Here is a 144,179-nt window from a genome sequence, read left to right as displayed (position 1 = left end):
GGGCGGGGAGGTAGTGCCGGAAATACCGGACCGTGCAGGCGTACTGGCTCCCTTGAGCACCGAGCCTGCCCAACCTTACCTGGTTGAATGCTCCCCGTCGCCCGACCAGTGCGGGGAGGTGGAATAACCCGCACCGGGCTATGTAGGCGAACCGGGGACACCATGCGTAAGGCTGGTGCCATGTAAGCCGGCCCAAGGAGACGTACTGGTGGCCAGATATGTAGGGCCGGCTTCATGACATTTGGCTCAATGCCCAATCTAGCCCTACCAGTGCGGGGAGGTGGAATAACCCGCACTGGGCTATGCACACGTACAGGGGACACCGTGCGCTCTACTGCGTAACACGGTGTCTGCCCGTACTCCCGCTCTCCACGGTTAGCCTGGTAAGTGGGCGCAGGTCTCCTACCTGCCCTTGGCCCACTACCTCTTAGCCCCCCCCAAGAAATTTTTGGGTGGTACTCACGGGCTTTTCGGGCTTCCGTGCTAGACACGTCCCCTCATAACTCCGGTTCCCTTCTCCGGTTGCCTCTGCTCTCCTCAGTGCCTCCAGCTGTTCCCATGGGAGGCGATCCCTTCCAGCCAGGATCTCCTCCCATGTGTAGCAACCTTTACCGTCCAATACATCGTCCCAAGTCCATTCCTCCTTCTTGCGCTGTCCCATACTCCGTTTACACCGCTGCTTGATTCTGGATTGGTGGGTGGTTCTGTAATGGTGGTCCTCCTCCTCTTCAACCGAAAAGGAGGAGTAGTGATGGAACCAAGATGCAGCGGATTGTGAAGACATGATTTTAATAAACAAGACGGAAAAAACACGAAACGAAATACACTTGACTAATTAACAAAATAACAAAAACGGAGTAGACAAACCTAGACATAGTAACTTACAATAAAACACGAGAACGCACGAACAGGGAAAATAGCCTACACATAAATGACGATGAACAAACAAACCGAACAGTCCCGTATGGTGCGACAAACACTGACACAGGAGACAACCACCCACCACGAACACTGTGAAACAACCTACCTAAATATGACTCTTAATTAGAGGAACGCCAAACACCTGCCTCTAATTAAGAGCCATACCAGGCAAACCCATAAACCAACATAGAAACAGACAACATAGAATGCCCACCCAAACTCACGTCCTGACCAACTAACACATACAACAAACTAACAGAAATAGGTCAGGAACGTGACACTACAACTAATAACAAGAGATAAGACTACAACAGATGGACTAGCAATCAATTCAAATGGACTACAGCTAATAACAACAGATAAGACTACAACTAATAACAACAGATAGGACTACAACTAATAACAAGAGATAAGACTACAACTAATAACAACAGATGGACTAGCAATCAATTCAAATGGACTTCAACCAATAACAACAACAGATGGACTACAACTAATAACAACAGATGGACTACAACTAATAACAACAGATGGACTACAACTAATAACAACAGATGGACTACAAATAATAACAACAGGGGATAACTTTATGACACCAGATCACATCTGTGCTCCTACCGGAGGCTTACCAAGGATTCCCTTTTCATAAGATCATTCTCTCTGTACAGTAGAAACACATGTCAAACACACACACAAACACTAAAATAGAAGACAGTCATTTCTATCTATGTATCCTACCTTTTAGTTCACACTCCAACAACACATTTTACACAATAGTTATGACAGAATATACATTTTTGATGAGGTTGCTTGTATAAATACAGTATAAATACAGTCAGCTGATGTTCTTAATGAGCTGCAAAATCTGGACCCTTACAAATCAGCCGGGCTAGATAATCTGGACCCTTTCTTTCTAAAACTATCTGCTGAAATTGTTGCCACCCCTATTACTAGCCTCTTCAACCTCTCTTTCGTGTCGTCTGAGATACCCAAAGATTGGAAAGCAGCTGCGGTTATCCCCCTCTTCAAAGGGGGGGACACCCTTGACCCTAACTGCTACAGACCTATATCTATCCTACCCTGCCTTTCTAAGGTCTTCGAAAGCCAAGTCAACAAACAGATTACCGACCATTTCGAATCACACCACACCTTCTCCGCTATGCAATCTGGTTTCAGAGCTGGTCATGGGTGCACCTCAGCCACGCTCAAGGTCATAAACGATATCGTAACCGCCATCGATAGGAAACAATACTGTGCAGCCGTATTCATTGACCTGGCCAAGGCTTTTGACTCTGTCAATCACCACATCCTCATTGGCAGACTCGACAGCCTTGGTTTCTGTTAAGGCAGTCAATGTTGTTCTCCTCCTCAGACGAGGAGGAGCATGGATCGGACCAAGATGCGGATTGGTAATTGTACATGTTTAATGTAAAAACACAAGAAAACACTACAAAATACAAAACAACAAACGTGACTAACCTCAAACAGTCCTGTGTGGCCCAAACACTAACACAGGAAACAAACACCCACAAAACACCAGTGAACCCTGGCTGCCTTTGTATGACTCTCAATTAGAGACAAACAATACACACCTGTCTCTAATTGAGAATCATACCAGGCCGAACACAAAACCCCACATAGAAATACAAACATAGACAAACCCACCCAACTCACGCCCTGACCAACTAAAATGAATACAAAACAAAGGAAAACAGGTCAGGAACGTGACAGAACCCCCCCCTTAAGGTGCGAACTCCGGGCGCACCAGCACAAAGTCTAGGGGAGGGTCTGGGTGGGCGTCTGTCCACGGTGGCGGCTCTGGCGGTGGACGAGGTCCCCACCCCACCATAATCAATCCCCGCTTCTTTATCCCCCTCCCAATGACCACCCTCCCACTAACCCCACCTAAATGAAGGGGCAGCACCGGGATAAGGGGCAGCACCGGGATAAGGGGCAGCACCGGGATAAGGGGCAGCACCGGGACAAGGGGCAGCACCGGGACAAGGGGCAGCACCGGGACAAGGGGCAGCACCGGGACAAGGGGCAGCACCGGGACAAGGGGCAGCACCGGGACAAGGGGCAGCACCGGGACAAGGGGCAGCACCGGGATAAGGACCAGCACCGGGATAAGGGGCGGCAGGTCCTGGCTGAGGGACTCCGGCAGGTCCTGGCTGAGGGACTCCGGCAGGTCCGGGCTGAGTGGCAGCTCCGGACTGTAGGGCAGCTCCGGACTGTAGGGCAGCTCCGGACTGTAGGGCAGCTCCGGACTGTATGGCAGCTCCGGACTGTCGGACGTCTCTGGCAGCTCCTGACTGGCGGGCGTCTCTGGCAGCTCCTGACTGGCGGGCGTCTCTGGCAGCTCCTGACTGGCGGGCGTCTCTGGCAGCTCCTGACTGGCGGGCGTCTCTGGCAGCTCCTGACTGGCGGGTGTCTCTGGCAGCTCCTGACTGACGGACGGCTCTAGCGGCTCCTGACTGACGGACGGCTCTACTGGCTCGGGACAGACGGGCGGCTCTAATGGCTCGTGGCAGACGGATGACTCAGATGGCGCTGGGCAGACAGATGGCTCAGACGGCGCTGGGCAGACAGATGGCTCAGACGGAGCTGGGCAGACAGATGGCTCAGACGGAGCTGGGCAGACGGGCCGTTCAGGCACCGCTGGGCAGACGGCAGACTCTGGCCGGCTGAGACGCACTATAGGCCTGGTGCGTGGTACCGGAACTGGAGGTACCGGGCTGAGGGCACGCACCTCAGGGCGAGTGCGGGGAGAAGGAACAGTGCGTCCAGGGCTCTGGAGACGCACAGGAGGCTTGGTGCGTGGTGCCGGAACTGGAGGCACCGGGCTGGAGACACGCACCATAGGGAGAGTACGTGGAAGAGGAACAGGGCTCTGGAGATGCACTGGAAGCCTGGTGCGTGGTGTAGGCACTGGTGGTACTGAGCTGGGGTGGGAAGGTGGCGCCGGATATACCGGACCGTGAAGGAGGACACGTGCTCTTGAGCACCGAGCCTCCCCAACCTTACCAGGTTGAATGGACCCCGTAGCCCTGCCAGTGCGGCGAGGTGGAATAGCCCGCACTGGGCTATGCAGGCGAACCGGGGACACCACCTGTAAGGCTGGTGCCATGTACGCCGGCCCGAGAAGACGTACTGGAGGCCAGATACATTGGGCCGGCTTCATGGCATCCGGCTCGATGCCCAACCTAGCCCTCCCAGTGCGGCAAGGTGGAATAGCCCGCACTGGGTTAAGCACGCGTACTGGGGACACCGTGCGCTTTACCGCATAACACGGTGTCTGACCAGTACGACGCCCTCTCACTCCACGGCAAGCCCGGGGAGTTGGCTCAGGTATCCAACCCGGCTTCGCCACACTCCCCTTTAGCCCCCCCCCAAGAAATTTTTGGGTGAGCCTCTCGGGCTTCCGTGCTAGCCGCGTACCCTCATACCTTCGGCTCCTCTCTCCGGTTGCCTCTGCTCTCCTCGCTGCCTCCAGCTGTTCCCATGGGAGGCGATCCTTTCCAGCCAGGATCTCCTCCCATGTGTAGCAACCCTTGCCGTTCAAGATGTCTTCCCATGTCCATTCCTCTGTCTGTCTCTGCTGCTGTCGCTGCCCTTCTCCACTCCGCTTGGTCCTCTTTAGGTGGGTGTTTCTGTTAAGGCAGTCAATGTTGTTCTCCTCCTCAGACGAGGAGGAGCATGGATCGGACCAAGATGCGGATTGGTAATTGTACATGTTTAATGTAAAAACACAAGAAAACACTACAAAATACAAAACAACAAACGTGACTAACCTCAAACAGTCCTGTGTGGCCCAAACACTAACACAGGAAACAAACACCCACAAAACACCAGTGAACCCTGGCTGCCTTTGTATGACTCTCAATTAGAGACAAACAATACACACCTGTCTCTAATTGAGAATCATACCAGGCCGAACACAAAACCCCACATAGAAATACAAACATAGACAAACCCACCCAACTCACGCCCTGACCAACTAAAATGAATACAAAACAAAGGAAAACAGGTCAGGAACGTGACAGTTTCTCTAATGATTGCCTCGCCTGGTTCACCAACTACTTCTCTGATAGAGTTCAGTGTGTCAAATCGGAGGGTCTGTTGTCCGGGCCTCTGGCAGTCTCTATGGGGGTGCCACAGGGTTCAATTCTTGGACCGACTCTCTTCTCTGTTTACATCAATGATGTCGCTCTTGCTGCTGGTGATTCTCTGATCCACCTCTACGCAGACGACACTATTCTGTATACTTCTGGCCCTTCTTTTGACACTGTGTTAACAACCCTCCAGGCGAGCTTCAATGCCATACAACTCTCCTTCCGTGGCCTCCAACTGCTCTTAAATACAAGTAAAACCAAATGCATGCTCTTCAACCGATCGCTGCCTGCTCCGGCCCGCCTGTCCAACATCACTACTTTGGACGGCTCTGACTTAGAATATGTGGACAACTACAAATACCTAGGTGTCTGGTTAGACTGTAAACTCTCCTTCCAGACCCACATCAAACATCTCCAATCCAAAGTCAAATCTAGAATTGGCTTCCTATTCCGCAACAAAGCATCCTTTACTCATGCTGCCAAACATACCCTTGTAAAACTGACCATCCTACCAATCCTCGACTTCGGTGATGTCATTTACAAAATAGCCTCCAAAACCCTACTCAATAAATTGGATGCAGTCTATCACAGTGCCATCCGTTTTGTCACCAAAGCCCCATATACTACCCACCACTGCGACCTGTACACTCTCGTTGGCTGGCCCTCGCTTCATACTCGTCGCCAAACCCATTGATTCCAGGTCATCTACAAGACCCTGCTAGGTAAAGTCCCCCCTTATCTCAGCTCGCTGGTCACCATAGCAGCACCTACCCGTAGCACGCGCTCCAGCAGGTATATCTCTCTAGTCACCCCCAAAACCAATTCTTCCTTTGGACGCCTCTCCTTCCAGTTCTCTGCTGCCAATGACTGGAACGAACTACAAAAATCTCTGAAACTGGAAACACCTATCTCCCTCACTAGCTTTAAGCACCAGCTGTCAGAGCAGCTCATAGATTACTGCACCTGTACATAACCCATCTACAATTTAGCCCAAACAACTACCTCTTTACCTACTGTATTTATTTATTAATTTATTTTGCTCCTTTGCACCCCATTATTTCTGTCTCTACTTTGCACTTTCTTCCAATGCAAACCAACCATTCCAGTGTTTTTTTTAGTTTTTATTTTACTTGCTGTGTTGTACTCACTTCGCCTCCATGGCCTTTTATATTTTTATTTATTTATACATATATCTGTTTGCCTTCACCCCCCTTATCTCACCTCACTTGCTCACATTGTATATACTGTAGACTTATTTTTTTATTTTTTTCACTGTATTATTGACTATATGTTTGTTTTTACTCCATGTGTAACTATGTGTTGTTGTATGTGTCGAACTGCTTTGCTTTATCTTGGCCAGGTCGCAATTGTAAATGAGAACGTGTTCTCAATTTGCCTACCTGGTTAAATAAAGGTTAAATAAATAAAAAAATAAAATAAATAACCTTTTGTACACAACTACTGTTGTGTTAAATGTGCTGTACAGTCGTGGCCAAAAGTTTTGAGAATGACACATATATTAATTTCCACGAGGTTTACTGCTTCAGTGTCTTTAGATATTTGTCAGATGTTACTATGGAATACTGAAGTGTAATTACAAGCATTTCATAAGTGTCAAAGGCTTTTATTGACAATTACATGAAGTTGATGCAAAGAGTCAATATTTGCATTGTTGCCCCTTCTTTTTCAAGACTTCTGCAATCCGCCCTGGCATGCTGTCAATTACCTTCTGAGCCACATCCTGACTAATGGCAGCCCATTCTTCCATAATCAATGCTTGGAGTTTGTCAAAATGTGTGGGTTTTTGCTGGTCCATTGAACCGCTCTCCTTGAAGTTCTTGATGATCCGATAAATGGTTGATTTAGGTGCAATCTTACTGGCAGAAAAATCCTTGCCTGTGAAGCCCTTTTTGTGCAAAGCAATGATGACAGCACGGGTTTCCTTGCAGGTAACCAAGGAAGAGCAATGATTCCACCACCACCCTCCTTTTGAAGCTTCCAGTCTGTTATTCGAACTCAATCAGCATGACAGAGTGATCTCCAGCTTTGTCCTCGTCAACACTCACACCTGTGTTAACGAGAGAATCACTGACATGATGTCAGCTGGTCCTTTTGTGGCAGGGCTGAAATACAGTGGAAATATTTTTGGGGGATTCAGTTCATTTGCATGGCAAAGAGGGACTTTGCAATTTATTGTAATTCATCTGATCACTCTTCATAACATTCTGGAGTATATGCAAATTGCCATCATACAAACTGAGGCAGCAGACTTTGTGAAAATTAACATTTGTGTCATTCTCAAAACTTTTGGCCACGACTGTACATCAGTTGTACGACTTAAGGTGTAACGAGTTGAGTTGACCTTGAGGGTATCTTCAACCACAGCGGAGTCAATTGATGAAAAGTTTCACCCAGTTCTCCTCGCATTCCTGAAAATATTCCTGCCAAGACAACTTAATTGAAAAGTTGAGGATTTGGATTTGGTCGTCTCCGGGAAGAAGACTCCCAAACGATTCCATTAATCTCACAGCAGAACATCAGGTTGACCGTGTGAGCCACTGCTGTAGAGTACTGCCCATACAGAGTTACAAAGGAAATATCTTCATCTACACTACATAGTATTCCTCTCCCTCACACTATCCATCTCCCTCCCTGTCCCCATATCCCCCCCTCTCCCTCTGTTACGGATACAGGTATCCTGTGTGTATTTCTCTCCTTCTCCCCTACTCACAGGTGGCAATCATCATTCCCTAATCAGTCGCCAATCAGTCGCTAATCAGAAGAGACACCTGCTCCGTTTCCCTTACCCAATCACATCCTCTTTCCCTTGGTTTAAAAGTATCCCAATCAGTTGCCTCTGGAGATCTCGCTTTTGTTTTTGCAACTACATGTCACTTTGTCTGTTATCCTGTGAGTATTGTATTGTTATGGCGTATGACTGTTTGTTGGTGGGAAAAGGGGATAACCAGCCAAGTCGCCCATGGTACATTACCCGTAGGAAAACAGTGTCTAAATACCCTAGTTAGAACTGGGCGGACCACCCACTGTATTTCTGGTTAGTTAGTTAGCTGTTCTTAAAGCAGGCTAGACTAACTTAGGGGTTTGTTAGAATATTTATTATTTCTTTCCTTGGGTCCAGCTCAGCATCTTTTTCTCACACACCATTGCCGTGTGTTTAAAATAAACCAGAATTGTTTGACGGTAGGTTTGAGTTGTCTGTGGTTTTTCGTTCTCACTGTTACTTTTTCACTGGTGTGATTTGCATGATATGTTACGGGTCTCGTTTCCATTCCCCCCTAGACTGCAGGGCAAAAGGGGTTCGTAACACCCTCCATCTCTCTCCCTCTCCCTCCAGTTCTCCATGTCCCCCCCCATCTCCTTTTCTCTCTCTCCCCATCTCCTTTTCTCTCCTTCTCTCTCCCCATTTCCCCCTCCCTCGTCCCATCAGACCACATTATTTTATTTCTCATGGTCTGAGAGTCCTTTACGTGTCTTTTGGAAAATTCCAAGAGGGCTTTCATGTGCCCTTCACTGAGGAGTGGCTTCCATCTGGCCACTCTCATAAAGGCCTGATTGGTGGAGTGCTGCAGAGGTGGTTGTCCTTCTGGAAGGTTCTCCCATCTCCACAGAGGAACTCTGGAGCTCTGTCAGCGTGACCATCGAGTTCTTGGTCACCTCCCTGACCAAGGCCCTTCTCTATTGCTCAGTTTGGCCGGGCGGCCAGCTCTAGGAAGAGTCTGGATGGTTCCAAACGTCTTCCACTTAAGAATGATGGAGGCCACTGTGTTCTTGGGGACCTTCAATGCTGCAGACATTTGTTGGTACCCTTCCCCAGATCTGTGCCTCAACACAATCCTGTCCTGGAGCTCTACAGATAATTCCTTCAACCTCATGGCTTGATTTTTGCTCTGACATGCACTGTCAACTGTGGGACCTTATATAGACAGATTTGTGCCTTTCCAAATCATGTCCAATCAATGGAATGTACCACAGGTGGAATCCAATCAAGTTGTAGAAACATCTCAAGGATGATCAATGGAAACAGGATGCACCTGAACTCAACTTCGAGTCTTATAGCAAAGGGTCTGAATATTAAGGTATTTCTGTTTTAAATATTGAAAGAAATTTGCAAAAAAGCTTGTTTTCACTTTGTCATTTTGGGGAATTGTGTGTAAATTGATGAGGATTTTTGAAATTTTAATCCATTTTAGAATAAGGCAGTAACGTAACAAAATGTGGAATAAGGGAAGGGGTCTTAATACTTCCTGAATGCACTGTATCTTACCAAGGATCCAAAAGACTTCCCCACACTTCAGTCTAATGTGTTGTGTTGATTCTGACTGATGGTTGGTGGGGCGGCAGGGTAGCCTAGTGGTTAGAGCGTTGGACTAGTAACCGAAAGGTTGCAAGTTCAAATCCCCGAGCTGACAAGGTACAAATCTGTCGTTCTGCCCCTGAACAGGCAGTTAACCCACTGTTCCTAGGCCGTCATTGAAAATAAGAATTTGTTCTTAACTGACTTGCCTAGTTAAATAAAGGTAAAATAAAATAAAATGGTTGTGATGAGTGCTGTGTGTGCGACCTCCAGTGAGCCAAGCTGTGGTGTGAACGAGTTCACGGTGTATCCCCCTGGCCCTGTCTGGAGCCTGGGAACCAGAGGGGCCATGGGAACATCCTATCTGCATTCCTACCTAGGGTGCCATTTGAGACGCAGCCCATCTACGAAGAACGCAGAAGGGGAGATAAAGCTTTTCACCACTCTCAAAGCCTTATTGTACAAAATTCTTCTTTCCACAGCTATTTCGAAATGTAAGATACCCCACAACAATTACTCTTGGAGGATTAGATTTCTGTTAGATTTCTGTCTATCGCATGTGATACAAATGAGATGTTATGGTAACTCCCGTATAGGTCATTCTCAGCCTCTGTATGAGTACATTAGAATGCTGCATCAGCAGCCATACTATACACATATTACCATTCTCCCTCCCATCACCCACCTCTACAGAGTCCCATCACCCACCTCTACAGAGTCCCATCACCCACCTCTACAGAGTCCCATCACCCACCTCTACAGAGTCCCCTTCCCTCTCCCATCACCCACCTCTACAGAGTCCCCTTCCCTCTCCCATCACCCACCTCTACAGAGTCCCATTCCCTCTCCCATCACCCACCTCTACAGAGTCCCCTTCCCTCTCCCATCACCCACCTCTACAGAGTCTCATTCCCTCTCTCATCACCCACCTCTACAGAGTCTCATTCCCTCTCCCATCACCCACCTCTACAGAGTCTCATTCTCTCTCCCATCACCCACCTGCCTCTACGATCGTTCATGGCTCAAAGGTCAAAGCTGTCTAATCAATTGTGGAGGGAGAACGGTCCTGAAACCGTCCGTCTGGTTATGTGTTTGATATTCATCATAGGTTTGATGTACCCTACAGACACAAGCGAGACACCCTACAGACACAAGCGAGACACCCTACAGACACAAGCGAGACACCCTACAGACACAAGCGAGGAGGATTGTTCACACTAGAAGCCCACACGATCCCACTATTGAAACAAGGTGACAGTTTGAGAAGAATAGGTGAGCCATTTTTTCCCCCCCGTAATGAAATGAATATGCAGACTATGCAGTCGAGCGAGGAAACGGAAGGATGTCCTGAGTCGTCCTTGTAAATAGATTGAGGGGGAATTTTTAATACCAGCAACTGTACGATTGTGTGTAACCATAACTACCAACCATGTCGAATAGATGGAGCAGAAATATACTGGAGATAACTGATGATGTGACTATAGTCAGTGTGCTGTGCATAGCAAATGGGTGACTGTTGCCATTGATAGGCTTTCCCCCCTACAGTATACCTTAATGATTCTCCCGCATTCTCAAACTTACATCAGATGTCAAATGACACGCTCAAACTTGATAAAAACCACAGGAGATTAATTGTAATACTTTCAAAATGTTAATCTGGTGAAAAAACCCAGCAAACAAGTGACATTTCCCATGTGTCACACATCAGGCTTAGCAGTAGGGTCTCTACCCATGAGAATAGCTGCCAATAACATGCCTACTTGAATCTGAATTCAACACGATAAGACACAGCATCAACATACAGAGTAGCATTACAGACACAATCCTTAGTTTGTTTCATGACAGAAACGACAGACACACCACTTGGTTCGGTATAAAGCTGAGGAATTGGGCTGGGGAATTGAAACTACTCTCAAATGTATAGATGGAGCTAATCAAATGGAGTACATTATATTTTGGGGTATGATAGGGGAAGAAACATTTCTAAGCCCATGAGGCATTAACCTATATTCTTCAAGAAGCAATGGGTATAAATCATTAATATCCCAGATTGTGCCTTTAAAACTGTCACTCCAGCCTAAATAGAAAAGGGCAATTCTCCAAGGGCCAATTACAATGTGCTGCAGTAACCTTTCTGGGCCACAGCTCATAGATATCCTGTTCCTTTTCTTTCAAGGGACACTGGGCTTTAGCTTTTATGTTTGCCCCACTCCCAGCAGCTTCATTCATTTGAGTGGTAAATCAGACTTGGAGCCCATTAAATGTCCGGGAACTAGGGGGAGAGCATACATATTTTAAACCTTAGATAAACACACCAGGGACCTCTTTACAGGAAGCAGGCACCAGCTGGCTTCTTCTCTTGTTTTTCTGTTTTACGTTGTTGGGTTATAACTAGAAATATACTTATTCCTGTTACTATATAAAGAACTTGTTGATTTACTTTTTTTAAATATATATTTTTAAATTTAACCATTATTTAACTAGGCAAGTCAGTTACGTTACACACATAACTGTTTATGTTCTGTGTCATTGAAGGTTCAATAAGGAATGTGTATGGAAAGTTACTGAGGGAGGCGAAGGGCAACAGTTTGTCTCTGATAAGGCAGGCCAGCAGCGGAACTACGGAGGAGCGAGGAATTTGGCTTGAGGTCAAGTCAACAGATGTAGTGAGAAGAAACCTCTGGGAGGGGGGGCAGAGGGGCCCACCCCAAAGACCCTCCTACTACAGTCCTATCTCACACACACACACACACTTCCACGCCAACGAAAATTCTAGAATCAGGAAGGGCCATGACTACACCAGTGAGAGGAGCCAATTAAGTTCCTGCCTAGCAATAGAGATGTATTGGCTGTCTAGATGTGTAAGGATTTGACCCTGCCCAGTAGGAGGTTATAAATAAACACTACCGTTCAAAAGTTTGGGGTCACTTTGTCACGGCTCCTCCTCTGCAGTGCAGGGGGCGGTTCCTCCTGCAGGCAGAGGAGGGTCGTTAAGTGATTGGAGCCACCTGGGCTCAGGGTATAAAACTGCTTACTAATCACCTCTCCCTGGCTTGCTCCCTCTCTGCTCCTCCAGGTATGCTCATGATTTGTTTGTTCCTTTTTAGTTTTGCATAGGTTTCACTCAGTCATGTTCACACACACATATTCATGCACCCATGCACTTTACATACACCTTACATTATGATACATCCACACCTCATTCCTATTTCTTAGTTTAAGTTCATAGTTTGTTTAATAATAAAGAACACTTTTGAATTGGCCTATACCTGTTGTTCGTGTCCTCTCATTTGTCACAGGCTATGAGCCGGCTTGTGACAAGTGGGGACTCATCCGGGATAGTAGTTAACTTGGGTTAGTTTAGTTTGACAATTTTTTTTGTTTGAGTGGATGTTTTGGTTGGGCCAATTTTGTTGAAGAGAGCGTGGAGAGCCATGTGTTCTTTTGGTTCAGTTAGCTTGGTAGCTAAGAAATTCACTCTGTGTTTCTGGGTTTTGTTCAGGTGGGAGTCCTCTCCTGTTCAGGCATATCAGCAAGTGTCCATAGGAGGCTTGTGGTGTTTTTGTTTTAGGTGGCAGTGAACGTGGGTAGAGCATCCCTTTCCCTTTTCCCCTACATCGGCTCGGGAGCACCTCCGTGGTTATGGGAGGGCTGCCAGTTTCTGGTTGTCTTTTCCACTTCACTGGTTTTGTGTGCATAAAACCCCACCACATGTGACTGCACGAAGACCAGGGCCAGTTAGTTAGTAGTTTTTGGAGGATAGTGGGGTGTGGCTCCTGTCCTTGAACCCAGATTGACAGCAGGTGAGTTGTGTTTTTTTGAGCATTTGTAATAGTTGTATTGGTTGAGGAAAATGTCTTCCATTTTTGAGTAGTTTTGTTCAAGCTCCTTCAGAGGTAGCCTTAGAGTTGTGTACTAAGGAGCAGTTAATTGAAATTGCTGAACATTATCAGATTGAGATTGTTGATAAAAAAATTAAAGAGACTGTTAAAACTAGCTTAAAGCAGGGTCTTAGGGAAATGGGTGTTTTTGGCGGTCAGTCTGCTAGTAGTGAGGGTGCAAGTTTTCAGGCTAGCCCTTCATTAACTTTTGAGCAGCAGAGGGAACTGTTGCAAATGCAATTAGAGCAAATGCAAATGCAATTAGAGAGAGCGATTGAGAAATGCTAATAGACCGGAAAGACTACCACAGTTTGATGTTTCACAGAATCTTCATTTGTTGCCTAAATTTGATGAGTCAGATCCAGACACATACTTTACTTTATTTGAGCGTATTGCGGAAGCTAGAGCTTGGTCAGATTTGGACATGACTATGTTGTTGCAATGTGTACTTACAGGTAAAGCACGTGAGGCTTTTGCAGCACTGAGTGTAGCTGACAGTAAAGTTTATGCTAAAGTTAAATCAGCAGTTCTGAAGGTCTACGAGCTTGTGCCAGAGGCATATCGTCAACGTTTTCGTTACAGGAAAAAGTTAGATTCACAAACCTATTCTGAGTTTGTTTGTGATTTAACTTCTGCATTTAATCGTTGGTGTACAGCTTCTGAAGTTAGTACTTTTGAGGGTCTGTCTAATTTGATTGTGTTAGAACAGTTCAAAAATTCTGTGTCTGACCAGGTTGCTACATACATGAATGAACGTAAAGTTAAGTCTCCAAGTGATGCAGCCATCCTTGCAGATGAGTACAGGCTAACACATAAGCCATTTTGAGTCAAACAGTGACATGTACCATAAAAATAACTTTACTCCTAGGAATAGGTCACCTGTTTTGGGGGCTTCTTTCCAAAGGCCTGGGCAGAAGTTTAAGTCTGGAGGACTTAAAGGAACCTGTTAAAATGTTATCACTCCCGTGATCTAAGCAAAGTTGAAGGCACTCCAGCAGTGAGGTCAGTGTTGACTGCTGCCCCAGTCCCTGCATCTTGTGGCTTTAATTTGGTGGAGGGGGGAGAAGAGGAAGTTAAAGTTTCAGATGAGGTCTTACAAGGACGGTTGAAAAACTCCCAGACTTTGCAAAACCTTGGGGTTTTGGTAGATCATTTAGACTCTGAGAAACGTGATGAATTGGTAGCTCTTATTAGAAACTACCCTGTTTTGTTTTCTGACACTCCATCACAAACCCACTTAATTGAACATGATATAGACATCGGAGATGCTAAGCCTATCAAACAGAGATTTTATCGTGTGTCTGAGGAGAAGAGATTGAAACTGGAAACAGAGGTGCAGTATATGTTGGACAATGGTATTGCGGAGCCATGTTCAAATTGGGCTTCACCCTGTCTATTGGTCAAAAAGTCTGATTCTACTTTCAGACCTTGCACTGATTATAGAAAAGTTAACAATGTTACTAAAGCAGACCTTTACCCTCTTCCTAGGATGGAGGACTGTATTGATCAAGTTGGGTCAGCAAAGTATGTTAGCAAATTTGATCTTTTAAAGGGATATTGGCAAGTACCCCTTACCAAAAGAGCTTGTGAGATTGCTGCCTTTATAACTCCATCTGGTTTGTTCTCTTATAAAGTGATGCCTTTCGGCTTGCGGAATGCTCCAGCCACCTTCCAGAGGCTAATGAATCGGGTGGTCTCAGGTCTGGAAGGGTGTGCCGTGTATTTGGACGACGTGGTCGTCTACTCAGACTCCTGGGAGGAGCATGTTCGGAGAGTGCAAGGCCTGTTTGAAAGACTGGTGTGGGCCAGGTTGACTATTAATTTGGCAAAATGTGAGTTTGCCAAAGCTACAGTCACATACCTAGGCAAGGTTGTTGGTCAGGGATTTGTCTGTCCCGTAGAAGCCAAGGTTCAGGCTGTGAAGCAGTTCCCACAGCCTTCTACAAAGAAAGAACTGATGCGCTTCCTGGGAATGGCGGGGTACTACCGTGCTTTTTGTAAAAACTTTTCGGTAGTAGTGTCCCCACTGACCAATCTGTTGAAGGCCAAGGCTGAATTTATCTGGTCCACCCAGTGTCAAGAGGCATTTGATTCAGTTAAGACTCTTTTGTGTTTGGCACCTGTGTTGGCAGCACCAAATTTTGGGAAACCTTTCAAATTGCAGGTAGACGCCAGTCAAATCGGTGCTGGGGCTGTGCTTCTCCAGGAGAATGACGACAAGGTTGAGTGTCCAGTCAGTTTCTTCTCCCGAAAATTTAATAAGTATCAGAAAAACTATTCTGTAATTGAAAAGGAGGCTTTAGGTCTCATTTGGGCTTTACAGCACTTCGAGGTCTATGTTGGTTCTGGTTTGACCCCTTTAACTGTGTTCACTGACCACAACCCACTTGTTTTTCTGAGGTCCCTGCAAAACCCCAACCAGCGCCTGATGCGTTGGGCTTTGTTCTTGCAACCATTCAACCTTGATATTAGGCACATTAGTGGTAAGGATAATATCATTGCTGATGCTCTGTCCCGTGCTCCTTTAACCTAGCTTGTATCTTTTCTCTGCTGACCCTACGGGCTGTCTGCGCCTCTTTTCTCTTAAATTGCTCCCCAGGTACCAGGGCTGCTGAGTTTGAGGGGCGGACAGTCAGCTGGGGGACACGGGGCTACTGCTAGGAGCCGGGATTGGTATTTTTTTTGTTTATTTGTTTTTGGGGAAATTTGAATTATTTTGATTATGTTGGAGGAAGTTGGGTTGAGGGTGGGACCCTCATTTTAAGGAGGGGGGTGTCACGGCTCCTCCTCTGCAGTGCAGGGGGCGGTTCCTCCTGCAGGCAGAGGAGGGTCGTTAAGTGATTGGAGCCACCTGGGCTCAGGGTATAAAACTGCTTACTAATCACCTCTCCCTGGCTTGCTCCCTCTCTGCTCCTCCAGGTATGCTCATGATTTGTTTGTTCCTTTTTAGTTTTGCATAGGTTTCACTCAGTCATGTTCACACACACATATTCATGCACCCATGCACTTTACATACACCTTACATTATGATACATCCACACCTCATTCCTATTTCTTAGTTTAAGTTCATAGTTTGTTTAATAATAAAGAACACTTTTGAATTGGCCTATACCTGTTGTTCGTGTCCTCTCATTTGTCACAGGCTATGAGCCGGCTTGTGACAACTTAGAAATGTCCTTGTTTTTTAAAGAAAAGCATATTTTTTGTCCATTAAAATAACATCAAATTGATTAGAAATACAGTGTAGACATTGTTAATGCTGTAATTGACTATTGTAGCTGGAAATGGCAGATTTTTTATGGAATATCTACATAGATGTACAGAGGCCCATTATCAGCAACCATCACTTCTGTGATCCAATGGCACGTTGTGTTAGCTAATCCAAGTTTGTCATTTTAAAAGGCTAATTGGTCATTAGTAAATCTTTTTGCAATTATGTTAGCACAGCTGAAAACTGTTGTTATGATTAAACAAGCAATAAAACTGGCCTTCTTTAGACTAGTTGAGTATCTGGAGCATCAGCATTTGTGGGTTCAATTACAGGCTCAAAATGGCCAGAAACAAAAGACCTTTCTTCTGAAACTCGTCAGTCTATTCTTGTTCTTAGAAATGAAGGCTATTCCATGTGAGAAATTGGCAAGAAACTGAAGATCTCATACAACGTTGTGTGCTACTCCCTTCACAGAACAGCGCAAACTGGTCTAACCAAATCAAATCAAATTTTATTGGTCACATACATGGTTAGTGTAACAGGGTTTTATTGGTGATTCCCCTTGCCACTTTATTGTTAAGCCAATGGGTTTTTGATGTTAGTTTTGTCTTGCCGTCACCTACTCAACATGGCATCTTATTGGCTGGTTTGCGTAGCTTGCTTACGAGGGAAGATGTTTCAGTTAGAATCGTCCCAGTGAACAAGCACCAAACCAGCGGTAAGTTGTTGGTTGCAAAGCACTGTACATCAAAAGTGATTTTTATACTCCCAAGTGATGATTTAAGTGTACAATTTATATACATTTGTTTGTAAATGTTATTCGAACATCACACAAGATGCAGTGTTTTTTGGAGAATATTGGTTGTGCATTTTGGTTGTAAAGAATTCCCGCCAGTACTAGCTAGCAACTTACTGTGTCTGGTGGGGGGGGTTCATATATTTTGTACAGTGCGTGAGTGCAGAGTTGGATGGTGAGCCGTGCATTGCATGACGTGCAATTTTGTGCTGTTCCTACCAGAATAAATCTCCATGACTGGTGCAACACGTTGGAATTCGTGTCGAGGATTGATTGTACACAACGCAAGAAGAGTACTGTTACATTAGCAGATGTTAATGCGAGTGTAGTGAAATTCTTGTGCTTCTAATTCTGACCGTGCAGCAATATCTAACAAGTAATCTAACCTAACAATTTCACAACAACTACCTTATACACACACAAGTGTAAGGAATGAATAAGAATATGTACATATAAATATATGGATGAGCGATGGTCGAACGGCATAGACAAGATGTAGTAGATGGTATAGAGTACAGTATTTACAGATGAGTAGTGTAGGGTATGTAAACATTATATAAAGTGGCATTGTTTAAAGTGACTAGCGATACATTCATTACATCCACTTTTTTATTATTAAAGTGGCTAGAGATTTGAATCAGTATTTTGGCAGCAGCCACTCAATGTTAGTGATGGCTGTTTAACAGTCTGATGGCCTTGAGATAGAAGCTGTTTTTCAGTCTCTCGGTCCCAGCTTTGATGCACCTGTACTGACCTCGCCTTCTGGATGATAACGGGGTGAACAGGCAGTGGCTCGGGTGGTTGTTGTCCTTGATGATCTTTTTGGCCTTCCTGTGACATCGGGTGGAGTTCCGATGTCCCCTAGTCGGTATTTCGAGTCCCCCACCCCAACAAAAAAATATATTTATTTTGTATTATATTTTTTTTTAAATCAGGCCTAGAAGTTCCGGCTTCAGTTGGGACAGAGAGGAGTCAGAAATGAGACACCACTCAACAGTGACATCACTGCTGTATCCGCCTCTTCCCCAGCTAAATATGAGCATAATTCCAGACCATATTTTATGCCCCGCCTACCCAAACACGTGATTTGTTGGGGAGTTTTCTGTCTGTTTTTCCCTTTGGAAATGTCCAAGAGAATCTGACATGCATTCATCCATTCCTCTGTCCAAGAGAATCTGACATCCATTCCTCTGTCCAAGAGAATCTGACATCCACTCCTCTGTCCAAGAGAATCTGACATCCATTGCCGTAGCTCCAACATTGCTCCAAGGTCTGTGATTTCCGAGTATGACATTTTACATGTAACATCTTGAACAATGTAATGTGGGCATTTTGCATGCCAAGTAGGATCATCATCATGTTGGAGGAACATATGGTGCCCAGTTAACATAAATCTCACACGCACACAAAGACACACACTAAATCTAATCTAATTTTATTGGTCACACACATATTTAGCAGATGTTATTGCGGGTGTAGCGAAATACTTGTGTTCCTAGCTCCAACAGTGCAGTAGTATCTAACAATTCACAACAATACACACAAATCTAAAAGAATGGAATTAAGAAATATATAAATATTAGGATGAGCAATGTCGGAGTGGCATTGACTAAAATACAATAGAAAACAGTGTATATATATATATATATATATATATGGGATGAGTAAAGCAGTATGTAAACGTTATTAAAGTGACCAGTGATTCCATGTGTATATACAGTATATAGGGCAGCAGCCTCTAAGCTAGTGATGGTTATTTAACAAATCAAATCAAATTTATATAGCCCTTCTTACATCAGCTGATATATCAAAGTGCTGTACGGAAACCCAACCTAAAACCCCAAATAGCAAGCAATGCAGGTGTAGAAGCACTCTAGAAACTCCCTAGAAAGGCCAAAACCTAGGAAGAAACCTAGAGAGGAACCAGGCTATGAGGGGTGGCCAGTCCTCTTCTGGCTGTGCCGGGTGGAGATTATAACAGAACATGGCCAAGATGTTCAAATGTTCATAAATGACCAGCATGGTCAACTAATAATAATCACAGTAGTTGTCGAGGGTGCAACAAGTCAGCACCTCAGGAGTAAATGCCAGTTGGCTTTTCATAGCCGATCATTGAGAGTATCTCTACCGCTCCTGCTGTCTCTAGAGAGTTGAAAACAGCAGGTCTGGGACAGGTAGCACATCCGGTGAACAGGTCAGGGTTCCATAGCCGCAGGCAGAACAGTTGAAACTGGAGCAGCAGCATGACCAGGTGGACTGAGGACAGCAAGGAGTCATCATGCCAGGTAGTCCTGAGGCATGGTCCTAGGGCTCAGGTCCTCCGAGAGAGAGAAAGAAAGAGAGAATTAGAGAGAGGATATTTAAATTCACACAGGACACCGGATAAGACAGGAGAAATACTCCAGATATAACAGACTGACCCTAGCCCCCCGACACAAACTACTGCAGCATAAATACTGTAGGCTGAGACAGGAGGGGTCAGGAGACACTGTGGCCCCATCCGATGATACCCCCGGACAGGGCCAAAAAGGCAGGATATAACCCCACCCACTTTGACAAAGCACAGCCCCCACACCACTAGAGGGATATCTCCAAACACCAACTTACCATCCTGAGACAAGGCCGAGTATAGCCTACAAAGATCTCCGCCACGGCACAACCCAAGGGGGGGCGCCAACCCAGATAGGAAGACCACGTCAGCGACTCAACCCACTCAAGTGACTTACCCCTCCTAGGGACGGCATGGAAGAGCACCAGTAAGCCAGTGACTCAGCCCCTGTAATAGGGTTAGAGGCAGATAATCCTAGCAGAGAGGGTCTGATGGCCTTGAGATAGAAGCTGTTTTTCAGTCTCTTGGTCCCAGCTTTGATGCACCTGTACTGACCTCGCCTTCTGGATGATAGCGGGGTGAACAGTCCGTGGCTCGGGTGGTTGATGTCCTTAATTATCTTTTTGGCCTTCCTTTGACATCGGGTGCTGTAGGTGTCCTGAAGGGCAGTGTGCCCAGGTGATGCGTTGGGCAGACCGCACCACCCTCTGGAGAGCCCTGTGATTGTGGGCGGTGATAGGGATGCCGTCTGGGCCAAGGAGGAGATATAAAAACAAGAAGGGAGAGAGAAGAGGATTTACATATGACTATGGCCACACTCAGACGCATGAACACGGATTAAATCGTGTATGACATAAGTAAAAAGACGGACGACCCTTTGTGCGTGCTCTGCCTAACAATCATCACCCATCGCCATCCATTGTCATTAATCTGGCAACGGATGACTCCCATTGAAAGGGAAGACATCCAGGGGAGTATTCACTAGGAGTCAAATCGAAGGAAATTGTGGAAACGGAGCGGGACTAACCTCAACTTGTCCAATAAGAAAGCTTGTTTATGTGGCAAAACTTTTTCCTGCTAAACAGTTTGCTACGGTATGCATTAATGAATACACCCCTGCTTTAGTGGGTTGCACAGTCCTTTATAAAGCCAACACCTTCACCTGCTCAACTCCTACAATCCAAGCACGAAGCCACAACGACCAATCCAAGCACGAAGCCACAACGACCAATCCAAGCTTGACAGATGGATAGAAAAGAGCTATCCATCCAGGACCAAGACACCTACTACTACACACCTGGTACTACTGTTAGTTCTATCTAAGCCTATATCAAATGGGTATGGACGGGTATACCCTAGCTCAAGACCAAAAATGTGAAGTAGGCCACAACAAGAGAAGTAGAATCATTCCAATCCCTTTTAGGCACCGTGTGCCGATTGCTTTGAAATTGATGACTGCATTTGAACTTGGTCTTGTAAACCTTGTAATCTGATAGCCAGGAGTTAACTGGGAATTGGGAGGTAGCAGGCCTCCTTTGTGGTGACCATTCAAAGCTGAAAGTTGTTTTATTGCTATTACAAATATATGTTGTAATAGCTTTAAGCTTAATTGTTATTTTAATTTATCCGCCCAGTAGGCTAGTGTAATTTTGGTTTCATGTAGGCCTTTTGGTATGAAAATAAACAACTTGCTATTTAGAGCATTTCCCACAAGTACATGTCCTGTTTTTGGCTTCAAAAGACAATAACAATTGTAGACTATAACAAATGTGCATTGTCATGCAGTGGCAGAAGGATAATTGAGATAATGCAAATCATTAAATGATTACTTAGTTGGGCTAACTTTTGTTTTGTTAAATTTTTATTTATTAAACCTTTATTTAACTAGGCAAGTCAGTTAAGGATCTGACCCTTTTTTCAATTTTTGCCTAAAATTACCCAAATCTAACAGCTTGTAGCTCAGGACCTGAAGCAAGGATATGCATATTCTTGGTACCATTTGAAAGGAAACACTTTGAAGTTTGTGGAAATGTGAAGGGAATGTAGGAGAATATAACACATTAGATCTGGTAGGTAGCCTAGTGGTTAGAGCGTTGGACTAGTAACTGAAAGGTTACAAGATCGAATCCCCGAGCCGACAAGGTAAAAATCTGTCGTTCTGCCCCTGAACAAGGCAGTTAACCCACTGTTCCTAGGCCGTCATTGAAAATAAGAATTTGTTCTTAACTGACTTGCCCTGTTAAATAAAAGATACAAAGTAAAAAACCAACTGTTTTTTGTGTATTTTTTTTGTACTATCATCTTTGAAATGCAAGAGAAAGGCCATAATGTATTATTCCAGCTGCAATTTCAATTTTGGCCTAGATAGCAGCAGTGTATGTGCAAAGTTTTAGACTGATCCAATGAACCATTGTATTTCTGTTCAACATGTTGGCTCAAGACTGCCCAAATGTGTCTTATTGGTTTTCATGTTCCAAATGGTGCACTCTCCTCAAACAATAGCATGATATGATTTCACTGTAATACCTACTGTAAATTGGACAGTACAGATAGATTAACAAGAATTTAAGCTTTCTGACAATATCAGATATGTCTATGTCCTGGGAAAGGTTATTGTTACTAACAACCTCATGCTAATCACATTAGCCTACGTTAGCTCAACCGTGCCGTGGGAGACCCACCGATCCTGAAGTTTTAAGAACAAATTCTTACTTACAATGACGGCCTACTAGGGAACAGCTGCCTTGTTCAGGGGCAGAAGACAGATGTTTTACCTTTATCAGCTCAGGGATTCGATTCAGCAACCTTTCGGTTACTATCACTTAAATATACAATGAGCGCCCAGATAGCGCAGATGATGCTTAGAGATCAACTGGCCCCGGGAAAAAGGTTGTGCGGGCCGCCTCCTCCTTGGCTACTATGTTGCAACATTAATATTCTCGGAGCCGCCTTGTTGATACAAAATGTAAAAATCTTCTCAGAGCCGCCTTGTTCGTTGATACAGTGTTTCAATATTCTCAGAATGTTTTCCTTCCCTGCGGCGAATAATGCACACGCAAATGCAAAAATGAGCAGGATGCACACATAAGGAACATCTCTGAATCAGTGTTGCCAACTTAGTGGCTTTGTTGCTATATTTAGCGAGTATTCAGACCTCTCTAGCGACACATTTTCAAAAAAGCGACTAATCTCGTGACTTTTTCTGGTGTTATTGGAGACTTTTGGAGACTCTGACGTGAAAGCACGTATCGTTCTTACTCTTCTCAACGAGCAGCGGGTGCTGCCGTGGGCCCCACCCTCGTCCAAAAGCACCTACAGGCGGCCCAGTCCTCTCGCAGCAGTCCCTCCCAGCTGCAGTCAGAGCAGGAGATGTTCACCCCTCCGCGTCCAGACTGCAAATTATTTGCACATGCGGGAAGCCGCCGCTGATCCCGCCTTACCTTACATTCAGGGAGGAGTGTAAATGTAAAAAACTAAAATAAAAAATGAACTAAGTAACTCCACCAGAGTGTCTTTTTTGGGTCACTTTTGCCGGTCCCAAGCCCGGATAAAGGAAGAGGGTTGGAATTGTGACATTAAAAAAAACAAGAATCGACAGAAGAAAGTTCATTTGTAGTTCTAAACATATTTAGGGTGTTTTTTACTCACTTTTTGTCTCTCCCACGACGTTATTCCTCTCTCCTACAGCGTCCATCACAATTACATGCACATGGCCAATTATGCGAATTTGGTGATGACATCATTTAGCAACTTCTAGCAACTCTTATGGGGAGCCAATAGCGAATTTCCTCACTGAGGAGTTGGCAAAACTGCTCTGAATGCAGAGCAACAATTTTGGTGGGAATCACACGAGACGACACTGTCATAGTACACTGTATGCGCCGTTCCACGAGGGTGGCTTCATATAGCAGGCGGTGGGCAACCTTTTCCATGTGAGTGCCAATTTACAATTGATCCTAACGTCTCTAAAGATCTGCGAGCAGGTTATGACTTACATATAAGCATTGTAGGCTACTTACACAACCGTGCCCCAAAAATGTCTAACTGGCCACAAACGGAATAATTCTAGCTACTAGACATAGACGCTGTCCATTCAGCCACATGCCACGGAGCTCCTCTATGTCTACCTGTACGGAGGCAGTGTCCATTCAGCCACACGCCACGGGAGCTCCTCTGTCTACCTGTACGGAGGCAGTGTCCATTCAGCCACACGCCACGGAGCTCCTCTATGTCTACCTGTACGGAAGCAGTGTCCATTCAGCCACACGCCACGGAGCTCCTCTATGTCTACCTGTACGGAGGCAGTGTCCATTCAGCCACACGCCACGGGAGCTCCTCTGTCTACCTGTACGGAGGCAGTGTCCATTCAACCACACGCCACGGAGCTCCTCTATGTCTACCTGTATGGAGGCAGTGTCCATTCAGCCACACGCCACGGAGCTCCTCTATGTCTACCTGTACGGGGGCAGTGTCCATTCAGCCACACGCCACGGAGCTCCTCTATGTCTACCTGTACGGAGGCAGTGTCCATTCAGCCACACGCCACGGAGCTCCTCTATGTCTACCTGTACGGAGGCAGTGTCCATTCAGCCACACGCCACGGAGCTCCTCTATGTCTACCTGTACGGAGGCAGTGTCCATTCAGCCACACGCCACGGAGCTCCTCTATGTCTACCTGTACGGAGGCAGTGTCCATTCAGCCACACGCCACGGAGCTCCTCTATGTCTACCTGTACAGAGGCAGTGTCCATTCAGCCACACGCCACGGAGCTCCTCTGTGTCTACCTGTACGGGGGCAGTGTCCATTCAGCCACACGCCACGGAGCTCCTCTATGTCTACCTGTACAGAGGCAGTGTCCATGTCTACCTGTACGGAGGCAGTGTCCATTCAGCCACACGCCACGGAGCTCCTCTATGTCTACCTGTACGGAGGCAGTGTCCATTCAGCCACACGCCACGGGAGCTCCTCTATGTCTACCTGTACGGGGGCAGTGTCCATTCAGCCACACGCCACGGAGCTCCTCTATGTCTACCTGTACGGAGGCAGTGTCCATGTCTACCTGTACGGGGGCAGTGTCCATTCAGTGGTGCTGAATGGCACGCGAGGCCTTAATGTGTAGATTTTCCTTTTGTATTTTACGATTTTCTTAATTCTTTGGTCGAGTTTGTCTTCATGCGTCCTTTTGTCAATTGTAGGCCTAAGTAAATAATTTTATGTATGCCTTTTATTTCAATGCATGTGTTGGAATTATCTAGCATAGTTTATATTCGCAGTCCACGGTTTAATGCTCCGGTTACTTTCACATTGATGTCGGTTTTTGAATTCGGCCTTGAGACCTGATAGCATATGTATGTGTCCATTTCATGTTGCACTGTTCGCTCTGTTTCACAAGTAAAGTAGTATGTATAAGGTTCAGTAGTACATTCTACACGCCATTCCACAGAGATTTAAACCTAATATTGCGGTGATAATTAATGTGTGGGGTCATTTGTTTGTTCTTGCTGTTCTCCAAATAGCATTTTAGTTTGTAAATGATGTAGGCTAGAACTACATTAAAGTGTGTGTATTTCTAGAAACCCCACATTACCAGACCCAGAGTTTAGCTGACTGCCGTCACTGATCTGATGCATCTACACCACCCTTTAGGTGAGCAAGACATCTGTTTCTCCACTCCTGGACTTTATTATAACGTGTTAATGTTGTAACTTACCTCTGTGCTGCTAGGGGTTGTTTCAATATTGGTTTCTAAATTATGACTCAACATTCCTACCTATTTATAAAAATGTATCATCTGACCAAAGATGGTCACAGACTGTGGCACTGCCAGTGATGAGATCAGATATCCAATTTCGACAACTCCACCCCCCCCCGTCAATCAATCTTGGTTTGGTCAGGTCACCTTCACGTCCCATAATAACCACAGAGGGTGGCTGGTCATTTATTACACCAGTGTCATCTACATTATTGCACGTCTTAGAATGGCGCTGCAATGTATAGCAGCCATTTTACGGGATCCTGACCAATTCGACAATTGTTTAGTTTTTTTGCTCCATGTTCTCTGTATTGTTGGGAAGGTCTCCCATAAGTAAGCATTTCACTGTTCGTCTACCTACGCCTGTTGTTTTACGAAGCATGTGACTAACACAATTCAAGTTAACTTCATAGCGAAAACATTTTGCTGACGGAAGACGAGCGTTTCATTTTGGACAAGTGCATTAAGTCCCTTTTGGTGAACGCACCAATTTGTAAGTCGCTCTGGATAAGAGCGTCTGCTAAATGACTTAAATGTAATGTAAATGTTAAGTTTTGTCCGCTTTCTTCTGTTTGGCATCTAAGGAATAGGACCCAGAGACAAGGCTCGGAATTTACAGGAAGCCTGATCTGTTCTCCATCTTCGACACTACCTGGTTGTGTTCCAGTATAAGTGGGCAAGGTTTCATTTCAGGGTGCTGTACATTTCGGGGCAGCAGTGGTTAGATCATTGGGCCAGTAAGCGAAATGTTGCTAGATCGAATCCCTGAACCGACAAGGTACAAATCTGTCCTTCTGCCTCTGATCAAGGCAGTTAACCCACTGTTCCTAGGCCGTAATTCTAAATAAGAATTTGTTCTTAACTGACTTGCCTAGTTAAAAAAAGTAGTCTGACTCACCATGTCTTTTTCCCACCACATTTTAGACACTGGCATAGTTTTGCTGTTCTAAAGTAGCTGATATACTGAGGTATTTTATTTTACAAATCTGACTGATTACACACCCATTTTTAAACTTAAAGACTATTCTTCAAAGCCACTGTTCCATTTACCAACAGTAAATGTCAGTAAGACAGGTAATATGATGTTACTGTATTGTGTTATAAGTGCAGTTTTCATAACTATATGTAACCAGGACCAAAAAAATGGGCCCTAGTGGGGTTCAGGTCATGTGGGCAGGAAACCCCCATCTCTGCGTGGTAAAGGTAGAAGTAAACAGCAACACAATCAAGACACGTTCCTCTACCAGCTTTATGATCCATTTGCACTGTGAACACATAACATTCGCCATCATTCCTTTCATTTGCACCACACAAAAAAACACTTGGGAGCAAAGGCTGGAATTGACTGTCTGAAAAATGTGAACATATCAATCCCACATATGCATCAATAAGAGAATAGCTTTTTTGATTTTCTTCAAAGTCTGTTCAGAAAGTTTGGCTCTTATATCATATATACATTTGGATCGCATGGAACATCATTCAGATGCTACAGGGCTGCATCATAGTGCCCAAAAGCAGCGCCATTGAGGACCGCCACCATTTTTAAGTAGTCAACTTGGGACTTCCTGTGTCTTAAGGAAGGATTGCAAAATCCATCCAGGTCACCAGAAGGGATCAGCAAATTAATTTAGCTGGTGAGCAAACATTCCATAACTGCAGGTGGCAGTAAATCAACCTTGGCCTTGTTCAAACACACTCCAGGTGGCACTGTGTACCTTTTGTTTACCAACTCAGAAGTAGTAGATTAAGAAAATGGACTACTTCAAAATGGAGATGGAATCAATGGCACTGCCTGTGCAATTTGACACCATAATAACAGAAACAAAGAGCCCTCTATAATTCTCTATGGGCTGCCTACCTACACTCTGTCAAACTGGGTTTCAGTCACAAATGGCACCATATTCCATTCATAGTGCACTACCTTTGACCAGGGCCCTGTGTTTAGACAATGCGTAGACAAAGTAGTGCGCTATATTTGGAGTAGGGTGCCATTTGAGAGGCAGCCTGGGGGGTGGTACCTTTATTAAGAAAGTAAAAACACAGGAAAATGAATCTGACCGAGGTCTCATATCCAGTGATTTTAATTTGCACCACCAGATTTCCAGAGGGCTTCTTAGCCAGCTCATGTTTCACATGGAATGTACAGGATTAATTTCACAAAGGAAATAGTACGAGGAGAGGTTTCTTCTCTCACCTCCATCTATCCATCCCCCCTCGTCCGCTCTCTCTCTCCATCTCGCTCTCTCTTCAACCTCGGTCTCCACAGTAAGATGCTCTGATGTTAGAAAATAGTTGATATAGTTCTTTTTTTTTTTTAACATTAGAACTTGAAAAAACATTGGAAGCTCCAACTTCCCCTCCCCATGTCCAGAGTGACATACTGAATCTGCTGCTTGTAACTATAGAGACCAGGTAGAAGGTATTTTCCTGAAGGACAATCTGAACACGGGGGCTTTTTCTGGGAGCCCAAAGTGCTAGCCCAGTCTCTTCTAGAGGTAGTCCTGGTAGGGAGGAGGAAGGGGGGGGGGGGGGGGGGGGCAGGTTTGTGGCAGGGGGTTTATAAATGCCTTGACGGGACCTGTGGAGGAAGGAGGCCGCGGTCCAGGCTCAGAACCTCAGGTGGGACTTGTGTTTCACCATGTATCTGTAGGTGGAACAGGACGAGAACAACTGGTCAGTAGGAGCTCATGCATTCTACAATGTCATCTTATTCAAATATACTGTACATCCCAACTGTGTCTAACCCCAGAGAACATTTACAGATAGATTATTTAGCTACATGTATACGAGTGCTGACATTTACAATAACCCATCTACACAGAAATCTTCATTCCACTTTCTTCCCCTTCAGTAATTTCCCCCAGACATTTTATTGAAAATATATCCCAGATTAGAAGGAGGGGAGAGTACATGACAGAGGATGTGGGTTTAATTTCAACCCCATTGCGTCATGAGCATACATGTGCACCAATGTGCTTTGAAGAACACACCTGTCGAGGGTCTCCCAGAACTTCAGAAATATGGGCCGGTCGAGATGGCGCTTGTGGTGGCTCAGCTCCAACACGGTGACATCCCACTTCTGAACGTTGGGATCCATCTTCTGCTCATCATACTTCAGATGAAAGGCTCTTACTGCAGGGCGACCACAACCACACACGGTTAATTAGGTAGGACCAATACTAGTTGAGACTTGGGTTGTACAGGTTAGCTTGCAAATATACATTAACCTAAATCCAGTTCATTGAACAGGTATAACAGGTTAGGAGCCAAAGACCCGTATGGGTGGCACTAACTGGGTAACCATACTAATTACCAGTAGTTACCTGCAACAAGAAATTCAATTACCTTGTCAAAAATGCTACCCGTGTGTATAACAGCAAGAGAAATGGGAGGAATCTCACTTTTAGCAAAAATGTCCACAGGAGATCCGTCAGGCAACAGCCAAGGCCAACCTTTGAACTGCCAGGCAGGGCCCTGCACGAACACAGCCACCACACGATCCCTGCACAACAAAAAGTCAATATCAACTTTCTAACCCTGGCAGACATTCTGATTGCAGATTGCGGGTGAATTTTTCGTGGGCGGGGGAACCGAGCGTTGGGCCAGTGACCGGAAGGTTGCAGGTTCGCATCCCCGAGCTGACTAGGTGAAAAGAATCTGTCGATGGGCTCGAGCAAGGCACTTAACCCTAATGGCTCCAGGGTCGTAGTTGATAACGGCAGACCCTGGCCATGACCCAACTCACCAAAAAGGCGGCTAAGGGGGAGTTGAAATATGCAAAACAAACTAAAAACATATCCAATTCACACATGCGTAGTAACACACACTTGCACATGTGTGAATTAGAACAAATATAAGGACCCACCAAATTAAACTGTGGTTTGAGCCATGAATGCTGATCGGCTGACAGCCATGGTATATCAGACCATGGAAAAAACTTTTATTTTTACTTCTCTAAATACATTGGTAACCAGTTTATTATAGCAATAAGGCACCTCAGGGTTATATTTAAATATAAACACAAACCCAATAGACAAATAATACAACATGTCACTGTACTGAATGTGTGTAGTCCAGTAAAAATGGCAGTACACATTGTAAGCCAGATTTAGAGGAAAGTCATTTGTAAACTTTTGAGGGGCTGGTTGCTAAAGTGGTGTAGCAGTATGTGGATGTAGGGTACTTTCAAGTACAGCCAAGCATTACAACAATGTTGTCAGGTACTGTCGATCATATAAACTCAGGAAAAAAAGAAAAGTCCCTTTTCAGGACCCTGTCTTTCAAAGATAATTCATAAAAATCCAATTAACTTCACAGATCTTCATTGTAAAGGGTTTAAACACTGTTTCCCATGCTTGTTCAATGAACCATAAACAATTAATGAACATGCACCTGTGGAACGGTCGTTAAGACACTAAAAGCTTACAGACGGTAGGCAATTAAGGTCACAGTTATGACACTAAAGAGGCCTTTCTACAGACTCCAAAAGAAAGATGCCCAGGGTCCCTGCTCATCTGCGCAAATGTGCCTTAGGCATGCTGCAAGGAGGCATGAGGACTGCAGATGTGGCCAGGGCAATAAATTGCATTGTCCGTACTATGAGACGCCTAAGACAGCGCTACAGGGAGACAGGACGGACAGCTGATAGTCCTCGCAGTGGCGGACCACGCGTAACACCTGCACAGGATCGGTACATCCGAACATCACACCTGCGGGACAGGTACAGGATGGCAACCACTGCCCGAGTGACACCAGGAACACACCAGGAACGCACAATCCCTCCATCAGTGCTCAGACTCTCCGCAATAGGCTGAGAGATGTTGGACTGAGGGCTTGTAGGCTTGTTGTAAGGCAGGTCCTCACCAGACGTCGCCTATGGGCAGAAATCCACTGTCGCTGGAGCAGACAGGACTAGCAAAAAGTGCTCTTCACTGACGAGTCACGGTTTTGTCTCACCAGGGGTGATGGTCGGATTCGCATTTATCGTCGAAGGAATGAGCGTTACACCGAGGCCTGTACTCTGGAGCGGGATCGATTTGGAAGTGGAGGGTCCGTCATGGTCTGGGGAAGTGTCACAGCATCATCGGACTGAGCTTGTTGTCATTGCAGGCAATCTCAACGCTGTGCATTAAAGGGAAGATATCCTCCTCCCTCATGTGGTACCCGTGTCCTGCAGGCTCATCCTGACATGACCCTCCAGCATGACAATGCCACCAGCCATACTGCTCGTTCTGTGCGTGATTTCCTGCAAGACAGGAATGTCAGTGTTCTGCCATGGCCAGCGAAGAGCCCAGATCTCAATGCCATTGAGCATGTCTGGGACCTGTTGGATCGGAGGGTGAGGGCTAGGGCCATTCCCATCAGAAAAGTCTGGGAACTTGCAGGCGCCTTGGTGGGAGAGTGGGGTAACATTTCACAGCAAAAACAGGCACATCTGGTGCAGTCCACGAGGAGGAGATGCACTGCAGTACTTAATGCAACTGGTGGCCACACCAGATACTGACTGTTACTTTTGACCCCCCCCCCCCATGTCCACATGTCTGTGGAACTTGTTCAGTTAATGTCTCAGTTGTTAAATCTCATGTTAACACAAATTTGCTGAAAAGAAACGCAGTTGACAGTGAGAGGACGTTTCTTTTTTTTCTCCTGAGTTTAGTACCATGTACATACTGTAAGATACCATCACTTATCGGCAAGTATTACCATGTGGCAATTTTTTGGGGACTATGACAACCATGGGTCGCATTAAAATTGGCACAGGCCACATCTGGCCCAGGGGCCTTAAGTTTGAGACTCCCGGTGCACGGCTACTCAAACAAGACAAGCTGCCTACTGCGGCTGCTTGCTTCCAGTTCTCAGGCCACAAGACACCAAGCCCCTCAAGCAGGCAAGCACACAGCTCGTCCATGCTCTTTATTCTCTCAGCATGCTGTCGAATTCATGCACTCAACATATTCTTCCAAAACAAAAACGATGGTGCTTTCCACGTTGCTTCTAAATATGAGTCCACATGTTCTCTATTATAGTATTAGTTTGTGCATCTTGCTCTATGCAAAACATAGGTTAGTTAAAGGAAGCTGGTATGTGCCTAAAATAATGTTAAATCGCTAACTAAATGCCATTTAGCTAAATGTCCTAGCTAGGGCAAAGCAAACGTTAGCTCTAATACAGGTTGGTACCAGTGGTGTAGATGAGCATGTTTGTGCAACAGCAGTTCTGAATCTTTTATTCAAATGTGATTAGGGTCCCCTGGGAAACACTGACCAACATTTTGGTTCCTACCCTGACATAACTCCTACCTGGCTTTTTCCATTTGTTGTCATGCCAAATACCAACCATAGAATAATCATTATATTTCTATTACTCAAACAGTTCACAAGTCAAATAGCAATATTTGGTAGAAAAATTGCAATTCGATTTGCTCAAATCGTGCAACCCTACTAACAACCTGGTATCATTACCAGTATATGCAAACATTTTGTGGGTATGGCACAGAAAGTAAAATGGATACCTTCAAAATATGTGCTTCAAAAGTAAGTATAATTCATATAGGCCCAAAGTAGGCAATATCTCAATCAACTAGAAACATCTATTTTTCTGGTGCTCCTACATTTGTGTGGTGCTCCTAACTTTTCTAAGTTAGGAGCACCAGTGCTACTAATGATTTTTTAAAATTTAGAGCCCTGTGTAGTCCTGTACAGTCCTGGTGACTCAGTCCTACTGAGTACAATGCATGTGTGGACGACAATGAACCGTCATGTACGGTCCTGGTGACGATACAGAGTGGAACATATGTATGGAAGATGACAAATGATCATGTCTGGTGACTCACCAGTCCTGCGGTGCTAGTTTGAGGGGCTGGTCAATAACCCTATAGGGCACAGTGACGCTGAGCGTTGCCCCACCGGGCTGTATCTGGTCCTTACGTCTCTGGAGCAGCACCTCGTTGTCCCGCTGGATGCCCTGCTTCTTCTTCTCCTCTGGCGTCACAAACCTGACAGACGGAGGGAGGGGCAATGAAAAAATAAACATGTTGGTTAATATCAATTCAGTATGAGAGGACGTCAGAAAGCAGGAATTACGGATTCCTGAGAAATCTTATCACTGACGCATGTATAACCAAGTTCAAGGATGCATTACTGTTATCAACTGTTCTTCAGAAAGGGGGGCAAAGCTAAAAATAAGTATTTTTTGGGACAATGAAGGTGACAGAGCTTTATGGATATACGCAAATCTCAAAGGCATAAATCTAATAATGAAGTTGTGTTTTTGGAATTTATTTTATACATATGAATAATTGGTAGTAGTGGTCCCAAGAGGACAGATGTTGACAACTTGGGTGTGATAAGATCAAGTTACTAAGTAATGAAATAATGAAGTCTTATTATTCATTTCCAGCACAGATTTTATTTTTAGCCCAGTCTGAATGGTTTCCACTTGGCCGTCATTCGTTCCAGCCTCTGCCTTCAAAGCCCTCCATTGTCTCCCTAGTACGCTAACTACAAAAAAACAAGTCCCATCTTCTCCCAGTCACACTAAAGACATCCCCCGTAGGGTTGTTTTGAAACTTAGCAGCTGCTAGCCTCTCCATACACAAAACACGGTGTACCGTGAGGTCCCTGGCAATTCGCAGCCCTAGTAGTTAACGTATCAAAAATGTCAATAAGTCATTTTTGACCAAATTTGCAGCTCCCGCTCTTTCGTTTTGTAGGGCAGTATTGGAGAACCAGTTTCTTGACCTAATTATGTTTATTCTCTTTGACGATAAAGGCCAATAATAAGCGCTCATTTTCTTTTACCAAAAGTAATTCCCACCCCCTATTAAAACACCCTGTTTTTAAATGTAACCGGACACTATGACCTCAGGCAACAGGCTGGCTTAGTAGCCAACAGCTATGTGCAGCAATGTTTAGAAGGAGCTGTCATGTCTTCGCAGAGCTGGGGGCGTTTATAAAGAGCTGTCATGTATTCGCAGAGCAGGGGGTGGGTAGCTAGACCCTGTGTTCTGCCGTCAGAACCCTGGTTATAGCTCTCCCTCCACCTCCATGCTGCTCATCCACACAGCCAGAGCCACCGCCATCTTATGACGTCCAGTGATTTATGACGCCAATTAAACTGCAAAATAGCAATTACTCCACTCATGTGCGTCTGTGTGTGTGTACGCACCTTCAATGAACCCGCCGGTGTATTTCACCTTCGTGAGGTGTGGAGGTGGCGAACAATGGCATTGCAGAGGGTTTCATTGTTTAAGCCTCAGTCGTGAAGTACTGTTATTAATCAAATAAGAATGTGTATTTTTCTTGGCTAAAACTCAACTTAATGCCATGTACCTTAAACTTTTACCACTTAGACAAATGCTTGTGCACATTTCAACAGATAGGGGTTTGACTGAGTCAAACACCTGCTTCCTATTTAGCACTTTATGCTCGATGTATTTGTACAAAGCAGAAGACAATTAAAATTATTAATAATGACCAACACCCAGCACCACAAATAGTTGCATAAATACTGTGCGTGTATTGATGATGACTTACCAGGGTTGAACACCAAAAGGATTTATCAACGTTTTTCCCTGTAGACAGACACACACACAATACTTACTTGAGGTCCTGCAGGAGGTCCTTGGCATTGAGCATGGTGATGAGGGATGTGGTGGCTGCTGGGATGATGACGATGGGAGTCCTAGAGCCTGCAATGAAACAGGAGCACAATATGCATTAGTTCATATATTTCCATTTAACAACATTCATCAATAACACACACACACACACACACATAGCAGTACTTACCCTTCTTTTGATTTGGTGGGGGTCTGGCTTGGGAAACTGCAGGGAGAAGGAGACAACATATGAAATGTGTTAGAGGACACAGCTCTGGCTTCTATTCAGCTTTCAACAGAAAGCCATAGACCAGGTAAAGCCAATGCACTGCTTTAGTGAGCCAATTTCTAAAAAAAACTTCATGGCGTTGGCTTACTGAAGACACATTATCAAACCAATGTACTGCTGTCCTGTTTACCGATTTCAGTTTCACTTGTTCGTTCCGAAACACGACCTATAGCTATTTTTTTTGTCTCTGTGTGTTTAGAGGCTTGGATACAATGACTAGCGAGCAGCTGCTTTAGTATGTTTCCTGTATTTCACTATAGCAAAGCAGCTCTTACTATAGTTTATTGTATAGTTAAAGGGCCCATATTCACAAAGAGTCTCAGATTATGAGCGCTGATCTAGGATCAGGTCACCAACTGTTCATATAATTACATTCATTCTTCTCTGAAAGGCAAAACTGATCCTATATAAGCACTCCAACTCTGAGACTCTGAATATAGGCCCAGATCTCATCCAACAGAGCCATGTGTGTCATCGGAGGCTTCCAAACATAGAATTTCCTCTTCGGTTTTAACAGCTTGCATCTCTTTAACACCAAGAACAGACAAAACAGCATTGATTCTGCCCAAGATACATTTATGCTGGTTGTTGCCTTGATTATTAATATATTTTGTGACAGAGTTGAGACACGGTTGCATTAATGCAAAGCATAAAAAATAAAAAAACGAATTAGCAAAAAAGGACATTGAAATGTGTGGTTCACAAAACAAATTAAAAAGTCAAGTTGTCATTAAAGGGACATAACACTCAATGTTTCATAACTCAAAAGCGATCCTCTTGAGTTAAGTCCACAACCCAGGCCATGTTTGAACATGATGCAGTTATATGCCACTATCCAAAATGAATGGAAAGGATAAGCACCATGTAATTTCCAGACTCATTTTTTCGGGATTAGAGACAGCTGGGTCTACACATTCAATGGCGTGAGATGTGGACACATCTTGAAGTTAGACTGTATAGTGACATTGAATTCCTTCCTGTTTTGAGACTAGAAAAAGTAACAACCCTTTTAAACTAATGTGTTGTGTACGGTGGTGAGTTCCTTAAAGCTGAATTTCAGCATTCCTTCCTCCAGGCCAGTGTTTGTGACATCTGCTACTTTATCAAACTGAGCTCATCTATTAATCTACATCAGCGGTGCGGTGGAAAATGTGTCACATTCTGGCTGTCAGGCTATCGCTCACAACATGGACGGATGTCACACACACACACCGAACGTGACTTTTCCTCCACACAGCCACGCCGAATGTCAGAACTGGATAGCAGAACAAACTTGCAATCAAGGGCCTGAGCGGTGACCTCGAGCTTCGGACCTCATGTCTGCTCTGCACTTCCCCCATAAATGATTTGGGTGGAAACAATGACGGACGCTTGATGACAGCTGCCAAACACTGGTCTGACGGCGCTCCTTGGGGGACTTTGGCTTTTGGTGAAGGTGTGCAACCTTGAAGCAATTGACAGTTGTCCCATGAAAGGTTTTGAAAAGAGTATCCAAAGACAGGGGTTAAAGCAACAACAAAAATCCCAAGACTGAAACTTATGTCGATCTCAGATCGATTGTCTGGGGCCAAGTTACTCTCCACGTTCATGTAAGAAAGTCATGACAAGCATGCTTTTAGGGAAAGATGATAATTCTGTACATGTATTAAACTGCAAGTTGACCAATTTCAGTCCCCTTGTTGGGGGGGGGGGGGGGGGGGTAATTTTTATGTAGGAGGACTGGTGACTTTTTATAAAGGACATTCTACTCAAATTAATAAATATTATGCTGACACCATCTAAATTATAATTTCCACCTCCAGAAATGGTCCAAATAACATTAGTAAAAAAAACGAAACATTATTTTAAAATAATGGAAATAGCCTACACATGGTCTAAATTATCAGATGTGCTATTAGCAATAAGCAACAACACCTGTATCCCAACTGATTAAGCAGTGGCTATAAAATGTACAAGGACAAACCCCATGCTAAAGCCAATCGGCATTAACCCCATTGGACACAATTGTTATGATTCCAAATTATTAGTATTTTATTATGATATAAATAATTATCCACTCAAACATTTATTACAAAGTAAATATATTTCATAGAACAGACATGCTTCTGTCTGTATTAGGCTATCCCCCCCAATCGATTTGCTCTCTGGGCCCACCGGGAAGGCGGGGTTTGTACCTTCAGACATGAAGTGGTTCAAAATGGTAACAGCTGGCCTTCCCGGCACGCAAGGCAGCTGAATCAGGTGCACCTACCACCAACAGCCAGAGACCCCAATTTGTTTTGCGGCTTTATTGTTTTAATTTAAAAAAAAAAAAAAATAATTTAATGTTTGGCAATCGAATAGGAAAGCAATTGACCGGTTTGTGACCACTACTCTAGAAAGTTGAGTGAAGTTCAAACTCGTGTTTCTCTCCGTGGGCTGATATATTTCTTCTGCGAGGCAGTCCCAGGGGAGGCTACTGCTTAGAGGGAACATTGAGTACAGGGCATGCAGGCCAGCCCATTAACAATGTTCTCCATTCAACCAATAATGAGAGGGCTTTGAATCACACACCATGTTATGAGTCCAGCATGGCAACATGGTGTGCAGGGTTTCATTCCAGCCCAGCACCAAAACTTACTTTCTGGACCACGGTTGGTGGTGACCACTGAAATAGGAGTTTTGAATGACTTGTAAAGCCGTCTCTACGAAGGCCTACTTTAAAAACGTTGTTTTCATTTGATCTACTTTAGTGCTGCTAGATACAGACCTGGTCTGGGGACGGGCTGCAGGGCTGGTGTCTGGGCCTTCCTGGCAGACGCTCCCTCCTGAAACACAAACACACTGGTCAAGCTGCAGCTAGGACTGGCACAGTATAACCAACGGTTACAGATGAAGACCGTCATGAAAATAAAAATGAAATCTGTCCCGGTACCCCCTGTATATAGCCTTGTTATGGCTATTTAATTGTGTAACAAATAAAAACTACAGTAAGATTTTTTTTTTTTTTTTTTTTTTGCAACATATCCAAATCTACCTGTAGCTCAGGACCTAAAGCAAGGATATGCATATTATTGATACTATTTGAAAAGGAAACACTGAAGTTTGTGGAAATGTGACATTAATGTAGGAGAATATAACACAGATGTGGTAAAAGAAAAAACATGCATTATTTATTTTTTATTCCATCATCTTTGAAATGCAAGAGAAAGGCCATACTTTCAGATAGGAGTCTAGGTGTAATATAGATTTTGGCCAGCAGATGGAGGCAGTGTGCAAAGTTTCAGACTGATCCAGTGAAGCATTACATTACTGCAAAATATTTTGTATCAAGTCTGCCAGGAGTTTTTCCAAATGTGCCGAATTGGTCAATTGATACATTTAAGTACATAACTAAAGAGAACATACCAAAATGATATGGTAATAAAAAATGTAAGTAGACACTCCCAGGAATGTCATACATGATGGATCATTAGTTTATACACTAACTTCCACACATCTAGAAAACTATGGTACATTTTTATCTCTGGGACCCTCAGGATGACAAATCAGAGCAAGATTACTGAATGTAAGTACATTATTTACCTTCAGAGGTGAATGTATCAAATAAAATGTTAGTCACATGCGCCAAATACAACTGGTGTAGACCTTAGTGAAATCCTTACTTATGAGCCCCTAACCAACAAAACAGTAAAAAAAATTCAGACAAGAATAAAAAATAAAAGTAACAAGTAATTAAAGAGCAGCAGTAAAATGACAAAAGCGAGACTATATGGGGGGGGTACCGGTACAGAGTCAGTGTGGGGCACCGGTTAGTTGAGGTAATATGTGCATGCAGGTAGAGTTATTAAAGTGACTATGCATAAATAACAGAGCAGCAACAGTGTAAAAGAGGGGGGCAAGGCAAATAGTCTGGATAGCCATTTGATTAGGTGTTCAGGATTCTTATGGCTTGGGGGTAGAAGCTGTTTAGAAACCTCTTGGACAGACTTGGTGCTCAGGTACCACTTGCCGTGCGGTAGCAGAGAGAACAGTCTATGACTAGGGTGGCTGGAGTCTGACAATTCTTAGGGCCTTGCTGACACCGCCTGGTATAGAGATCCTGGATGGCAGGAAGCTTGCCCCAGTGATGTGCTGGGCCGTTCGCACTACCCTCTAATGCCTTGCGGTCGTAGGCCGAGCAGTTGCCATGCCAGGCAGTGATGCAACCAAATCAGGATGCTCTCGATGGTGTAGCTGTAGAAACTTTAGAGGATCTGAGGACCCATGCCAAATCTTCTGTCTTCTGGGGAATAGGCATTGTCGGGCCCTCTTCACGACTGTCTTGGTGTGTTTGGCCCATGTTTGTTTGTTGGTGATGTGGACACCAAGGAATTTGAAGCTCTCAACCTGCTCCACTACAGCCTCGTCAATAAGAAGGGGGGCGTGCTTGGTCCTCTTTCTCCTGTAGTCCACAATCATCTCCTTTGTCTTGATCACGTTGAGGGAGAGGTTGTTGTCCTGGCACCACACGGTAAGGTCTCTGACTTCCCTATAGGCTAGTTCGTTGTTGTCGGTGATCAGGCCTACCACCATTGTGTCATGGGCAAACTTAATGGTGTTGGAGTTGTGCAGTCATGAGTGAACAGGGAGTACAGGAGGGGACTGAACACGCACCCCTGAGGGGACCCTGTGTTGAGGATCAGCGTGCTGGATGTGTTGTTACCTACCCTCACCACCTGAGGGCGGCCCATCAGGAAGTCCAGGATCCAGTTGCAGAGGGAGGTGTTTAGTCCCAGGGTCCTCAGCTTATTGATGAGCTTGGAGGGCACAATGGTGTTGAAGGCTGAACTGTACTCAATGAATAGCATTCTCACATAGGTGTTCCTTTTGTCCAGGTGGAAAAGGGCAGTGTGGAGTGCAATATAGATTGCATCATCTGTGGATCTGTTGGGGCGGTATGCAAATTGGAGTGGGTCTAGGATTTCTGGGATAATGGTGTTGATGTGAGCCATGACCAGCCTTTCACAGCACTTCATGGCTACAGACGTGAGTACTATGGGTCGGTAGTCATTTAGGCAGGTTACCTTAGTGCCTGTGCCCAAGGACACTATGGTGGTCTGCTTAAAACATGTTGGTATTACAGACTGACAGGTTGAAAATGTCAGACACTTGCCAGTTGGTCAGCGCATGTTCGCAGTGCACGTCCTGGTAATCCATCTGGCCCTGCAGCCTAGTGAATGTTGATCTGTTTAAAGGTCTTAAATCACATCGGCTGCAGAGAGCGTGATCCCGGTCGTACGAAACAGCTGGTGCTCTCATGCATGTTTCAGTGTTCTCTCTAGGCTTCTTCCTAGGTTTTGGCCTTTCTAGGGAGTTTTTCCTAGCCACCGTGCTTCTACACCTGCATTGCTTGCTGTTTGGGGTTTTAGGCTGGGTTTCTGTACAGCACTTCGAGATATTAGCTGATGTACGAAGGGCTATATAAAATAAATTTGATTTGCCTCAAAGCGAGCATAGAAGTAGTTTAGCTCGTCTGGTAGGCTCGTGTCACTGGGCAGCTCTCGGCTGTGCTTCCCTTTGTAGTCTGTAATGGTTTCCAAACCCTGCCACATCTGACGAGCATCAGAGCTGGTGTATTACGAAAAGCTAAAATACGTAGATCATTTGTAGATTTGGATAGAAAACACTATGAAGTTTCTAAAACTGTTTGAATGATGTCTGTGAGTATAACAGAACTCATATGGCAGGCAAAAACCTGAGAAAAAACCCAACCAGGAAGTGGGAAATCTGAGGTTTGTAGTTTTTCAAGTCATTGACAAACGAATAGTGTCTATGGGGTCATATTGTACTTCCTAAGGCTTCCACTAGATGTCAACAGTCTTTCGAACCTTGTTTGATGCTTCTACTGTGACGGAGGGGGGAATGGGAGCTGAATGAGTCAGAAGTCTGCCAGAGTGGCATGCGCTGATCACGCGCTCTCACGTGAGAGTTAGCTTGCGTTCCATTGCATTTCTACAGACAAAAGGAATTCTCCGGTTGGAACATTATTGAAGATTTATGATAAAAACAGCCTAAAGATTGATTCTATACTTCGTTTGACATGTTTCTACGAACTGTAATATGACTTTGTCTGAACTTTCGCCTGGAATTGCCCGCGCCTCCCGAGTTTGGATTGTGTACTAAAACGCACAAACAAAAAGGAGGTATTTGGACATAAATGGACTTTATCGAACAAATAAAACATTTGTGGAACTGGGATTCCTGGGAGTGCATTCTGATGAAGATCAAAAGGTAAGCGAATACTTATAATGCTATTTCTGGCTTCTGTTGACTCCACAACATGGCGGATATCTGTATGGCTTGGTGTCTGAGCGCTGTACTCAGATTATTGCATGGTGTGCTTTTTCTGAAATCTGACACAGCGGTTGCATTGAGAAGTGGATCTAAAATTACATGCATAAGTTGTATCTTTTAGCAATGTTTATGAGTATTTCAGTAAATTGATGAGGCTCTCTGCAAAATCACCAGATGTTTTAGAACTACTGAACATAGCGTGTCAATGTAAACAGATTTTTTTTTATATAAATATGTACTTTACCGAACAAAACATTAATGTATTGTGTAACATGAAGTCCTATGAGTGTCATCTGATGATCAAAGGTTAGTAATTCATTTTCTCTTTTTCTGCTTTTTGTGACTCCTCTCTTTGGCTGGAAAAATGGCTGTATTTCTGTGACTTGGCTCTGACCTAACAATCGTTTGGTGTGCTTTCGTCGTAAAGCCTTTTTGAAATCAGACACTGTGGCTGGATTTACAACAAGTGTATCTTTAAAATGGTATAAAATACTTGTATGTTTGAGTAATTTTAATTATGGGATTTCTGTTTTGAATTTTGCACCCTGCAGTTTCACTGGCTGTTGAGGTGGGAAGCTGGCGTCCCACATACCCTAGTGAGGTTAACCCCCCCCCCCCCCACAATGCAGCAGCACACATAGAAGTAGAATGAATAGAACCCTGTCCTTTTAACTAGTAAACTCATGGATACACCAAATCAAGTATGGGTAGGTGCAGCCCAATATGGAGCACAGAGTATGGGCGAGTCGAAAGGAGTGGGTGTATGGAAAGCGAATCAGCTAATTGTGCAGATTTGCTGCAACTCAAGACCTTTGTGTGGCTGATTGGGCTGCACGATGAGTCGATAAGTCGGCGACAAGTGCACTGTTGTATCTACATGCCTGCTGTGGGGGCGTTTATTAAACCTTACTAATGCTTTTGTACTAAAATATCCACCTTTAAGCATAGGCATTGGGCTTGAGTTTGTTAAATAAACTAAAAGATAGAAAAGTGTGTGTGCGCATTAACAGAGGCCTGTTCTAACTGTTCTGTGTGTGTGTGTGTGTGTAGAAAGACCCCATGATGTCTGAGAGCTTAGCCAAGACTTGACAGAAACTGACCGGTCCCTCTTAAGATAACTGGAGACAGAGTAAAGGTTATATCCTGCACAACAGTGATAAAGCTGTTGTTCTGCTCGGAGCCCGTTTCTGGGAAAAAGGTTCATCCTGTGTGACTAGTAGACCAATACATCTGGGCCGACAATCAAAATCACTAGTTTGACCAACTTGGGGGAACCGTTGAGCTACTGATAGAGGAAGTATGAAGTTTGCGACAGAGGCAACCTTTTTTCCCCTTACACAAACATACATAGGGCCACGTGTCTTGCAGATTCTTGCATGGGGTAGCTTGACTATATAAATGATCCTGTACTCTTTGTACAGCAGGCTCTCACTCCATTTCACCTGCGTGAAATATGACCAGCCTCATAATAATACATTTTTGAATTAAAAGTAATACCTTGATTAATACCTTCATTATTAGTTAAAAAGGTAGAATTTCCACCACACTTCCGTCCTGCTTCCTATTGGGTATCAAGGTCGTGTTGCTGGCGGTAGCTAACGTGGCAATTTTCCACCCCTCCCTCATATGATTTTATTTAAAGTAGGACAGCAGCCTAAACAAATAAATAATATTGATAACCATCTAGATGTTACCTTGATACATACACAGTCTACTAGTCAATGGGGAGGACACAGTGCCCTTCGCTCCTGCTTGACAAGCACTTACTGTCCAGCAACTGCGTGGGAAGTAGCTACCTAGTAGCCAATAGTCAGTCTCAGTAAGTGGACGCATATCATGCATGAAGCAACAGTACACCCAATTATTTGTGTAAAACTAAGGCCGGACAAAGTCGAATTACGGTTTAAACGGATGCCCCGCCTAAACTCCACACCCCGCAAAAAAAAATATATATATATATATATATATATATATATATATATATGCGGTGGCAATATATGCAGAGCTTTGTTTATAATCCACTGTCCGCTCACCCTTGAGGCTTTTGCCAAGTTGATGCGCAAGAGACCAAACAAATGTTCCGGCCTCGGATTGGACAGTGAAACACACACGTTCACACCTGCAGGCGACGTGCAGATGTTTCATTTCTCGCCCATGTCGTCATGGCTGAAGCCAGTGCAAATTCCTACTGTGTGTGTACGAGTTAAACGTGGGGCGTCACTCATAAAACAGTCGGTTAAATTCATGTTTAATGCATAATTTTCAGATCTATTAGAGGCGATTAATAGACGCAACACCATTGAACCAATTGCCTGGCCAGAGAGCAGGGCATTCATGAGCAAAGACACAGTGCAAGCGGATAGTATTTTGGACAACCAAACTGAAGTCAAAATTATTGATGAAATTGAAGTGTCAGCTGTATGGTGATTTGCGATTCATAACTTACATTTTTCCATTACTACCAGTAATAGTAGACCAACCGATAACACCAGGACGGAACGCATGAGGTGAAGATAAGCCGCCAAGAACAGCTAGCATGTCGAGGAAAATACATCGCCAGTGGCATACACACACCTCGTGTAGATCAGCAGCTCCACAATGACGTGATCATATGTCTCCAAGGTGGGAGGGGGGGTTTATGTGGCAGCCAGACGAGACAAATTAGAGGCCGCGATGAGCAAAATTACTGGGCTCGAATTTAGTCAAGCTTGCTCCATATAGAGTGATGCTTCTAATTGTGCATGTTATACACATTTTATTTTGATGATTGGCTATACTCTGGCTGAATTTATGTATTTTTCCCAATGCTCCAATAATTTGGCAGACCTAACTTGATTGACCCTCTTTCTACAAGGCCTAGTCTATGAGAGGCCTAATCATATATGTAAGAATATTTTGTTAACGGCTATAGAGATGTATTCAGGTAATGAACTCAATATGCATCAACATTTTAATTGATTACAATTATTTGTCAATCATTCTTGAATTAGATTTGTATTATTTTATTATAGTGTTCTCTATTACCCTACACATCAAAATCACGAGATCGGATTGCACAAAAAAAAAGTAAAAATCAGGAATAACGAAATTGTCACAAGTTACACTTTCCATTGTGTTTCCTTTCTCATGGTTATAACACTGACATCAGCATTCTTTTAGAAAAAAAGTGTAGCTTTTCTCATGGAATAATATAACTCTAGAAGCTCACATTAGGCCCTAGAGCCTGCACAAGCACATAAGACAATGTAGTAAAGTACTGTTATTCCTTATCCACTTTATGTTCATATATAGACACACACATACATATATATATACAGTTGAAGTTTATATACATCTCAGGTTTGTAGGCCTCCTTGCTCGCACTCTTTTTCAGTTCTGCCCACAAATTTTCTATAGGATGAGGTCAGAGCTACTCCAATACCTTCACTGTGTGGTCCTTAAGCCATTTTGCCACAACTTTGGAAGTATGTTTGGGGTCATTGTCCATTTGGAAGACCCATTTGCGACCAAGCTTTAACTTCGACTGATTGAGATGTTGCTTCAATATATCCACAATTTTCTCTCCTCGTGATGCCATCCATTTTGTGAAGTGCACCAGTCCCTCCTGCAGCAAAGCACCCCGACAACATGATGCTGCCACTCCCGTGCTTCATGATTGGGGTGGTGTTCTTCAGCTTGCTAGCCTAACCCCTTTTCCTCCAAACAGATGGTCATTATGGCCAAACAGTTCCATTTCGTTTCATCAGACCAGAGGATATTTCTCCAAAAAGTATGATCTTTCTACCCATTTTTCAGTTGCAAAACGTAGTCTGGCTTTTTTTAATGGTGGTTTTGGAGCAGTGGCTTCTTCCTTGCCGAGTAGCCTTTCAGGTTGTGTCGATATAGGACTCGTTTTACTGTGGATATAGATACTTTTGTACCCGTTTTCTCCAGCATCTTTACAAGGTCCTTTGCTGTTCTGGGATTGAGATGCACTTTTCGCACCACAGTGCGTTCATCTCTAGGAGACAGAACGCGTCTCCTTCCTGAGCGGTAAGACGGCTGCGTGGTCCCAACGTGTTTATACTTGCATACTATTGTTTGTACAGATGAACGTGGTACCTTCAGGCGTTTGGAAATTGCTCCCAAGGATGAACCTGACTTGGAGGTCTACAATTAGTTGAGGTCTTGCCTGATTTCTTTTGATTTTCCCATGATGTCAAGCAAAGAGGCACCGAGTTTGAAGGTAGGCCTTGAAATACATCCACAGGTACACCTATTGACTCAACTGATGTCAATTAGCCTATCAGCAGCTTCTAAAGCCATGACATCCTTTTCTGGATATTTCCAAGCTGTTTAAAAGGCACAGTCAACTTAGTGTATGTATGTAAACTTCTGACCCACTGGAATTGTGATAGTGAATTATAAGTGAAATAATCTGTCTCAACAATTATTGGGAAAATGACTTGTCATGCACATAGTAGATGTCCTAACCGACTTGCCAAAACTAGTTTAACTTGCTACGGCTAGACGTTCCGCTAGCGGAACATCGACAACATCCGGTGAAATTGCAGAGCGCGAAATACAAATTAAATGATAAATATTTAACTTTCATAAAATCACATGTGCAATACATCAAAATAAAGCTTAACTTCTTGTTATTTCAGCCGACGTGTCAGATTTCATAAAGGCTTTACGGCAAAAGCAAACCATGCGATTATCTGAGGACAGCGGCCCAGCATACAAATGCATGACAAACATATTTCAACCAGGGAGGTGTGACACGAAAGTCAGAAATAACAATATAATTCATGCCTTACCTTTGAAGATCTTCTGTTGGCACTCCAAAATGTCCCAGAAACATCACAAATGGTAATTTTGTTCGATACATTCCTTCTTTATATCCCCAAAATGTGCATTTATTTGGCGTGTTTGATTCAGAAAAACACCGGTTCCAACTCACCCGACATGACTTCAAATGATCTAATAAGTTACCTGTTACTTGGTCCAAAGATTTCAAACAACTTTCCTAACCCAACCTTGGGTATCCTAAAATGTAAATAATCGACTAAATTTAAAGACGGAATATACTCTGTTCAATAGCGGATAAAATCAACGAGCTCCAGGTCGTGCGCAACCAACAATAGAGTCCACTTGGCTTGACACTCACAATGAACAGCCCTACTTAATTTCTCAAAATAAAATCAACCTATTTCTAAAGACTGTTGACATCTAGTGGAAGCCATAGGAACTGCAACCAGGTGCCTCAAATATTGTTTCCCATAGAAAGCGAATTGAAAACAGTGACCTCCCTTTTTCCCCCCCGGATGGTTTGTCCTCGGGGTTTCGCCTGCCAAATAAGTTCTGTTATACTCAGACATTATTTTAACAGTTTTAGAAACTTGAGTGTTTTCTATCCAAATCTACCAATTATATCCACATCCTAGCTTCTGGGCCTGAGTAACAGGCAGTTTACTTCGGGCACACTTTTCATCCGGACGTGAAAATAGTGCCCCCTAGCCCGAAGAGGTTTTAACAATAAACTTGAGTGGTTGAAATACAAGTTCTAATGACTACAACCTAAGTGTGTGTAAACTTACGACTTTAACTGTACATACACAATTTTGCTCGCTCGCTTCACTTTTCGGGGGGGGGGGGGATCATTCAAACAGTGAATCAATTGTCTGACCTAACACAGTAGCGCAATGTACGGTAGTTGAGTCAGTCTGACTGAGGTAATAGACGAAAGGGAAACAGCACTGCACACACATCCTGTTTGCCATATTGGGCTGCAGCTATACACTTCTCCAAACAATGGCTGTCTGGTATTGTGACGCAATAATTACCATGTAATATAGAATGTTCATTCAAATGATAACGAATAAGGCTCATGCAATGAAATAAAAACATTTGTAATGTTAGTTTAAATCAACTAAAAACATTGGACAGACTTCCTGCTTTGCTCCTATGGGTACAAGATCCAACTCGACATACTGGCAGAAAGAAGGTAAGTTCCATCCAACGCATGGTCTCTAACATTCAATAGGGATGTGCTGCTTTCCCTTTTAAGATGATTGAATTACCAATCTAGATACATGGGCTCCAATACCTTTAAATTTGAAACGATTCAGTTTGAATAGAGGAAAGAATCGATGCACTAACATTTGTTGCATAAAACCATACATTTTCCATTCTAAAATCAAATCTGCTGCTGGGGCTTCTACGAGCTAGATCTGTTTGAGCTGACTTGTGTGTGTGTGTGTGTGTGTGTGTGTGTGTGTGTGTGTGTGTGTGTGTGTGTGTGTGTGTGTGTGTGTGTGTGTGTGTGTGTGTGTGGGGTGCTATTTTAGCCTGAAAACACCACAACCGGTCCCGCCATATTCCACCCCACTAGAAGCTTCTCACATCCCTCTCGCACACAGAAACCTGAAGGGAAAAGAATTGAGAGATAAAGCCAGGGTGGCAGTGTGAAATAGCATTTTGTTGTGATCCAGCGAGAACACGCTACAGTTACAATTGTCAATTCCGGTAAAGGGAGGAAAAAAGGCATTTAGCTTAAGGTTCGGAGTCCCTACAAATGCTCTGGAGAAGATCAGCTATTGAGAGATTGGCTACATTTTATTTAACTAGGCAAGTCAGTTAAGAACACATTTACGACGAGACACACCACAACACTACATAGAGACATAAGACAACATGCCTTGGAGAGGAGCACTGAAACCCTCCCCTCAAATTCTTTCACCCTCCATCGGGGGAGTAGGAATTAATAGTTCAGAAACCCTCCCCCTCTTTTAGAGCCATGGGTAGTGTGTGAGACGTGGAACATACTAATCACCAAGCCTGCAGCTGTCTATCAGACCGTACAGAGAAAATAGCCCTGCCCCTTCAGTATCACCCCCCAGAGAGAGAGAGAGGGAAAGAGGAAGCGCGAGGGCAGAAAAGATAAGAGCAGTGAGACAGTGGCAGAGTGTCTGAGAGAACCAGAGACGTACAGAGAAAAGAACAGGCAGGTATACATTCATCCCGCATTCTGCCTAGCAACGTCGCGACTGGAGTGGAGTGCAGAGTACGGGACAACTTTGCCAAGCTCAGCAGCGGTACCGGTGATCTGCTGGATCTCATCTCTACGGCTCTGTTAGCCTCTTAGCAACATTGAACCCGAGAGTGCATTGCTGGTGCTCCAAACACACAGTGTTCCCATGTGAGTAATATTGAACTGAAACCAACGGAGGGACGGCTCTGCGTCTGGGCATGTTTGCAGTAAGAGGAATAACTGAGAAAACATTGCAGAGGAACGACGGCGTCCAGACCTGAGGACCGGATCCATAGAAGCAGTGGCCGCGTGATTGGGCCAACCACCCAGTGGGAGAAGAGCAGCGATAAAAGTGTAACTGTGCGACGGTGATGAGAGCCAAGGTGTGTTGTGGGAAGGGAGAAGAGGATATAGATAAACCCTTCAATCTAGGGGCAGCACTGGGCAGAGGCATGGGGAGGTTGTTTTACCCTGAGAGATGTGCAAAACAATCCCTCCGTCCTTCTCCGAAACGACTTGCACTGGGAACAGGTATGACTTCTAGTCCGACATGCTCAATTCCAGCACAAACACAGCTGACAAATACTCACACACACGTCACTCTTCAACAACATAGTTGTAGTAAAAACTGCCAAATACACAGTTTCTGGCTTGTTTTTGTTTAGAACATATTGGTGTGTAAGTGTTTCTTTGTGTTCCTGAGGATGTTTCCATGAGGGCTTAACATTGGGCTTTTCAGTGCACGCACAAAACAACCCTTTGTCTGGGGGGGGCGTCTTAAGAGGGCAGCATTTAATCCAGTCGAATGCAAGAGAACCCACACCACTCCTGGGGTCTACTGGCACAAAAAGGGCAAATGGAGCATTGCTTTTACAGCAATCTAAACCAAACCTACTTAATGCCGGAGCAAAGTTTTCCTAAAAATGTCAGTCAGCTTGAGTTGTTGTGCCAAATGTGACCACTTCCCATTTCAGTATGAATTCCTCCAATTGTCAGAGAAGCTCACCATCTAGTCCACCCACCTATAGGTGTTCACCTTAAAAAAAATAAAAAAAAGAAGCTTCACAAGGAGATACGCAAATAACACTAACTGACACGTAAATGTATGCAAAGCAATATCAAAGTCCTTTTCTCCTCATCTCCAAACAAGTACTTTTCCCAAGCAGCTTTATCAATGCCTCCAGTGTACGTGGTATACAGCAGATCAGAATAGTCTCTCTCTAAAGGAATAGTCGTTGACTGGTCTGCCTCAATTGACAGGTGAGTTCCTACACGAACCTCGTTAGTCATCTCTGACCTGACCAGAGATCTGCTCAGAATGATAAACACGTAGCCGTCTCCCAACTGCTCTTTTCTTCATCACGAAAAACAATTGATGCTAACTCGTCAGTAAGTGAACAAAATCAGTCACAGTGTAGAGTTTCATACGATACACAATTCAACCGCAGCATAGGTGTAAAAATAACTGTACTGGATCTCCAACTGTCAAAGACCAGACAGACAGTGTTAGGGGCGCACCCAGCCCGTTTGCCACTTTGCCAGTTTTACATAGTATGAATGACAGTTCCCTGCTTTCTGAGAGAGCTGTTGGTGAGACTCATTAGCCAGTCTAATCTCTAAAATGACATGCTAAACAGGGCTCATAAGCTTTGAAGAGCTGATTACTAATTAATTATTAATTGTGAGAAGTGTAGATTAAGTGTTATGGTCGAGACACCAATACAAATCGCTCAGGTCACCCCACATCAAGTGTTTGATGGTTTCAGCTTGGGTGTTAACAATCAGTTACAATTATACAGCAAATAGAAATCAAACTGGATGGACATCAGAAATAGAGGGTGGCCAGGTCTAAAAACGAAATAACTGTAGTAAAATGTTGTATGTAAAATGTATAAAGTATGTATAAGCTGGAAGTAGAAGCATAAGTGTTATTGTTTGTCGTGTTTGCAGGAAATTATAAAAGGAAAATATATATATTTTAAAATGTATGTAGGTACACTTCCGTTCAAAAGTTTGGGGTCACATAGAAATGTCCTTGTTTACTATGACAAACACATGAAATGAGTTGCAAAATGAGTAGGAAATAGTCAAGACGTTGACAAGGTTATAAATAATGATTTTTAATTGAAATAATGGGTCCTTCAAACTTTGCTTTCGTCGAAGAACCCTCCATTTGCAGCAATTACAGCCCTGTAGACCTTTAGCATTCTAGTTGTCAATTTGTTGAGGTAATCTGAAGAGATTTCACCCCATGCTTCCTGAAGCACCTCCCATAAATTGTATTGGCTTGATGGGCACTTCTTACGTAACATACGGTCAAGCTCCTCCCAAAACAGCTCAATAGGGTTGAGATCCAGTGACTGTGCTGGCCACTCCATTATAGACAGAATACCAGCTGACTGCTTCTTCCCTAAATAGTTATTGCATAGTTTGGAGCTGTGCTTTGGGTCATTGTACTGTTGTAGGAGGCAATTGGCTCCAATTAAGCACCATCCAAAGGGTATTGGATGGCGTTGCAAAATTAAGTGATAGCCTTCCTTCAAGATCCCTTTGACCCTGTACAAATCCCCCACTTTACCACCACCAAAGCATCACATTGACGCCATCTGTCAAGCATGGTGGAGGCAAACACTCCTACAGCATATTTTCAGTTTTTCTGCATGTCACGAATGTTCTTCTTTGTGATCCGAAGACCTCAAACTTAGTTTTGTCTATCCGTAACACTTTTTACAATCTTCCTCTGTCCAGTGTCTGTTCTTTTGCACATCTTAATATTTTCTTTATATTGGCCGGTCAGATATGGCTTTTTTTTGCAACTCTGCCTAGAAGGCCAGCATCCTGGAGTCGCCTCTTCATTGTTGCCGTTGAGACTGGTGTTTTGCGGGTACTATATAAAGAAGCTGCCAGTTGAGGACTTGTGAGGTGTCTGTTCCTCAAACAAGACACTAATGCACGTGTCCTCTTGCTCAGTTGTGCTAGTTAGAGCCAGTTAGCGCTGTTCTGTGAAGGGAATAGTACACAGCGTTGTACGAGATGTTCAGTTTCTCGCATGGAATAGACTTCATTTCTCAGAAGAAACTTTTGAAACTCGTCAGTCTAAAGTACTTTATTTTTGGCCATTTGAGCCTGTAATCGAACCCCCAAATGATGATGCTCCAGATAATCAACTAGTCTAAGGAATGATTTATTTCATATTTTATTTATTTCATCACATTCCCAGTGGGTAAGAAGTATACATACACTCAATTAGTATTTACATTTACATTTAAGTCATTTAGCAGACGCTCTTATCCAGAGCGACTTACAAATTGGAAAGTTCATACATATTCATCCTGGTCCCCCCGTGGGAATTGAACCCACAACCCTGGCGTTGCAAGCGCCATGCTCTACCAACTGAGCCACACGGGTAGCATTTCCTTTAAATTGTTTAACTTGGGTCAAACGTTTCGGGCAGCCTTCCACAATAAGTTAGTTGAACGTTGCCCATTCCTCCTGACAGAGTTGGTGTGACTGAGTCAGGTTTGTAGGCCTCCTTGCTCACACACACTTTTTCAGAGGTCAGGGCTTTGTGATGGCCACTCCAATACCTTGACTTTGTTGTCCTTAAGCCATTTTGCCACAACTTTGGAAGTATGCATGGGGTCATTGTCCATTTGGAAGACCCATTTGCGACCAAGCTTTAACTTCCTGACTGATGTCTTGAGATGTTGCTTCAATATAGCCACATTTTTCTTTCTCATCATGCCATCTATTTTGTGAAGTGCACCAGTCCCTCCTGCAGCAAAGCACCCCCACAACATGCTGCCACCCCCATGCTTCACGGTTGGGATTGTATTCTTCAGCTTGCAAGCCTCCCCCTTTTTCCTCCAAACATAACGATGGTCATTATGGCCAAACAGTTCTATTTTTGTTTCATGAGACCAAATGACAATTCTCAGAAAAGTATGATCTTTGTCCCCATGTGCAGTTGCAAACCGCAGTCTGGATTTTTTAATGGTGGTTTTGGAGCAGCGGCTTCTTCCTTGCTGAGCGGCCTTTCAGGTTATGTTGATATGGGATTCGTTTTACTGTGGATATAGATACTTTTGTACCTGTTTCCTCCAGCATCTGCACATGGTCCTTTGCTGTTCTGGGATTGATTTGCACTTTTCGCACCAAAGTACATTCATCTCTAGGAGACAGAACGCATCTCCTTCCTGAGGGGTATGACGGCTGCGTGGTCCCATGGTGTTTATACTTGCGTACAATTGTTTGTACAGATGAATGTGGTACCTTCAGGCGTTTGGAAATTGCTCCCAAGGATGAACCAGACTTGGAGGTCTACAATTAGTTTGAGGTTTTGGCAGATTTTTTTTAATTTTCCCATGTCGTCAAGCAAAGAGGCACCGAGTTTGAAGGTAGGCCTTGAAATACATCCACAGGTACACCCACAATTGAGTCAAATGATGTCAATTAGCCTATCAGGAGCTTCTCAAGCCATGACATCCTTTTCTGGAATTTTCCATGCTGTTTAAAGGCACAATCAACTTAGTGTATGTAAACTTCTGACACACTGGAATTGTGATACAGTGAATTATAAGTGAAATAATCTGTCTGTAAACAATTGTTGGAAAAATTACTTGTGTTATGCACAAAGTAGATGTCCTAACCAACTTGCCAAAACTATAGTTTGTTAACAAGAAATTTGTGGAGTGGTTGAAAAACAAGTTAATGACTCCAATCCATGTGTATGTAAACTTCCGACTTCAACTGTAGATATTCCATTAAAAATCAGCTGTTTCCAGCTACAATAGTCATTTACAGCATTAACGTCTATACTGTATTTCTGATCAATTTGATGTTCTTTCAAAAACAAGGACATTTCCAACTGACTCCAAACTTTTGAACAGTAATGTATAAAAATATATATATATTTACCAGAAAAATATATGGGGGATTGGAAATGCAGACAATTACATTGAAGGAAGCTACAATCTGCGATATTAAAGCTGATCTACCTCATATATATATATATATATAAATAATTTGTTTTTCTCCTAGATAAAGCCTCTGTTGAAGACTGCACTTCGTCTCAGAGCATGAAGCTGGTTGAAACATACCGGCAGGACTGACATCTGACCAGCAATTTAAAGTGACTTGAATGGAAGTACAGCATGCACCACCCCAGTTGTAGTTATCTTAGGAACTCCCGACACGTCACCCTGTCATCGGCAATAAAGGTTTGTTCGCACACGACAAGCACCTGACCGGGTGTCGCCGCTGCCCAAGTGAGGTGGTACACACAGCCACCATGCAGTGGAGGCGGCGCTACTGCTGCACTCACGTCGCCAGGCTCCTGTCTCTCCTCTCCTTGCTGGTGGTCCTGGTCATCTTGCGTCATCAGGACTGGCTGCCGGGCATCAAGGGCCCAACATTGCGGAGGGAGAACCCAGTGGCTTACACTGAGGGAGGACTACACACCATAGACAAAGGAAATCACAGCTCCTCACAGATTCAATGGAGGAATGCACCGGTTCCCCCTGCACCTCTGAAAATGAATGCCAACCTCAGTTCCCCTCAGGGGGAGTCCTCTCCGCAGCGGGTTACGGGACTGGAGAGCTCGCTGGCGACTAATGCTAGCTTGAGCGGAGAGGTCGGGCTAGGGGGCCTGCTGACATCGGAACCCTACCCTTACATCATCAACGAGCCCAACAAGTGCCGGGAGGGCGACCCAGAACCCTTACTGGTGCTGCTGATAGCCACGGAGGCCCAGCAGGTGGAGGCCAGGGAGGCCATCCGGCAAACATGGGGAAACGAGAGTGTGGTCCCAGGCCTTGCCCGGCTCTTCTTGCTGGGTGTGAAGAAGGCTGAGGTGGGCCGCCAGCAGCAGAGCAGCCTGGAGGCAGAGAGCAGGAGGCACCATGACATCATCCAGCAGGACTTCATGGACACGTACAACAACCTAACCATCAAAACCCTGATGGGCATGCACTGGGTGGCCGTGCACTGCCCGGGCGCCAATTACGTCATGAAGACAGACAGTGACATGTTTGTCAACACCAAGTATCTCGTCCACAAGCTGCTCCGGCCCAAAAATCAGCCCAAACGTGACTATTTCACAGGCTACCTGATGAAGGGCTATGCGCCCAACAGGAATAAGAACAGCAAGTGGTACATGTCCCCTGAGCTGTATCCAAGCGAGAGGTACCCCACCTTCTGCTCAGGAACTGGCTACGTGTTCTCGGGGGACCTGGCGGGGAAGATCTACAGGGCTTCTCTAGGCATTCGCAGGCTGCATCTGGAGGACGTCTTCATGGGCATCTGCCTGGCCAAGCTACGGATCGAACCCACACCGCCACCCAATGAGTTCCTGTTCAACCACTGGCGGGTGTCCTACTCCAGCTGCAAGTACAGCCACCTTATCACCTCCCACCAGTTTCACCCCAACGAACTGCTCAAGTACTGGCACCACCTGCAGCGCAACGCCTGCATCAACGCATCCAACAACTAGATGGGCAGGTTTCACCAGAGACTGCATGGGTACAGCCTATTTGGTGACAGAGGATCAAGGGTGATGTTAGATCATGGCCTGTGCACGAGTCACTGGCAAGATGTAACCGATTAAAGCACATTTTTGGACAAACTATTGGTTGAGGACAGTCTTTTTTTTTACTGGCACTCCAGTTCATATTTTTTTGTTTAATATATTAATTGAAAAAAAATGTATGCGTCGGTATAGAGAGGAAGACCTGAATTAAAGCCGCTACACAAACAGTGCGATGGAGCGTCATATACAGGCCGTTCCAACATTTAAGCCACACAAAGTACATAGAACTACGTGTGAAAATGATGCTCCATCGCTGTGTTTGCGTGAAGGGCCCATTATATTTGAACAGGGGATACTGATAAATCTTAGACTGTATTGATAGACTGTCACGGTCTGGTATACATTTTGTTCAACTTGGGTTTAAATAAATGTCCCCCCCCCTTTTTTTTATGTTCGGGTTTCAAAGAGCCTTCAAGGGTACTTAAATGATTCCCCCAAAAGATCTTTGGGCATACTTGAGCAGTGGTAAAACCACTTCTAGTGGTATCAAAAAACAAAAGGAACATTGAATCATTTCACAAGTAGCAGTTGACATGCAGGAAGAATGAAATATAGGATATCTGCAAGAGTAGAGCATGTGGTTGAGAGAGGAAACGGATCTGGGTGGTACACAGAGCATAAAATTAACACCTGTCAAATGCGAGTAGATTGAGGTATTGGAAGGGTAAGAATGTATTTCACCAGCCACATTAGCAGGTGGTCAATTTGCAGGGCTCTACAGTGCGAGCATTACATATGCGAATAACAAGTCAAAAGCCAAGTATAAGCACATGTGCAAGTTAGAAAAATACTCTGCAGTATCTGTTTTCAAAGTATTTCTGCTCTTTTGTTTCATAGCTACTAATAGATAATACTACACCTCACACAGCAACACTGCCTGGCAGGGGAGCTGAGCTCACTGAGTGAAGTACTGAGAAACATTTTTGGAGGTGCTGCGAACAGGCATTTACTCAAAAGTCTACAAAGTGAGACTTTGTCCTTGTGTTTCTTCGCTATTTACATTGTTTTGTTTACAAGCTTGGTTGTTTTTCAACATTAGTTCTAGTCTGCTGCTTCAACAAAGCGAAGATCCATTGCTCAGATCCCAAATCTCACAGAAACACGTGACAGGCGTCGAGTGTCCCCATTACCACAGTAACCTCCGGTCTCTGATCATTTGCATTAAATGGAGCAATATACCACATTACTTCTTAACAATTCATGTATTGTTTTAGAAACATTACAAAGCATGGTCATCCTTATTTATTAAATTGTATTTTTATGTAATTATGTCCCCAAAAATGTTTTGGGCTGGCATTTTTTTTTTTTCTATAAAAATATGTTATGTAGAGGTGCGGACTAAATAAACTATAAAAATAGAGTCACAGACTATATAAACTCCCAGTAATTTATTGGGTAAATCACCAATGTTTTGGCATCACTGTGCCTCCTTCAGGGTCACCCTTCAACGATGGGGTTGTTCGATTCCTGCATGGACTAAACATCCTGAATATATGTTAAACTACAAGATGCCTAGGGTAGCAGAAGACGAAAGGATGAGCTTACCGTCACAGACTTCAGGGTCATGCCGTGGTATGTTCCCATGGTGTCAATCTTGAAACCCTCCGTTTCTAAGGACACAATTAGTTAATCAATAATGCATCTTACTTTTCATAAAAAAAAATAGGTAACATTTTTTGGTGTATCTTCATTTGTTCATTACTGTGTAAGGAAATGAAATGGATAACACTAAAATATATATTTAAGTTACAAAGTAAAGCACCATCTATGAACATATACATCGCATGCGTACGTGACTAGAGACACAAACTTTCATTCAGGTCAGCTAAAACTAATGCACACACCAAATGTTACTATTCATGGCCATATTTACAAAGCAGCACACGTCACATGACAATATGTGCCCTGGTCCCACTCACTAGAGCTGGGAGGATATGGGCAAAAATACATATCACGATAAATGGCATGCATTGATGCAATAACAATAAATAGATAATCAATTTTATAACATTCATGTGCACCCCACTTCTCTCGAAACTACTAACTAGTTTGATTGTAGCCATCAATTGTCCCATTAACAATCAAATATAGCAGCAAACTTAATTTAAAAACATCACATTTCTCTAGTATAGGCTACTTATCATAATGAACGATAATCAGTCAAATGCCTGCGATAAGTGATAATTTTCGGTTTATCATCCCAGCTCTACCACTCACCCTCTTTTCCTTTGAATCTCTCCTGATCGTATCGGTTATAAGCAGCTGGGACAGGCTGTTTGTTCCTAATGGACTGGTCCTTGAGGGGAGATAAGAGGTTACACATAAAACACAGGTCATTTCCAATGAGCGATCCAAAGAGAGACGACTATAACGGAGAGTTCAGTGGTAATACTACGCTCAACCCTGCTTCGACGGGTTAAATACTCATTGACCCTTTTCTGGAGAAACTCCCAGTTAATTTCAAGCTCCATTTCTTGGGAGAAATTAGAACAGGGAGGTATTTATTTTTATGGAACTCCTCAGCAAGAGCCTTTACTGGTTATGGAAGTCAGTCTCAATTATGCATTAATTACATCACAACGGAAAAATTGAAATCACATGGCTGGATTCCTAGGATGCAAAAGTGTGTATCCAAAATCAAACTATAAGGTACATCTACATCAGTTTATATCCAAAATCAAACATGGGCTGTTCCTTACCACCTGAGTGGTGTTCTGTGCGGGTCTCTGCTCAGGAGCGCGTCCCTCCTCCCTGGCCTTCACCGATTGCAGGATGGCAAAGATGTTTTTGGAGAAGTTCTGCAAGAGCATAAGATTTATCAGCACATTGTACAAAAAAAAAAGTAGACGAGACGTCAGTGTAAAAAAGGTAGGCGCGATATCTACTGTTCTGTTTAATAAGAGAACAGCAGATATCACCACCAAACCAAGGTGAGGTGATGCTGCCACCTGCAGGCATTAAAAGAACACTGAAGTGTGAAAACAGATAAGCCAAAGACTGTTGATCAGCTACGGATATGGACCATTGCCGCCACCCTTCCAAGGCTAGGACCGGGGAAGCTGATCCGAACACGGTAATGTCGACATGGAGTGAATACATGCGTGTTCTTCCCATGTGGCCGGGTACCTCCTAATAATGTCCATCTCATTACCTTAACCCATCAGAGTCTAAGCCGGGGGGGGGTTCTACTAAGTTATATGGAATTGTATTAAGGTCATACCAAGGATAATTTACGTATTTGATTGAATTTTAAGACGCCTTGAAGTATAAAGATATATATATAATAAAAAATTATATAAAAAAGTATTTTTGGCCTTACTGCCATTAGCCCATACAAATGCATTGAATAACAGAGTCACTACATGGAACAGATAGTCCCCCAAAAATGTCAAAATAAATTTGTTCTGAAGTCTCTTCTATATAGCATATATTTTTTTGAATAAAATGTTTGAACATGCATTTAACCCCATACTTTTTTGCATTAAAAACAGTCTATAAATACTTCCATACATTTTTTCAACTAGTACCGGGGGACCTTCAGACAAGTCTTGTGAGGCCTGTGGGTGTCCCAGAGCAAAACAGACATGTACAGTACCAGTCAAAAGTTGACACCAACTCATTCAACGGTTTTTCTATATTATTTTATCTTGTAGAATAATAGTGAACAGGGATGCAAAGTGGTGAGGGACCAAAAAGGTGACACTAGTGGGAAATGCAGGTTAACTAATTAAACAAAATATGATCTACATGATCAGTCTCTGTGTGTAAAATAAAGTGTTTAATGTGAACCTAACTCACAGCTAAAAAAGAAATGTAAAGAAAGCAATCCAAAGTTATTTGTTGCCTAGACTTCACTGCAAATGACACTTAAGTCTTGAGAAAAAACAATACACTAATATTGCAGTTACCATGACAGCCTTTATAATAAGAATGTTTATAATAGAATGCTTGTTACCATGACAGCCTTTATAATAGAATGTTTATAATAGAATGCTTGTTACCATGACAGCCTTTATAATAGAATGTTTATAATAGAATGCTTGTGACTACACACATCTAACTATTGCACTTTGGGAAAACATCGTAAGGTAGAAATATAATGAAAAACAGGCATTCTATTTTTGCTCTATTATAGTGGCCACCATGTTAGACATTGATCAAGTGCACAAGGCTACATGTGTGCAAAAATAACATTCACTGAGTAAAACATGAAATAAACCCCCACCCCCACCCACTCACACGCAAGTGTTACTGTCAAATTCAAACACAAAATAAGCAATCTCTTTGGGCTACACTGCACATTATTACATTGTACACTTTCTGCCTGTTCTACAATATGCCAACAGAGCATGATATCAATTATGCCAACCAAGGGTCTCTTTCAGGCAGAGAGTACACCTGGAATACCCATTTTAATCCACTGTATTGAAGAAGTGAGGAAAAGGGAAAGTGTGTGGTGTTCCTTTCATCTCAGGGCCAGCTCCAGCTACACTTCATCCCTGAATCCACTTGTTTAACAAGCAATGCGTCATTTTCACCTAATTCTCTCATTCTGGATATTAACCACATACTGTAGAGGGAAAACATTAGTTCACAGATAGTGGTTAGTTAACATTTCACACAGATTCCCAGTGTCTGGTAAGCAACTAACGCATTATAACTTGAGGAACAGCAAGGAGTCGTAGACCAGTTAATACTATAACGAATTAGTCAGGTTACTAAATGTTAGCTCATCTGATGTAAAGTTAGCTAGCTAACATTAGCTGTCTGACTTTATTAGCAAGCTCATTTTCACACCATAAACTCAAACTCAAATATTTCATCAGTTAAGTTGGCTGATGTTGCTCAACATCTCTCTGGCTGGCTAACAAGATACTAAACAATGCTAACAATACTTGTTCCACTAGTTTCTCCCTCACCTCAAACTTTCCAAATCCTACTTGTTTTTCGGTTACAGCTCATGAAGTACACTTCATCACCTTCTAGCCCCCGTCTCCGTGGTCAGGCTTCTCACTTACGCTACCTCTTCGTTATCGTTCAGGGGACGCGCTGCTGTAACTGGCAAACTGCCATTCCACTCTCCCGCTGTCTTTCCAGATCGCACGCTGATGATGTAACTAGCAAGTTGGTTGTCTCTTCTCTCTTCAGTTGCATGCTGCATTCTGTTATGTGAACGACTGGCTGAGCCTTGGATACAGCCAGTATTGCTCCAAATGCCATCACTCGTTCACATACAGCCAGTAGTCATCCAAAGCCACCACCCAAACTTTTCTCATTGGATCTACACTTATCAATAGGTCACCTATTTTGGATTAAAAACGTTGAATTTCGCCAAAAGGAGACTAGTTTGCATCGGAGTGAAAACATCAAAACTATGAAATAACACATATGGGATCATGTAGTAAGCAAAAAAGTGTTAAACAAATCAAAATATATTAGAGATTCTTCAAAGTAGCCACCATTTGCCTTGACAGCTTTGCAATTTTGGCATTCGCTCAACCAACTTCATGGGGTAGTCACCTGGAAAGCATTTCAATTAACAGGTGTGCTTTTTGTGGAATTTATTTCCTTCTTAATGCATTTGAGCCAATCAGTTGTGACAAGGTAGGGGTGGTATACAGAAGATAGCCCTATTTGGTAAAAGACCAAGTCCATATTACGGCAACAACAGCTCAAATAAGCAAAGAGAAACGACAGTCCATTACTTTAAGACATTTTGAAAAAGTTTCTTCAAGTGCAGTCGCAAAATCCATCAAGCGCTATGATGGAACTGGCTCTCATGAGGACCGCCACAGGAAAGGAAGACCTAGAGTTACCAGCCTCAGAAATTGGCAATTAACTGCATCTCAGATTGCTGCCCAAATAAATGCTTTAGAGTTCAAATAACAGACATCTCAACATCAACTATTCAGAGGAGACTGCATGAATCAGGCCTTCTTGGTCGAATTGTTGCAAAGAAACCACTACTAAAGGACACCAATAAGAAGAGACATGCTTGATCCAAGAAACACAAGTAATGGACATTAGACCGGTGAAAATCTGTCCTTTGGTCTGATAAGTCCACAAAACCCCCGTGTCTTTGTGAGACACAGAGTAGGCGAACGGATGATCGCCGCATGTGTGGTTCCCATCGTGACTACCTCGAAGCTGGTTGAGAGAATGCCAAGAGTGTGCAAAGCTGTCATCAAGGCAAAGGGTGGCTAGTTTGAAGAATCTCAAATATATTTTGATTTGTTTAACATTCTTTTGGTTACTACATGATTGAATGTGTTATTTCAAAGTTTTGATGTCTTCACTATTATTCTACAATGTAGAAAAATAGTCAAAATAAAGAAAAACCCTTGAATGAGTAGGTGTGTCCAAACATTGACTGGTATTGTACATGTTCGTGAGACAGTCACCATTGCACAGAGGGGTTATATTAGAGTGTAGCTCTAACGAGTCCGACACTATAGACAGATGTTGGCAGATCGGTTGTACCAACTTCAGGCGAGTCTCCTGACACTTGAGATCACAGAGCAAAACACCATCGTGTTCATGAGACTCATAGAGGGCTCAATAGTTTGTAGGCCAAACCGTTTGAACGCTACATACGATTTTGTGAAAACACCCATTTTTGGGATGTCTCATTGTCTGACAAACACTGCTCTAGCGGTGTCACCTTTCAAGTTCAACATAGGCGGATGAGGTTGATTGTGACGCATCCACAGGGTGTTAATGACAGCATGACCCTTGCACCCCATAGTCATAGACACTCTAGTCTAGGGGTTGACCTCTGACCTTTCCAGTGCTCTGTAGGATGGTGGTCCTGGTCCTCCACACCCGCTCCCTGCTGACTATGTCCCTGGTCACGTCCACCTCGGCATCCACAAAGCTCCTCTGCTTCAGTGTGATATCCTCATCCAGGTCTGTCTTGATGGTGGAGCGCTTCTTGGCCATAATCTTGGCTTTGATGGCAGCAATCTTCTCTACGGACATGGCCTCGGACAGTGACCTGGGGCAGAGGTGATCTCTATTAGCCCTTATTTCACCAGCTAAGATGACAGAACACATGAATAATTAGATGGGTGCTTACATTTGTCCTATTTTACACACGTACAAGTGTATATTATATGCATGTGTGATTTGGAAATATTTTTGTTATTTTTGCACTTTCCCACTCCCCTGAGATGATAATGTAGTGGGGAGAAGAAAAAAATAGAAAAAAAGCTAATAAAAAGCAAGGCTGCCTCGAGTAGAAATTAATGTTTGGGGTTGATTGAGCAGCGAATTTAAATAATGCAGTGTTTAGTGAATAAGGCAATGTTCCTGGTTTGTATTTATGTCAGCCTGCTCTCATTGGGATACCGTAGCTTCTTAAAACCTGTGTAGCAACGGTGGATGGCTTCATGATAAAGGCCCACATTTTGTAACTATGGACGTTCAATGACAGTACCTTCATACCCATCCTAACGCTAGTCATAAGACTGCTCTACTCAAGGCAACAGCAGATTATAAACATTACTAGGTACTTTCATCCATTGCTTAGGACCTATATTTTTGGTTTATTGTGTTTTGATATTTTTAACAAATCTATACTCGCAATTCAGCTTGATGCTGCCATTTGCATTATGTTGTTGAACTGTAAAAAATAAATAAAAGCGACTGGATGATGGAAGGGTGTAGGCGCCTCATACCTGATCTGGTCAGTTTGCACTATGCCCTCTTTGTGGCCCTCCAGTCTAGCAGCCAGACGCTCCTTGTCCAGTCGCACTCGTTCCTCATCCTAGATAACAACAGAATGTGTTAGAATGGTAAAATGCTCCGTATGATAAAAGACAACCATGTATTCAATTTCTGAAGGGATCATATTCTCAAAATGTATGAATTCAGTGTACTGTAAATTGCATAAAATTGTCTTAACAGGCAAGTTATCTGGCATCTTGTTAAACAGGATACCTATAGAGAATTCCTTTAGAGCTGAGGAGAACGTTCTATAAAGAACTGAGCTGAGGAGTCTGAATGGCACCGGTCAAAGATATTACATACCTCAATCCTTGGTTTTTTGGCTTCAGATGACACCTCATCTGCTGCTCGTTTGACTGATGCAATAAAGGATAAATTAGCCAACTTGTGCAAAATTATACAATACCTTTCCAAGTCTAATCTGCACAATATCTAAAATGACTCTCACCAAGCTGATTGCATGTGCAACACAGGCCAATGGTGAACAAAATAGTATATTAGGCCTTACAGCATGGACTGTTGATATATCCGTTTCAAGGGAACCCATTTTCTAATACACATGATTAAATCATTCAATCAATGGAAGAGTTGTCATATTCAAAATGCTAAAACTACCTTGCGTTGGCCTTTGCAAACCAATCTCTATGGGGGCACTTCTGTCGATACTTGTCGAAGTAGCTGTGAAGAGAAATCAAAATGGAAATTGCTTTAGTACAATAATTTCAATGGAATCAACGTGTGTGCATTAATTTCACTGTGTTAAATCTGATTTGGTTTCAATTTATACTTACAACTTTCCCCATTGAGATAGGATAGCAAGCCCTTTCTATCAGGTCTTCTGACAACCGGAATGTTTTCTGTCTTAGGGGGTGATCAGAAAACCCATGTAAATCACAGTGAAATACAACACAATTTACCAAGGTCACAACAACGCCTCTGGCAATGACAATCAATAGACCACTGGCAACACTTAAGACAGAACATCCATGACACATGGCAGCAGTATTCAACTAACTCTATACAACTCTCACTTGCAGTGAGGACATGAAGTCTACTTACTGCAGCCCTTCGCACGTAGGATGGATGAGGGAGATGCACATTGTTGAGCAGGAACAAAATGGAGTCCAGAGTATAGTACTCCTTGGGCTGACCCTCCTTTCCAGTTCTGAAAATCATTACATTCAGCTTTAGCGTTGCAAAATTAAAAATAACTTTCCCAAAATTCCTAGGTTTTCCAGAAATGTTTGTTAGAGGATTCACGGAATAAACATGAAATCGGGAATCCTTCGACCAGGATTTTTTGAAAACCAGGGAATGTTAAAAGAATTTTGCAACACTAGTCAGCATTGACCAGTAGTTTTGCCCATTGTCTACAGTTCTTTCAGTAAAATCCAGGTGCCCTCTTGTGGAACTAATCTGGAATTTAGTCACAATGCATGCATTAATAGTGAAGGCTTAGATAAATAGTTTAAATCCTGTATTTTATTAATGACTTTACACACAAATAGTGACCAGCTGTGACGACTATGTCACAGCTTTTCAATGACACTTCCAAATGGTCCAACTTGTTGGGTTAAAATGAAGTTGTCCAACTATTTCATGTCATACGGCCTGAACGACTGCTTGTTCTGCAAAAACCAGGAAGTACTTAGCTGACACAAAACATCAAAGTAATGTCTAGTTGGCAAGCTAGAAATGTAAAAACATGGTGACAGGTACGGTCACCCGAGGAAATCAATAATAGCTAACGTTAGTTGCAATACTGTAACTTATCTACGGCGGGTTTGCAAGCATGACAGCTGGCTTATGACAACGTTGCCTGGGTAGTTGCTTTTGCACAAAGCAATTAAACGTTAGATAGTTAGCTAACGTGCTAGTTAAATCCCCCAAACTAACAATAAATGATAACTGCATGTGCTATCTTTCGGTGCAAATAGTAGCTAGCACCTTTTAAACACGGCAAGAAAAGTTCTGGCATCAACAACCTTATCTCGCTAACATTAGCTATTAACGTTACTAGCTAGCCTAGCTACAACAGGCCGACTGAAGCGAGTAATTTACCAATTTATAAGCTAATTTAACATACCCCCAAATGACATAGTTAGTCTTGACATTTTTGGGCCAAGAGAACTCTCCAAAGATAACTTCGTCTCCTTTGGCGACGATTTCTTTTTTCTGGATGTTGTATTGGCGAAGAACACTCAACACGTCCGCCATCTTCACTTGTCTTCATGTAACTAGCGAGCGTGATTGCAAGGCCCCCAGTCACCTATCAACATAATCCAATGTGGTCTCACAGAATGCCTGATCCCAATTTCCAGTTGTATTTGTGTTCCGTGTCAATGGATAGGTCTATTCTGAACACAAATTGCATTACATTTCACTTTTTATTATCTCTGTTCTCCATATATAAAATGTATAAATGTATCATAATTCATTCATGGCCATTATGACTCAAAACAATTTGAATTCCCTTTTATAGCCACAAAATACTTGCTTGCCTTCTCTGTAAAAGGTACATTTGGTAAAGTAAATACACACATAGTAAAGAAATGTCCATGAAACACTTTATTAAGGTTGTCTTGTCTAAATTAGAGTTGATCTGAAATGACAGAAGACAGAAAATAACAATTCAATAAACCACAGTTAATACTTTCCACTTCCGCTATTTTAGCTTCAGCCATCATTCTCCCATTGAATTGACTGCTAAAAGGTAAAGCATTTTAGTATTATCCCATTTTATTTATTCAATATTGGAAGAATTATAAAGCATTGCATTTTAAAAATCTACAGTGTTACACAAGTATGACAAAGATACATTCAGTGGGATCTATTACAATGGAAAAGTAGCTAGTGAGTTTCTATGGAACATTAGTAACTGACATTCTAACATTAGTGCTTGTTTATCATAAACCTCCTACACTGGAATACTTTTAATGTGCGTCTAGCAGCTTCAGTCTTCAGACTATTAAATGGCCTTGTTTAGACCTTCAAAAACATGATACAGCAATAGAAAAAGCCATTGGTAATGCATAAAATCAATAGATTCCAGGGTCGTGATCATTAGGCACCAAATAGAAAACCAATTGAAACAGGGAAGGACTTCCTGCAAATGTCCAATAAGAAACGTTCATTTTCAATTTTCCATTGTACAAGATTTTAAAACTTTTCGAACGTCTGCCCTAATGAACACGACCCAGGGAATAAACCAATTTTGCAGGTTTGCCAAAAACTGCCAGTGACAATGATGACAGTCACTCTCTCATCTCTTGGCATCAAATACTTCCTTGTTTTGACTTGTGACTAAGCAAAATAAACAAAATGGATTCGCATGTTACATGTTTAAGTGCACCAAGTCTATTCTATTATGAGTTTGACCTAATAAAAAAATAAAAAATATATATACTGCAATCAAACAAAATAAGTTGGTTAGTCTTCTAAATAGTGATTAGACCAATTGAAGAAGACATAAGGGACAAGGGGAGGCAGGTTGCCTAGCGGTTAAGCACATTGGGCTAGTAACCAAAAGGTCACTGGTTCGAATCCCTGAACAGACTAAGTGAAATATCTGTTGATTTGCTCCTGTAAGTCACACAGGATAAGTGAGTTTGCTAAATGATGAAAATTGACAAGATTAAAAAGGGCTCCATGTTCACATCAAACTTGCTATAACATATCAAAGGAGATTGGTGGCACCTTAAATGGGGTGGACAGGCTTGTAGTAATGACTGAAGTGAAATAGTGTTCCAGCCATTATTTTGAGCCATCCTCCAGTGGTAGATGTATACAGGGATTCCTTCATACATAAACCCCCCTACGTATTTATTTGGACGGTGAAGCTAAAACTTTGAATTTGGCTCAATACTCCAGCATTTTGGATTTGAGCTCAAATGTTAGATATGAGTGGTCTAGGGCACTGCATTGCAGCGCTAGCTGTGCCACCAGAGACTCTGGGTTCGCGCCCAGGCTCTGTCGCAGCCGGCCGCGACGGGGAGATCCGTGGGGCGACGCACAATTGGCCTAGCGTCGTCCGGGTTAGGGAGGGTTTGGCCGGTAGGGATATCCTTGTCTCATCGCGCACCAGCGACTCCTGTGGCGGGCCGGGCGCAGTGCGCGCTAACCAAGGGGGCCAGGTGCACGGTGTTTCCTCCGACACATTGGTGCGGCTGGCTTCCAGGTTGGAGGCGCGCTGTGTTAAGAAGCAGTGCGGCTTGGTTGTGTTGTGTTTCGGAGGACGCATGGCTTTCGACCTTTGTCTCTCCCGAGCCCGTACGGGAGTTGTAGCGATGAGACAAGATAGTAATTACTAACAATTGGATACCACGAAATTGGGGAGAAAAGGGGGTAAAATTATTTTAAAATAAAATAAAAATGTTAGATATGAGGTGTGAGTATTTATTTGATTTTTTTTAAACTAGGTAAGTCAGTTTTAAGAACAAATTCTTATTTGCAACGATGGCCTACCCCGGCCAAACTCTAACCCAGACGACGCTGGGACAGTTGTGCACCGCCCTATGGGACTCCCAATCACGGCCGGTTGTGATACAGCCTGGAATCTAACCAGGATCTGTAGTGACACCTCTAGCATGGAGAGGCAGTGGCTTAGACCGCTGTGTCATTCGGGAGCTCAATAAGTACAGATGTCCCTTTTTATTTGAGAGTATTTTCATCTGTTTTACCATTTAGAAATGAAAGCACATTATGCATCATACCCCCAAGATATGCTAACCTCTCAACATGACCAATAGGGAGACCTTATTATTTTTTTGAGGTTATGATATTTATGATAAATTGAAGAAATCGTTATTGTAAATATCAACTTTTTTTTTTTTAAATCCGCTCTCTGAGTCGTTTCAAGCCACATCCATTTCAAGGTATTTCCAACAATTCTCTCCATATTTTTCTTTCTCGTCTTTGCACTGTCCAGAATCTGTTCTCAGATCAGGTCCAGGGCTAGGTTACGGATGACCTCTATGGCTCCCAGGTCAAAGCCGCAGAGGTCCAGCATGCCCCTGTCCTCGGCGGGGTCAGCGATGGATAGGCCGTTGGAGGTCAACCCACACACCATAAGTTTGGAGAAGATACCCATTTTCTAGCAAAACCAAAACACAATCGAGACTCTTTTATATTCATATACTGTGCATACTGTCTATTCACACCATTATATATACACACACACACACAGTGCCTTTGGAAAGTATTCAGATCCCTTGACTTTTTCCACATTTTGATACATTACAGACTTATACTAAAATTGATTAAATTAAATGTTTTCCTCAATCTACACGACACCCCATAATGACAAAGCAAAAACAGATTTAGAAATGTATTACAAAAAACAACAACAAAAAACACCTTGTTTACATAAGTATTCAGACACTTTGCTATGAGACTCAAAATTGAGCTCAGGTGCATCGAGTTTCCATTGATCATCCTTGAGATGGACTCCAATCAAGTTGAAGAAACACATGTGGTAAATTCACACCTGCATATACAGTGCCTTGCGAATGTATTCACCCCCTTGCGTTTTTCCTATTTTGTCATTTAAATTAATTTTTATTTGGATTTCATGTAATGGACATACACAAAGTAGTCCAAATTTGTGAAATCAATTAATTATTTATTTTATTATAAAAAATGGAAAAGTGGTGCGTGCATATGTATCGGCCCCTTTGCTATGAAGATCCTAAATAAGATCTGGTGCAACCAATTACCTTCAGAAGTCACATAATTAGTTAAAGTCCACCTGTGTGCAATCTAAGTGTCACACAGACACACACACACACACACACACACACACACACACACACACACACACACACACACACACACACACACACACACACACACAGCAAAAAAATAAACGTCCCTTTTTCAGGACCCTGTCTTTCAAAGATAATTCGTAAAAATCCAAATAACTTCACAGATCTTCATTGTAAAGGGTTTAAACACTGTTTCCCATGCTTGTTCAATGAACCATAAACAATTAATGAACATGCACCTGTGGAACTGTCATTAAGACACTAACAGCTTACAGACGGTAGGCAATTAAGGTCACAGTTATGAAAACTTAGGACACTAAAGAGGCCTTTCTACTGACTCTGAAAAACATCAAAAGAAAGATGCCCAGGGTTCCTGCTCATCTGCGTGAACGTGCTTTAGGCATGCTGCAGGAGGCATGAGGACTGCAGATAAGGCCAGGGCAATAAATTGCAATGACCGTACTGTGAGACGCCTAAGACGGCGCTACAGGACGGACAGCTGATCGTCCTCGCAGTGGCAGACCACGTGTAACACCTGCACAGGATCGGTACATCCGAACATCACACCTGCTGGACAGAATGGCAACAACAACGGCCCGAGTGACACCAGGAACACACAATCTCTCCATCAGTGCTCAGACTGTCCACAATAGGCTGAGAGGTTGGACTGAGGGCTTGTAGGTATGTTGTAAGGCAGTTCCTCACCAGACATCACCGGCAACAACATCGCCTATGGGCACAAACCCACTGTCGCTGGAGCAGACAGGACTGGCAAAAAGTGCTCTTCACTGACGAGTCGCGGTTTTGTCTCACCTAGGGTGATGGTCGGATTCGCATTTATCGTTGAAGGAATGAGCGTTACATCGAGGCCTGATCGATTTGGAGGTGGAGGGTCCGTCATGGTCTGGGGCGGTGTGTATCAGCATCATCGGACTGAGCTTGTTGTCATTGCAGGCAATCTCAACACTGTGCGTTACAGGGAAGACATCCTCCTCCCTCATGTGGTACCCTTCCTGCAGGCTCATCCTGACATGCCCCTCCAGCATGACAATGCCACCAGCCATACTGCTCGTTCTGTGCGTGATTCCCTGCAAGACAGGAATGTCAGTGTTCTGCCACAACCAGCGAAGAGCCCGGATCTCAATCCCATTGAGCACGTCTGGGACCTGTTGGATCGGAAGGGGGAGGGCTAGGGCCATTCCCCCCAGAAATGTCCGGGAACTTGCAGGTGCCTTGGTGGAAGAGTGGGGTAACATCTCAGAGCAAGAACTAGCAAATCTGGTGCAGTCCATGAGGAGGAGATGCACTGCAGTACTTAATGCAGCTGGTGGCCACACCAGATACTGACTGTTACTTTTGATCCCCCCTTTGCTCAGGGACACATTATTCAATTTCTGTTAGTCACATGTCTGTTGAACTTGTTTAGTTTATGTCTCAGTTATTTAATATTGTTATGTTCATACAAATATTTACACATGTTAAGTTAATGAAAATAAACGCAGCGAGAGGATGTTTCTTTTTGCCGAGATATAGATACATACATATACATACACAAAACCTGTGTAAAATACAGTTGAAGTCGGAAGTTTACATACACTTACGTTGGAGTCATTAAAAATCGTTTCTCAACCACTCCACAAATTTCTTGTTAACAAACTATAGTTTTGGCAAGTCGGTTAGGACACCTACTTTGTGCATGACACAAGCAATTTTTCCAACAATTGTTTAAAGACAGCTTATTTCACTGTATCACAATTCCAGTGGGTCAGAAGTTTAAATACACTAAGTTGACTGTGCCTTTAAACAGCTTGGAAAATTCCAGAAAATGATGTCATGGCTTTAGAAGTTTCTGATAGGCTAATCGACATCAGTTGAGTCAATTGGAGGTGTAGCTGTGGATGTATTTCAAAGCCTACCTTCAAACTCAGTGCCTCTTTGCTTGACATCATTGGAAAATCCAAAGAAATCAGCCAAGACCTCAGAAAAAAACATTGTAGACCTCCACAAGTCTGGTTCATCCTTGGGAGCAATTTCCAAACGCCTGAAGGTGCCACATTCATCTGTACAAATAATAGTATGCAAGTATAAACACCTTGGGACCACACAGCCGTCATACCGCTCAGGAAGGAGACACATTATGTTTCCTAGAGATGAACGTACGAATTGTCCGTAGAGCTCCGGGACAGGATTGTGTCGAGGCACAGATCTGGGGAAGGGAACCAAAACATTTCTGCAGCATTGAAGGTCCCCAATAACACAGTGGCCTCCATCATTTTTAAATGGAAGAAGTTTGGAACCATTAAGACTCTTCCTAGAGCTGGCCGCCCGGACAAACTGATCATTCGGGGGAGAAGGGCCTAGGTGACTAAGAACCCGATGGTCACTGACAGGGCTCCAGAGTTCCTCTGTGGAGATGGGAGAACCTTCCAGAAGGACAACCATCTCTGCAGCACTCCACCATTCAGGCTTTTATGGTAAAGTGGCCAGACAGAAGCCACTCCTCAGTAAAAGGTACATGACAACCAACTTGGAGCTTGCCAAAAGGCACCTAAAAGGACTCTCAGACTATGAGAAACAAGATTCTCTGGTCTGACAAAACCAAGATTGAACTATTTGGCCTGAATGCCAAGTGTCACATCTGGAGGAAACCTGAGACCATTCCTACGGTGAAGCACGGTGGCGGCAGAATCATGCTGTGCGGATGTTTTTCAGCAGAAGGGACTGGGAGACTAGTCAGGATCAAGACAAAGATGATCGGAGCAAAGTAGAGAGAGATCCTTGATGAAAACCTGCTCCAGAGTGCTCAGGACCTCAGACTGGGGCGAAGGTTTCCCTTCCAACAGAACAATGACCCTAAGCAAACAGCCAAGACAACGCAGGAGTGGCTTCGGGACAAGTCTCAGAAAGTCCTTGAGTGACCCAACCAGAGCCTGGACTTGAACCCGATCGAACATATCTGGAGACCTGAAAATAGCTGTGAAGCAACGCTCCCCATCAAACCTTAGAGGATCTGTACAAAAGAATGGGAGAAACTCCCCAAATACAGGGTGTGCCAAGCTTGTATCGTCATACCCAAGAAGACTTGAGGCTGTAATCAGTGCCAAAGGTGCGTCAACAAAGTACTGAGTAAAGGGTCTGAATACTTACGTAAATGGGATATTTAGAATAAATTAACAAACATTCCTACAAACATGTTTTTTCTTTGTCATTATGGGGTATTGTGTGAAGATTGATGCAAAAAACAATTTAATCAATTTTAGAATAAGGCTGTGACTTAACAAAATATGGAAAAAGTCAAGGTGTCTGAATACTTTCCAAATGCACTGTATATGTACACACAGTACAAATCAAAAGTTTGGACACACCTACTCATTCAAGGGTTTTTCTTTATTTTTACTATTTTCGACACTGTCTAATAATACTGAACATCAAAACTATGAAATAACAAACATGGAATCATGTAGTAACCAAAAAAAAGTGTTAAACAAATCAAAATATATTTTAGATTCTTCAAAGTAGCCACCCTTTGGCTTGATGACAGCTTTGCACACTAACTAGCTTCATGACGTCATCACCTGGAATGCATTTAACAGGTGTGTCTTGTTAAAAGTTAATTTGTGGAATTTCTTTCCTTCTTAATGCATTTGAGCCAATCAGCTGTGTTGTGACAAGGTAGGGTTGGTATACAGAAGATAGAACCTACTTGGCAAAAGACCAAGTCCTTATTATGGCAAGAACAGCTCAAATAAGCAAAGAGAAATGACAGTCCATCATTACTTTAAGACATGAAGGTCAGTCAATATGGAACATTTCAAGAACTTTGAAAGTTTCTTCAAGTGCAGTCGCAAAAACCATCAAGAGCTATGATGAAACTGGCTCTCATGAGGACCGCCACAGAAAAGGAAGACCTAGAGTTACCTCTGCTGCAGATGATAAGTTCATTAGTGTTACCAGCCTCAGAGTTCAAGTAACATCAACTGTTCAGAGGAGACTGCGTGAATCAGGCCTTCATGGTCAAATTGCTGCAAAGAAACCACTACTAAAGGACACCAATAAGAAGAAGAGACTTGCCTGGGCCAAGAAACACGAGCAATAGACATTAGACCAGAGGAAATCTGTCCTTTGGTCTGACGAGTCCAAATTTTAGATTTTTGGTTCCAACTGCCGTGTCTTTCTGATACGCAGAGCGGATGAACTAACGTATGATCTCCATTCTGCAGTGATACGCCATCCCATCTGGTTTGCACTTAGTGGGACTATAATTTGTTTTTCAACAGGACAATGACGCAAAACACACCTCCAGGCCGTGTAAGAGCTATCTGACCAGAAGGAGAGTGATGGAGTGCGGCATCAGATGTCCTGGCCTCCACAATCACCCGACCTCAACCCAATTGAGATGATTTGGGATGAGTTGGACTAAAGAGTGAAGGAAAAGCAGCCAACAAGTGCTCAGCATACGTGGGAACTCCTACAAAACTGTTGGATAAGCATTCCAGGTGAAGCTGGTTGAGAGAATGCCAAGAGTGTGAAAAAGCTGTTAACAAGGCAAAGGGTGGCTACTTTGAAGAATCTAAAATATACTTTGATTTGTTTAACACTTTTTTGTTTAGTACATGATTCCATGTGTGTTATTTCATAGTTTGTCTTCATAATTTTTCTACCATGTAGAAAATAGTCAAAATAAAAACCCTTGAATGAGTAGGTGTCCAAACTTTTGACTGGTACATATATTTATATTCCAGACTCTGACTAGGCTTGGGTAATATACCATTCATTTTATTTTTATTATGTATTTCACCTTTTTTATCCAGGTAGGCTAGTTGAGAACAAGTTCTCATTTACAACTGCGACCTGGCCAAGATAAAGCAAAGCAGTTCGACACATACAACAACACAGAGTTACACATGGAATAAACAAACAGTCAATAATACAATAGAAAAAGTCAATATACAGTGTGTGCAAATGAGGTAGGATAAGGGAGGTAAAGCAATAAATAGGCCATGGTGGCGAAGTAATTACAATATAGCAATTAAACACTGGAATGGTAGATGTGCAGAAGATGAATGTGCAAGTAGAGATACTGGGGTGCAAAGGAGCAAGATAAAGAAATAAATATAGTATGGGGATGGGGTAGTTGGATGGGCTTATTACAGATGGGCTATGTACAGGTGCAGTGATCTGTGAGTTGCTCTGACAGCTGGTGCTTAAAGCTAGTGAGGGAGATATGAGTTTCCAGCTTCAGTGATCTTTGCAGTTCGTTAAAGTCATTGGCAGCAGAGAACTGGAAGGAAAGGCAGCCAAAGGAAGGATTGGCTTTGGGGGTGTCCAGAGAGATATACCTGCTGGAGCGCATGCTACGGGTTGGTGCTGCTATGGTGACCAGTGAGCTGAGATAAGGCGGGGCTTTACCTAGCAGAGACTTGTAGATGACCTGGAGCCAGTGGGTTTGGCGGCGAGTGTGAAGCGAGGGCCAGCCAACGAGGGCGTAGAGGTTGCAGTGGTGGGTAGTATATGGTGCTTTGGTAACAAAACGGATAGCACTGTGATGGACTGCATCCAATTTGCTGAGTAGAGTGTTGGAGGCTATTTTGTAAATGACATCGCCGAAGTCGAGGATCGGTAGGATGGTCCGTTTTACGAGGGTATGTTTGGCAGCATGAGTGAAGGAGGCTTTGTTGCAATATAGGAAGGCGATTCTAGATTTAATTTTGGATTGGAGATGCTTAATGTGAGTGGAAGGAGAGTTTACAGTCTAACCAGACACCTAGGTATTTGTAGTTGTCCACACATTCTAAGTCAAAACCGTCCAGAGTAGTGATGCTGGACTGGCGGACAGGTGCGTGCAGCGATCGGTTGAAGAGCATGCATTTAATTTTACTTGCATTTAAGAGCAGTTGGAGGCCACGGAAGGAGAGATGTATGGCATTGAAGCTTGTCTGGAGGTTAGTTAACACAGTGTCCAAAGAAGGGCCAGAGGTATACAGAATGGTGTTGTCTGCGTAGAGGTGGATCAGAGAATCACCAGCAGCAAGAGCGACATCATTGATGGATACAGAGAAGAGAGTCGGCCCGAGAATTTAACCCTGTGGCACCCCCATAAAGACTGCCAGAGGTCCGGACAACAGGCCCTCCAATTTGACACACTGAACTCTATCAGAGAAGCAGTTGGTGAACCAGGCGAGCCAATCATTTGAGAAACCAAGGCTGTTGAGTCTGCCGATAAGAATGTGGTGATTGACAGAGTCGAAAGCCTTGGCCAGGTCGATCAATACGGCTGCACACGTCTCATATCGATGGCGGTTATGATATCGTTTAGGACCTTGAGCGTGGCTGAGGTACACCCATGACCAGCTCTGAAACCAGATTGCACAGCGGAGAAGGTACGGTGGGATTCGAAATGGTCTCTCCCCCTTTGAAGAAGGGGATGACCGCGGCAGCTTTCCAATTTTTGGGAATCTCAGACGATACGAAAGAGAGGTTGAACAGGCTACTTAATTTGACATGATTAAGAACGATCAGAGCATACAATATTTGCGGCTGTGTCATGCCATGTTTGCCACTACAGTGTTGTAGTTCCACATATGTGTGTAGTTCCACGTAATGACATACAATATAATGATGTAATAATGAGGCTGTATATCTATGCAAACAAAAAAATAAGGAGTTAAGAGGGGAAGGACAGTGGTAGACCACAGCAAAGTGTCTTACATGTCGGTACATCCTCAGACACTCCGCTGGATTGGCCTCGCCGTGCCAGCAGGCACTGTTGGTGAATATGATGAACATGTCCACGGTGATCGTCTTCTCCGAGGCCCACAGGACGGGGAGAGCACAGTCTGTATAGCCACTGGGGATCTGTGAACAGGTGGTTGACACAGAAGGTCAGCTATGAACACAACACACAGTCATTACATTTTACAACCTCATATTTTATCTGAGAAATTGATCATGTTCAGTAGGGCCCAGCGTAGCAAAACAGAAATGAGCTTTTCTTATTGCCTTTCAGTGAACTTTTAGAAACTTTGGCAAGTGAAATTCGTTTTTTCCAAGCAAGTTTTCCATTAAAAAAAAGTTTGTCATTCAGAGGTGCATAGTTTGCAGCGAGACACTTCTTGTTTCCATACCTTGACCAGCTCGGTTGCTACTTGTCGAAGAGACATGCCTTCAGTGATGGTGCAAGGAACTATAGCTCCTTCAGAGTAGGCCATAACCTGTGTCTCTGCCTCCGTCCGCGCAAAAACCTGTAACATAGATACAACCAACTTAGAACACAATGCTGAAATAGTCCCTCTCTAAGATGCCAGGAATTATCATTCAAATGTAAAAATGACAAGTCCTCATTACAAAGCACACATGCAATGCCTGTGCTCTCTTGAGATGGGGGCATGTGGGAAAACGTGGCAGAAATCCATAGAATGTGTCAACAGACCCGTCTTCCAAATGTTAGAGACACCACTTTGAAACACAGCTGCAAAGTACTACATTAGTCATTTAGCCTTGTTTAGGAGTACCTGCTCATAGTGTGTTGACTTACCATGGCCATGGCTGCAGCCGCTACAGCTGTGCTGACGGAGGTCCCCTTAACAATGCTGCTCAGCGATGTGCTAATGTCCACCGCCACCATAAAGCGCTTCCCCGCCGGCTCCACGTTCTCAGGAAAGGAACACAAGTGAAGTAAGGAGGCAGGTTGCTGGTGCTGTTCCAGTAACCCGAAAAAGGTTGCTGGTTCAATACAGAGCCGGCTAGGTGAAAAATATGTCAATGTGCCCTTGAGTAAGGCACTTAACCCTAATTACTTCTGTAAGTCGCTCTGGATAAGAGCATCTGCTAAATGACTAAAATCGAATGAAAAAAAAAACAAAAAGAACATGCAACAGTAAACATGTCGTCCCCCAAGAATGATGCATCCCAATTAAGATATTGTGTGTGACTAACAAGTCAGTGTCATTTTGAAAAACCCAGATCTCTATGGCACGACGCATCATTCACCCAAGTTTCGTAAAAATTGAGCCAGTGCCGTCAGATATCGTGTGAGACAAACTTATCCATTTCATTGTGGTGGACAATTAACGTTTCGCATTAGTGAACACTACTCAGAACAGTGGGATGCTCTGTGAGTAGTGCTGTTACGGTGACCGCTTTACCGCCACACCGGCGGTGACGAGTAACGACCGCAGTCAAATTCCATGTGACCATTTAGCCACGGTAACTAGGGTTCTCCAAGCTCTGATGCTGCTAATGGTCAATAGTAGCCTGCTCAGCACTCTATTGTCCCTCTAATCACTGTGACATCAATGCAAAAGTGATCGAAAATCAAACACTTCATGAAAACCCACAGCCCATAGGCATTTGCTTGAGAAAACAGTTGATGGCCTCTATTAAAAAGAGGATCCCATCAGCTTTCTATAGGCTAGGCCTACTATATTTATTTCTCAACTTTCTTAAGACTAAACACATCGCTTCGCTTTACAACAAGAGTATAACCTACCTGGCTGGCATGAAAATGAACCACGGGAAAAGCGTCCACCGTTTGCAAATTAAGTGCATAGATTATACATTTTTTCCCCCCCAGCATCTGTTCCCGAGACAGGTGCATGATAACGGTCACTTCTAAAACAAAACGATTTTCACACAGAGTGCATTCGAAATTATTCAGACCCCTTGACTTTTCCATATTTTGTTACGTTACGGCCTTATTCTAAAATTGATTAAATTGTTTACCCCCCTTAAAACTACACATAATACCCCATAATGACAAAGCAAAAAGTATTTTTTGTTATTTCTGCAAATGTATAAATATACACTGCTCAAAAAAATAAAGGGAACACTTAAACAACACAATGTAACTCCAAGTCAATCACACTTCTGTGAAATCAAACTGTCCACTTAGGAAGCAACACTGATTGACAATAAATTTCACATGCTGTTGTGCAAATGGAATAGACAAAAGGTGGAAATTATAGGCAATTAGCAAGACACCCCCAATAAAGGAGTGATTCTGCAGGTGTTGACCACAGACCACTTCTCTTCCTATGCTTCCTGGCTGATGTTTTGGTCACTTTTGAATGCTGGCGGTGCTCTCACTCTAGTGGTAGCATGAGACGGAGTCTACAACCCACACAAGTGGCTCAGGTAGTGCAGCTCATGCAGGATGGCACATCAATGCGAGCTGTGGCAAGAAGGTTTGCTGTGTCTGTCAGCGTAGTGTCCAGAGCATGGAGGCGCTACCAGGAGACAGGCCAGTACATCAGGAGACGTGGAGGAGGCCGTAGGAGGGCAACAACCCAGCAGCAGGACCGCTACCTCCGCCTTTGTGCAAGGAGGGGCACTGCCAGAGCCCTGCAAAATGACCTCCAGCAGGCCACAAATGTGCATGAACGCCTTTTCAGTTCTGCCCACAAATTTTTTATGTGATTGAGGTCAGGGCTTTGTGATGGCCACTCCAATACCTTGACTTTGTTGTCCTTAAGCCATTTTGCCACAACTTTGGAAGTATGCTTGGGGTCATTGTCCATTTGGAAGACCCATTTGGAACCAAGCTCTAACTTCCTGACTGATGTCTTGAGATGTTGCTTCAATATATCCACATAATTTTCCTACCTCATGATGCCATCTATTTTGTGAAGTGCACCAGTCCCTCCTGCAGCAAAGCACCCCCACAACATGATGCTGCCACCCCCGTGCTTCACGGTTGGGATGGTGTTCTTCGGCTTGCAAGCCTCCCCCTTTTCCTCCAAACATAACGATGGTCATTATGTCCAAACAGTTCTATTTTTGTTTCATCAGACCATAGGACGTTTCTCCAAAAAGTACGATCTTTGTCCCCATGTGAAGTTGCATGCCATAGTTTGGCATTTTTAATGGCGGTTTTGGAGCAGTGGCTTCTGCCTTGCTGAGCGGCCTTTCAGGTTATGTCGAAATAGGACTTGTTTTACTGTGGATTTTAGATACTTTTGTACCCGTTTCCTCCAGCATCTTCACAAGGTCCTTTTGCTGTTGTTCTGAACTAAATTTCGAGTCTCATAGCAAAGGGTTTGAATGCTTATGCAAATAAGGTATCTGTTTTTTATTTGTAATACATTTGCAAAAATTTCTAAAAACCTGTTCTCACTTTGTCATTATGGGGTATTGTGTGTAGATTGAGGAATTGTTTTGTAATAAATATTTGAATAAGGCTGTAACGTAACAAAATGTGGAAAAAGTCAAGGGGTCAGAATACTTTCCGAATGCTCTTCTCCTGGATGCTTTGGGGCAAGCAGCTGGGAATTATTATTATATGCCCACACAAGGGGGATGCCGCTGGGAAATTCCAGGCACTATCAAGTGCTTGTCAAATTGTGAATGAGAGACTGATGAAGTGTGTTCAGCGTAAGCAAAAAACAAAGCAGAGCTCAAGCCTTTCATGCAACTTTTTCTAATCATTAGCCGCATCATGCAGCCTTAGAATATATTACAAATCAAAACCTATAGACCAACGTTTGGATCACAACTGAAGTTGAATAAATAGCTCTAAATTAAGCATATAGGAGGACCTGTTTCTTTGTTAACAGCTCAACACAGAACAGCCACGTGCGCACTCCCTCAATATTTTCTCCAAACGATTTCTATTTCTATTTTATTAAACTATGTTCAAATGTATTCTTCATACCATAAACCAATGCCACTAATACTAAGCAAATCTTGTCTGCTAAATGAACTAGTGTAGCCCACAACCATATGGCATAGCTAGATCAGGACAACTCAGAGTATGCTATTCTGTTCTTCTGAAATAGACTACATTTTCTTCATATCAAGTTTCTTAAGACCGGTCTAAAATAAATAATGGATTTATTGTGATGGTGCAAGCTATATGAAATTAATGTATTAGACTTTTAAAATGATGTTCCAAAGTTCTGCATCAGTGGCTTGCAGGTTATGCTAAATATGTTTATGTTAATTAACAATTGCTTGACAATCACTGGCTGACAAAATTTCATGACCGCCACAGCCCTATCTGTGAGTATCGGTATATGTGACGCTCAACTTACTGTGAAACATTTGTAGAAAGCAGAGTCCAGTGCTTTTATGATGTCAACGTCTGGTTCCCATTTCACTTTCCCCCGGTTGCCTTGGCCCCTTTTGTAGTTTTCCGAGGCTGTCAAGACGCTGAAAGGGTGGAGTTTTGCCTAAGACAACAATAAAACAGTTAGATAAATCCCTGGGAAAGCAGTATGTGAATGAATCCCAGTTGTCAGAAGGTGAGAGACATAGGTACGCCTCACCTTCTTTAAAGCCGCCTCACTCTGGATCCTTTCGCACACCTCTGCCACGTCTGAGCTTCCTGGTTCCAGGACTTGGTCTGCGGTCATCTTACCCAGAGTCCTTAGCATTGACTCCATGGGCATCTCCTTTAACAATGCTTTCCATACCTGCAGTGAAGAAAAGGCATCATACATGAACAAAAAACAACCCCCATCCCACAAAAGTAATAAGGATGTCTTGAGACCCTACACATGAAAAAGTGATAATTCCACTATGATAATTATATGGTGCTAATATTTCCCATTAATATGGCATTGAGACATAGAGCTGGATGTAAAAAACAGCTAGGAGTGTGGCTTAGAGTAGGCTACTGGGCTTAGAGTAGGCTACTGGGCTTAGAGTAGGCTAGTGGTCTAAGCCGCAGGCCCCAGCCTACATATACTCCCGCGCAATGGATTTGAATCTGTCACACTGCTATATTTCAGCACACTCTCTCCTCTATCTTTCCTATCTATCACAGTTAATAAACCAAAAATGTGAGGAGTGGGACTACACTCTTTAACAAAAAAAGCTAGCAGTGACGAGGACATCTCAATATTGGACCAACTTTAATTTGAGCGGGGAAAAAAGAGTTGGTTAAAAACTCAAGTTGGTGGGTGCACACTGCTCACCACTTTGGACTTCAGGTGGTCTGTCAGAAGTTGTTCCCGCTCCAGACTATGCTCCTCTATTAGATGGCTGACCTCCATCTCGTCTGCACTGTGTTTGACCTTCTCAACCGCTTCCAGGTATGAGAGGACTTTGATCACCTCCTCCGAGTTCTCCTTGTCGGCGTATGCCCCCTGGACCTCCTTCCATCCTTTCATAACGTATTTACTGATCAACACGATCGCTGCAAGCACAGCAGAGTTGTCAGAGCATAAATCAGACAAAAGAAAAAGAGCATTGAACCACATTTCCTGATACCACCAATCACTTGTTACTTTAAAGGCTTTACTGAGATACTATTTTATTACTGATTTCATCCATGAGGATAACCCTTTTACAAAAAAACATTCTCCGTAGTCTAAATCTTGCACCATGACCCTTGTATATTCATAATAGCGTTTGACAGTGTGTACATTGTAAATCTCTTGCAGCTTACCTTCGTTAGCAGGCTTGGCGTGGGAGAGTCTGAGCAGATCCTGATGCGACCAGCCCTCTCTCGTTTTATACTTGGTCACCGCCAGAGCCAGACCCATGGCGTCCTGTTTATTGTACCAATCCGAAACCGCTTTCCTCAGGGCCCGTCCCCATATCCCGCACCGCATCCTCTCTTTCGCCTCCTTCTTGTATTGGATGAAGGTGAAGAGGTGCTCTGGGGCCCGGCACACCTCACTCAGGGCTCGGAACGCCCCCTGTCTGGTATTCAGGTCCAAATGTTGGGAGCATACAGCTAAGGCGAACCGGGAAGGGTTGGCCCTGACTGGCCTGCCCTCCAGAGCCAGCCTCTTGACCTCCTCCACCACCTCGCAACCCCTGCCCTCCTGTAGCAGGGAGAGCAGAGCCAGGGCACTCTCCATGCCCAGCCGGTGCTCTTTGGTGTCATAGATGGCCATTTCCGAGCCGTAGCAGATGAAGCGGCGGAGCCTGGTCATGTCTGTTACCTCCCATGGGTGCTCACTGTCGCCAACTGAGTTTTGGCCGTGGTCGTTGGCATCCTGTCCCGATGGCTCCATGTGATAGCTCCTCTAAACTGTCAGATGGATGGACAGGTAGAGACACAGATGTTTCAGCTGAAAGTAACAAACTTTTTTTGAATGGACAATTGCACTGGTTTGCTGGGGTGAGCAGCAAACCAAGGTGAAGTTGATTTTATATTCACACATTCAACAGACATTTAAATCAGACATTCAACAGACATTTAAATCAGACATTCAACAGACATTTAAATCAGACATTCAACAGACATTCGCCAAAAGCCATTTAAAAATCTATAACTAATTCACCATTTGTCACAGAATCATCAACCTAGATATGATTTATTCTATAAAATGTCTAGCATACTTTTACAACCTTATGTTTTGTGGACAAATTCCAGTTTTGATTTGATAGAAATACATAAAATCTCAAATATTGCATTTACAGATGATTAAATCAGTGATTGTCACAGAAGAAAGTGAAAATATGCATTTATTTGCAAGAAATGTTCATTTCAAGTGCAATTTGTTCCATATGAAGTTACACAATGTTTACATAAAGTTGTAAGTTTACAATCTTCAATTGTATGCCAAATCAATGTTGCATTTTTAGTGCAACAGTTCCACATTTTAAAGTAGTTAAAAGGCACAACAGTCATTTATTTACACGTCTCCAATTTAACAGCAAAGAGGCCCCTTCCAATAATTTCCTATTAAAGTCCTTCTTTGTCATCCCCAGACAAGCTGAATGGTACCATCTCCTGAGGTAATAGATTCAACTGTTCAACACTTACAGCCAAATGTTTAATACCCTGGGTAATCCCAGAACACATTCTGGAAAGTCTAGAGATTCAGTGGTCTTTGGTCACTTTATTAGGTTCAACCCCCTATGCATCTGGTACAGAGCGAATTCAAAACTGTTGATGAAACTGGGAAAGGAGATAAGACTGCTCAAGTTTTTAAGTCCAGTTGGAGTTTATTACAGTCAGTACAAGTTTTGAAACTTTTCTGAGTTACAAAAGACCATCACAGACTGTCTAAAGTTCAACCAAACAGTAACAGAATACTTCTCTGCATGCTTTAGTGTCTAACGAGCAAAGACCATGGGACTTGGTGTATGTAGGAGCAATTTATTTTCGTGAATCGGGTGGTGAACCTAATAAAGTGGCAACTGAGTGTAGATATCACAAACAACTCCTTTTGAGCAGTGTCTGTCTGTTATACGTTTGATCAAAGGGTATAATGGTACATCTGATCCCCAAGGTCCTCATAGGCTCACTTGGATATATAGAGTTGGAGGTAAAGGAAAAAATATGAAACTAGGACTTTAAAACACTGGCAGAATTCTTTCATCCACATCCAATATGTATTTTAAAGTATAAATGCCCTTCTAAGACCACTGTCTTTCTGGATGTTTTAAAAGGTTTGCAAACAGTTCTTTCTGCAAGGAATGTGAGTTGAAAGGGATATGGTAATACCTATGTAGGTGACGTAGTTTCTCCACTGGTATAATGGGTATAATGTGTGGTAGTTGCATACCTCCCTGCTGAATTATGTAGAGCTGATTAGAGCCAGTTGATATTTTTTGGTGAAAAACCACATATTCACGTAGGCTTTGTGCTAGCAGTTTGATAGAGAAAGAGACCAAATAGCCTGTTGAAGTACTAGGTTTTAATGGTTAGTGCCAGTAGATTGCAGAGGGGTTCACATACAGTTCTGAGGCAAATCATAATGTATACATTTAGCCTAAAAACAAAACATGTACCGTCCACTTCTAAATACTAGCCTTTTATATTGTTATCCACCCTCTGGTATATACATACACACACTACAGTTCAAAAGATTGGGTTCACTTAGAAACGTCCATGTTTTTTAAAGAAAAACACGTCATTGTCCATTAAAATAACATCAATGATCATTCATCACTGACTATTGTAGCTGGAAACGACTGATTTTTAATGGAATATCTACATAGGCCCATTATCAACAACCATCACTCCTGTGTTCCAATGGCACGTTGTGTTAGCTAATCCAAGTTTGTAATTTTAAAAGGCTAATTGATCATCAGAAAACCCTTTTTCAATTATGTTAGCACAGCTGAAAACTGTTGTCCTGATTAAAGAAGCAATAAAACTGGCCTTCTTTAGACTAGTTGAGTATCTGGAGCATCAGCATTTGTGGGTTCGATTACAGGTGCAAAATGTCCAGAAACAAAGACCTTTCTTCTGAAGGCTATTCTATGCGAGAAATTGCCAAGAAACTGAAGATCTCGTACAACACTGTGTACTACTCCCTTCACAGAACAGAGCAAACTGTCTCTAACCAGAATAGAAAGAGGAATGGGAGGCCCCGGTGCACAACTGAGCAAGAGGACAAGTACATTAGAGTGTCTAGTTTGAGAAACAGATGCCTCACAAGTCCTCAACTGGCAGCTTCAATAAATAGTGCCCACAAAACACCAGTCTCAATGTCAACAGTGAAGAGACGACTCCGGGATGCTGGCCTTCTAGGCAGAGTTGCAAAGAAAAAGCCATATCTCTGTCCAGTGTCTGTTCTTTGCCCATCTTTATATTTTATTTTTATTGGCCAGTCTGAGAAATTGCTTCTTTTTTTTTTTTCAACTCTGCGTAGAAGGCCAGCATCCCGGAATCACCTCTTCACTGTTGAAAACAAGGACATTTCTAAGTGACCCCAAACTTTTGAACAGTAATGTTTGTTATGGTTCACTCTTAGTTTTCCTTATCTCCACTGTGGAATGCCCATGTTGATCCTCTTGGTTGTCTTGGTCCTCTTGATCCATCCACCTGTCTTCTTTGTTAGTCAGGCCTGACCCCTTCATCCTGTACTTTTTTCCTGTAATCTAATATGACTGAAGATGCAGAATGTTATGCCAGGCCCCTTCTAATAGGGTATAACAGACTCGTTAGAACTTTGACCACAAGTCAAAAACTGGATTTTTTTACTCAAAACAAAAGGTTGTAAAAGTATGCTAGACATTTATAGAATAAATCATATCTAGGTTGATGATTCGGTGACAAATGGTAAATTAGTTATTGATTTAAAAAAAAAAAAAAAATGGCTTTTGGCCAATGTCTGTTGAATTTGTGAATATAAAACCACCTTTACCTCGGTGTTCAGCAAACAAGACAGACAACTGTCTTGGTTCCTATGTTTCTATTTATGCACGCCATTGTTTTTTGTTACTATGCAAAAGCCTATTAGCTGACTTAGCGTAGACCTTGTATGGCTAGCCAGCTAATAACAGTCATACCGCTGGCTAACATAGATGACTGTGAAACTAGCTACTGTAGACAACAACCAAATGCTATGCACAGCAGCTGCTTAATTTGGTTATGTCAGTTTATGTTAGCTAGCTACTGTACTGTAGCTAGCCAGCTAACAATTATCACACAAACTAGCTGGCTGGCCACATTCCTAATAGATAACTACAAGCATCCATGGGCATGACAACGATTTAAATTATCATTACAGAAAACATAAAAGCACTGCAGACCAACTCGAGTCACAGTCAGAGCAGTTCTGGCTAGCAGCTAGCCAGCAGATCCGACACTTTCATGTTAATATTATTAAGTCACTGCAAACACCGCGCAAGTTATTATGGCTTCGGAAAACGTACCAGGGGCGTGAAATGAGTTTTACTCCCAGTTGTACCATTATCGCAACTGTTAAACCAATACGTTTAAATAAATTCATTTCAATCTTCTCGTTTTAACAGTTGGGATAACGGGACAAATCGGAGTACAACACATTTCTCATCCCTGGATTGAGGTACACTTTCCGAGCCGAAACACCGGCTCCACGGGTCTTAACGAGCATGTGCGTGGACCAATGGCTGTATGGACCAGAGACAGTCTGGAGGAAAACAAAGTGCTCAATAACGTTTACCGGTATTTCTGTAAAACGACTAAGTGTGTCAGCACTCCAGTAACATAGCTAGTGACTTTGTTTAGTGACTGGCATCAATTTACTTTCGTTACTTTCGTGGCTGCGATGATGGCTAGCTAGCTGTAGTTAGCCACACTGTTTGCACAGTAGTTGGCCTAGCGATACGCAATTTTAGAATTTTTCCGGTTTCTATTTTGAAGACAAAAACATCACATAGATTAGTTATTGCACTTACCACACTCTGTGACTAGTTAATAACGTAGCTAATGGTTGATTTTCAGGTCTTATGGGCGTCACTGGGGAATCATACACGATGACTATTACCGTTCTCCTAGCATCGGGATGTTATGCTGGCCGCAAGATCGCGGATCCTTTTTGGGTGCGTTCGTAAATTCACTCTGGATATCTAATCCGAATTGAGAGCGCTCTCGTCTGAGTGTGACAGGGTGCCGAATAACTGCTGAATTTATGAACGCGCAACACCCGTTGAATATGACCGGTGTCAGTAAACGTCGGCAAAATATTAAAAAATATTAAATTGTTGCCAGCAGCACAATTACAGTCACCAACACTCTATATAACAAGAACACAGCCTAAACAGCTCTGCTATTGCAAGAACAATGGTCAGAGTGAGTTGTTCTCTCATTTATGTCTGGAAGTAGCTAGCAAGCTAACTTTAACCAGTTAACTTGGGTGCTTGACTACCGTTCTGAGGTCAGAACGCTCGGATAAACCCTACTCCTCGGCCAGAGCGTCCAGTGTGTGCTCTGAATTTATGAACGGACATACTGGCACGCCAGTGTGCACTTACGAACACACGTTTTATTTTCTCCTTCAAAATAAGAGTCCCTCTGCAAAGACATGCTAAAGTTTGGGGAAATCGCAACAACAAAAAATTGCACTCAGGTGCAGCACATCTGTTTTTCACAGCATTGTAATACATGGATAATTTGACATATATTTATAGAAATACTTTTAATAAAATACAAATATATGTTATTGGAATTACTCAATAGATACACTTAAATGCCAGCAGCATACCACTCTGCATCCCACAGCTGGCTTGTTCTGAAGCTAAGCAGTGTTGGTCCTGGTTGGTCCCTGGATGGAAGACCAGACGCTGCTGGAAGTGGTGTTGGAGGGCCAGTAGGAGGCACCCTTTGCTCTAGTCTAAAAAAAAATATCACAATGCCCCAGGGCAGTGATTGGGAACATTGCCCTGTATAGGGTGCCGTCTTTTGGATGGGACATTAATTGGGTGTCCTGACTCTCTATGGTACCTGAAGATCCCATGGCACTTATCGTAAGAGTAGGGGTGTTAACCCCGGTGTCCTGGCTAAATTCCCAATCTGGCCCTCAAACCATCACGGTCACCTAATAATCCCCAGTTTACAATTGGCTCTTTCATCCCCCTCCTCTCCCCTGTAACTATTCCCCAGGTCGTTGCTGTAAATGAGAACGTGTTCTCAGTCAACTTACCTGGTAAAATAAGGGTTAAATAAAATAAATGGGTCTCTTGCTGAGCAACGGGTTGAGTACAGAGTACTGATGACTCATTACTCCACACACACTATTCACTGCAATGCAAGACACTGCATATTCATTACATATTGGCTTATAGAGAAACTAACTATATTTGGTTAGTAGAGACCCTACTGAGTATTTCCCAACCCACTTTAGCTGCGACGGGTAGAAAGGTTTTTGCTCTACAAGCCAATATGTATCCTACTTACAATCTATTCTATAGCATTAGGGGCTATGGAGGGGGTGAAGAACAAAGTGCTGCTGGGTATGTACGACACAGTCCCCCTCCAAAACTACACATATAAGGTTAGTAGAGTATTTCCCACCACACTTTAGCTGAGACAGGTAGAAACGTTCTCTACAGGCCAATATTCTTAACACATCAGTGTCAACATTGTATTTTTTTAATTATTGATCTAAAAAAAAAAATGTTTTTAGAACCATAGATTTGTTTTCATAAATTACTGTTTTGTATTTTGTTGTCGCCACAATAAAAGTGGCAATTGATTAAAATGAAATATTATTTGAATGAGTTATGCAATGTTTTGAAAATGCAGTCTTTTATTTTTGAAGGTTTTAACATTAACATACTAATTGACGTCGTTGTTTGTGCTGCTGGCAGAATACTATTTATTCAAGACTAGTCTCGGACTACTAGCCGCACTAACGATGACGTCACTTTTTTGATGTCATGAGAAACCTTCAGAATAAAAGTCCGGAATTAAAGACATTGCAAAGTTAAGAACTTATTCAAAGAAATTAGATTTTAATCAATGTCGATTTTAATAGACTCATAAGCAAATGTAATTATTTATTTATTTAAAAAATTATAACATGAACATTATTTTGCTTGCTCCGAGGCAAGCAACACTGAGGCATGCACGAGAGCATCAGCTGTTCCGGACGACTATGTGATCACGCTCTCCATAGCCGACATGAGTAAGACCTTTAAACAGGTCAGCATACACAAGGCTGCGGGGCCAGACGGATTACCAGAACGTGTGCTGACCAACTGGCAGGTGTCTTCACTGACATTTTCAACATGTCCCTGATTGAGTCTGTGATACCAACATGTTTCAAGCAGACCACCATAGTCCCTGTGCCCACGAACACAAAGTCAACCTGCCTAAATGACTACAGACCCGTAGCACTCACATCAATAGCCATGAAGTGCTTTGAAAGGCTGGTAATGGCTCACATCAACACCATTATCCCAGAAACCCTAGACCCACTCCAATTTGCATACCGCCCAAACAGATCCACAGATGATGCAATCTCTATTGCACTCCACACTGCCCTTTCCCACCTGGACAAAAGGAACACTTATGTGAGAATGCTATTCATTGACTACAGCTCAGCGTTCAACACCATAGTACCCTCAAAGCTCATCACTAAGCTAAGGATCCTGGGACTAAACACCTCCCTCTGCAAATGGATCCTGGACTTCCTGATGGGCCGCCCCCAGGTGGCGAGGGTAGGTAGCAACACATCTGCCACGCTGATCCTCAACACAGGAGCTCCCTAGGGGTGCGTGCTCAGTCCCCTCCTGTACTCCCTGCTCACCCAATACTGCGTGGCCAGGCACGACTCCAACACCATCATTAAGTTTGCCGATGACACAACAGTGGTAGGCCTGATCACCGACAACGAGGAGACAGCTTATAGGGAGGTCAGAGACCTGACCGTGTGATGCAAGGACAACAACCTCTCCCTCAAGTTGATCAAGACAAAGGAGATGATTGTGGACTACAGGAAAAGGAGGACCGAGCACTACAGGAAAAGACAGGGAGAGGTTGAAAATGTCAGTATGTTGACAATATTGCAGAGCACAAACTCAAATATTGTGAAAATTCTGTACAACTTCCATGTACCCTTAACAGTGGCCATGTAGCCTACTGTGGCTATTTAATTATAATGCAGGGCTTGACATTAACCTGTTTATCCACTTGTCCTTCAGACAATGAGGTGACTGAACATGTTGTTGTGTTTGATGCAAGAAAACATTTTGCAAAATAAAAAGCATTATTATTCCCATACCATTATTGCAGAGAATCAGACAAATTATGCTACCCTCTGTCTATTGGCTACTTCGCTTATTCAAGCCTGTCTCAAAATACAACACTGCCCCTTTAAGACTAAAAACTATTTATCTGACTCACATTTCAAAGATGTCTAGAAATCAGTGGAGGCTGGTGGGAGGAGCTATAGGAGGACAGGCTCATTGTAATGGCTGGAATGGAATCATTTTTGTTACGTTACAGCATTATTCATACATTTATTGAAAAAAAAAATCTTCATGAATCTACACACAATACCCCTTAATGACAAAGCGAAAACTTTTAGCAAATGTATTAAAAATAAAAACAGACCCTTTGCTATGTAACTCAAAATTGAGCTTCCATTTCCATTGATCATCCTTGAGATGTTTCTACAACTTGATTGGAGTCCACTTGTGGTAAATTAAATGTATTGTTCATGATTTGGAAAGGCTCACACCTGTCCATGTGTAGCCAATGTGAAATGGCTAGCTAGTTAGTGGGGTGCGCGCTAATAGCGTTTCAATCGGTGATGTCACTCGCTCTGAGACCTTGATGTAGTTTTTCCCCTTGCTCTGCAAGTGCTGCGGCTTTTGTGGAGCGATGGGTAATGATGCTTCGTGGGAGGCAGTTGTTGATGTGTGCAGAGGAGCCCAGGTAGGGGCGAGGAGAGGGACGAACGTGAAACGGTAACATTGATGCTGTTGACCCCGGATCACTGGTTGCTGCGGAAAAGGAGGAGGTCAAAAGGGGGATGAGTGTAACCGATGTGAAGTGGCTAGCTAGTTAGCAGGATGCGCGCTAATAGCGTTTCAATCGGTGACATCACTCGCGCTGAGACATTGAAGTAGTTGTTCCCCTTGCTCTGCAAGGGCTGCGGCTTTTGTGGAGCAATGGTTAACGATGCTTCGAGGGTGGCTGTTGTCTATGTGTGCGAGCCCAGGTAGGGGCGAGGAGAGGGACGGAATCTAAACTGTTACATATATAAGATCCCACAGTTGACAGTGCATGTCGCAGCAAAAACTAAGCCATGAGGTCGAAGGAATTGTCCGTAGAGCTCTGAGACAGGATTGTGTCGAGGCACAGATCTGGGGAAGGGTACTCAAAAATGTCTGCAGCATTAACGATCGACAAGAACACAGTGGCCTCCATCATTCTTAAATGGAAGAAGTTTGGAACCACCAAGACTCGTGTGTTCAGCAGGATGCAACTTTTAGAATTAACATACCTCTCACATGTAGAACAAGGAATTACGTTGGCTATTTTTCATGGTATTTCTATCTGCAACTTTGGACAACGTTTGGCTACTGAATGTGACCCATGATCAGAATGATCCTAAATAGTCCTTTTCTGGAAAAACTGGCTTAAATTCAACCCGTTTGATCGGATCCTGGATTGCGTAATAGGGGAATTACAGAATCACAGAATCAGGATCAATCATATCCAGATGCAGAAACGAAAAGGAAAACTGGGCCTTAACTAAACTCAGATTCTGTCCTTGTAAACCCCACAGGCCTCACAAGACTCGTCTGGAGGTCCCCCTGTACCAGTTGAAGAAATGAATGGAAGTACAGTATACTGTCTATGGCACATATGTCAGAGTCAAGGCCCGCGGGCCACATCCGGCCCGCGAGAAGGTTTTTTACGGCCCCTGGGATGATCTTGATTTATTATTAGAACCGGCCCGCAGACCGCAGCAAGCCGGCAGCCCGCAGATCTTTTACACGCACCAATACTACATTTCCCACAATGCAACGGTGACGCACCGAGCAGTAGGCTGCTTCATTTCAATATTTATTGGCACAGCAGTCGTCAGCATCACAGTAAAATTAACTTTCAGATACCCATCAAAAATGGCAAAACGGAAGGTGGACACTGAGAACCGGGGGTTTCAAACAAGGTGGGAGTCGGAGTATATGTTCACGGAGGTAGCTGGAAAACCTGTGTGTCTTCTGTGTGGAGAAAGTGTGGCGGTACTGAAAGAGTATAATCTGAGACGACATTATGAAACGAAACACGCGGACAAAAACAAGAATATGGACATGGAACAAAGGCTACAAAAGGCAGAGGAATTAAAACGAGGCCTCAAATCTCGACAGGCTCTGTTCAAAAAAGCCAAATCACAAGGCCAGGCTGCTGTCAAGGCCAGTTTTATTTTGGCAGAAGAGATCGCTAAATCAGCCCGGCCATTTACGGAGGGGGATTTCATCAAAAACTGCATGATTAAAGTTTGTGACGAAGTTTGCCCAGAAAAAAGGCAACTCTTTTTAAATGTGAGTCTGAGCAGAAACACCATTGCCGAGAGAGTAGACCAGTTGTCCATCAATCTAAAAGAGCAGCTTGTGAAAAAGGGAAAAGATTTCATTGCATATTCCTTGGCTGTGGATGAGAGCACCGACATTTCTGACATTGCCCAGTTGTCAATTTTCATCCGCGGAGTGGACTCCAGCCTAAGCGTGACAGAGGAGTTTTTGGCTTTACGTCCTATGCATGGCACAACTACGGGGCATGATTTGTATGAAGAGGTGTCAAGATGTGTAAATGAGATGGAGCTGCCTTGGGAAAAACTCGTGGGTTTGACAACCGACGGAGCACCTGCGATGTGTGGACACAGGAGCGGACTGGTGGCGAAGATACGGGAAAAGATGCAAGAGGAAAACGCGACAGGTGAGCTGACAGCTTATCATTGTATCATACACCAGGAAGCGTTGTGCGGTAAAGCCTTGAAAATGGAGCATGTAATGAGCATCATCACGCGCACAGTTAACTTTATCAGAGCCAAAGGTTTGAATCACCGCCAGTTCAAGGCATTTCTGACGGAGTTAGAAACGGAGCATGGTGATTTGCCTTATCACACAGAGGTGCGATGGCTAAGCCAGGGAAAGGTGCTTCAAAGATGTTTCGAGCTTCGTGAGGAGATTTGTCTGTTCTTGGACAGCAAAGGGAAAGACACAACACAACTCCGAGACGAAATGTTTCTGTGTGAAATGGCTTTTCTGTGTGACATTACGAGTCATCTGAATGCAATGAACTTGCAGCTGCAGGGTCGGGATCATGTCATCTCTGATATGTACAGTACAGTGAAGGCATTTAAAACCAAACTGACTCTGTGGGAGACGCAGATGCGGAAAGAAAATTTGAGCCACTTTCCCAGCTGCCAGACCATGAAAGAGAAGCTCTCTACCAGTGCGTTCCCGAGCGCACAGTTGGCTGATAAAATAGGTATGCTTGCCGCTGACTTTCGACGCCGATTTGCTGACTTTGAAGCACAAAAAAGCAGGTTGGAACTGCTCGGTAACCCATTTGCTGTTGACGTGGAAAGCTCACCACCAAACCTCCAAATGGAGTTGATTGACCTCCAATGCAATGATGCACTGAGGGCAAAATATGCGGCAGTGGGTGCTGCGGAGTTCGCCCGTTTCCTCCCCGACACAATGCCCCAGCTGCGCATCCAGGCTGCTCAAACGTTGTCTATGTTTGGCAGCACATACCTGTGTGAACAACTGTTTTCTTTGATGAACCTGAACAAAACATCACACAGAAGTCGACTTACTGCTGAACACCTCCACTCAATTCTGAGGATTTCCTCAGCTCAGAGCCTTACCCCGAACATTGATGAACTTGTGGAAAAGATGGGACACCACCAAGTATCACCCTCAACCTCAAACAAGTGAACATTACTGTGCAATCACATATTTAGAGTTTTTACTCAGTTCAAGTTTAAAAGTTAAAGTTTAATATTTGTTTTCACTGCATGTTACTTCTCCTTAAACAAAGTGTTGTTTTTGATTAATAGATTTTTGCACTTTATTTTATTGTATTTCAATCCAATTATATTTAAAAAATATTTCAGTTGAGTGGATGATAGAAAATTGCTATTATTGTTTTTTTCTTTGAAGTAAATTTAGCCCACTTTTGCTAAAATAGAAAATATAGGCTACTGATGGTGCCTTGAATACCGGTTTCTTTCATTTAATGTTCATGTTATGGGGATTTTTATATAAAGGAAATTTGTCTTTTGTGTCTGTTGAAAATTAAAGATTACTGACAGAGCCATAAGAAAATATTGCTTTATTTATCTGATCATATTGGAATATATTTGTTAGGTTTTCAGTAGGTTCAATTAGGTTCACTAGACTATATGCGTCATTTAAAAATTTTTCAATGAACATTCGAACAGTCCGGCCCTCGGCTTGTAGCTAAATTTTTTATTTGGCCCTCCGTCCATTTGACTTTGACACCCCTGGTCTATGGAGACTGTTTAGTGCCAAAAATAAGGGGTTTGTTACATCTGCGCCTACCACGCCCTCTACTGCTCATCCTGTGTCTCCCTAACCTGCCGCCACTCCCCCAGTACTCTCTCCCTCTCTCTCTCTTTGTGTGTGTGATTGTGTGGGCGGAGATAGGGGTGCTGGAGTCAGAGCAGATCCTCACCAGTTGCAACCTGTCAAGACCTCTACAAATACTCAGCCCTGCCACTTCCACGCTGCCAGATCATAACCTCTGCTCAGTCTGTCTTTGTTTTTAGCCGTTTGTTCCTGCTTAGATCCTGTTTTCGTGTTGTGCCTGTTTTCCCTTGCCTGACGCTGTTTTCCTCTCCGCTACAGTTCTGTCGGCTCTGACTCTGGTCCCTGTCTCCAGTCCCACGTCTCATCAGTCCTGCTACCCTGTCCTGGTCCCCCCCACTCTACTGCTTCCTTGGATTCCTCTCTGGACCTGCTTACCCAGCCCCAACTCCCCTCGCTCCAGCCTCAGCCTCAGCACTTAGCTCCCTGCAACCCGCCCAAGCTTTTCGTGCCCTGCACCCCATCTTCCCCGTTTTTTCAAAAAATACTTTGTTTACTTTATCCCAGTCTCCTCGTCTGAGTCTGCTCTTGGGTTCACCCGCTCCGCGTAACAGGGTTAAATGCATGTAAAATAAAAATTATAAAAAATCCTGATATTTCTTACTGTATATCTCTGATATAGGACAGACACTTCAGAAAAATGTCCTTACATTTTTTTGGGGGGGGACTATCTTTTCCATGTAGTGAATCTGTTATTCAATGTGATTGTATCGGCTAATAGCAGTAAGCCCCCCCACAATTTTTAATTTTTTATATACTTCAAGGGGTCTTAAAATTATAAATCAAATAGCAAAAGGATCCTTGGTATGACTTTAAAACAATTCCACATAACTTGGTAAAACCCTTCTTATGGGTAAATTTCTCATTCCACCAGAGGACAATGTTGGCTAAAATATGGAAGGCAAACTGATTACCTTAACAATGTGTTATTATCTTCAAGCTGCATCAGGTTTATTATTCTTATAAATTGTATGTTTTAAGGAGAGTGGATTTGACTCTCTCCTTACACACTGTGTTGTAAAGACAGAAACAGGAAGAGGACACACAGAGAGGACAGTTTTAGGACCGAAGGGGGCCTATTTTAGCACAGTGATCCGATTATTATCTGCTGCTTGATTTAAAATGTGTGCAATTAAAATGAATTGATATTGTAATGACTACTCTGACAATATGATGACCATTTAGGCTCTGATTATGAGAAGCACATCACAGTTTGCTCAATACTGTAAAGTTCGTCGTTGGAATGAGAAGGATCGGACCATGGCGCAGAGTGGTAAGTGTTCATGATTATTTATTTAAACTGAACACTGACACAAAATAACAAAATGGACCAACACGAAACAGTTCTGTCTGGTGCAGACACAAAACAACTACCCACAAAACACAGGTGGGAAAAAGCTGCTTAAGTATGATTCTCAATCAGAGACAATGATAGACAGCTGCCTCTGATTGAGAACCACACCCGGCCAAACACAAAGAAATACAAAACCTAGAAAATGAACATAGAATGCCCACCCAAATCACACCCTGACCAAACCAAAATAGAGACATAAAAAGCTCTCTACGGTCAGGGCGTGACAAATACCTGCTAGCTTTAAATGTTTCTTTCAACCTCTGTGCAAAATGTATACATTCTGTAACCTTATGGTCAAGTCCAATAGTTAGTCAGCAAGCATGAATTGGTATTCGGTACTGCTAATACATACAAGTATAAAACCATGGCATTTGCTTCATAATCATTGTTTAAGGACCAAGAGATTTTGTACAGTACATTTGTATGTAGTAGCCTATGTATGAAATATACAACAATTTGCAGTCCGGTTGCAGTCTGAAATCAAATATAATTTTATTTGTCACATGCAGTGAATACAATAGATGTAGACTTTACCGTGAAATGCTTACTTACGAGCCCTTTCCCAACAATGCAGAGTTCAAAAGTAAGAACATTTGCACACAAAAAAAAAATAGTAACACAATAAAATAAATGTGGTATGTCCTCTTGTGATATTCCTCTATAAATGATCTTTAATCCAAAAGCAGTTTCATATGCCGACTGGGAAGCTTGTGTGCGTCTTCAATTCAGATTCCAAATCTCCACTTTTGTTTAACCAGACACCTCCTTTTCCCAACACCCTGACATCCAATGACAATGTCTCTATCGCAGGTCTCGCACTTTGTTTCAGTCACGGTCTGGTGTCACTTTTGGGTGTGACAAATCTCTGAATAAGCCATGCTTTTGTCACTTCAAGATTAGACTACTGCAATGCTCTACTCTCCAGCTACCCGGATAAAGCACTAAATTAACTTCAGCTAGTGCTAAATATGGCTGCTAGAATCTTGACTAGAACCCAAACATCTGATCCTACGACTCCAGTGTTAGCCTTTCTATCTGGCTTCCTGTTAAGGCAAGGGCTGATTTCAAGCTTTTACTGTTAACCTACAAAGCATTACATGGACTTGCTCCTACCTATCTTTCCGATTTGGTCCTGCCTTACACACCTACACGTACGCTACAGTCACAAGACGCAGGCCTCCTCATTGTCCTAAGCAAACAGCTGAAGGCAGAGCTTTCTCCTATAGAGCTCAATTTTTATGAAATGGTCTGCCGATCTATATGAGAGACGCAGACTCGGTCTCAACCTTTAAGTCTTTACTAAATACTCATCTCTTCAGTAGGTCCTATGGTTGAGTGTAGTCTGGAACCAGGGATGTGAAGGTGAACGGAAAGGCATTGGAGTGAAGAGTGATCCCCCCCCCCCTGGGATTCTCTGCCTCTGACCCTATTACGGGGGCTGAGTCACTGGCTTGTTAGTGCTATCTCATGTTGTCCCTAGGTGTGCATCACATCTTACAAGGCTTTTTCTCTCGTTATACTCGACTTGAGTGAGTTGAGTCACTGACGTGATCTTCCTGTCTGGTTTTGCGCCCCCTCGGGCTCGTGCAGTGGGGAAGATCTTTGTGGGCTAGACTCCGCCTTGTCTCTAGCTAGTAAGTTGGTGGTCTGTTCAAATCAAATCAAATTGTATTAGTCACATACACATATTTAGCAGATGTTATTGCGGGTGTAGCGAAATGCTTGTGTTCCTAGCTCCAACAGTGCCGTAATATCTAACAATTTACAACAATACACACATCTAAAAGTAAAATAATGGAATTAAGGAATATATAAATATTAGAATGAGCATTGTTGGAAAGGCATTGACTAAAATACAGTAGAATACAGTATATACAGTATTTAAACATTACAGTGACTAGTGTTCCATTATTAAGTTGGCCAGTGATTCCGTGTCTATGTACATGAGGCAACAGCCTCTAAGGTGCAGGGTTGAGTAACTGGGTGGTAGCTGGCTAGTGATGGCTAATTAACAGTCTGATGGTCTATGTATATAGGGCAGCAGCCTCTAAGGTGCAGGGTTGAGTAACCGGGTGGTAGCCGGCTAGTGATGGCTAATTAACAGTCTGACGGCCTTGAGATAGAAGCTGTTTTTCAGTCTCTCGGTCCCAGCTTTGATGCACCTGTACTGACCTCACCTTCTGGATGATAGCGGGGTGAACAGGCAGTGGTTCAGGTGGTTGATGTCCTTGATGATCTTTTTGGCCTTCTTGTGACATTGGGTATTGCAAGTGTCCTGGAGGGCAGATAGTGTGCCCCTGGTGATGTGTTGGGCAGACCGCACCACCCTCTGGAGAGCCCTGGGGTTGCGGGCAGTGCAGTTGCCGTACCAGGCCCGATAGGATGCTTTCAATTGGGCATCTGTAAAAGTTTGGGGGCCAAGCCTAATTTCTTCAGCCTCCTGAGGTTGAGGCTCTGTTGCGCCTTCTTCAGCACACTGTGTGGGTGGACCATTTCAGATTGTCAGTGATGTGTACTCCAGGGAACTTGAAGCTTTTCACCTTCTCCACTGCAGTCCCGTTGATGTGGATAGGGGCATGCTCCCTCTGCTGTCTCCTAAAGTCCACGATCAGCTCCTTCATTTTGTTGACGTTGAGGGAGAGGTTATTTTCCTGGCACCACTCCACCAGGGCCCTCACCTGCTTCCTGTAGACTGTCTCCCTCTGGTGGTGTGGGGGCTGTGCTTTGGCAAAGTGGATGGGGTTATATCCTGCCTGGTTGGCCCTATCCCAATTGGCCCTATCCCAATTTTCCCATTTCTCTCTCTCTCTCGCTCTCTTTCTAGGACCAAGCCTCAGGACTACCTGGCCTGTCGACTCCTCGCTTTCCTCATCTCCAGTCCACCTGGTTGTGCTGTTGATCCAGTTTCTACTGTTCTGCCTGCGGCTACGGAACCCTGACCTGTTCACCTGACGTGCTACCTTGTCCCGGATCTGCTGTGTCGACCTTCTCTATCCCTCTCCCTCTCTCTCGCTCTCTGGACTGCACCTGCTGTCTCAACCTCTGAATGCTTGGCTATGAAAATCCAACTGATATTTACTCCTGAGGTGCTGACCTGTTTCACCCTCTATAACCACTTTGATTATTATTTGACCGTGCTGGTCATCTATGAAGGTTTGAACATCTTGAAAAACAATCTGGCCTTAATGGCCATGTACTCTTATAATCTCCACCTGGCACCGCCAGAAGAGGACCGGCCACCCCTCAGAGCCTGGTTCCTCTCTAGGTTTCTTCCTAGGTTGCTGCCTTTCTTGGGAGTTTTTCCGAGACACGTTGCTTCTGCATCGCTTCCTCTTTGGTGTTTTAGGCTGGGTTTCTGTATAAGCACTTGGTGACATCTGCTGATGTTAAAAGGGTTTTATAAATACATTTGATGGATTGATTGATTGATTGATTGAATCTCGGCTGCAATATCTGGCTACGATTGTGTTATCAGATGAGACCTTGCTGCAATGTTCAGTGTAGGTGGAGAGCCATGGTCGATGCTCTAACGCGCCACAGGGGGATGAAGAGGACTAAGGCCGCACCCCGATTCTCTACTCTCCTCCAGTACTTACACATGGGATTGATGTAATCATTGGCTGGAGGAATTTTTACATTGCTAAATCCATGATTAAGTTTTTTTTTAAATGTACAATAAATTTTAATAGCAACAAGCTGAATTACAAGTACAACTTACAATGGAGTTATTAAATATTAAATATTACAAGTTTACAAATATACATCACCATCAATATATACAAATAACACAAACACTTGAAGTCAGTAGCATTCGTTGGTTGTTTATCAGATGAACCATTCCATGTGAGGGAGTGTTCAAGTCCATTCCATGTGAGGGAGTGTTCAAGTCAAGTGCACACTTCAAGAGAAGAGCAGAGAATTGGATTGCCAGAGTACATTTTTTTGAGTCTGAGTCAGTCAGTCTCAAGTTCTTCTATGTTTTCCTAAGCCCCTGCCACCAGCACACAGGTCCTTGTAGTAGTCAGACTGAATGAACCGGGGATACGCATCATTCTCCATAAGGCTACAGACCTTCCTCTGGGCACAGTCAAAACAAGATGGCGTTGGCTTGTGGAGACTCTGAGCAATGGTGTCTCTTGTGTGGTAATCGACGTTGACCTGATTTGAGAAAGAAATGCAATAATCACACTCGACACAACCTTAAATAACCCTATTTATGCACTATTATCATACATGTCAGTCGTTCTTCATCTAATTTGGTTTTAGGTTACTTTTAAATCTATTATAGTTTTCCTTCATGTCATCCTGGAAAGTTTACAGATGATATTCTCCCACTGCAGCAGTTACAGAGTTACTCATGGGGAATTTCTAAATATTATTATTTTTAATCTGTATAACTTGCAAAGAAAGTCACTCATTTATCATCACTATAAGGAACATGAAGTGATATACATGATGGTACTGTGATAATGATAATATAATGTGTTTCTACCTCCATAGGGGAGTCACTTTGGATGAATTCTTCATAAATGCTAGTAGCTTTCCAGGCAAGCTTCTCTGGACTGGTGATGGACTTGAACTCTTCACAGGCAAGCCAAAACTCCAGATTCTCCTCACAGAACTCAGACTTCAGGAAGACCCGAAATGCCACTTGGCCACCTAGAAGCAAAATGGAGAGAAAATGTTTGGGTTGATTTAGGCGTAATCTGCAGTCCGGTAGTGTGTTTAATATATTTACAAAAATATGTTGTATATATTTACTTTATATATATATAAAACAAAAATTACATTTATGATTGAGTAGTTTCTCTAAGGATTGTCCCCACTGTTTCGCTTCATTAACAGATTGTCTGCAAATGAAAAAAATAACAAAAAGAGGTTGAAATATGGGAATAGTGTAACTGAATTAGTGTTGCAAGGTATACTGGTAGACCAGTAATATAATCAAAACGTCATGATACCAACATTTTAGAATAACATACAGTTTCATATAATACTACAAACATTTTCGGCCCTACCGATCTAAAGAACTCGCTGTCGCCTGTTATAAAATGTTTATCATGTGTGGCAGCTGTGATCAGCAAGCCGTAACCCCTGCCAGCCCTCACTCACCTGCTTCTCTCTGTCCACTCTTCATGCATATCTATTCCTCCATCAGTTTTTAAAATATAATTGAGCCTTGATGGCAAGCGGGGATGGAGACCCTGATCGGACTTCTGTTATTACATTTGTATGTTTGATACACCGGAGCAGTGCGCAGAACTAGCAAAGTTGATACATTGTATATAATTTCATCCTGATATAACCAAGAGCACAGGCCAATCTGAGTATAGTGGCAAATTCGCTGTCACACAGCAGTGCCAGAGAGGAAAACCCGATTCGCGACAGACATGCTTGCAGCTTTAGAGCAAAGAAAACGGCTTGTTTCTAGCTCAAACGGTTTAAAAAAATATTACTCCTATAAACGGAGCAACCCTTTTTGTTTCTGCGCGATTTCTGTGATATTTCACAAACCATGTCGCCGGCGGTTTTAAACTAATCCTGGCCCGTTAAGTATTGGTTTGATAACAAACAACGTTATTCAGTCATGTTACCTTTCTAGCTAACAACCTGCTAACTTGACAGTAGGTCTAAGCCAATGTGATTGGGACAGGAAGAAATAAAAAGGGTCTGCAACTCATGAGATGTGCTTCAAAGGTAGGATTGATTCATATATAGCGTTTTCTCCTTACTGCTACAATGACATGCGGATCATTATGCATGTATATTCCTTCCTCCCATTCCTCCAGCCAAATTATAGGTAGGCCTTTGCAAATTTTGGGGCGGCAGGTAGCCTAGTGGTTAGAGCGTTGGATCGAATCCCTGAGCTGACAAGGTGAAAATCTGTCGTTCTGCCCCTGAACAAGGCAGTTAACCCACTGCTCCTAGGCCGTCATTGAAAATAAGAATTTGTTCTTAACTGACCTGCCTAGTTAAATAAAGGTAAAATAAAATAGCCATTCTGTGCAGTATTTTATTATACAGTGAACAGTGTGAAGTTAATATGTGTTGTATTGAGTAGAAGTGTGAATGTCTGTGACGAGTTTGTTTTGTAGCACATGCACATAACGTTTAGAAAACGGGAACAAGCGTCAGGAGGACGGGGGGAACAGGACGCTAATGCACATAACGTTTAGAAAACGGGAACAAGCGTCAGGAGGACGGGGGGAACAGGACGCTAATGCACATAACGTTTAGAAAACGGGAACAAGCGTCAGGAGGACGGGGGGAACAGGACGCTAGGCCACAGAACCCCCCCGCCCCCCCACTACTCGGTATCGTGATACTTGGCCTGGTATCATATATTTAGTAAAATGATGGTATAGTGACAACATATTTAAAATACATACCAGCAAAATGATATATATTTTTTTTCAGTTTCACATACCTGCGTATTTTCTTCTTTGAGTGAGGTGAGGGACTATTGAGGAAGTTGTGGAGTCTCGATTTCCAGGGTATATGCCTGCAGAATAAATGATAAGAACACAGAAAGAATGTTCAGTGGTCTTTTTAGAAATGTATTATAGTACACTTATTTATAGCCCAGTCACATTACGATGTTTCATATGTGATGAAATTATGCAAATGTTATAGAATACAAATATGTGCTCATAACGCCTATAACAACTTTTATTAAAACTAATAATAATAATTACAAAACCAAATTACATCAACAACTTACAAAAGCCTTTTGGTCTTGTCAAGGTCTTCCGGGGCCGTCTCACAGCACATATCCATTTTTTTATTTTATTATTTGTGTTCAATGGCTAAATACTGTGTACATATCACCCTCTCAAACCTGTTCGTTAAGTTTCCCAATTCTTAAGGAAGCTCGATGGATTATTTATGCTCTCTGACACAGCCAAGAATACCCAAGCTCCACTTGCATCTCAATCCTGATTGGCTCTTCTCCATAATCACGGGGAAATCTACACTCAACAACCAGGATGTCGAGTCACTGAGCATTGTCCCAAGCTAACAATAGGTCAATGGAGTCCCAGCCAGCACATTTGGTTCCTTTGAAATTGTGCAAATGTACAGTACCAGTCAAACGTTTGGACACACCTACTCATTCGAGGGTTTTTCTTAATTTTTTTACTATTTTCTACATTGTAGAATAAAATTGAAGACATCAAAACTATGAAATAACACATATGAAATAACACATATGGTATCATGTAGTAACCAACTCTGGTTCCTTAACTGTTCTCCTAGGAGGTTTAATTAACGCTCTGAGAATGGACATTATAGGTTTATTTGGAGGTTTTCGAATAACTTCCTTAAAACTTTCACAGAATAATTTTTCAATAAGACTTTTAATAACACTGCTAGCTTATTTTTGGTAATAATTTTTGAACTCCAAGCACCTATTGGACACATGGAAATCAATTTCCTTACGCATTAATCATACAAACACATTTATTTGTTATTGTTACACAGCATCAGTGAGATTAAAACCTATAATCATATGCTCTCTAACCATGGATTTAGTCCACTGCGCCACCAGGATGGAGCTAGCATACCATGTTTCTTCAGGCATACAAAGCTGTTCATTTTCGTCTATTCTAACAGACCCTATTTCAAAGGAAACAATCACTCGTTAAGATCAGGTGTGGCCAATTAGTGGGCACGGCCAACACATCTGAACACAATTATGCTGAAGTACTGAAATTCCCACAGAAGAACGTTGCTAATTAATGTTCTTTGAACAATTTGAGAACATTTTATGAACAAACTTTTACAGATGCACAATCGAGAGCATCCTGTCGGGCTGGCCACAGCCTGCCGTCCTGCCGTACTGGCCACAGCCTGGTACGGCAACTGCACCACCCTCAACCGTATGGCTCTCCAGAGGGTGGTGCAGTCTGCACAACGCATCACCGGGGGCAAACTTCCTGCCCTCCATGACACCCACAGCACCCGATGTCACAGGAAAGGCCAAAAAGATCATCAAGGACATCAACCGCCCGAGCTACTGCATTTTCACCCCGCTACCACCCAGAAGGCGAGGTCAGTACAGGTGCATCAAAGCTGGGACCGAGAGACTGAAAAACAGCTTCTATTTCAAGGCCATCAAACTGCTAAACAGCAATCACTAACTCAGAGAGGCTGCTGCCTACATTGAGACCTGATCACTGGCCACTTTAATAAATGGATCTCTAGTCACTTTATACAATGCACTCTAAATAATGCCACTTTAATAATGTTTACATATCTTACATTACTCATATCACATGTATATACTGTATTTTATACCATCTACTGCACCTTGCCTATGCCGCTCGGCCATCGCTCATCCATATACTTATATGTACATATTATCATTCACCCCTTTAGATTTGTGTTTATTAGGTAGTTGTTGGGGAACTGTTAGGTGACTTGTTAGATATTACTGCACTGTCGGATCTAGAAGCACAAGCATTTCGCTACACTCGCATTAACATCTGCTAATCATGTGTATGTGACAAATAAAAATGTGTTGGATTTTGATTTGATTTGAATTAGAACCATGAGGAAGACTGTAGGAAACGTTATGCTGAAGTACTGAAATTCCCACAGAATAATGTTTTTTTTTTTTTACATTCTTCTTTTAGAACATTACCAATGTCAAACTTTACCAGTTCGAGAACGTTCCTAGAACATTACTAACATTGAAATTAAATGAAACTATGTTTGAACTTTTAGTAAATGTGTTAAATTAATGAAATACCAAGAAACTATCCTGCACCATTCCCAGAAAGTTGTGGGAAGGTTGTATGCAAAATAACCATAGGACAACCATGGTCTCACCATGCTCTATGAGACATATGGGTCTCAGAATGTTATGGGTTAGCTGGGCGTGCTTTTATCTGACGAGCTTCACTCCAATTCCTCACATTTACTTGCCAGGCCTTTTGTGGAATAATAGACGAGGGCACATGAGAGCAACGAGATTCAGGCCTCATGCTCCCCTTTATTATTGGCTTATTACAGATGTAGGATCTTAATTTGCAGAGAATTTTCCTGCACTACAGGACATGCAAACTTGTAGTGTATTTGAGTTTTAAAAATGCTTCTAAAGTTTGTAATTTTCATTTAGAAATTTCAGACTTGATTTGTCCTAGTACAAAATGTATCAACCCCTACATAAATGTCCATTCATTATAATCCACAAAATAATTCACATTTCCTGTTGCTGCAGGATTATTTTCCTGCTGTAACAAACTGGCTCAAATTAAGATCCTACATCTGTACATAACAATGCATTACGAGGCATGTCTAGTTTTTGAATGGAATCACATTGTTGTCTTTAGAAGGTGTAATCATTGGATATCAGCTGACGTGTTCATCATTGATCAAACTGATCTCGAAGCGACAACACAACGCTTCATTAAAATAAAAACTGAGGTAACAGGAGGGTATGACAGGAGTTGCTGTGTTTATGGCACCATTTTATTTGTGACTTAGATCAATCCAAATGTTTTTTTTGTGTGTGACTTCATAAGAAAGATAAATGTGAGAAAGATAGAATATAAGTGGATGGACATGCTTTAACGTTGCAGATGGGGAATTCAAACCTCCATAGCAGAGGGCAATACATGGTCCAGTGTTGGTTTTAGACCACCATGCCAAACTCCAGCACATCCAAGGATCGTTGAGCACTTTAAAATACATTCTCTGTAAGAAATGTGCAATATAAAATTTGATTAATTGATTGTTTAGAGAATAAGTGTGTATCTGCATGTCCCCTTTAGGATTGCAAGTGCTTTGAGTTGTCTAACTTTGTAAGCGAGACAAAATGTAGAGGTGGGGTCCTAATTTACAAAGCATTTGCACCTGTTTTTTTGTTGTTGTGAGACATAAAAAGTGGGGATAAGGGCAGAAACATTGCTAGAAGTTAGGAAAGATTAAAACTGTAAAGTTAAGTAACAAGTAGACTAGACTACTGCTGGTAGACTACTGCTATGTTATCAGCTGTTCAATAGGAAGAATGAAACCTATGAGTTACTTGTGTTTGTGGCCTTTATCCAAGATGTTATCTCAGGCTATTCTATTCATCAGGTTGAGGATGCAGTTCAATCAGGTCAAGAATGTTCTTTAAATAGACTGTTTGAGGAGTTAAAAATACACCTCAGTGGATGAAGGTGTGGTGAGGAATGACTGGAATGTTCTCTGACAGGTGGTAGTCTATTTATAGGATCTGTGTTGTAGCCAACCAACAGGAAGTGTATTCAGCCCAGGAACAGTCTAACACCAGGACAAAGGATTCACAAAGGGTCTCAGAGTAGGAGAGCTGATTTATTTTATTTTAAAGTTGAACCTTTATTTAACTAGGCAAGTCAGTTAAGAATAAATTCTTATTTACAATGACGGCCTAGGAACAGTGGGTTAACTGCCTTGATCAGAGGCAGAACGACAGATTTTTACCTTGCCGGTTCATGGATTCAATCCAGCAACCTTTTCGATTACTGGCCCAACGCTCTAACCACTAGGTTACCTGCCACCCCGTGATCTAGGATCAGGTCTTCTCTTTTATTCATTATGATTTAAAAGGCAAAACCGATCCTACTTCAACACTACTCTGAGACGCTTTGTGAATACAGGCCCAAACATAGACATACTTAATTTGTGCTCATGTTCTGAAGGGCCTAACTTTTCTTTGTTTCCGCTGTTACCACAAACATGGAACATGAAGTAGGTTACTATGCACATAGGTAGATAGGTATGTAGACAATGTTATTTTAAGAAGAAGTATTTTTCATGTGACGACCCAATTGACTCCGACGCAGAGGAAGTGAGAACCTGCTGATCGAAACAATCAGTGGAAATTCTTGCAGACACAGCAGGGGTTCAAACTGTAGAACCCAGTTCCTACATTTGAATATAACAATGTATTGTATCAAACAAAACTTCAGCTTCAGTTTATCTCTGGGACCCTCAGGATGACAAATCAGAGCAAGATTACTGAATGCACGTACATTATTTACCTTCAGAGGTAAATGTATCAAACCAGTTGCCATGATAAATGTTTTGCTGTTGTTGTGCATTCTCCTCAAACAAAAGCATGGTGTTCATTCACTGTAATAGCTACTGTAAATTGGACAGTGCAGTTAGATTAACAAGATTTTAAGCTTTCTGCCAATATAACACATGTCTATGTCCTGGAAAGTTTGCTGTTACTTACAAACGTCATGCTAATCACATTAACACACGTTAGCTCAACCTTCCCGGTATAGGGACACCGATTCTATAGAGGTTAAATTATTCCGCTCTTCACCTCAATATGAACAGGAACGTTTCACGGTACTAAAAGAAACAATTGGAAAACAAGGCTGTCTTACGTTGCGCCAACTAAACTGTCCCTTATTGGTAGAGCGTGCTCACCCCCTGGACATTATGTGTTGAAGTTTTGTATGGTTCTCATGTTTACTAATAAAACAATGAGTTATTATTTTGATTGCTTGGCCTGGCTATAGCAATAAGTACGATGGCTAACGTGACTGAAATGACGAAGGCTAACAAGCCAAGTTTCGGCTTCCCGGTCATACCCCAAAGATACTCTCGTTTGTTATTTTGTATGTCTCGGCTCGGTGCATGCTCAGGCTGCCCTCGCTCGAATCAGTTCATGTGTGGGACTAGGGGACGGCTGCCACTGTTGCTCTAGTAGTCCGCGGCGTAGGTTCTTTAAACAATCTTGTAATATTCCATAAAGGGCTTGGTGTTTCCGATAGTGACAGAAGGCTACTTCTCCACCCGGCACAGCCAGAAGAGGACTGGCCACCCCTCATAGCCTGGTTCCTCTCTAGGTTTCTTCCTAGGTTTTGGCCTTTCTAGGGAGTTTTTCCTAGCCACCGTGCTTCTACACCTACATTGCTTGCTATTTGGGGTTTTAGGCTGGGTTTCTGTACAGAACTTTGAGATATTAGCTGATGTACGAAGGGCTATATAAATAAATTTGATTTGATTTGATTTGAAGGCTACTTGTAGAGAGATGGTGACCAGGTCCTGTTGTTAAGGACTGCTTGCCTCTCTTCCCAGACTTATCAATGAAGGGTCCGGTTCCACCGGACAGTGCCCCCACATTTTGTTACGGCAAACAGAGTCCTACGTTATCCATTGCCAGAGCCCTCTGTGCCCATAAGGGGACCGGGCTTCATGCAGGCTCAAAGTGTGTTGGAAGCTTGTTCATGTTTAATGCCCCTCAGTTGCCCCACATTCCATGGTTTTCACAGGGTTTAAGGGGTATATCAATCTCCCCAGGGTTAGAGTAATAAATTGGGCAATTCGCTCTCTGTCCACAACTTCTCCCTCATAGGTGGCTCATTACAGGGATTCATTGCTGTGTCCTGCCTGTAGCTCACTAGTCCCTATGAGGTGCTTAGTGATACAGGTTATGGGTTCTATAGGCGATTGGTTTAATTCCTGGAAATTAGATTAGATTAAATTAAGAATTGCCTCTGTCTGTTACCACAGAAGGAGTGAGTGTTTCAGAGCTTCTTCCAGCTGGGTTGCAAGGTGCTGTGGCACTGTGTAACGGCAGCCTTCCTCCTCTTCAAGAGAAGAGAAGGTGTAGCAGGGATCGGACCAACACGCAGCGTAGCCAGTGCTCAACATGTTTAATAAACGAAACTGTGAACACTTACAACAATACAAAAATAACAAACGTGGCAAACCGAAACAGTCCTCTCTGGTGAAACGAACACAAAGACAGGAAACAACCACCCACAAACCCCAACACAAAACAAGCCACCTAAATATGATTCCCAATCAGAGACAACACAAAACACCTGCCTCTGATTGAGAACCATATTAGGCCAAACGTAGAAACAGACAAACTAGACACACAACATAGAATGCCCACCCAGCTCACGTCCTGACCAACACTAAAACAAGTAAAACACACAAGAACTATGGTCAGAACGTGACACACTGGTACCTGTGACTGGCGGGTGTGATAACCTTCATTATAGCGTTTTTTCCCCTGGGTCTATTTTTAATGTGTGTGGTCCAGTGCTGGGTGCAAGCCGGTTACCAGCGCGCATCTTACCGCCTGTTGTGACAGAAGTACCCCCAAGTGCCACTGCCAATCGGGGTACAATTTGTTACAGGAGCCCCCAAACCCTGAGTTGAACGAGCTATCATGCAAACCTTGGCACATAAACAGTTGTGTCAACCCAAGGTTCCACAGTGTTCACTGGTATCCAAAGTGTTGTGTCTCCCGTTGTGGGTTCAATTAAAAACTCTCCACATTTAGACACGGTTTGAGAGTGGTGGTAAGGGAAAGATAGCCAAACTCTCCCAGTCCCTGTGCCTTCAGATGGCACTTGACGGGAGGCTTGCTGTCTGCTCCAACCATTGCCTAGTGGTTTGAGTGTTGGGCCAGTAACTGAAAGGTTGCAGGAATGAATCCCTGAGCTGACACGGTAAAAATCTATTGTTCTTCCACCTGAGCAAGGCAGTTAACTCACTGTTCCCTGGGTTCCGAAGATGTGGATGTTGATTATGGCAGCCCCCCGCACCTCTCTGATTTAGAGGGGTTGGGTTAAATGCAGAAGACACATTTCAGTTGAATACATTCAGTCCCAATGGTGCGCATGTGCTGTGTTGCTCTGGTTCATGTGAACAGTCAGATCAGGGTACAGGCTACAATTTGTCACGCGTCCCTCCCGCTTCTGCGTTGTCATCAAGTTGCTGTTCCTGAGGTCTCAGGGCCTGTTTTGAGGGAAGGAACATCCTCCCATCTCCAGACACGGGCAAGCCGACTGATTTTTATGTCAGGTTCGGTACCGGCTGGTACATTTTACACTCCGTTCTAGACTTATATGTCCTCAGCAAGCACCTCAGAGTCTATGAATTCAGAATGCTCATGAGCCAACAGCTATAACACTCGCAGTGTTACACACATACATGCAGGTGTCTCATACTCAGTCTCTACGCTTCATAGGAAACCAGAAAATGAGTTGTCAAACTGCATCTCACCGCATTCCCTTTCTGGATCTCAAGTTAGAAAAGTGCGATTTGCGAGTGAGTTCATCCTCATAGGGGGGTATCCAGGTTCTGGTTCCTATAAGCCTAATTTCGTTTGGTTCACCGAATGTGCCTATGCCTACTGGGAATGAGGGATTCTGTGAGCGAAACCGTTACCCTGAGGCTATTGTTGTTATGGCCTTTCCAGCGGTGAGTGCTAGTCTCTCTCCTTGATGCATCTCACAGCCAAAAGTGGTTGAATCGGGTGTCCTGAAAATGGTTGTCTAGCAATGGAGAACAACCAATTTGACAGAGCTTGAAGAAGTTAGAATATAACAATGGGAAAATGTTGCACATTCCAGGTGTGGAAAGCTCTTACGGACTTACCCAGAAAGACTCACAGCAGTCATCGCTGACAAAGGTACTTCTACAAAGCACTGACTTAGAGGTGTGAACACATACAGTATGTAAGTTAGATATTTCTGTATTTAATTTTCAATATATTTGCAAAGATTTTTAAAAACATGTTTTCACGTTGTCATTATGGAGTAATGTGTGTAGATGGGTGAGAAAACAATCCCTTTTGAATTCAGGTTGCAACACAACAATGTGGAATGTGGAATAAGTCAAGGGGTATGAATACTTTCTGAAGGCGCTGTAGATACTGTACATGGAGGCTATAGATGGCATAGATAGACAGTTAATATGCACAAGCATCCAAGTGAGTTCCATTTGAGCATTTACTCCTGCAGTGTATTGTGTATAAGTGTATATGCATGGGGTCTTGCTTTGTCACTTTGGGTCATGCATGAAAAGAAATTTTTTACTTTACTAAGAAATTTATAGTAATAAATTTATAGTAATTTATCAACAGTTATTTATTAGCTTGTAGATTGTTTATGAATCTATACTAAGAAACTATAAGGTTGCCAAATACTGATCTGACAAACCAGGCATCAGCAACATAAGGCAGGGTATTGCCTTTGCATGCCAAGCAATTTGATCAAATTGATATAATAAATGAAATTACATTTGTTTTAAATTGCATTGGTTTTCCATAAATGGCTACTGCGATGGACCTGAAACCGTTCCTGAGAGTATTCCTTGGGCCAGTGTTTCCAACAGTCCTCCAGTATCCCCAACGGCACACAGTTTTGTTGTAGCCCCGGACAGTTTTGATGTTAGTTGACGAGTGTAATCAGGTTTGCTTGTCCAGGGCTACAACAAAATTGTGTGCTGTTGGGGATACTGGAGGACTGTTGGGAAAAACTACCTTAGGCCTACAGTATGTGTGAAGATAAACCGTCTTGGGTATAATTTAAAAGAAGAAGGGGAAGTGTGGCTGTCACGTTCGTCGTAACGATGAGACCAAGGCGCAGCGTGATTTGAATACATTCTTCTTTAATCAAAGAAAGAATACTGAACAAACTATACAAAACAGCAAAACGAACGGGAAGCTAATATAACTGAGTGCTGACATGCAACTACACATAGACAATACCCCACAAAACCAAAATGGAAAATGGCAACCTAAATAGGATCCCCAATCAGAGACAACGATAAAGAGCTGCCTCTGATTGGGAACCAATTCAGGCCACCATAGACCTACATATGGCTAGACTACACACACACACCTAGACATACAAAAATCCTAGACAATACAAAACAATCATATCCACCCTCGTCACACCCTGACCTGACCAAAATAATACAGAAAACATAGAATACTAAGGTCAGGGCGTGACAGTGGCTTAGATGCACAAGGTGTGTCTCTCTGCAGAATGCACTCTCCTGCCAATTTGTGTGTATTTATTGTTTCATAACTTCATTGTGTAAATTGTTTGCCCTCTGATAGTTAGCGTCTAGCAATTCCCCATTACATACAGTATATCACCAGTAGTATGTTTACCATTAATCCCAATATTTTGTTAAGTTACGGTAATTTCTGTTAATGCATTCAATATATTATTATTACAGTCATTACAGAGTGGGCACATTGTTTTCAGAGCTCACAACCTTTGCTACACTTGTGAGGAACAAGTTATGTGTTTTTGTGCCTGATAAGCAGGATTTTCAACTTGCAGTTTTTTGTCAATGATATGTCTGTGATACATCTCACTCCGTCAGAACACAGCGCAAAAAAAACTTCCACACATCCTGTTCTTCTGACGAGATAGAAAGTCTGCTAAATCGACCGTTCTGAGGCTTCTGACTGTCACATGACCCAGTTAAATGAGGAGACACTGGTTACTAATACACAGTGTTGTCTAAACAAGGAAACTATGACGATTTGTCATGATGTGTTTTTTTGCCTCACTACCTCAATCAACAACCAAACAGATCTGAAACAGAGAACTGGTACAGGAAGCGACAAACTGCCACATAAAGTTAGATTCTCTCCCACCAAAACCTTCTCATGGTAACACTTTACCTAAACTTAAGCATCCTGGTGTAATGCTTTATAAGTTGTTATTAGCATGTAGTAGCCTTCATAATGTCTTATAAAAAGGCTTGTAATATGTTGTATCTTTCTCTGCATAAACTGTTAAACTATCTGGCTGTTATTTTGTTCAGATGCCTAATGCATAATTTACCCAAATGCTTGAAGTAAAAAGTTACCTTTTCAGTAAAATGTGTGAAGCTTCTTCAACAAAACTGGTCTTTAATAAACCTTAGAATGTTCTAAGTAAATTATCAGTGTTTTGAAGGATTGAAGCAGTAATTGTTGTGTGTGAATGTATGTGTTTTTATGGAATTTATATTCAGTAAGATCCTAATTTAGCAAACAAATACATTCATTACGTTAGAACTCTTGTTTTAATTAGATTTTTTTTTTACATATATACAGTGCAATAACAACATGTTTACATTGTCATTCCTTCACATTTTAATTCTCCAACATGTTCAAATTTTTTTCAGCTTGCATGCCTCATGGCGTGGTGTCAGAGTAAAAACATATCCTATTGTAAACTTGTATTGGTTTTAAAAGACACACTTAGTAGATAATTGTATCTAATGTCTCATCAAATAACTCCACTGATCAACTGCAGATACCTGCTCATACAGTTACTGCTCTGGCTGTTAACATGCTACATAATATGCATAATTGAAAACATCCCCCAAGACACAGAAAGTCCCTAACTATCACATACTCTGCAAGGTAATCCCCCAGCACCCCATCTCTGTCATAGAAATACAATCTATTTCTATGTTCTCTGTAATCATTTTCTATGTGTCATATGTTCAATTTACATTTTTATTAATTTAGCAGACGCTCTTATCCAGAGCGATTCACGGGAGCAATTAGGGTTAAGCACGTTGCTTAAGGGCACATCAAAAGATTTTTCACCTAGTCAACTCATGGATTCAAACCAGCGACTTTTCAGTTACTGGCCCAACGCTCTTAACCACCTGCTGCTGCCCCTGTTGTGTTTCTCTTTCAAGTGGAAACACATAGACTACTAGACACAAATGTCAGCAAGGACTCAAAGTCGCTTCTATAGGTTTCGTCCAGCCTTTCCCTTTGGCCTCTTATCTCTGTACCCAGTAGAATTGACATTTGAAAACATCTTCTTAGGAATTCCATTTGCAAACCCTTCTTGGCTGTCTAACATTGCAGTCCATTGTTGGAAGCCTCGGTCCAGTTTCTACCGTTGGTATTCATTTACACCTTAATGTAGTCTGATGCAGAGTCCAGTAAGGTCCTGTAGATGTTGGATCTGAGGAACCGGGGGTAGGAGTCTTTCTCCATCAATCTGTACACAATCCTCTGGGCCTCGTCGAAGCAAACTGTGGTGGGCGTCTTCACATTCCACCTGATGAGATCTCTGGTCTTGTGGTCAATGTTGATCTGGCGAGAGATAGAGGAAACTGATGAGACTTGGTGGATACAAGCAGATGTGGTCATATATAGTAAATAGTAAATATAGTATAGTAAATATATAGTAAATACATACATGATCAAAGATCTACATGCTTTTCGTAAAGTATTATAAGCTGGGTGGTTCGAGCCCTGAATGCTGATTGGCTGAAAGCCGTGATATATCAGATCATATACCACGGGTATGACAAAACATTTATTTTTACTGTTCTAATTAAGTTTGTTACCAGTTTATAATAGCAATAAGGCACCTTGGGGGTTTGTGGTATATGGCCAATATAGCACGGCTGAGGGCTGTATCCAGGCGCTCCACGTTGAATCGGGTGTAAAAACAGCCTTCTGAGTACAACATACCTCTTTTGGAGCCTCGGCTTCTATATATGTCTTGTAGATTTTCTTGGCCCTGGAGGACAGCCTGAAGGACGACTTGATCTTCTTGTAGTCTTCACAGATCAGCCAGAACTCAATGTTCTCGTCACTGAACTCCGACTTCAGGAAGGCTTGAAATGTTGTCATGCCATCTAAAGGGTGCGGGGGTGGGGGGGGGGGGGGGACAGACACAGAGACAGACTTAGCTAGGCTGAACAACCTGCAAACCTACGAAAATTGACATATGACGATTATATCATCAACCTCCTGTTATATGTTTAAATGTTGTTTTGAAGTACATGAAATGCTTACATTTCGATGCGAGAAGTCTCTCCAAAGACTGGGACCACAGGATCATTTCCTCAGGGCTAAGTCTGTAAAAGTGGAGGACATTTAGTTTCAGATCAAAACCCTGGATGGAGATGTGGTTCCTGGATGTGTCCTGACAGAGTCTATCCTATTTACCGTTCAGTGTTGGGGGATTGGGAAGATCTGCGCTGTAATCGGGATTTGAAGTCGCTTCCCCTGAAACATGAAGTAAATAGGTGAATACACTGTAAAACACAAGAATACACACAAAACGTGCACATGCACAATAAAACCAAAAATTATCTTGTTCCTAAGTGCAAATAAAACCAGCAACATCATTCAATGTTTTTTTAGAACAATTAAATCTGCACATGTGTTGAATGAGCGATAAACCAACTTTGAATGTAAAATGTATCAACAATACTGCATATACTCACTTTGTCTGCTTTCTCCTCTTGTCGTCCATGTCCATGTTGTGTGAATACAGTTCCCTTGATGGTGACGTGACTAAGATAGGCATGTTTGGGGGAACAATAGTTGGGTTCTGTGTATGTAGTACTCAGTGTTGTGGTTCTCTGCTAGTTGTCAAAGTGTATATATTTTGACAGTTTCATCAACACCCCTCTTTATACAGAATATGGCTGCTGTGAGCGTCACGCGTTTCGTTCGTTCCAAACCGCAAAAATAGAGGAAGTAAGGTATGACGCTCGTTTGTTCAAACCAGCTCAATGTAGTTGCTTGTCTGCACGTTCAGAAACCTCCACAGGTCATTGCCTGTCGAGAGTAAGGCCAGGAGATGTAAATATGACAGGGGAAATTTAAACAACAGATAAGCAGATATTTACCTTTACTCTGCGAGTTGGCTTAGGTGAAGAAGAAAAAACAAGGTCCTTTTGTTAAAGTTTTCAAACATTTGTCAGGTGGAAGTTGTACTTTCATAAGAAGTCCTTTTGATTTCAGGTCCCCATGATTCTGCAACTTCTGTTTCCACCACTCTAAATGTGACTCTATATCTATTTATTTTTTATACAGTTTACCCTCTGTTAGTTAACACATTTACAAGCATTTTTGGGTGTGCGTCAATGCATGCTTTTTTTGAAAGACTTTCTACCAACATAAACTTTTGCCTTTTGAAGAGTATAACCTTTTGAATGAGACAGTACCATAATACAGTGTTGAAATATTTTGGTGTAGGTGTCAGTAGAGTTGGTATCATGACACCTGGATGGATTATTTCCCCATTAATCATTTTATCTGGAGTTTTTGCCAGAAGTTATTGGTCCTTTGTAGCTCAGATGGTGGAGCTTGGCACTTACAACGGCAGGAAAGTGGGTTAAAGTGGGTTAGCGACCACCCATATGCAAAATGTATGCATGCATGACTGTAAGCATCTGCTAAATGGCATATTACAAATGAAATAGGGTGCAAGCAGAAGGGAGGAAAATACAGTACTTCAAAGATTTGACTGGATTCATCGCTGAAAACCCCACTGCCCATCTTTTAGTATCCCAGTAGTGGCCTCTGACATGTCCTTTTCTGTCACAGAGAACCAACCATATAACGTATGTTAAATACACAGATACATTGGGGCCGGATCACAATAGATTTAAAAAAAGAGTGCTGTCAAAGACACTTTTAAAGTGATGCTCCAGCTTTAAAAAATATAGATATTTCAGCCAGTAGTTTTGAAAGGGGTCCCCAAAAGTTGTGAACAATTGTGTACTACATCATCCATTTCCTATGACATGTAACGTCCTGTAAATTTGTACGATATGTTCCAAATTTGTAAGTGCTTAATATCCCAGACTGCATCTTCAGGTAAAAAAAGGCAGATCTTTAGCATATGACAACTGAGCAGACAAAACCAGTAGTCAGTGTTGCTTTTACATCAGTGATGCTAACAGTTAGTGCCACTGGGAAGAATCAACCAGGATAACTGTGTGATGGTCACAAGGTAGCAGAGAACATAATGCTTCAGATACAGTCCTCAGGAATACATGGCCGCTTCATGCTGTGTTCTGTACTGTATCATGTGTCATGTAAAGATTGTAGATCAACATAAAACAAATGATATTCAAATTGTATATTGACTACAGCAATGCAGGTTCAATTCAGCAGTATTTCTCATCACTTTGAAGCATTCCTGTCAGCTTTGTATCCGTTAATCTCTCTCTCTCTGTCTCTGTCTCTGTCTCTGTCTCTGTCTCTGTCTCTGTCTCTCTCTCACTCTGTCTCTGTCTCTGTCTCTCTCTCTCTCTCTCTCTCTCTCTCTCTCTCTGTCTCTCTCTCTGTCTCTCTGTCTCTCTCTCTCTCAATTCAATTCAATTCAATTCAAGGGGCTTTATCTCTCTCTCTCTCTCTCTCTCTCCCTCCCTGTGTGTACATCTGTTCGTTTGTGTGCACGCCTTGTAGATGTGTACTGTACAGTAGGTTTACCACCAACAGAGGTAAATAAGAGTAGAGAAAACCCAGAGGAAGTTGTGGTGTTCACAACTCAACCCCACCCCTGCCATGTAGTTTACATAGCACCTCTGAAAATAACCTGAACATTCAAAAACCAGACAGAACAAAACGTCCCACTTTCGGTTGGCAGATCACATGTGACTGACCAAACCACCTACTTCCTCTGTCCTACGCAGCCAACTGAAATGTGTAATGTCATATGAGGACCTGAAAATAAATAAATGAAATATCCCATAAATTAAATATGTGGGATGCAGTGTATTCGACATGAGGTATAGTCAGTCCACTGACATAGGATTGTTCTATGTTCCACTGACACAGGATTGTTCTATGTTCCACTGACATAGGATTGTTCTATGTTCCACTGACATAGGATTGTTCTATGTTCCACTGACACGGGATTGTTCTATGTTCCACTGACATGGGATTGTTCTATGTTCCACTGACATAGGATTGTTCTATGTTCCACTGACACAGGATTGTTCTATGTTCCACTGACACAGGATTGTTCTATGTTCCACTGACATGGGATTGTTCTATGTTCCACTGACATAGGATTGTTCTATGTTCCACTGACACAGGATTGTTCTATGTTCCACTGACATAGGATTGTTCTATGTTCCACTGACACGGGATTGTTCTATGTTCCACTGACATGGGATTGTTCTATGTTCCACTGACATAGGATTGTTCTATGTTCCACTGACATAGAACAATCCTATGTTCCATTGACATAGGATTGTTCTATGTTCCACTGACACAGGATTGTTCTATGTTCCACTGACATAGGATTGTTCTATGTTCCACTGACATAGGATTGTTCTATGTTCCACTGACACAGGATTGTTCTATGTTCCACTGACACAGGATTGTTCTATAATCCACTGACACAGGATTGTTCTATGTTCCACTGACATAGGATTGTTCTATGTTCCACTGACACAGGATTGTTCTATGTTCCACTGACATAGGATTGTTCTATGTTCCAATGACATAGGATTGTTCTATGTTCCACTGACACAGGATTGTTCTATGTTCCACTGACACAGGATTGTTCTATGTTCCACTGACATAGGATTGTTCTATGTTCCACTGACATAGGATTGTTCTTTGTTCCACTAACATAGGATTGTTCTATGTTCCACTGACATAGGATTGTTCTATGTTCCACTGACATAGGATTGTTCTATGTTCCACTGACACAGGATTGTTCTATGTTCCACTGACATAGGATTGTTCTATGTTCCACTGACATAGGATTGTTCTATGTTCCACTGACACAGGATTGTTCTATGTTCCACTGACACAGGATTGTTCTATGTTCCACTAACATAGGAATGTCCTATGTTCCACTAACATAGGATTGTTCTATGTTCCACTGACATAGGATTGTTCTATGTTCCACTGACACAGGATTGTTCTATGTTCCACTGACATAGGATTGTTCTATGTTCCACTGACATATGATTGTTCTATTTTCCACTGACATAGGATTGTTCTATGTTCCACTGACATAGGATTGTTCTATGTTCCACTGACATAGGATTGTTCTATGTTCCACTGACACAGGATTGTTCTAATTTCCACTGACATATGATTGTTCTATGTTCCACTAACATAGGATTGTTCTATGTTCCACTGACATAGGATTGTTCTATGTTCCACTGACATAGGATTGTTCTATGTTCCACTGACATAGGATTGTTCTATGTTCCACTGACATAGGATTGTTCTATGTTAGTGGAATAGTGATAGTATTGTATACCTCCTAACAGACCTGCTAACTGCAGCCCACACAGAGCATTCAGATTGGATTATTGAGAATTTTGTACATGATAACATATTTTATATATTTTTTACATTTAAATGTAACCTTTATTTTAACTAGACAAGTCAGTTTAGAACAAATTCTTATTTACCCCAGACAAACCCTAACGCAGACAACGCTGGGCCAATTGTGCGCCCCCCTATGGGATACAGCCCCCCCATATTATATATAACTAGAAAAAGGAAATTTCATGAAGAAAAAGTGTATTTTCAGCTATTTTAAGAGGCCAATATAGAATTCAAGCCCAACAGACATTGGAGACTTTCTATGAAACCATGTGTATTCTGGGAAACATGTACTCTCTGTATACCTAGGCTCACTTTGCATGCCTTCACCATGGTTACGTAAGGTATGCAAAGGACTTCTATCAGGCCATCGCACAGCAATGCACCTTTGACCCCAGTACGCACATTAAACTCACTTTTCAGAGCATCTCAACACTGTGGTTTATAGCTCTATTAGATCAGTCTTAAACATCTGAAAAAGGTATTCTCTTTGTACCTTCAATGATGTGAAAGTTCCTCCAAAAATGTCCACACGTTGTCTGGTACATAATATGGTGGTGGTTCATAACGGTCTATGTGAAACTTGTACAGCGTCTGTTTTCTGTGCTAAATGTGCACACCATTCACCGTAGGAGAACGTTTCTCCTCATCTTCTGGTGCAGGGCCAGTTTCATTTGATTAAGTAATAGCCTCCATACTACAATAACGTAAGTTCATTTGAGAGCTTTGCTGCCATCTGGAGTTGGAAACCTGCACGCACTTCAGGGACCACATCCCCCCTAAACCCTTCTAACCATAAAACAAAATGTCATTGTAATTTTTATTTAACCTTTATTTAACTAGGCAAGTCAGTTAAGAACAAATCCTAATTTATAATGACGGCCTACACCGGCCAAACCTGGATGACACTGGGTCAATTGTGCGCCGCCCTATGGGACTCCCAATCACGGCCGGCTGTGATACAGCCTGGATTCTTGAAGTGTGTCGACTTGCTCACGCACCCCTCACGGATTTGGAAGTATTGGATTGATGCCAACTCGGGCAAGAGGGAGTTTGCATCATATTTCTCGTTTCCATTCATATTTATCCACGATGGGGAGTGAATGTGTGCTCTCTTCAGGGAGAAGGGAAGTTAATCGGACCACAATCATGGTCAATCAAAACAATTGGGATGTTTTGCATCAAATTCAAAATTATAGCATGCAAGATACATTGCGAAAGAAAAGGCCTTCTCTTTGTCTCCCTGGTTGACTGGGAACTTTAAAGGCCTGAATTCACTGTGATACCACTTTGTACTGCTGTAATCAGTGCACCTAGTGCACCTATCTCTCCACACAGAAGGACAGGAGTTTGGAAACTCATTTGCATAGTTTATTTTATTTAGAATATGATGCTTGATTCATTCAGATAATTTTGATTTCAATTTGAGACAGTATCTGATTACATATAATTACAAAAGTGATAATACTATTGATACAAATGAAGAGCTTATTTTGTCATTTAATTTATGGTCAAAGGGGTAACTTTTAGTCTCTAACAGCCATTTTAGTCTCTAACAGTGATACCACAAACCCCCGAGGTGCCTTACTGCTGTTTTAAACTGTTTACCAACGTAATTATAACAGTAAAAATAAATGTTTTGTCATATGGTGCTATACGGTCTGATATACCACGGCTGTCAGCCAATCAGCATTCAGGGCTGGAACCACCCAGTTTATACTTCATGTTTTAGAGTAGTGTTTCTCAACCTCTGGACCAATTAGATGGTTTCTGGTTAGATGGTTAGCTGACAGCCATTTAGTCTGTTCTCAAGTGCTAGTTTTAAAGGGGCAATCTGCAGTTGCGAAATCCATTTTTGGAGGTATAGATTAATGATATGTACCCATTGAGTCTTGACAAATATAACTTATAGATGCCTCACGAGTATAGTTCAGCCAAAATCCATCAGAACCCCAAATATTAGCTTATTTTACTCCAATGTTTGTAAACGTTACATTTCTTCAGGCCCATTCCTCAGCTCTTTACAAAAACAGAGGCGAGGTTTCCCACTTTGTTATTTCAACTAAGGATTGCCACATATTAAAGGGATAGTGCACTATTTTGCATCACTATGATACAATACGTTTCCACTTGCATTGCTACATGTAGCCTTTTCCTGCAGACAATGACCAAAAGCTCTGTCTTTGGCCTCATGGGTGGAATGGTATTCATATATTTCATCATTTCATCATTAATAAAGATTATTAAAAAAGCCCAACGAAAATCCGGTGTTTCAATGTCAAACAGTTTTGTTATATTTCAGTCTTCTGTGATGTATATAAAGTGTAATATTGGGATACAAACTCAAAACTGAATACATTTCAACTCTATATCTGACATGGTACATGTGTCTTCTTTTTTAAAGCCCATAACCATGTGTGTGAGGTGTATACTTTTGTTTCAAAGTAGATTTGTTTAAGACTACCAAGAGTCACTCTGTGTGACCCTGATTTAGCCCACTGCCGTAAAAGGTTAAAAACTTTCTAGCCAGGATATTCTGGAAGTTGCTAAACTACATCCCACGTAACAAAACCCTAGGTAAATTGAAAATATGATAACACCTTCAAAAAGTTAACTACCCCTTTAATCTAAGTGGTCCTCCATGGATGGAGGGACTATATATATCTTGCCAATCTCTGGTACATAAAAGGTTAAGAAACACTTTTAGAGTGTTTGTCGTTTGAGAGAGTCACCTTGCTCCCCTCAGCATATCCTGGTAGACGTCTGACTTGAGGAATCGTGGGTAACAATCCCTGGCCATCAGACTGTAGATCAACTTCTGTGCCGTGTCGAATGAGGTCAGGCTTGGCTGAGAGATGTTCTTGGTGATATTTTCTCTGGTCCCACAATCAATATTGATCTTTAAACAAGACACAATGTACAGTAAATGCATTTATTTGGTCTTTCTTTTTTTTATACAGATTTCTATATCTAGATCTTATGTCTACTGACTACGCAGGTCATACCGATTAAATACTTCTGTAATAAATCTCTGCATATGCACAATGACAAGCATTACCAGGTGTAGATCCAACCAGGTCCTTTAAGGAATTTGTTCATTTTCAGGGAAGTTTGTTATATCAAATTGTGTTGAAATGTGGAGTTTTATTCTGTTTTACCAGATTGTGATAATATATGTGTCAGAGTAGCAGTGCTGATCTGGGATCAGTTCTCTCATGGCCCATATCATCTTATTCATTATGATGTTAAAGGCTAAACTGATCCTAGTTCAGAATCAGCCCTGGGTAGGTTACTTTCTAAATGTAATCTGTTACAGTTATTAGTTACCTGTCCAAAATTGTAATCAGTAATGCCAACTTTTGTATTACCCAAAACTCAGTAACGTAATCGTATTACTTTCAGTTACTTTTGAATTACTTTCCCCATGAGAGGCATTAGAAGAAGACATACATTATCCATCAAAAGCATTTGGTGTGTCATCATAGTGGTCTCTGACTTGTGGTCAGACTCGCTCAGGAGGAACAAACTTAAACTTGCGTCTTTTTTCAACACTGAATTGAATGTCATTGAGAAAACGGAAAGGTGTCATAATGTATATTTTTTCTTGCAACATCCTTCCTGAATTTAAAAGTAATCCAAGAAGTAATCATCTAGTTTTTCAAAAGCATCTGTAATCTGATTACAATATTTTTTCAGGTCACATGACTAATTACAGTTACAGTTTCTTTTTAATCAGATGACATGTAACCAATTACATGTAATCAGTTCCTCCCCAATCCTGTTCAGCTCCACGATACACAGTCCCAGATGGCTACTTACCTGTCGTGGTGCTTCACATTCCACAAACTCTGAGTAGATCCTGTTTGCAGATGAGATCATCTCTGGAAGAGACTTGATGTTCTTGTACTCCTCACAGGCCAGCCAAAACAGAATATTCTCCTCACTATACTCTGATTTAAGGAACTCTCGGAAAGCCGCCTGCCCGGCTGGAAATAGGGAAGAATATGAAAAGGGAAAATGTAAGATTTATTGGAAATGGGAATTTCTCATTTTTTGTTATTGTTAGAAAGTATATGAACATGAGTTCTGATAAAGGCAGTAATACTAACTTGATACATTTTAGTTACTGGAAGTAATAGTAACTTGATATATTTAGCACTCTTGGTGATGCCTTTCAGACAGGCAATATAGTAAAAAGATATAACTTTGTCCTTACATTTACAACCCAGGAGTTTGTCCACAGACTCTCCCCAAGTCTCAGCCTCTTCAAGTGGGTCCTTGGGAAAGCAACAAAATCTACCCTTGAAAAGAGTGTTGAGATCCATCACTAGCGCAGTTATCAGTGGTTCTCAAAACACAATATCAAATCTACCTCACACCTGGAGAGAAAATAGATTAATATCGTTTTCATCAATTCTTTTTTTTTTTTGTCCAGTCAACAAAGCATCCAAAAATTCGAATTACTTGTTATCTTATACATTATATATTCATATCAACTTAAATTCAAAATGGACATATGACCCTTCACATTTCTGTAGCAAGTTGTAATTTATATTGAAATATAGAGTCATTCATTTACAGAATCAGACATAAAGAAACTCACTTTATTGCCATGGCTGTGTTGTCTGTCTGGGAGAGAGAAAATAGTTCCTGCCAGTGTGAAGCTGAGATTGGGATTGTTTTGAGGTGAAGGAGTTAAGTTGCATGGACTGATCTAAACAAGGCTCCCCTTGGAACACATGAAAATCAGTATGCAAAGTGATGTTTGGAGAGAGGGTATATATATAAATATTTGGAGAGAGAGTATACACCTGTGATTCAAGGAGTGGCCCTCATGCCTTCTGTTATATCCTGTCCACCTCAATATCATTTATAGATATGAGGATGAAAGGCAGAGTACATAATCCTAATACAACCCTAATGTCAAAAGAGCGTACCATTACCGTTTCACCACATTATTTCTCAGTGGATAAATACTGCACAGTAAAACAAAGTGCTACCAAAATCTCTTTAAGATAGTCATCCATAGGCAGTTAAAACAACATTCATAAAATAAACATACATGCCTATATATTATTACAGAAAAATAGTCAGCCAGTGCAGGGTTTCCCAATACATATATATATTTTTTAACCTTTATTTAACCAGGTAGGCTAGTTGAGAACAGGTTCTCATTTACAACTGCGACCTGGCTGATGAAGCCAGTCGACGGGAGCCTGGCCGTAAACTGGCTGATGAAGCCAGTCGACGGGAGCCTGGACGTAAACTAATAGAGCATAAAGGGAAACGCCCTGCGTCCTGTGTATTACACTGGATTTACATATCCGTTGTGGAATATCTTCCACATTAATCTCAAGGACACATGGACAACAATATGGTATGCTATGCACTGGGCTGCACTCTGTGCATACTGCATATGATATATGTCTGCCAAATCTAACTCTACAATAACTCCAGGCTTCATTGGCTTTTGTGTGAATCAGAGCATGTACAGTGGGGCAAAAAAGTATTTAGTCAGCCACCAATTGTGCAAGTTCTCCCACTTCAAAAGATGAGAGAGGCCTGTAATTGTCATCATAGGTACACTTCAACTATGACAGACAAAATGAGAAAAGAAATCCAGAAAATCACATTGTAGGATTTTTTATGAATTTATTTGCAAATTATGGTGGACAATAAGTATTTGGTCAATAACGAAAGTTTATCTCAATACTTTATTATATACCCTTTGTTGGCAATGACAGAGGTCAAACGTTTTCTGTAAGTCTTCACAAGGTTTTCACACACTGTTGCTGGTATTTTGGCCAATTCCTCCATGCAGATCTCCTCTAGATCAGTGATGTTTTGGGGCTGTTGCTGGGCAACACGGACTTTCAACTCCCTCCAAAGATTTTCTATGGGGTTGAGATCTGGAGACTGGCTAGGCCACTCCAGGACCTTGAAATGCTTCTTACGAAGCCACTCCTTCGTTGCCCGGGCGGTGTGTTTGGGATCATTGCCATGCTGAAAGACCCAGCCACGTTTCATCTTCAATGCCCTTGCTGATGGAAGGAGGTTTTCACTCAAAATCTCACAATACATGGCCCCATTCATTCTTTCCTTTACACGGATCAGTCGTCCTGGTCCATTTGCAGAAAAACAGCCCCAAAGCATGATGTTTCCACCCCCATGCTTCACAGTAGGTATGGTATTCTTTGGATGCAACTCAGCATTCTTTGTCCTCCAAACACGACGAGTTGAGTTTTTACCAAAAAGTTCTATTTTGGTTTCATCTGACCATATGACATTCTCCCAATCTTCTTCTGGATCATCCAAATGCTCTCTAGCAAACTTCAGACGGGCCTGGACATGTACTGGCTTAAGCAGGGGGACACGTCTGGCACTGCAGGATTTGAGTCCCTGGCGGCGTAGTGTGTTACTGATGGTAGGCTTTGTTACTTTGGTCCCAGCTCTCTGCAGGTCATTCACTAGGTCCCCCCCATGTGGTTCTGGAATTTTTGCTCACCATTCTTGTGATCATTTTGACCCCACGGGGTGAGATCTTGCGTGGAGCCCCAGTTCGAGGGAGATTATCAGTGGTTTTGTATGTCTTCCATTTCTTAATAATTGCTCCCACAGTTGATTTCTTCAAACCAAGCTGCTTACCTATTGCAGATTCAGTCTTCCCAGCCTGGTGCAGGTCTACAATTTTGTTTCTGGTGTCCTTTGACAGCTCTTTGGTCTTGGCCATAGTGGAGTTTGGAGTGTGACTGTTTGAGGTTGTGGACAGGTGTCTTTTATACTGATAACAAGTTCAAACAGGTGCCATTAATACAGGCAACGAGTGGAGGACAGAGGAGCCTCTTAAAGAAGAAGTTACAGGTCTGTGAGAGCCAGAAATCTTGCTTGTTTGTAGGTGACCAAATACTTATTTTCCACCATAATTTGCAAAAAAATTCATTAAAAATCCTACTATGTGATTTTCTGGATTTTTTTTCTCATTTTGTCTGTCATAGTTGAAGTGTACCTTTGATGAAAATTACAGGCCTCTCTCATCTTTTTAAGTGGGAGAACTTGCACAATTGGTGCCTGACTAAATACTTTTTTGCCCCACTGTACATTGGAGTTACTAGATGATTTGTGTGCTTTTGAGTGGTGTTAAGTATTTAACATCTGGTGGAGATGGAGGGTCAAAGGTCATCAACAGTTGCAATAAGTGCAAGGCATACCCTTTCTACCTATAGGAAACCCACAGCCATGTGTGTCAGACACGTGATGCATTGTCTAATGAAGATAAATGATGGTGTGTCATGGTATATGAAGGCAGTCTTCATGGTATACGAGGACAGTGCTGCCTGTGTTGCTCACCTATCCTGACCCCCATTGTCATCCAGCCCAAGACCTAATGTGCTTCCCTAACAAAACCAGGAATGTAAATCTCACCAGGTGATGGAAAACACCACAGGGATCCCGATTTGCATCCGTGTGGACAAACCAAGACTAGGAAATTTGATTTTCAAAAGAGGTGCCTGTTTCGCACAGTGCTTAGAAGTGGTGTCATCGGTGCACTTCAGACTCTGAGACACTGTTTATTGCTGATGTGGTTGTTATTTATTTAGGTGGATAGATACTTTGCCTCCTAACAATACATAGCTGGTTAGTTCTGTGGTTGTTATTTATTTAGGTGGATAGATACTTTGCCTCCTAACAATACATAGCTGGTTAGTTCTGTGGTTGTTATTTATTTAGGTGGATAGATACTTTGCCTCCTAACAATACATAGCTGGTTAATTCTGTGGTTGTTATTTATTTAGGTGGATAGATACTTTGCCTCCTAACAATACATAGCTGGTTAATTCTGTGGTTGTTATTTATTTAGGTGGATAGATACTTTGCCTCCTAACAATACATAGCTGGTTAATTCTGTGGTTGTTATTTATTTAGGTGGATAGATACTTTGCCTCCTAACAATACATAGCTGGTTGATTCTCATTGAAGTTAACCCAGAATAGTTGGCTTTGAAAGCATCCCACACAAAAACAGAAATAGCTTCCATGTAGATATGACATTGTGAAATGTTTATTATACCAATAATATACAGGTGTTACACTTATACTAGTCTCTTCCTCTTCCAACACCATTTCACCTAGCTGCCATACCTAGCACCAGGAGTTTTCCCCAGTAAGCAGATCACACGGTCAGGTAAAACTCCAGGCCCTAATCATGAATCATAACAAGGGCCAAGAGTTTTTTTTTCGGGCTACTGGACTTGCCCAGGAAATACTCCTGTCCCACACTGTGGTCAGGGAGCCTTCTCTACTAAGCCACAGTGAGGCGCTGTGTGTCCTCGTCGGGCCCTTCAGCAGCCTGCACATTTTCCCAAAGTGCTGCAACAATGCCTGCCCGTCTGTGTGAAAGAAATATGAATGTCTATTTAAAAAAAAATCATGTCAAGGATTTGAATCCTACAGTGTCCGTCCTCATCCACTCCTGGCACTATATGCCTCCTCCACTGTAAGTCAGTCATAGTGTCACAGTCCCGAGTACCACAGCGGTCTAAGGCACTGCATCTCAGTGCAAGAGGTGTCACTACAGTTCCTGGTTTGAATCCAGGCTGTATCACAACCGGCCGTGATTGTGAGTCCCATGGGGCGGCGCACAATTGGCCCAGCGTCGTCTGGGTTTGGCCGGGTAGGCCGTCATTGTAAATAAGAATTTGTTCTTAACTGACTTGCCTGGTTAAATAAAATAAAAATAGGTTAGAATCAGTGAGGGTTAAGGAATCATAGAACATGGTTAGCATTCCTGTATTAAATCAATGTTACTTGGATCTAAATATTTGATCATGTTTTTTGGTCTGAGGGGCCTTAGGGTGTTGCGCTTATTGATTTCTCTATTCGGAGGATTCAACATTGTTGTGAACTGTCTAAGAATTTTAACTAATAATAGTCCTTGATTTTTTTTATGTCCAGGCAATGCAGTGTTTTAAACAGACTGACCAAACTCCCTTAGTGAAGATGCCATGGAGCCAGTCCTGGACGTCATTTAACTCCTACAGGAAGGGAAACAAGTTCATCACTTTGCTGTGATGAATTTAACAACAGCACTGTACTAAAGAGATTGAACGCAAACTTAAGCGCTTACAAATTCGTAACCTATTGTGCAAATTGGAATCCGTAACATATTACACGAATTGCAGCGGATTTTTTATTTGTTTTTTTTGCAGGACGTAACATATCATAGGAAATGGATGACGTAAAGCACACTTTTGGGGGACCTGTTTTGGCTCGTGAGCGTTACTTTTAGAACAAATGATACTTTTATAACACATCTTTGACTACACATTTTATTTTATTCTATTCTATTCTTATTTTTTCCCACCATTTCAATGAATACAAGTCAGAGCATTATGCATTCCAACGCCCTTTACATGCATGCATAAAGATATTAATTTATGAGGCATTCTGGTCATGCTGGAATGACAGTAACTCAGCATGAGACGACTGCATTGTTCCAAAGGCTAAAGGAGACCCTGACATGTGTTAATGACAGAAAATAGGCCCACTAAACCCAGGGACTATGTGAATTATGTGTACGCTTCCTCCCACCGCATACACATTTGAAAGGGAAAGGTCGCGTGCCAAACGATACTCTGTTCCCTACAAAGTGCACTACTTTTGACCAGAACCCTACGTAGTGCACTATATATGAACTAAGGTGTAATTTGGAACGCTGCCATAGACTCAGTTGGATCACTGGCAAGCTTGGAATGATTACATATTTGTCTTTGGAAGGAATACTGTATGCATACCAATGACGTGAATAATTCCAATCCTAGAGTGGTTTCTCACTTGCTTGGTGAGGTCTATAAATGTTTCAGTGATTTGGGTTCCTTCCAGATCCTTCTATCAACCCTTCTGACGGTGTAATGCACTACCATTACGTTTGTCTCTTTTGACATGATTGAACCTTTTGTAAAAAATAAATAAATAAAAAACATTTCATAATATGTTGTTTATTCCAATAATTACTCTCCAGACAATATATACAATTTACAACTAAAAGCCAACATAACATATTATTAGAATAAATTATTGAATTAATACAAGCAGTGGCAAGACATTTAACGGTAAACAAGATGAATATTGCATATTAGTATTCTTACACAGTCTGTTCATGTTTGCTGTCTAGATGGGGAACATTTTAATTGATAGCTGTAAAGTCAAATCTCTTCAAAAAGTCTCTCATTAAAAAGGTACAACTTTCCACAATCACACAGCTAGTCAGCGATAGGCATTGCACTGCAAGTGAATTTGGAAAAGTGCGTGAGTGTGTCCGTGTGTGTGCGTGTGTGTCCGTGTGTGAGTGTGTGTATTGTGCATTGTGCTTCTCTCGGCTACAACCAGTCAGAGGAGTCGCTGGTGGCCTCCCCTCGCGGCTCATTGAAAACGCAGGACCGTGACCTCCGGCGGTACATGGTGGTCCCGGGGCCTTTCCTCTTGGTGAGGTGCAGGTAGATGTCTGACGTGAGGAACCTTGGGTAGCAGTCTTTTTTCATCAGGCTGTAGACTTTGCTCTGCGCCGCATCGAAGCAGGTATTCGTCGGCGAAGCCATGGTCTTCTGGATGGCCACCTTGGAGGCATAGTCGATGTTGACCTAAAAGACAAGTGACACTATTATGAGTATGTTGAGTGGATATGGCTAATCAACCCTTAGATATGGTGATATGGTAATAGCACCACCTTTCCTTCTGATTGGCTAGGTAGAAGTTTCACTATATTGTTTAAACCAATCAAATCTACTCTGATCTCTACAAGTGCATAGGACGTCGGATCTAGTGGTACATTTTGAGATTGGGCCAGTGTGTCCTTGAGGCATTGTTTTGAGTTGACTTTACTCAGAGCCTCATTGAGACATTGTTTTGAGTTGACTTTACTCAGAGCCTCCTTGAGACATTGCTTTGAGTTGACTTTACTCAGAGCCTCCTTGAGACATTGTTTTGAGTTGACTTTACTCAGAGCCCTCCATATAAGTAAAATGTGGTGTCCATATTACACTTTTCAGTCTTCACATGTTGCTGTCCTTGCAGCACATAGAACACCAGACTGAAAAGGCATGTGGTTTTGAAGTCCTGCTAGCTTATTATCTGACTGAGCTAACGTCTTGATGTCAAACTGAAAGTGCGTGGGTGTTACATCACTGGTTCAGTTGCTGCTAGTTGCAGAGAAAGAAGACCACACGGTCACATCAGTCTTCATCCAATGCTGCCTGTGGGTATAACGTCTCTAAACCACATGGTTCTGTAATGGTCATGTCTGTCTCACTAGGGGATTAGAGCAATTTCTAAATCACATGGTTCTCAGGACTCTGTTCTTGCATCTTACTCATTGTAACTTCCGCATAGTTCCTGTGCATAGTTTATAAAGGTCAAAGTATGTATACCAGTGAATGCTGATGCATTGCATCTAATCAGCCATTCTTCAAACTATGTCAAGATCATAGAAGTGCAAAGAAGATCAAGTTGTATCTTTCTTTGAATATTTTAATAATCCCATTGACCAAGCATCAGCTTCAGGGAATTTATATTGATAGGGCTCACAGTTTTTCCATTGCCACTGATATAAAGCTCCAGCAAGGCCTATTTGGTTTCATTTCTGGAGCACTATATATATATATATATATATATACCTCTTTTGGGGCCTCGGCTTCAATGAAGACAGAATACATGTGCTTGGCTTTGGAGATGAGCCGGATTTCCGAGTCGATGGTCTTGTACTCTTCACAAGCCAACCAGAACTCAATGTTCTCCTCACTGAACTCTGTCTTGAGGAACTGAGAGAACGTCTCCACTCCGTCTGCATCGGGGGAGAAGAACATACTCTTTAATGATCTATTGGATTCAACGAGGAGGTCTATGTGAAGGAAAATTAGCATGTACTGTTACCAGAGTAATGGCCACAAAGGGATCTGCATTGTGCCCACTTGAGGCTAATGCTGTAGATGTGTTACTTTGTAAGCACCTGATTGATTGAATTCCAGACTATATTCACTGAAAGACTTGCCTTATATTTGTTTAGGCTACTTGTTAATTATTACATATATTTTTTTATTGTTTATTCATATTCATAATATAAATTGGCAAGCTCTATAGATTCCCAACCTGCTCTCAATGAAAAGTGGAAAAGACAATATCAAACACTCAACCACTGATCTCTATGACACTCTAGACCAAAATGAGTTATAGCTGTAAGAAAACACTCTTCAATAGACATATCAGGAAGTTAGACAGGTTTGAAAGTCTTACCAAACACTGAAAACCTCAAGTCAAATTCCATTGTTCTTCTCTAACCTTTAATTTCCCAAAAGACACTGTTTCTTCCCATTAAAGTTGTGCTTTGAACAAAAATGGTTTAGACTCGCAATTTGTGACTAAATGAGATATCGCTGACTTCAATCTAACCTGAATGTCTGATCAGATCTTCAAAGGAGTCGCTCCATCTCAACGCTGCCTCTGGTGAGATGCTGCAGGAAACAGTAAGAGATATAATTTAAGTCTTCTGCTAATGATGCTGCAGGAAACAGGAAGAGATATAATTTAAGTCTTCTGCTAATGATGCTGCATTCATTTGTTTATATATCTTTCGGTTTGATCCTTTTGAAAGCTGACGGTGGGCCATGTTTACATTCCGTTGTTTCCCTCTTGTATTTGGATTGAGGAAAAGTAACTGCATATTGCATGAATTTAAAGGGATAATTCAGCTAAATGATATATTTAGCTTCGTATTCGTTTCCTTGAAGTAGTATTTGGGCAATGCTGCTTTCAAGATAAGGTAACAATTATCTAAATATAATTACGCTGAAATATACCTTTACGATTGAAAATGCTCTTCAATACAAATTGGGCAACTGGGGCAAAGAAACATGTTACGTTATTCTCCAGGGCAATCTCTTTCCATTGCTTTGCCTTTTAAGACTGATGTCTTACTTGTTGTTGGTGGTGTCTGTCTTTTTTTCTGGATTGATGTTTTCATGGGAGCCTGACTTGGTCAACAGAAGGCTCAGTCTGCTCTTCTTGTCTTTCAATCTGCAACCAGAAGGAATGAACACTGAGAAAACTGGCACAGCAAGATGGCATCAGTGGGCTAACCAACATTCTGAAACTAGAAACCAACCACCAAATAATGTCCAGAAACACAGAACAAAGGGAAACCAAGGGGAAATGTACTTCTGCACCTCAACTCAGACAGCCACAAGAAACAGCAAGAGAATTTGCATAGACAGGAATTCACGGTGACAGCGACTGAAACTGTGTCATTCACTACAACTTGTATTTCCCTGTCTCCTCTCTAATTCCTGTCTAGGTTGTATTATTCAACTGTTTGAATAGTTCATAGATGGATTTAACGGTGTCACAATTTACCCCCCGTCGCATAGAGTCATTTAATTTGCCTCACTGTTCTACATCAAAAGTACCAACAAACTGAGACAGCTACAAATGACTTCACTCAAACAAACAACATCATGACTCATTAACGCCTACTGTATAGCTCCACTTGTCTTGGCAAATACTCTGACGCAAATAAAATGAACCAAGGTACATAACTCAGAACTGTTCATTCTAAGGTGTCACCTTAATGAAGTAATGTTTGTTTTCTCATCTCCAGCTATTGAGACCATGGAAATGGCTTTCAGGTACACATGTACAGTCTCTATAGAAACAAGTCAAGCATGGTGCTATGGACAGCCCTTTACATCATGAAGTTGACAGCAACACTTAAAGAGTGGAAGAATAAGTCACACTTGAAGAGTGGAGGTCACAATATCAGATTACATATTCAAATTAAAGGTATACTTTGTCTGTCTTTCTCCAATTCTTGTTGCGCAATGCAAATATAGGAAGTGGCATTCTTACAAAATGTAATGAAAGAAGGACTTAGAAGCTTTATAGAATTGTTCAAAGACACAAAAATCAATTGCTGCTTTCAATAAAATATAAAGGATGAGAAAATTTCAAGTGAGAAAAAAAATGACCTACCTGAAATTACTAGCTTTCATTCTCGGTGCCAACATGTCCTCAGGACCGAGCATTTTGAAATATGCTTCCTCTTTTGGGGCAAAATAGTTCAATTGAGGAAACAGAAAAACAAGTGTTTCCATTCTAGCTTCCTTCTAACTTTAGCATATATGAAAGCAGAGCACAATCAGTTCTTAGTGCTCCTTTAACCCTATGGTTTGTCCCACATCTCTTTTTAAAGCTACAACATAGCCCAAACATTTCCCCTGTACCGTCCACGCTACTTCCTGACCTAGGTGAACTACTCAGTTTACCGCATCATCAGTGACAGAGAAAATCCCCCCACGCTCAACATCCTGCTTTAAACCGAGCACCTATGAACTTCACAGAATACAACAGCTTCCTATTAGCAGATAAATGTTGCAGTCGCAGCAGTAACACTCTGCACAAACGTGGATTCATCCTACAATAGGACTCCATCAAGCTTCTATAAGCAATAGATTGATATTCTCATCAACGCCGTGTCGTGTATAGTGATGTGCGTTGAACATGCATTAATAAATTACAGTGCAAGGAAATGTGTCTCGATAAACAAGATCCCGCTTTAATAAGCATGGAAGTGTAAGACCAATGACTTGACTGGGTATCGAGGTATTGTTCAAAAACAGGAAACACGGTCTTGTTCATGAAACCCTGTCACTGTTATGACCAGATACCAGATATCTGGGTAGTTGTCTGACAGTGCATGATATAACAGTGACTGATAGTGGTACTCTGATTATGTTGTCGCATACTATACTGTAGATGTCATATGTGTCTGTAAACTGCTACTATGAACAGTGTTGCATCATAAAAACCAACACACAATTAACAATCCAAATTAGCATTCTCCTCCAATGAAGCCAGAGGCTTTAGTACTTCACAAATGAAAAAACACCCCCTCATATTGGGATAATGCTAAGGATGGTGACTTTTCAACCTCTCAAAGTGCAAAGCGCCATCATTCCCTAAGACAGAGTAATTCTGTGATTCCGGTATATGAGATGGAATGAATAGTAAAATGGGTATGCATAGAGGATAGGCTGGGTATAGGCCCGGCGGTTTCCAGGGCAACAGACATCTTAATATAGATAGACAAACTCACTGTGACATGGCGGAGAGCAACAGGGAGTAGGTGCCCTAGCAGGTAAACAGAGACAATTGTGATGTATTTGTTTAAAGGCAAAGAAGAGGAACAATAACAACCAACGAACAATACAGTTGTATGCAGCAAACACAGACCTCGGTCCTGGTTCTTAGTACAGTGTGACACCACACCAACGACCTTATGGTACTGTAACGCACCATCAGTCCTCTACTCACAGTATACCAGATCAGTTATACTCATGCCATCTTAATAATCACGACACAACACAAGTTGAAAATGGGAACTTGCGGTTGTTGACATAACTGGATTTCAGCATTTATTAAATGCTCATGTACTTTTTATGAATGTTATATGTATGGGTTATGAATGAGTTATGAAGGCCTTACATAGGGGCCCTTCAAATAAAGTTGTACCTAGAATACTAGCTAGTTCACATACTAGCTACTTTATTGCACTTAAGGTGTATGGGGGTATAGCCTTCTGTTTTGTTTAAGTCTGCTGGACTGCGGCAACACTCAAGTGTCGTCCCGTAGTGGCAAGTTAATTACTACCAGTTGAATCATTACAACCAATTAAAATGAAAGTCTATCAAATTAGTTTGTAAGCCCGGGTGTGGTTGACTCATTAACTATTCTGGGCCGAATGACTGGAGGATCGATGGTCCTGCAGAACCGAATGAATGCCCCCAGCTGGTCACCAATGACTTGATTTGTTTCATTATTCAAAATAATATTCAGATAACCATTACAGTTTAATTACCTTGCAACCGGCTCCTGCAATTAATTCCAAAAGCAATATAGCTACACGTCGTTAGCTTGAACACTGTAGAGAAAAAGGCCGTTTTTCTGTCTTTATGGATTTTCAGGTGGTTTTAAAATGTTGATTTACTTGGAGTGTAGTTGCGGAGGTGGGTGGATGAGTAGATTCAGTGTAGCTAACACACTAGGGGAAATGAAGGCACTATTTTTTTAAACTGTGGGTTAAATGTAACTGACACCATACATTACCACTGTGAATGACACACAGAGAGCAACACATCGGAGTCAAGGTGACAGGTGCAGTGGTTTGTGGTTGTCTCGCCTACATTGGTTGAATGCCCTTATTGTAAATCAGTCTGGATTAGGCTGTCTGCTAAAATGACTTACAAAACCCCATCCTGGTAAAGAGTGAGTCTGGGTAAGGCCTGTAGAAAAAAGGGAAATGAACATTGAAACTGAAAAGTGCTGACTTGTGGTGCGGGGGAGCAAAGAGTAGAGGGAGGTGTTTCCTGTCTGATGTTCTTCCAAATAAAGAACTGTTACCATAGTTCAGGTCGGGTCTGTTCTGGTCAGATCTGTTCTGGTCTGGTCTGGTTTGGTCTGGTCTGGTTTGGTATGGTTTGGTCTGGTCTGTTCTGGTCAGATCTGGTCGGGTCTGTTCTGGTCGGGTCTGGTTTGGTCTGTTCTGGTCAGATCTGGTCGTGTCTGTTCTGGTTGAGTCTGTTCTGGTCGGGTCTGTTCTGGTCGGGTCTGTTCTGGTCGGGTCTGGTTTGGTCTGTTCTGGTCAGATCGGGTCTGTTCTGGTCAGGTCTGTTCTGGTCGGGTCTGTTCTGGTCGGGTCTGTTCTGGTCGGGTCTGTTCTGCTCTGTTCTGGTCGGGTCTGTTCTGGTCTGTTCTGGTCGGGTCTGTTCTGGTCAGATCTGGTCGGGTCGGGTCTGTTCTGTTCTGGTCTGGTCAGCTCTGTTCTTGCCTGGTCTGGTAAGGTCTGGTCTGGCTAGGTCTGGTCAGGTTTGGTCAGCTCAGTTCTGGTCTGGTCAGCTCAGTTCTGGTTTGGTCTGTTCTGGTCTGTTCTGGTCAGCTCAGTTCTGGTCTGGTCAGTTCTGGTCTGGTCAGATAATGTCTCTGTCTTGCCTGAGTGCCAGTATGTTTGTGCTATCATGCTAACTCCGATCGAGGACCGGCCCAGTCTTTGACATATACTTAAAACAGGGACTCTATGTTCATTTACTGGTCACAAATATCACCACGTTGTCCCAAAGTTAATGCTAATAACAAAGCTAGAACAGTATGTAGAAAGCTAGCTAGTCATCCCAATATTGCATTAAGCATAGGGCCCTCGTTCTCACAAAAGGGGGTACAGCAGTAAAAACATCAGGCACTTGGGTCCTCGTTCTCACAAAGGGGGGGGTACAGCAGTAAGACACAGACCCCCTGGTGGAACACCCTCTACATATAACTTTTCATCATTCTCCCTACTGGGTATTCTGTTAATGAATAGCACGCTGCTTGGTGCATTTGTACCAGTATAGCTTCCGTCCCTCTCCTCGCCCCTACCTGGGCTCGAACCTGGGACCCTCTGCACACATCAACAACTGCCTCCCACGAAGCATCGTTACCCATCGCTCCACAAAAGCCGCGGCCCTTGCAGGGCAAGGGGAACAAATACTTCAAGGTCTCAGAGCGAGTGACGTCACCGATTGAAACGCTATTAGCGCGCACCCCGCTAACTAGCTAGCCATTTCACATCGGTTACACCTTCCCCAAACTGGGTTATAATCATTTAACAAGTGACATCGGCAAATATAGAGAAAATAAAAACATGACATTTTATTAAGCTTATCAATTTCAGCAGCCTCATCGTACACCCTGTTATAGTATATTGATAATGTCTTCCTAGAAAGAAGAAAATATTTTGGTTCGTGCGCTTTGACTTCATTTCCAATCATCTACCAAATACATTGGAATTGACATTTCTCGTCTGTGGGGAGTTGGTTCAGCTGTTGTTTACATAGTATATCAACTCTGGGATCTCCCTTACTTTGTTAGACCCTTACCAGAAAGCTACAGGCTTCCAGGAAGAGAAGCTCTCTCAGCTTTCAACTCGTCGGGCCTGACAGAGGCAGGCAATGACACCTGCATACCAAGATCTCAAGTGACATCATTTCCTTTGAGAAACCACACGGTTAGCAGCTCTAAACGCAGAGAGCTAACCACAGCTCAGAGACATTTGCATAATGTGTACTGTAGGTCTCAAAGCAGGGCAGCAGGAACTGCAGCCAGTGTGTGTTTACATAGATCCCGAATAGCAAATGGGGGATGTACATGGAGGAATACTAGAAGAAGAAAACCATATATATTATATTTACAGAATCTGGTATAATGAGCAAATGGCTGTGGAAGAGAAATGTATCAAGGTCTCTCTAGCAGTATCAGTATCTCAGTAGCGGTATCTCTGTATCAGTATCTCTGTACCTCTGTATCAGTATCTCTGTATCTCTGTAGCAGTATCTCCAGCAGTATCAGTATCTCAGTAGCGGTATCTCTGTATCTCAGTATCAGTACCTCAGTATCAGTACCTCAGTATCAGTATCTCAGTAACAGTATCTCTGTATCAGTACCTCAGTATCAGTATCTCAGTAACAGTATCTCTGTATCAGTATCTCAGTAACAGTATCTCAGTAGCGGTATCTCTGTATCTCAGTATCAGTACCTCAGTATCAGTACCTCTGTATCAGTATCTCAGTAGCAGTATCTCAGTAACAGTATCTCAGTAGCGGTATCTCTGTATAAGTATCTCTGTATCTCAGTATCAGTACCTCAGTATCAGTATCTCAGTATCAGTATCTCAGTAACAGTATCTCTGTAACAGTATCTCAGTATCAGTACCTCTGTGTCAGTATCTCAGTAGCAGTATCTCTGTATCAGTATCTCTGTATCAGTATCTCTAGCATTATCTCAGTATCAGTATCTCTAGCAGTATCTCAGTATCAGTATCTCTGTATCAGTAGCTCTGTATCAGTATCTCTAGCAGTATCTCTAGCAGTATCTCTGTATCAGTATCTCTAGCAGTTTCTCTGTATCAGTATCTCAGTATCAGTATCTCTAGCAGTATCTCTGTATCTGTATCTCTAGCAGTTTCTCTGTATCAGTATCTCTAGCAGTATCTCAGTAGCAGTATCTCTAGCAGTATCTCTAGCAGTATCAGTATCTCAGTATCAGTATCTCTAGCAGTATCTCAGTATCAGTATCTCTGTATCAGTATCTCTAGCAGTATCTCTAGCAGTATCAGTATCTCAGTATCAGTATCTCAGTAGCAGTATCTCTAGCAGTATCTCAGTAGCAGTATCTCTAGCAGTTTCTCTGTATCAGTATCTCTGTATCAGTATCTCTAGCAGTATCTCAGTAGCAGTATCTCTAGCAGTATCAGTATCTCAGTAGCAGTATCTCTAGCAGTTTCTCTGTATCAGTATCTCTGTATCAGTATCTCTAGCAGTATCTCAGTAGCAGTATCTCTAGCAGTATCAGTATCTCAGTAGCAGTATCTCTAGCAGTTTCTCTGTATCAGTATCTCTGTATCAGTATCTCTAGCAGTATCTCAGTATCTCTCAAGTGTTTTCATTTTCATTTTTTTTAAACTTAATTTACCAGAAACCATGTTTCCTTATCTGATGTGTATGTTTATCTGCAACCAAGTCTGGCTTAGTCAGGCTCCAAAAAGTCAGTAGTTAGTTGAAACTTGAAAGTTTCAGACTCTGCACTAGGGCTGTGTACTTTTGTTATCATGTTATAGTCATACCAGCACACAGACTCGATGCTGCCACCTACTGCTGTGTAAAACAATGAAGCTTTCTACCTCAAACACAATATAGCCAGGGTATAGCCAGGGTATAGCCAGCCACAACTGGGTATAGCCAGCCACATCACAAATTTGTGATCTAAAGATGCAACCTTATGATCACAAGAAGTCCATTTCCTTTACTTCATCTCAAACGCCTATCTTTAAGAAAACTTTACTTTTCTTAAAAAGACACATAGTGGCTTTGCTCCCCCCCATATTGAATTACAGATATTAAAGAATTTCATTTGGGCCTTTGTAGGCCCAGGACCCAGGCTGTAGTGGCTCAATAGGGGTTAGCCTAAGTTAAGGTGACTGCGGAGAGCAGGGTTTTTGTAGCGATGCACTGTCCCATCGTACAGACACTCTGAGTGATGCGATAGTAAAGAGGGCCGGACAGAGTTCTTTATCATAGGTCTATGAGAGTTTCAGAGTCTGTTGTAATCAGGTCCAGGTGCCAATAGTGATGAATTCCACACTCCCCATTGCCCAGTGCTGGACAGACAGCACCACACATATAAATAAGGATTTACATGCCAAGTCGCCTTGATCAATAAACATTTTCTCCTTAAGAGAGATTTGTCTTCTCTCTCAGTGTTGGAAAATCAAATCAAGGTTTCAGATTAATTGTGGTCTAAACTGGGGTTTGTGAAACTCATAAATACAATGTAAGTATCTGAGCTGTCGTAATCAATACAAAATGCCTATAACTATTCGCAGTGCATCATTTCCCCATCAACACATCAGAAAGTTTAGTCTTAGCGTTTTTTATATCAACAGAGCAGCACCACAGAGAATGATGGAATCATTATTAAGCTTGAGACCCTGGGTCTCGACCCCGCCCTGTGCAACTGGGTCCTGGACTTCCAGACGGACTGGCCCCAGGTGGCGAGGGTAGGAAACAACATCTCCACCCCGCTGATCCTCAACACTGGGGCCCCACAAGGGTGGGTTCTCAGCCCCCTCCTGTACTCCCTGTTCACCCATGACTGCGTGGCCATGCACGCCTCCAACTCAATCATCAAGTTTGCAGACGACACTACAGTGGTAGGCTTGATTACCAACAACGACGAGACAGCCTACAGGGAGGAGGTGAGGGCCCTCGGAGTGTGGTGGCAGGAAAATAACCTCTCACTCAATGTCAGCAAAACAAAATAAATGATCGTGGACTTTAGGAAACAGCAAAGGGAGCCCCCCCCCCCCTATCTACATTGACGGGACAGCAGTGGAGAAGGTGGAAAGTTTTAAGTTCCTCGGTGTACACATCACAGACAACCTGAAATGGTCCAGGCACACAGACAGTGTGGAGAAGAAGGCACAACAGCACCTCTTCAAACTCAGAAGGCTGAAAAAATGTATCCCTGCCTGGTACGGCAACTGCACCGCCCACAACCGCAGGGCTCTCCAGAGGGTGGTGTGGTCTGCACAACGCATCACCGGGGGCAAACTACCTGCCCTCCAGGACACCTACAACACTCGATGTCACAGGAAGGCAAAAAAGATCATCAAGAACAATTACCACCCGAGCCGCTGCCTGTTCACCTCGCTTCAATCCAGAAGGCGAGGTCAGTACAGGTGCATTAAAGATGGGACAGAGAGATTGAAAAGGCCATCAGATTGTTAAACAGCCATCACTAGCACAGAGAGGCGGCTGCCTACCTACAGACTTGACATCATTGGCCACTTTAATAAATGGAACACTAGTCACTTTTATAATGTCACTTTAAGAATGTTTACATAACTTGCATTACTCATCTCATATGTATATATACTGTATACTTCACTATTTAGCCTTACTATCTATTGCATCCTAGCCGCTCGGTCACTGCTCATCCATATATTTTATACTTATATGTTCTCATCCCATTCCTTCACTAGATTGTGTGTATTAGGTTATGTTGTGGAATTTGTTAGATATTACCTGTTAGATACTGTTGCACTGTCGGATCTAGAAGCATAAGCATTTCTCTACACTCGCAATAACATCTGCTAACCATGTGTATGTGGCCAATACAATTTGATTTGAATAACATTAAAAAAAAAATGATTTGTGAAGCATTTCATATCTATGCGTATTGAGCACACTCTTGAAAACTCAAGGCTGTTTTTTCTCCGTCTCTGTCTCTCGCATAAGATACGAGTATAATGACAACATGTTACATGGGCACAGGTGTTGGGGCTTATCACTTAGCCTAGGTCCACCAACCATTTGACGAATCCAGAGAGAAAATCGAACACACCCCATAGCGCTGGCAGGGTCATAAAGGAGAAGTGTATGAGGTCAATGTTTAACACCTTCTCGGAGAAAAAAATGAAATGTCAGGCCAACAACAGTGACAGGCATTCCAGCCTTGCTCCAGTGACGCCTGGACAGGATGGGTGGTTTGGCGGAGGAATCGCTCGGATGATGTCCCGATCACTTTCATCTAAACAATACCTTTCTGGGATGATTCCTCCTCAGGGACAGCAGGCTTGTTTATGACGAAAAGCAATATGTACTATACTCAATTTGTACACCACTTTCTAGTAAATTATTCATCATCTATTTCAATGGTGTTGTATGCTTAGAAATACAGTGCTTTCAGAAAGTATTCATACCCCTTGACTTATTCCACATGTTGTTGTGTTACAGCCTGAATTCAACATGGATTAAATTGATTTTTTATCTCACCTTTCTACACACAACACACCATAATGACAAAGTAAAAACATGTTTTTAGAATTTTTTGCAAATATATTGAAAATTAAATACAGAAATATCTCATTTACATAACTATTCACACACCTGAGTGTCATACATGTTGGACTCACCTTTGGCAGTGATTACAGCTGTGAGTCTTTCTCGGTAAGACCTTTGCACACCTGTATTGTACAATTTTGCCCATTATTCTTTACAAAATGATTAAAGCTCTGTCAAATTGGTTGTTGATCATTGCTAGACAACCATTTTCATGTCTTGCCATAAATTTTCAAGCAGATTTAATTCCAAACTGTAACTAGGCCACTCAGGAACATTCACTGTCTTCTTCACACCTGTATCTTGGTAGTGACTGGGTGAATTGATACACCATCCAAAGTTTAATTAATAACTTCTTCATGCTCAAAGGGATATTCAATGTCGGCTTTGTTTTTATTTTTTACACATCTACCATTGGAAACCTCCCTGGTCTTTGCGGTTGAATGTGTTCTCCCTGAGATGAGGTAATTATTCAAGAACCATTTTAAACACTATTATTGCACACAGAGAATCCATGCAACTTATTAATTTGTACTCTTAAACTTATTTAGGCTTGCCATAATGTTACAGCTATCGTCATATTCTTCCTCCTCGGACGAGGAGAGGCGAGACGGATCGGACCAATACGCAGAGTGGTTAGTGTTCATAATGATTTATTAAAACGAAACTGAATACTGAATTACAAAACAAATAAACGAAGTGCATAAACCGATACAGTACCGTGTGGTGCAACAAACACAGACACGGAAACAAACACCCCACAAAACACACGTGAAACCCAGGCTGCCTAAGTATGATTCTCAATCAGGGACAACGATTGACAGCTGTCTCTGATTGAGAATCATACCAGGCCGAACACAAACATCCCAACATAGAAAATCAAACATAGACAAACCCACCCAACTCATGCCCTGACCAACTAAATAAATACAAGAAAAAGGAAAACAGGTCAGGAACGTGACACATAAGAATGTGGATAAATACTTATTGACTTGAATACTTAAGACATTTCAGCTTTAAATGTTTTATTAATTTGTAAAAATGTCTAAAAACATAATTCCACTTTGACATGTGATATTGGGCCTGTGACAAAAAAAAATCTAAATTAAATCCATTTTGGATTCACCCTGTAACACAACAACGTGTAAAAAGTCAAGGGGTGTGAAGACTCTCTCAAGGCACTGTATATCACACACTGTCAATAAAAGGCGTAATTTCAAAAGACTCGGATACATTTGTAGACAGAAAATGTGTTTCTGTGAACATTAAAAAAGTATCATACTTCCATGGTTGTTTTGTGATTCAACTGTGAGGATTATTGAAAATGGCTCGATTGAAGCTACAGGCAGTACCTCTTTAAACAGAAGACATTAGGAACAAAACGAACATTACTCGTCTGTTCTGTATTTTCCTAAACATAATTGTTCCCTGATGAGGCAATACAGGGACCGTAAAGTCCTCCACGAGAGTCCATGGAGGTATCTCACATAGGAGTGTGGGGGAGCATGTTAGTGTTGTACCACACTGCGATTAATACCCCCACTGACATTTGGTCCACTTACGTGAGTTATACCAGTAATTGCATGTGAGATATAATTAGGCGGTATCACCATTCAGAACGTGCATTGGATTTAGACTGGGTGTACTTGTATAGGAGCAAGTGAGTCATATTTAACAATGAGACACTCCGTCTCAGATTTTTGGAGAGCTGCTGTAATTTTAGGCATTTTCATATATATTTTTTATACATTTCGTAGTATATACAGTACACACACATTACAGTTGAAGTCGGAGTTTTACATACACCTTAGCCAAATACATATAAACTCTGTTTTTCACAATTCCTGACATTTAATCCAAGTACAAATAATCTGTTTTAGGTCAGTTAGGATCACCATTTTATTTTAAGAATGTGAAATGTCAGAATAATAGTAGAGAGAATGATTTATTTCAGCTTTTATTTCTTTCATCACATTCCCAGTGGGTCAGAAGTTTACATAAACTCAAATTAGTATTTGGTAGCATTGCCTTTAAATTGTTTAACTTGGGTCAAACATTTCGTGTAGCCTTCCACAAGCTTCCCACAATAAATTGGGTGAATTTTCAGTTATTCCTCCTGACAGAGCTGGTGTAACTGAGTCAGGTTTCTATGCCTCCTTGCTCACACACACTTTTTCAGTTCTGCCCACAAATGTTCTATGGGATTGAGGTCAGGGCTTTGTGATGGCCACTCCAATACCTTGACTTTGTTGTCCTTAAGCCATTTTGCCACAACTTTGGAAGTATGCTTGGGGTCATTGTCCATTTGGAAGACCCATTTGCGACCAAGCTTTAACTTCCTGACTGATGCATTTCGATGTTGCTTCTATATATCCACATATTTTCATTATGTGAAAAGTGCACCAGTCCCTCCTGCAAAGCACCCTCACAACATGATGCTGCCACCCCATGCTTCCCGGTTGGGATGGTGTTCTTCAGCTTGCAAGCCTCCCCCTTTTTCCTCCAAACGATGGTCATTATGGCCAAACAGTTCTATTTTTATTTCATCAGACCAGAGGACATTTCTCCAAAAAGTACGATATTTGTCCCCATACGCAGTTGCAATCCATACTCTGGCTTTTTTATGGCGGTTTTGGAGCAGTGGCTTCTTCCTTGCTGAGCGGCCTTTCAGGTTATGTCGATATAGTACTCGTTTTACTGTGGATATAGATACTTTTGTACCTGTTTCCTCCAGCATCTTCACAAGGTCCTTTGCTGTTGTTCTGGGATTGATTCGCACGTTTTGCACCAAAGTACATTCATCTCTAGGATACAGAACGCGTCTCCTTCCTGAGCGGTATGATGGCTACGTGGTCCCCATGGTGTTTATACCTGCGTACTATTGTTTGTACAGATGAACGTGGTACCTTCAGGCGTTTGGAAATTGCTCCCAAGGATGAACCGGACTTATGGAGGTCTACAATTTTTTTTCTGAGGTCTTGGCTGATTTCTTTTGATTTTCCCATGATGTCAGGTAAGGATGCACTGAGTTTGAAGGTAGGCCTTGAAATACATCCACAGGTACACCCCCAATTGACTCAAATTATGTCAATTAGCCTATCAGAAGCTTCTAAAGCCATGACATCATTTTCTGGAATTTTCCAAGCTGTTTAAAGGCATAGTCAACTTAGTGTATAAAAACGTCTGACCCACTGGAATTGTGATACAGTGAATTATAAGTTAAATAATCTGTCTGTAAACAATTGTTGGAAAAATGACTTGTGTCATGCACAAAGCAAATGTCCCAACCGACTTGCCAAAACTATAGTTTGTTAACAAGACATTTGTGGAGTGGTTGAAAAACGAGATTTAATGACTCTAACCTAAGTGTATGTAAACTTCCGACTTCAACTGTTTATATACACACAGTACGAGTCAAAAGTTTGTACACACCTACTCAATCAAGGTAAAAAACTCATCCCAAACCATCTCATCCCATTGTCCATCGGTATATAGCCCACCCAATTTACCTCCCTCATCCCCATACTGTTTTCATTTATTTACTTTTCTGCTCTTTTGCACACCAGTATCTCTATTCGCACATGATCATCTGATGATTTATCACCCCAGTGTTAATCTGCTAAATTGTAATTAGTCGCTCCTATGGCCTATTTATTGCCTACCTCCTCATGCCTTTTAAACACATTGTATATAGATTCTCTTTTTTTCCTTCTTTTTTCCCCCTACTATGTTATTGACTTGTTTATCGCCCTCCAGGTTCCCTTGGAGAGTTCATCAATGAGCTTGACGCCCTGATAAGTTCCTTTCCTGAGGATGGCACACCTCTCACAGTTCTGGGTGACTTTAACCTCCCCACGTCTACCTTTGACTCATTCCTCTCTGCCTCCTTCTTTCCACTCCTCTCCTCTTTTGACCTCACCCTCTCACCTTCCCCCCCTACTCACAAGGCAGGCAATACGCTTGACCTCATCTTTACTAGATGCTGTTCTTCCACTAATCTCATTGCAACTCCCCTCCAAGTCTCCGACCACTACCTTGTATCCTTTTCCCTCTCGCTCTCATCCAACACTTCCCACACTGCCCCTACTCGGATGGTATCGCGCCGTCCCAACCTTCGCTCTCTCTCCCCCGCTACTCTCTCCTCTTCCATCCTATCATCTCTTCCCTCTGCTCAAACCTTCTCCAACCTATCTCCTGATTCTGCCTCCTCAACCCTCCTCTCCTCCCTTTCTGCATCCTTTGACTCTCTATGTCCCCTATCCTCCAGGCCGGCTCGGTCCTCCCCTCCTGCTCCGTGGCTCGACGACTCATTGCGAGCTCACAGAACAGGGCTCCGGGCAGCCGAGCGGAAATGGAGGAAAACTCGCCTCCCTGCGGACCTGGCATCCTTTCACTCCCTCCTCTCTACATTCTCCTCTTCTGTCTCTGCTGCTAAAGCCAATTTCTACCACTCTAAATTCCAAGCATCTGCCTCTAACCCTAGGAAGCTCTTTGCCACCTTCTCCTCCCTCCTGAATCCTCCTCCCCCTCCTCCCCCCTCCTCCCTCTCTGCTGATGACTTCGTCAACCATTTTGAAAAGAAGGTCGACGACATCCGATCCTCGTTTGCTAAGTCAAACGACACCGCTGGTTCTGCTCACACTGCCCTACCCTGTGCTTTGACCTCTTTCTCCCCTCTCTCTCCAGATGAAATCTCGCGTCTTGTGACGGCCGGCCGCCCAACAACCTGCCCGCTTGACCCTATCCCCTCCTCTCTTCTCCAGACCATTTCCGGAGACCTTCTCCCTTACCTCACCTCGCTCATCAACTCATCCTTGACCGCTGGCTACGTCCCTTCCGTCTTCAAGAGAGCGAGAGTTGCACCCCTTCTGAAAAAACCTACACTCGATCCCTCCGATGTCAACAACTACAGACCAGTATCCCTTCTTTCTTTTCTCTCCAAAACTCTTGAACGTGCCGTCCTTGGCCAGCTCTCCTGCTATCTCTCTCAGAATGACCTTCTTGATCCAAATCAGTCAGGTTTCAAGACTAGTCATTCAACTGAGACTGCTCTTCTCTGTGTCACGGAGGCGCTCCGCACTGCTAAAGCTAACTCTATCTCCTCTGCTCTCATCCTTCTAGACCTATCGGCTGCCTTTGATACTGTGAACCATCAGATCCTCCTCTCCACCCTCTC

General features: G+C 42.6%; 6 protein-coding genes and 1 pseudogene across 8 annotated transcripts; 1 reads left to right on the top strand and 6 right to left on the bottom strand.

Annotated features, from left to right (window-relative positions):
* Positions 1-26,549: 26,549 nt before the first annotated feature.
* cdc73 (cell division cycle 73, Paf1/RNA polymerase II complex component, homolog (S. cerevisiae)) lies at positions 26,550-64,098 on the bottom strand. Its single transcript, XM_055882715.1, has 17 exons — positions 63,931-64,098; positions 62,904-63,009; positions 62,636-62,705; positions 62,460-62,522; positions 62,148-62,200; positions 61,796-61,884; positions 60,900-61,113; positions 56,819-56,917; positions 56,337-56,415; positions 55,665-55,729; positions 36,956-37,013; positions 34,108-34,143; positions 33,920-34,007; positions 32,151-32,312; positions 28,720-28,820; positions 28,309-28,450; positions 26,550-27,962 (listed from the first exon to the last, which is right to left on the bottom strand). The coding sequence occupies exons 1-17, from the start codon at positions 64,059-64,061 to the stop codon at positions 27,926-27,928; spliced, it is 1,593 nt and encodes a 530-aa protein (XP_055738690.1). The 5' UTR covers positions 64,062-64,098; the 3' UTR covers positions 26,550-27,925.
* Positions 47,310-54,504, top strand: LOC129823752 (beta-1,3-galactosyltransferase 2-like; annotated as a pseudogene).
* A 296-nt stretch (positions 64,099-64,394) lies between the features above and the next one.
* On the bottom strand, positions 64,395-85,178 carry ro60 (Ro60, Y RNA binding protein). 3 transcript variants are annotated; one of them, XM_055882714.1, is made up of 10 exons: positions 84,668-85,176; positions 79,992-80,582; positions 79,519-79,739; positions 78,868-79,014; positions 78,634-78,771; positions 75,141-75,257; positions 74,731-74,847; positions 74,315-74,461; positions 72,405-72,457; positions 66,849-66,936 (listed from the first exon to the last, which is right to left on the bottom strand). In XM_055882714.1, the coding sequence occupies exons 2-9, from the start codon at positions 80,563-80,565 to the stop codon at positions 72,410-72,412; spliced, it is 1,509 nt and encodes a 502-aa protein (XP_055738689.1). In that variant the 5' UTR covers positions 80,566-80,582; positions 84,668-85,176; the 3' UTR covers positions 66,849-66,936; positions 72,405-72,409. The 3 variants fall into 3 exon arrangements, with proteins under 3 accessions (XP_055738688.1, XP_055738687.1, XP_055738689.1); XM_055882713.1 differs by lacking the exon at positions 72,405-72,457 and having other exon boundaries at positions 64,395-66,936; positions 79,992-80,622; positions 84,668-85,178; XM_055882712.1 differs by lacking the exon at positions 72,405-72,457 and having other exon boundaries at positions 64,395-66,936; positions 84,668-85,177.
* A 12,180-nt stretch (positions 85,179-97,358) lies between these two features.
* Positions 97,359-100,583, bottom strand: LOC129823749 (regulator of G-protein signaling 2-like). Its single transcript, XM_055882710.1, has 5 exons — positions 100,414-100,583; positions 100,120-100,194; positions 98,481-98,542; positions 98,185-98,351; positions 97,359-97,850 (listed from the first exon to the last, which is right to left on the bottom strand). Exons 1-5 carry the CDS (start codon positions 100,467-100,469, stop codon positions 97,656-97,658), a joined length of 555 nt encoding a protein of 184 aa, XP_055738685.1. The 5' UTR covers positions 100,470-100,583; the 3' UTR covers positions 97,359-97,655.
* Positions 100,584-110,476: 9,893 nt separating this feature from the next.
* On the bottom strand, positions 110,477-112,847 carry LOC129823748 (regulator of G-protein signaling 21-like). Its single transcript, XM_055882709.1, has 5 exons — positions 112,674-112,847; positions 112,393-112,452; positions 112,240-112,301; positions 111,913-112,079; positions 110,477-111,528 (listed from the first exon to the last, which is right to left on the bottom strand). The coding sequence occupies exons 1-5, from the start codon at positions 112,754-112,756 to the stop codon at positions 111,343-111,345; spliced, it is 558 nt and encodes a 185-aa protein (XP_055738684.1). The 5' UTR covers positions 112,757-112,847; the 3' UTR covers positions 110,477-111,342.
* Positions 112,848-119,221: 6,374 nt separating this feature from the next.
* LOC129823747 (regulator of G-protein signaling 21-like) lies at positions 119,222-120,857 on the bottom strand. Its single transcript, XM_055882708.1, has 3 exons — positions 120,749-120,857; positions 120,352-120,518; positions 119,222-119,431 (listed from the first exon to the last, which is right to left on the bottom strand). The coding sequence occupies exons 1-3, from the start codon at positions 120,855-120,857 to the stop codon at positions 119,261-119,263; spliced, it is 447 nt and encodes a 148-aa protein (XP_055738683.1). The 3' UTR covers positions 119,222-119,260.
* A 5,653-nt stretch (positions 120,858-126,510) lies between these two features.
* LOC129823746 (regulator of G-protein signaling 21-like) lies at positions 126,511-130,846 on the bottom strand. The gene is made up of 5 exons (XM_055882707.1): positions 130,548-130,846; positions 129,498-129,596; positions 128,973-129,034; positions 128,201-128,367; positions 126,511-127,168 (listed from the first exon to the last, which is right to left on the bottom strand). The coding sequence occupies exons 1-5, from the start codon at positions 130,667-130,669 to the stop codon at positions 126,908-126,910; spliced, it is 711 nt and encodes a 236-aa protein (XP_055738682.1). The 5' UTR covers positions 130,670-130,846; the 3' UTR covers positions 126,511-126,907.
* Between the last annotated feature and the right edge of the window lie 13,333 nt (positions 130,847-144,179).

The sequence above is a fragment of the Salvelinus fontinalis genome, chromosome 26, assembly GCF_029448725.1.
Source record: "Salvelinus fontinalis isolate EN_2023a chromosome 26, ASM2944872v1, whole genome shotgun sequence".
NCBI classification, from domain to species: domain Eukaryota; kingdom Metazoa; phylum Chordata; class Actinopteri; order Salmoniformes; family Salmonidae; genus Salvelinus; species Salvelinus fontinalis.
This window is presented reverse-complemented; position numbering and strand designations above follow the sequence as displayed.

Excerpts from the sequence above, each read along its gene's own strand:
- cdc73 (XM_055882715.1), bottom strand. The coding sequence starts at position 64,061 with ATGGCGGACGTGTTGAGTGTTCTTCGCCAATACAACATCCAGAAAAAA. Across the intron at positions 61,885-62,147 it reads CCAAAAAACCAAGGATTGAG|GATGAGGAACGAGTGCGACT; the intron begins GTATGTAATATC and ends GTTGTTATCTAG. Across the intron at positions 56,918-60,899 it reads TCCTACAGAGCACTGGAAAG|AACTTCTCCAAAAACATCTT; the intron begins GTCAGAGGTCAA and ends ATGCTCTTGCAG.
- LOC129823747 (XM_055882708.1), bottom strand. The coding sequence starts at position 120,857 with ATGGATCTCAACACTCTTTTCAAGGGTAGATTTTGTTGCTTTCCCAAG. Across the intron at positions 120,519-120,748 it reads CAAACTCCTGGGTTGTAAAT|CCGGGCAGGCGGCTTTCCGA; the intron begins GTAAGGACAAAG and ends CCCTATTTCCAG. Across the intron at positions 119,432-120,351 it reads AATGTGAAGCACCACGACAG|ATCAATATTGATTGTGGGAC; the intron begins GTAAGTAGCCAT and ends TCTTGTTTAAAG.
- ro60 (XM_055882713.1), bottom strand. The coding sequence starts at position 80,565 with ATGGAGCCATCGGGACAGGATGCCAACGACCACGGCCAAAACTCAGTT. Across the intron at positions 74,848-75,140 it reads CGGCTGCAGCCATGGCCATG|GTTTTTGCGCGGACGGAGGC; the intron begins GTAAGTCAACAC and ends TCTATGTTACAG. Across the intron at positions 74,462-74,730 it reads TAGCAACCGAGCTGGTCAAG|ATCCCCAGTGGCTATACAGA; the intron begins GTATGGAAACAA and ends ACCTGTTCACAG.
- LOC129823748 (XM_055882709.1), bottom strand. The coding sequence starts at position 112,756 with ATGCCTATCTTAGTCACGTCACCATCAAGGGAACTGTATTCACACAAC. Across the intron at positions 112,080-112,239 it reads GAGACTTCTCGCATCGAAAT|ATGGCATGACAACATTTCAA; the intron begins GTAAGCATTTCA and ends CGCACCCTTTAG. Across the intron at positions 111,529-111,912 it reads AAGCCGAGGCTCCAAAAGAG|ATCAACATTGACCACAAGAC; the intron begins GTATGTTGTACT and ends ATCTCTCGCCAG.
- LOC129823749 (XM_055882710.1), bottom strand. The coding sequence starts at position 100,469 with ATGGATATGTGCTGTGAGACGGCCCCGGAAGACCTTGACAAGACCAAA. Across the intron at positions 98,543-100,119 it reads TCAAAGAAGAAAATACGCAG|ACAATCTGTTAATGAAGCGA; the intron begins GTATGTGAAACT and ends TTTCATTTGCAG. Across the intron at positions 97,851-98,184 it reads AAAGTGACTCCCCTATGGAG|GTCAACGTCGATTACCACAC; the intron begins GTAGAAACACAT and ends TTCTCAAATCAG.
- LOC129823746 (XM_055882707.1), bottom strand. The coding sequence starts at position 130,669 with ATGGAAACACTTGTTTTTCTGTTTCCTCAATTGAACTATTTTGCCCCA. Across the intron at positions 129,597-130,547 it reads ATGAAAGCTAGTAATTTCAG|ATTGAAAGACAAGAAGAGCA; the intron begins GTAGGTCATTTT and ends TTCTGGTTGCAG. Across the intron at positions 129,035-129,497 it reads ACAGACACCACCAACAACAA|CATCTCACCAGAGGCAGCGT; the intron begins GTAAGACATCAG and ends TGTTTCCTGCAG.